General features: G+C 35.6%; 6 protein-coding genes across 9 annotated transcripts in view; 2 read left to right on the top strand and 4 right to left on the bottom strand.

Annotated features, from left to right (window-relative positions):
- Positions 1-2,805, bottom strand: part of LOC136210980 (B2 protein) — a 3,257-nt gene extending 452 nt beyond the window's left edge. The window contains exons 1-3 of the mRNA XM_066002464.1: positions 1,761-2,805; positions 1,571-1,671; positions 424-618 (exon numbers count right to left, since the gene is read on the bottom strand). Coding sequence (XP_065858536.1) covers positions 424-618; positions 1,571-1,671; positions 1,761-2,457 — 993 coding nt within the window. The 5' untranslated portion in view covers positions 2,458-2,805. The remainder of the gene's footprint in view (positions 1-423; positions 619-1,570; positions 1,672-1,760) is intronic.
- A 30,487-nt stretch (positions 2,806-33,292) lies between these two features.
- Positions 33,293-35,364, bottom strand: LOC136210981 (uncharacterized). The gene is made up of 5 exons (XM_066002465.1): positions 35,287-35,364; positions 34,997-35,181; positions 34,858-34,899; positions 34,666-34,740; positions 33,293-34,162 (listed from the first exon to the last, which is right to left on the bottom strand). Exons 2-5 carry the CDS (start codon positions 35,176-35,178, stop codon positions 34,075-34,077), a joined length of 387 nt encoding a protein of 128 aa, XP_065858537.1. The 5' UTR covers positions 35,179-35,181; positions 35,287-35,364; the 3' UTR covers positions 33,293-34,074.
- A 1,497-nt stretch (positions 35,365-36,861) lies between these two features.
- LOC136219434 (uncharacterized) lies at positions 36,862-38,782 on the bottom strand. The gene is made up of 2 exons (XM_066006845.1): positions 38,655-38,782; positions 36,862-38,310 (listed from the first exon to the last, which is right to left on the bottom strand). The coding sequence occupies exon 2, from the start codon at positions 38,296-38,298 to the stop codon at positions 36,862-36,864; it is 1,437 nt and encodes a 478-aa protein (XP_065862917.1). The 5' UTR covers positions 38,299-38,310; positions 38,655-38,782.
- Positions 38,783-42,088: 3,306 nt separating this feature from the next.
- LOC136210984 (uncharacterized) lies at positions 42,089-47,727 on the bottom strand. 2 transcript variants are annotated; one of them, XM_066002471.1, is made up of 3 exons: positions 47,591-47,727; positions 47,249-47,459; positions 42,089-42,394 (listed from the first exon to the last, which is right to left on the bottom strand). In XM_066002471.1, the coding sequence occupies exons 2-3, from the start codon at positions 47,417-47,419 to the stop codon at positions 42,308-42,310; spliced, it is 258 nt and encodes an 85-aa protein (XP_065858543.1). In that variant the 5' UTR covers positions 47,420-47,459; positions 47,591-47,727; the 3' UTR covers positions 42,089-42,307. The 2 variants fall into 2 exon arrangements, with proteins under 2 accessions (XP_065858543.1, XP_065858544.1); XM_066002472.1 differs by lacking the exon at positions 47,591-47,727 and having other exon boundaries at positions 47,249-47,483.
- LOC136210982 (uncharacterized) lies at positions 44,347-97,828 on the top strand. The gene is made up of 2 exons (XM_066002466.1): positions 44,347-45,244; positions 97,626-97,828. Exons 1-2 carry the CDS (start codon positions 44,360-44,362, stop codon positions 97,767-97,769), a joined length of 1,029 nt encoding a protein of 342 aa, XP_065858538.1. The 5' UTR covers positions 44,347-44,359; the 3' UTR covers positions 97,770-97,828.
- LOC136210983 (CBL-interacting serine/threonine-protein kinase 1-like) lies at positions 91,689-108,214 on the top strand. Of its 3 annotated transcripts, none has more exons than XM_066002469.1 (10): positions 91,697-91,925; positions 92,054-92,131; positions 92,503-92,565; positions 92,894-93,001; positions 93,089-93,169; positions 93,267-93,400; positions 93,499-93,853; positions 93,927-94,169; positions 94,479-94,621; positions 108,191-108,214. In XM_066002469.1, the coding sequence occupies exons 1-7, from the start codon at positions 91,866-91,868 to the stop codon at positions 93,611-93,613; spliced, it is 639 nt and encodes a 212-aa protein (XP_065858541.1). In that variant the 5' UTR covers positions 91,697-91,865; the 3' UTR covers positions 93,614-93,853; positions 93,927-94,169; positions 94,479-94,621; positions 108,191-108,214. The 3 variants fall into 3 exon arrangements, with proteins under 3 accessions (XP_065858542.1, XP_065858541.1, XP_065858540.1); XM_066002468.1 differs by lacking the exon at positions 108,191-108,214 and adding an exon at positions 94,871-95,219; XM_066002470.1 differs by lacking the exons at positions 93,267-93,400; positions 108,191-108,214 and adding an exon at positions 94,871-95,219 and having other exon boundaries at positions 91,689-91,925.
- The last annotated feature ends 35,965 nt before the right edge of the window (positions 108,215-144,179 follow it).

The following is a 144,179-nucleotide window of genomic DNA, read 5'->3' on the forward strand; positions in this document are numbered from 1 at the left end:
CTCGTCTAATTTATGTATGAAAACTCATTGAAATGTTGACCGACGCAGAAAGCTAAAAGTTTAGAGCTATATAGAATAATGTAGTCAACTGTCTTTTATGTCCCGTCAATAATCCAGATTATCTTTATACATAAATTGATTGGAACGACTTTATAGACTTTATAGAAACAAAAGTGAAAATGAAGTTCAGTGACCTTTAAAAAACACGCACCAAAACATCAAAAACAGCTTTTGATAATAATATTTTGAAAGAAAAATCAGCTAATATCTACCTACAATGTAGAGCAATAACTGCGAAATGGACAATAAATTTCTCTCCCGAAAGCCATTTTGATTTTGAGGGATTAAATTGTTCTTCCCAAAAACGTTAAGGACAAAATTGAATAAGATATATAAATATGATGATGGTAGAGGTAAAATTACCTCAGGAATATTGAGTTCGAGCCTGAACTTAGGGCCATCATAGTGGTGAAGGATAGGCCTGAATGAGTCCTCTTCTAGTGGCTCGCAGATTTTCCTTGTAACAACTCTCACCTGAGCAGGGAAACGTGATTCTCCAGGGCATTTCTTGTCCTCCCAGGCACTTGGATCTATGTTTGTTCCACCAAAACTTGCAGCCTGTAATCATTTAACTTAACACATTACAAAATTGATATGCAAAAGTTTTTAAATTTTTATTATATCTCTCATCATGGTGCTGTAATCAAGCCGAGCTTTAGCTTGTTCATATTCGACTCTTTAGAAAATCGATGAAATCGAGCTTGAACTGAAGCTAAACATCTAATTTATGAGCTGCAAAGTTTGCTCGCGAACAGCTCATTAGTTCTGTTCATGAACTTCGCTTGCAAATATCTCATTAATTATGTTTATTTGAAATTTCTTTAACTGAATACTGCAAACTTTTGAAACCTATAAACTAAAGTTATGTTGTTTTACATTTTCCCCTCATAGTGTTAAAGCTATTAAAAAAAATAACCAAACCAAGCTTGCTTACGAGCGTGAACATCATAATCAAGCTTGTTCATGAACCTACAACTAAACGTGCTTGCTTGCGAGCTTTTAAGCCGAGTTTCCCCATGCTCCTCATTTATAAATCAAGTCAAACGTTACCGAATTCATGAACCTATAACCGAGTCTGCTCACAAACTTTCGAGCGGAGTTTCGGTGTGTTCCTCATTTATAAATCGAGCCGAACAGTCGAGTCTTTAAGAGCCGATCACCGAACCTCTCATGAGCGGTTCGGCTCATTTAAAGCCCTATTTATATGTTATTTTTATCTTACATGTTATTGACTCGAAGCCTAAACCTTTATATCTAACCTTTATAATCGATATAGCAAAATTAGATGTCATTTGTGAATATATTAAGCGAATCCAAACTAATATTAAGCATATTATGCAAATTTAACCCAATTGGAATGATATGATTATAACACAAATTTTTTTGAATTGAATTAGCACCGACTCATTGATAATTTACACGAAATGAACACGAATTGCCCCAATTCTCAATTCCCCTGTAGGGTATGGTATGGAAAGAAAAGAAAAGCATAGAAAGAAGAAACACAAACCTCAAAAATTCCATGGAGTTGATGGGTAGAGTAGTTGTAGAGGAAAAGAGGAAGCCCCGGAGTAATAGCCCTAACTGAATCCCTATAACGAGGAGGTAAACCTGAACATAACAATTCAACAAACACTTAACAAAACAACACAAAAATATAAGCTAATCACAAACAGAATTGAACAAAAATCTCTCCGTACCAAAAAGCTGCCTCTTAAGATTCTCTTGCATAGTATCATTGTTACAGACAAAAATATATCCCCCAACAGTTTCATTTCTCGGCAGTGATTCAGACGGAGGCAGTGTCTTAAACCTCTTATCAGAACCAGTTTTCCCCTCTTTTCCATCATTACTCATGTTATCAAAGTTCTTCTTATTGCTGTTCTTTTTACCAGTCTTAACTACTCCCAATCCCATTCCCAATCCCATATGATCATCTTCAACCTTGTTCTTAATCCCCTTCAAATTTACATTGACTGAGTAATTCTTTGATGAGTAAACCCCCTTGTTGAAACCACCATTGATTCCAACGTTTGTCTGAGATCCAATTGGACCTAGACCATAGCTTTTAGATCCCAAACCCATCTTCCATCCATCATTGAACCCATTCAAATCAGAAGAAGGAAGAGTAATATTACTACTACTACTTCCAGATCCCATCTTCCAATCATCATTGAATGAATTTAAATCAGACCCTTTTGGCTTCGGAACAGTGTTATTAACAGTGGAATTGAAATCACCTCCAACTCTAATATCGAAATTCCTCCTCTCATCTGGCCTCTTTGAAGCATAGCTGTTGCTCCAAATTGAATCATTGAGCGACAAATTCGCTAAATTTGAAGCCTGTAACCTTAATTGATCACTGAATTGGTAAAAAGATTGCTGGTTGTTCTCCATCTCAAACCCTAATTTTTCCCCAATTCTTTCAGGCAATACAACAAACACCTACCGGGTATCTTTAACAACACAAGAAAACAGTGTGTTTTCCAATTTCCTTTCCCCCAAATTCTTTCAGGCAAAACCACAAACACCTAGTGGGTAATTGATCTGAGAGAAAGTGTGAGAGATGGGAGAATTAAATAAGAGAAAGAAAACTCAATTGGAGGAAATTTCTAGGAAAGTGAAGGGATTTAAGAAAAAAACTGAGGAGATTGCGTGTGGATTTGTCAAAAGGGAAAATTGATAAGAAAGATTAATTAATTTAATTTTTTTCTTGTGCTTGATTTTGGGGACAAATAAATGTAATAGAAAAAGATAGAAAAAGCTTCCATTTTTAAGTAGTTGAGCTTGAGCGAATACGAAGAAGGGAGAAGTGATCAGTGATGGCGGCAAGGACGCGGAAAATGCGGGGCCCAGAGAGAGGTGACACGTGGCGGAAGGAGAGAGGGACAGCAGCGTGGATGTGTGTTGTTTCTAGAAAGTCTTCTCACGCGGGAGTGAGTTCATACTCACAGAAAATGACATTTTAAAAAAAACTATTTATCTCTTTACTTTTACTTTTCTTAATTGTTAAGGCATATGGCTTTGAGAGTAATTTATTGGATATTGTTGGATTTTTTGTCTTTTTCTAATTTTTTAATTTTTCCTTAATTAAAAAAAGATAATTCCTCATCAATATTATCTTAAGTTTTTTAATAGTTTTACTTTTGGGTAAATAATTATAAATTTTCCTTAATATTATAATATCACTATATTTTCAGTTAACACGTTAATTACTTGCTTAAAAAACACATTAATTAGTCAAAAAAAAAAAAAAAAAAAAACTACTCCATCCTTCATAATGGCCCTGTTTGGTAAAAAGCGTTTTGGAATAAAAAGAGCGGTTTTGACCAATTTTAGCAATTTGACCACTGAAACCGCTTATTTACCTAATTAATTTTAATTAAAAGACTTTGCTATCGTTATATTAATGGCACATATTAATTAGTTTTTATCTATTGTCAAAATAAAAAACAATTTAAATGGATATATTTAATACAAATCAATTAATATGCATGAAATTAATCGTCATAAAAAAAAACTTCTAGAAAAACAAATATTATGAAATATATATTAATTAAGAAAACCGATGTCATTAGAAATGATACTAACAACTTGTCTCAATATTATGTAAATATAGTCCAAATCCAATATTTTAGGCTTCACGATTTTAAAATGCGTCTATATTTACTGGATTTGCACTTTATTAATAAGCTCTGGTTACTCTTCATATATATAGAAATAGAATATAGAAATAGAAGGAGATAGACTAGAAATGATATTTCTTATGTTATGTCAATGGCACCAAAGGCGCTCTCCATTATCGAAGATTCAGTCATTCCTGCCCCATCGTCATCCATCTAGCCCTTCTATCCGACGCCTCTCATTTGAGACCGAGTCGTTACAGGTCCACCAGCTTCTATTTGATTCGTCCCCAAACCAGACATTGTCCGTGAAGAGTCAGCTCTGATACGAATTTTAACAACCTGACCTAATACCATTTAGATATTATCTATTTTGGTCAAATCCAATACCTTGGACCTTACGCCTTTAAAACGTGTTTGCATGTATTAGATTCTCATCTTACTAATAAGTCTCAATCACTCTCTCTATTTTCAATGTGGGATTCAGTTCATGTTTGCCCTCATCAACATCCTTTAGGGCCGCTCCTTATTCAGGCGTTCTACCGCGACGCCACCCACTCTGGATCGGATTGTACAAATACTCTCCAACCAAAAAGGAATGGAGAAAGAAGTAAAATTATTAGCATTAGAACAAGCTTGCTTGCAATAACACGGGCAACCTTGTTCGCTAATTGAGAAATAGAAATAGCTTTAAAGTTTGGTTTACTAGTAATAAGAACTTTATAATCTTGTATAATGGCTTCAAAATTAGAAACGTCAATCTTCTTAGAGCTAACACTGTCAACCACAACTTTTACATCGATTTCGAAGACCACGTGCATAAAATTAAGCTTTGAGAATCAAACAATTTTCGGAATGGCTGAGCCTCATCACACTTCACATCCATCAACCCTTCATGAAGCGAGTTTACATCTCGGATCACTGCGTCAGCCTCAACACACCAATCTTTGCAAACAAACTGATATCATTAACCAACCGACCGTTGAAGTAGTCTAATGATTGATAGAAGGAGCAACTCGAGTACTGGGAATATCTTTCCTTTTTCAACCTTTTAGTATTTCTTTTTGAGTAAATTATCAAATTACAATGAATAAAATTATCTTTTACTCCATATTTTATTCCATGTTTAAGAAGGATAAGGTTTAAATTTGCTCTTATCATTTTAAGTATAATTTTACTCCTTACGCGTGAAATGGTAAAATTTTCCGCCAATATTTCTAAACAGGATCATACCTGACAAAAGAAATTTAAACATGTTGATTTGATGATTATTTTCCCTATTAAACTTTATAGATGAAATAAATAGAAAAATATAATGTTTATCCAAACGTTATTATAATTTAAAGATATTATATTAAATAATAAAAAAATGATAATAAAAATTTATTGTTTAATTACTATAATATAAATATAAGAATCCCAGTGTATTTATATGCTTACATTTTTATTGAAACTATTTTAATTGTATTCTAACATTTAAAATCATGATATTATCAAAATTTACAATAAGATTGTCATGATAAACTCCCAACAAATCATTTCAAAGTGAATGTGACGAATTTGGATGGAAATTTCTCTTTGTATTGGAAGTCCAGACCTTTTGGAATGAGAAATTGAAGTCCAGACCTTTGGGGATGGATGTCTCCCATGGTACACAACAAGATTGCCACAATAAACCATTTTAAAGTGAATGTGACCAATCTTGATGGGAATTTCTCCCTGTATTAGAAGGAAAGTCATCTCATTTGCATCTAAGGACACCGCCTTCTTGCGCTAAGTGATTTTTGGAAAAAAGCGCAGAGAAAATGGAGAACCATGGCTTTGTTTTCTAGGAATAGGAAGATGAAGAATCAAGAGATGAAGAGTGGAAGAATAGAAAGACATGGCGATGTAGAGAAATGGTGCAGATTTCACGAAATATAAAGGAAGAGAAGAAGATCAAATGTTTGGGAGAGCAACCGTTTTCGCGTAAGGAAGAGAAAGGGGAAGGGGGGAGATAAAAGGGTGAGGGTATTTTGGGAAAGTCACACAGACATAATCTAGATATGTAGTATGTTGAGTAAGTTGGTTAAAAATGTAAATGGGTCTCCCATTTGACCCAATTTTTTAATTTTCCCTATGTTTTTTTTTTCTAGAAGTGTTATGTTTGTTTTGCTTAATACATCATTTATTATATGAGTTTGTTCAAAAAGTTTGAACTTGTATGGAAAAGGGTTCTCTGCGTCGCATCGGTTTTTCCTAGACCTCAAAGACTGGCACCTCCTTTTCATCTGCACCTGAAAACAGTGGTTAGGCTTTACCTGGACTTTACTTCTTTTTGCATATCATCCCTGGCTTAGTCTAGTCCTTCATATCTTCCTTTCCCTCTTTTGTTTCAATGCTCAATGGCAGTTATCTTTAGAAAGAGTAGGGGGAGAATCCAGGCTATTCAGGAAGAATCGCAGCAATTCCCCAATCCTAACGAAGTAGTTCCTCCGGAATCCACTGAACAACAACGATTACTTAGGATCAGCTTGCGAATTTGTGGCACCGTAGTAGAATCATTACCAATGGCACGCTATGCGCCTAAGTGCGAAAAGACAGTGCAAGATTTGTTATGCCGAAACCTAAATGTTAAGTCAGCAACACTTTCAAATGCCACTTCTTCCCGTCGCATCCGTCTTCAGGACGATCTAGTCACAGGTTTTCAGTTCTCAGTGAGTGAAAGATTTTTCCTAGGTGACCTAGAGTTGGATAGCTCGGGTGAACTTCCTCTCTTTTTTTCTTAGATGAAGGCGGGCCACCCAGATATTCAGGCCTCTTTTGAAGGCAACTAAAGATGGGACTAGTTCCTGTTGAGGAAGAAGGCGGAGTGAGCCAAGGATAGAAGAGAGAATGGAGTAAGGGCGGGGCATAATTCCTGTATGCAGCCTTGCAGCATGCATGCCTATTCATTCCTACGTCCACGCCTATGGCTCAAGATGAGCAGGGTTTACTTTCGCTCTCGTCTCAAAACAAAGCTAGTGAAGCGAGGGATAGTGAGAAGAGACCTCTTCTTCCTCTTATTCTTCCTAACGGGAGATAAAAGTGATGTTAATTGTGGTTACATTCATAAGTAGCTTGGTCCATCTTTATTCCATTTCATATATGTCTGAGGATCCGCATAGCCCTCGATTTATGTGTTATTTATCCATTTTTACTTTTTTTATGCCAATGTTGGTGACTGGAGATAACTCTCTTCAATTTTTTCTGGGATGGGAAGGAGTAGGTCTTGCTTCATCCAGTTACGACAGTTGTCTATCCTTCCTTACAACCTTCTATGAAGGGTTATAACTTTACCTTACTCTACCGGTCGCATTCCCTGATTCCATTCCTTCTATTCATTGGTCTTTCCCAGCCTAACTGCCTTAATTCATTCCTATAGGGGCATGATGACTTGCTCCGTAATTAGTCTTCCTTTCTGTTCTGTTCTCGAAATAGTAAAAAAAATTTCGGAAACTCTCCTTTTTGCTGTTCAAAACCCGACTTTTTGGCATGATTGGAAGATTTGAAAGTTCACTTCAATAAGACTGTAAAATACTATCCGAACAAGCCTTAAGCTTGAATGAGACACCGGGCATCCATCTTCTTTTCTTTCACATTTCCCAAAACTCATTTGATTGCTCGTGACGGGATGGGGAAAGATAGGGGTAGGGACTCTTGATGTAAGGTAAGATACCGGGCGAGATGTTAGTGGAAAAGAATAGGGTTCAGAGGAGAGGTTTTCAATCGATTCTGTTTCATGACTCTTTTTCTCATTCTGCTTTCACCACTAGTTAGAAATAGACTAGAGCATTACGCCTACAAGAGGCAACAGATGCCACGAACAATTCTGAATTCGCCTTTCGGGTTCCTCTAACAGAGAGCCAATCGATCGCTCGCCAGTTGCGAGCTGCTCTTTCTCTTCCTATCACTAGGTCGGTCCGTTGGATTATCAACCTATTGACCTGGCTAGGGAGTTTGATAAGGTTACCGGTTAAAAACCAGACATGTAAGAGTTAACGGTTGGTAAAAAAGCATAATAGGCAGGCGAAGAAGTTAGTAATTAATTACTTAATTAATGTAAAATCAATCCTACTTTGACGCAGAAGAACTAAGCCATGGGTTCTACTAGGTTCATATAAGTAATTACCAAGGGTGAATACGCCCAAAGCAACTTCTACGCGTCCCATTTCTTTCTTGGTTGGGAAAAGCCAACCGAACCGGTGATTGATTATTGATTGTAGACAAGTCTTTCTTCAAAGCAAGAAAGCGGAACAAAAAACTTTTTTTTTAAAGATCTTTATGGATAACCAATTCATTTTCAGCGGTTCAGTCGCATTAGGACTGGGCCTCGCTCTTTCCCTACTTGGGGCTTATTAGAGATTACAATCCGGAACAGAATGAGAATAATGTTAATTACACTAAAGCGGAGCACCCAACTATGGAAGGAAAGGCCCCCCTAAGGGTTAGGTTAGTAAATCCGGTCCGAGACGCGTTCGTTGACAAAACCGCCGTAGGAATAGAGACCTTTCAATAGAACGGAGGCGAACTGATCAACGAGAAAGAGGCCCTACTCACTACAAACGAATACACCACAAGATCGAACTGCACTCATGCCTCTCCTGCATCAAGTTGTATAATTTTATATATATATTATAAATGGGATTTCCTAGGCATTCCTTCTTGCTGAATGCGATCTTGCTTGAAGAATGCCTCCCCTCATCTTTTCTTATTCTAGTCTCAGGGACAAATGCCACAGAAAGAGAAGGAGTTGAATCAGACTCAGTGAATGCGCGAGGGGCGCTCTTTTCGCCTTTTTCGCTGTTTGGGGTCTCTTTCTTTTAAGGTTTGTTTCCAGCCGCAGATGGAGCAAAGCAGGCAATGAATATAAGGAGTATGCCCAGAACAGGTGGAAATAAAAGTACAAGAAATAAGCTACTAGGCGGGTCACCGCCACTCCCTCTGATCCTCTTTCTTTCTAGCGCACTGCTTTATTGTATTGCGCTATTGAAGAACATTCTTATAATTATAAGTGGTCAAACCATCTCAAGGAAGTCCTCTACTTTGGTTGGCTAGTCGATCTTCCTCTCCCCGAATTGAGACTTTGATCACCCTCGTTGTATTCGAAGGATCATCCGTTGAAGCCACCCTTCTAGACGAAGATCACAAAACAATCACTTATATATATGTTATCTTTAGGACATGATCTTCGAGAAGTATGAGGCTTTGTTTGTCCACTTATTTTATGATCATATCTCTTTCAACTTGAGGAATTTTTTGAAGAGACAATAGCAGTTCTAATCCCGGATAAGCAGCTAAGAGCCTTTCAATAGCGTAGCGGATCTTGCTAACATTATAGACTCTACTTAGTGAGTTGCCTACCCTCGCTGGTGGACTAGTTTAGTTAGAGAATGGGACGATAGAGCTCAAATCAATCGAATACCGTTCGTGACCTTGACTTGAAAGACTACTTCCTTTGCCCTCTGAGCTCTTTCCTTCCTTGCTTTGCTTTACTAATTGAAGCAATACTCCAGCTACAGTCTACAGAAAGAACCAGCGAAGGGACTGAGGCCTCTCCCTGAGTTCCCTCCGACTCAATCAAAGAAAGACCCTGTTTACATAAGGCGGAAAGGGTCTCCTCTGCGGTAGACGGCTGAGCAACAAAAATCGATTAAGCAACAGAGATTGATTCGGCTAAGGAGGTTGGGCAAGAGCCCTGAAGTGAGGACTTACCTTAAACATGCCAAAAGCCTAGAACTCGTGATCAAATCTCTTTCTCGCTGGACAGAGACAGAGTGCAGGGAAGGAAGGGTCTCTCAATAGAATCAGGACATTCTACGTAAGCCTCAATAAACCCATAGATGCTATCTAAATCCTCTTGCCCCTATAAATAGTAGATCGTGAGTGGGTCCTCTATCGTCCGTATCATTATAGTTCGCCTAAAATCAATAGCATTTCGTCGAAATATATCTTGTCTTTTCACCTTAGTAGTCCTATGCATAGTCTGTTACTTTCCAAAGGTCAATCCCTTTCCTGATGCCTGCGTAGAAGTACAGTTGCTTTTTAGGTAAGGAAGATTGCCATTAGTTAGAAAGGAAAATGAATCTCATCTGTCCCCGCTTCCCCTTCTTGCCATCATATAGAATGATGCTCCTAGGCCGGAATTGATACAAGGAAGCGCTGTATGAGCTGTTTTATCAGGTGTTTAAGCGCTATTCTCAGGTAAAGCTATACCTTTCCCCGGTGACTTAAGATGATTAACTCCCTAGCCTGGTTGGGATTCTTGTTGATGAACTAGCCCCCTTTGGTAAACTTCACATATCCCTCAAGGATGCCTTTTTCCACTTGTTAGCTGCTAAATCAAAAAAGCCTCGCTTTGTTCTCAAAACCGTACTGCGCCCTAGTACTTCTTTTCCTCGTTAGGCTACGTCTTCCTGATCTGACATTGCCGGGAAAAAGTTTGCTGACCAAGTTCGCTTACCATAAGCAGAAGTTCTTACCTTTTTTTCTCCGATATATCCGATATATAGGATATAATGTAAGTTTCAAATCCATTTGGAATGTCGAGCTAAGACTATAGCGAAGTAAACAATTGGTCTGTTTCAGCCTTGACTATGGAATCATCTCGCGACTATCAATTGAAGGAAAGAACCTTTCGCTTATGACTTCGTCTGGTAGAACGGACAAAGCTCCAACCTCGAGGTAAGGATAGTAAATACCTGCATTCCCTCCCGCCTCTGACTTAGTGAGCTCAATCATGTATCTCCCGGCAACAGACTTTGAGGCTTAAATCTATTTAGGTATTCCAGCCACTAAGGTCTCGCTCTGACTTGCTCACGAAGAATCATTCTTGATCGAGAGCTAGTACGAGGGTAGAGGGACAAACTATCGGGCTTATGCTGGGATAAGAGAAGATATTGAACCAAAAAACCCTTCACATCACGATAGGCGCATGGTCCAAGACCTCCAAGAAAAGGACCTCGCTTCATCACTATATACGAAATGAAAAGAACTAAAGCAAGAGCTCGTGAACCAACAAGGGCAGCAACTGCAACCAAGAAAGAGAAAGAAGGAATGGAAAGAAAGCATCGGCAAGTCACACATAAACGGGAGCAACTTCAATCACTGAAAGAACGAAAACAAAGAACTAAACAAAAAAATCATCCCTTCGCTTGATAAGACTTCCAATGATAGAACGAATTGAAAGCTAGGACGGATTGGAAAGATTAGAATCCTTAATGAATGTTTACGTAATGGACAGATTGGACTACTGGAAAACTGAGACTGCTAATGGAAAGCGGTAAAAAACTAGTCTAGACCACTTTTTCAATTGAAGTGAATCCCTTAATACGAGTATAGGAGATTACGATTTTTTATGGTCCTACACCACCTGCAGCAAGCACATTCCCTGGCTATAAGAAAACAAAAACAAAAAGAAAGAAGGACTTCAGTCCGCCAGCAGATGATTTCTTAAAAACATTTCCTGTCCTGACTGAGGGAGCTGCGAAGGCTAAGCCGGAGTCTCTCTCTTCAATCGGCCGGAGATTTTCTATATAAAAAAAATTCCCGTCCTTACTGAGCCCTTGAGTTATATCAAGCTGGTGCGGACAGGGTGGTTTCACCGATCCATTCGCCTATCTCATTAGGGCTGGGCAGTAGCGCAGTGACTTGACTCTATCTATTGTTCATATGCGTCGTCAGCAAGCCTCTTTCTCAACGGTTATCCCATCACAGCATAGCTCACGGGAGAACGACCGGGTCTTAGGGAGCAGTTCCAGTCATTATATAAAGTAATTTTCTCTTTCTTGGTTCCGATTCTCGTCAAATTGGCATCTCTTTTGATTCCGTCCTCGGGGACAGAAGCACCGCTAAATAATAATAAGCCTAGGGCTAGGCCTAAAGGGGCGGCAAACAGGTTCGGAATGGTGACCTAAAGGTTCCGAATGGGAATGGTGACCTAAAGGTTCCGAATGGGAATGGAGGCCTAAAGGTTACGAATGGCGGCTAAAAGGTTAGGAAGCACTCTGGACATGAAATCATGAACAGGTGCTAAGAGACGTTGATTGATAAAATTCCCCATTGCGAAAATCCGGCGCTTGCCTGAACCTTCCAAAGACATACCTAATCCACCAGTGGTGGGGGGAACCCCCACCATCTCCGTCGACGGCAATAACTGATAGGCGAAATGTAGTCGAAATACAGCATTGGACAGCAATCATGAGGCAATGACATTCTCAGAAAAATTCGTTCGGATCCTCCCACATGTTCAATCTTTTTTTAGCGGTTTCTCCAGAGATCTTTATCATTAATGCAACCTCCATTTTGCTCATTCATGGAGTACTTTTTTACCGGCGAGCCATACAGCGTAAAATAAAATGGAAGCAATGCAACTAAAATAACCAACATCAGAATAAGGAAGAAAAAGATATCGTAATGGTTGTCTATTATTCCTTGCAAAAAGATCATCCACTTTCAAATTTGTGTAAAAATTGGTAATTCGACTTTCTAATAGAGTCGTTACCTTCTTCTCTCATATCCTTTTCCTTTGGCTAGCCTTTTGAGAGCGGTAGCCGGTGAGGAGAAAAACCTTCAAGTAATGAACTCGGACAGAAGAAAGAACCTACTGCCGAGTCCTCGCTTGCCTCTGACTCTGATCCCTCTGATTCGGGTTCTTCAACCGCCGATGATGCTTACTGTCCTCGTGGCCCACTAAAGCTAGGAACAACCGAGGCTTACCTAATGAATTCACCCTTTTTTCTGGGCCCTCTCTTCTTCAAAGATTGTTCCATTGGTAGATTCCGTTGAAGAAAGAAATATTGCTTATTCCCGCTAGGGCTAGGGAGGGGATTCTCGTGTCTTCCTTCTGCCTCGTACTACACTTGGTTGTTCAGTGGCGATGCTCCTTGCTTGTATGCTGGTATGCCCCTTTTCCCATCTATTTTGGCGTGGAAAGCATAGATCATAGGATCTGTCCATCTAAGAGTTGTCTGTTACCTCCGCCTGTCCTCTAGGGTTGGGGATGTCTCCTCTACGGAGAAGTGCTAAAGCGGTGGTTCCCGCAGACGTAGGGCGCTTACTACCCGAACTGCGTAAGCAAAGCGACTCCTCTTTACGGACGAGATCTTGGAGGAAGAGATTGGAAAAGAAAGAATCCTCTTTTACCGGGGTGCAGCAGCTCAACCTGAGGGAAAAGATGGATTTTTCCCAGCCATGAGAGCGGAATGAAACTAGTGTTAAGTTCATCGTTTCATCCGACCTTTCCCTTTCGAAAGAGGGTCTTGGTCTGTGTTGGTGGTATCAGTCATTTTGTGGCAAAGGAAAGGCATGAATGAAGGACTCTTTCCTCAAGATCGATTTTTCTATCTATGTCAACGAGAGATCCTATTCTATGAAAATTTCTCTCATCATCGACGAAATCTCTTTACTATAGCTCGAATTGAAGCTCGCCCTTGGACTAATTGAAGCTTCTTTTCCTCTGTGTTGAAGAGTTCGTGACCTAAGCGACCGCGTAAATCTAGCTGTGAAAGGTATGTCCAAGGCCGCTAAATGTCTGCCCGACTTTGTCTCTTCTCCCGTTCCTCTTCGGTGGGTATGATAGGCTTCGGACCATATAAATAGGTCTGTTGAACAGAATCCAAGTCGAATGTCTCCCGACCTTACGACCAATGTGAGAAATAGACTGGATTCCTCCTATCAAGCCCAATGCCAAGCAAAGCCCTAGACTACAAATGAAGAAATTGGTTCTACTTCGATCCAGCAACTTGTTAGGAGTAGGTTTTGGCTTTCCCCTTTCTCTAATAATAAGGTAAGCTGTAAAAGCTCCTTCCTTCAGCTGGTGCGCAGGAGCGCACTTCCGTTTTCCCCTTACTATACAAGGGGGGGTGTAATGAATAGGGATCTCCCGCCAGCAGTCTTCTCTTCCTATCACTTCACTTCGTTCGTGAGATCTGATCTCATCGGACTTCACCGGGCCGGGGGAAGGGGAAAGAATGGGTGGTCCGGGAACAGCAACGGGAGAGGGCTCGTAGTCCCCCCTCTCCCTCTTCCCCACGCCTTTTTTTCCCCCGCCCCCGGAACTCTTTTTTTTTGAAGAAAAATCGAGGAGAAGGGAAGGTACCGCCTTTTAGTTAGTAACAACTTGGTAAGGGGTCAAACCCTGTCAACTAAAAGCTATCCAAAACGTACTCGTGAGGAAAGCTAGCCCCCCTGTTTAGCCGCTCCCGGATTGTGTGACTGAAAAGTGTCCCTTTTAGCCGAGACTGACTTTCTTCCTACTATACAACTTTACCCGGGTAAACGTACTAAACCTACTTAAACTACTTTCTTCTTGCTTTTCTTGCTCCTATCTTCTTCCCTAAATAATTAGGTGCGAATTTTTCATGAACCAAGCGATCTTTTTCAAGTGTCGAGGGCGAAACCCTTTCTATAGCACTTACTAACACAGATGTAGGGGAGCTAGAAAGGTTAAAGAGCGGTAACTCAAAATCTCATAAGAACGTAAGCTGGTGCTATACTAAGACCTCCGCCCTACGCTCGTTACTAAATAACAGGTTAACGAGCTCTTGCAGTTTCAGTCCCAGGTGAATAGGAGAACGTTAGAAAAAGACCGGGAACTGAGAAGGAGATCCTTTGGAAAGTTCAACAAAACTCTCTGGTTCTGGTGTGACATGGATCTTTCTTCTATCTCAGAGGTTGCGTATCTAGAAGATGGGGCCCAAACCCTAGTGCGCATGATGGAGTAATCTCTTCGTCTAATCACGAGGTCATATGGACCTGGGATTGATTCCCGTTAGATCCTATTTTTCTTTTTGTTATGACTGGCAACTGCCTAGCATTCAAGGCTCTTTTTCTTTAGTTAGGTCGTTAGTTAGGACCATTGACAATCAAGGACTTTAGTCTTCTTTTCGGCAACCCAACCTCGGGGATGGAATCTCATCTCTCTTGAGGCGGCAAAACAAATGGAGTGCTTTTCTCTTTTTTTCTCCCGTTTGAACTGTTATAAAGTGGGCTAGCGCAAATAGGATTTCCAGCTATTTTTTTTACTTTCCTTTCTTCGCCCTGCCAATTTGGATCTGGTATAGATTTGACATTCAACTTTTTGACATCAGTGTGAGAGTACTCCTCAGTCTTGTAACGGTAAATGTTATTCAGCTGGATGAAGTAAAGCCAGTAATAAGTTTTGATGTGAAAACTTAGAGCAGTGATGCGCTTGTCAATCCGCTCCATCCCATCATTTGCAGTCTACGGCGAAGGAGACAAGGGCGAGGCACCGAACAATTTCATTGCCTCAACCTCCATCCGTCATTAGTAATCTCAATCTGCTTTTCCTATTCACTAGTACACTGCGCGCTACAACTAGCAGCCCCTTTACTAGTGAGGGAAAAGGCTAGCGCGCAACGGCGCCAGCAACCTACTCCTAACCCCCAGCGTACCGGAGCCCCGCAGAAGATCTTTTTTATCTTCCCCGCTACGAAGGCAAGTTGGTCTCGTAACTAAGTAGAACATGAATTGGCTGTTATTAATCTAGATTGCTCAGCAAGGGAGAAATAGCTGCGTCAAGCACGAAAGCAGCAAGGAGTGCGCTAGTGAGTCCCAAGCGAAGGAAAGAAGGACAGAAAGTAGGCTTGACCAAGAAGGTAGGCAAACAAGATAGAGAGTGACTCTTTCGTTCATTCGTAGCATTAATTCGTGCATTTTCCGCAGTATGTCATCGATGTTGAGTTCCTATTTCTCTGAGGTGTTCGCAAGGAGCGTAAAAGCAGCTATTTGTACCGTTAGAACTCGCTCCAAAGCTCCTATTTGATCAAGACAGTCCCGTAAACAGAGAAATTCTTCTCCTTCATTTGATCTTCAAAGATCAATTCTTTACCAGTCTCATAGTCCAGTCCTTTCCTTTCTTTTCTGTAGTTCGTAAATACTCATTTTCATCCTAAATGAGAAGGAGGAGTAGTAGGAGTCAGTCTTCTTTGAAGATCGAGGAACGTAGTGTCAGACAATTATGCCATTCGGAAGAAGTCTTCTACAGAGGGAAAGCCTGTTACGAGTAAGTGGAGAGGAAAGATCTCCTATCGATAACATCCAGCCAGACCCCAGACGGGGAAGGGCTCGTTAGCACAGAAGAAGGGCTCGTTAGCCAAAGCAGCTTCCGAAATGAAAGACAGACAGTCGCCTAAACTAACTTCCAAGACAGATAAATGAAAGACCAAAGCTGCTATTGGCATAAGGAAGACCGCGGGGATAGAAATAATAGAAGAGCTGATTGGCAGTATGAGTGTCAGAAAGCTGCCGATGCTGTATTGCTGCCTGCTCGCCTACGCCCACCCCTCGTAATGCCCTTTACTTTTTCTTTTCTTTTTCCATATTTAATAGCATAGGTAAGACGAAGAAGGTAGTCTCAGTGAAGGTAGTCTCAGTGAAGGTAGTCTCCATCTTTTTTAGTCCAAATACTGCGGTCACAGTGCAAACGTATATTAAAAACTGGTGCACACTACACAACATCATGGAAAGTATCTGGGCTTGCCGGCGATGATAGGACGATCTAAGAAACAGATTTTTAGCTCCTTGAGAGAGCGTATTCATCGCAAGGTTAATGGCTGGAAGGAGAAATTTCTTTCTTTTCTAAGGCAGGGGGGAATAAGCAGCGCTCTTGGTTGCCATAGTTCTTGTACGAGTAATAGGAGGTTGAATCAGAAGAGGACAAGGAAGATGACATCGAATAGTATTTATTGGAGTGGAAGGCCTTCCCATCCTCATTCCGAAACAAAGAGAGTAAGGCCACTTGTGACCTATCTTCTTGGTCCAACCCCTACTTTAAGAGGAAAGCACAAATCCCCTTTTCGTTTAGCCGATATCTCTTTCAGTATATAGTCTATAGTACTGGTTGTAACAGCTTCTTCCTTACCTTACCTCCTATGAGCCCTTTCTTTAGGCCTTAGATAGCCCCTATCCCAGCCTTTTAGGCTTTCCTGGGACCTCGTAACCACCCTTTTCTCTTGCCCTGCCCTGCCTTTGGGCTCAAAAGAAGGGGTCTGCCCCTGTAAGAAGAAGTAAAGATGCCAGATCTGGACACTGCGGAACCGGAAGAGATTGACGGACATCAGACCATAGGGATGGTGGGAATTCAACAAGTTACGGATTGATATTGGACTTAATTCTAAAATTCAATTTTTTTTACTTCTGGAAGAAGGTTTGGTAAAGCGAAATCTCTAACTTCATCTGTAAGAGAAGAGTACAGAGTAGCTGGAAAGTTTAACTCGACTGAAGGCATTGGCGAGACTAAAAGCACTAAAAGTAAGGTAAGACCCCCTGGGAACTGATCCTCTTCTCTCACTCAATCGCCTACCCGTAATTATGTTCCCTTACCCTAGAGTACCTTACCCGTCACTCTCCTTCTTACATGATATCAAAGACGCAGTATGGCATTTATTGCCACCTTCAAGAAGTTAATGAATTCAACCACTTCATATAGAGTCCCATTCCCTTATCCCTTATTTTTAGAAAAAGAGCTAAGATCCGCTGCTATTTCCAAATTTCCGTGCCATCCCTTTGTGGTACAGGATATTTCCCGATGGAGTTGCATTTAGCCTTAAATGAAACCATGTTTTTTGAAATGGTTACAATTTTCTCATGTTTGCTGGATGGTCCAAGATGGATAGGCGCTTTTGAGTTTCCGGTGAAGTGATAGGAAGAGAAGACTGCTGGCGGGAGATCCCTATTCATTACACCCCCCCTTGCTGGCAAACCGAAGAGGAACGGGAGAAGAGACAAAGTCGGGCAGTATGTGACAAGAGAAAATTTGGGGTTTGAGGACCAAAAAGACGGGTTTTTTCAACTTTGGAAAGCTTCATACAAAGATCGTTGACGCGAAGTACGAGGCACATTTCCTTCCGAGCTCAAAAAGACTCACCAACCGGCCGATCGCTTCGCTTGTCCCATACCAGAAGTTTTGACCTACCCAACTGGGACTTTCCGGGCATAAAACGTTAAGGTGCTCCTCCGCATGGTTAAGCCTACTCCTCAATAAACATCTCATCCACTGAGGATCCTACTCCTCGTCTTCCTCCATGAGGCTACTACTTGACTCGGTATATTCGTACTGTTCGGACTAAACTCGGACTGATCTACTCATGCTGGACCGACTGTGCAATACCAACAATGGAGCACGCCGCCCGTCCACTGAGGCATGATGGTAGGAAGGCCGACCGACCACTAAATAAAGCCAGCCTCAAAACTCTGGGACCAAAGTCAAAGACAGAGGAAAGGAGCGCAGCCACTATGACTGCCGAGGAGGGACCCTTATGACTGGCAAGGAGTTCCTCTTAATCACAGGCCAAGATCAGAGAAGTGAACCTGATGAATGGCCAGCAGGGAAAACTATGACTTTGAAGGCCGGTTGAAGGCAAGGAAGCGGAGAAGAAGAGCGGAATGCCACTCCACTCGATCGAAAATAGCCTTTCCTTAGATACGAGATTGATTGAGTAGGGTAGGGATCAGAGCTCCCCTCCCACTCTTCCTAAGACTGAGGCGAAGAGAAGCAGGGTGGAAGCTCGACCATCCATCGGCTTCGGATTGTTTTTTTGCTAAGGAATCAAACTTAAACAGGCCGTAGCATATCGATAAATGTCATTATTATTACGCCGACCACCAGGCCGTGAGGCTTTCCCAGGTGATGTGCTTCTCATCGAGATTTCCTTTCCTTTATCTTCAAAGCTTCAAGGGATGATGCTTGAACTCTTGTTCTCAAGGTAGCTACTGACTCTTGGAAAGGTATCGAAGTCACTTCCGGATTAACTGATTAAGGAGTTCCAGGCGTGAGTTAGCTTAGGTCAATCCCTTTTTGAACAACCTCTTTTGATTCACTTCCTGAATCACATCTTACATCCATCATGGGCACCATGATGACGACTACCATAGGACATCCAAAAAGACTGGTTACCCACCGGGAGTGCCACCTAGGGATTGCACATTAGTCAGTCAAAGTTCAAAGTAAAGAAAGAGGCCACACGATCCATAGCCTTGAAGCACACGCCTCTTATGGTTGGTCGGTTTAGCCATTCCTCCATCCATCACATCTATCACCGGTTTCAATCAAGCATTCCATCTCGCTCAGTAGGCGGGTCATGGGAGAATGAAAAAGCACGGGGTCCCTCTCACTTTGTTCGAGCTACTCTTCTTGCAGAACCTCGCGCAGTAGAAAACCAATCAATTCAAAGATCTTAGATGAAGACGAATCTATGAACAGCAAAATCGTCGGATCGCCTGATTCTGCTTATGCCAATGAGGAAATAGGTGCTAGCTTTAGGTTTGGTCTTTCATTCCTCGCTCGGGTTCTTTGAAGACTTACTAAATTGAGCATAGAGAATCGAGAAAGGACTGGAATGAAAAAAGTAGCTCATGGGATGGGGCTTCAAAAATACAATCCGCTGTCCGTACTCCATGACACCCGTAGCTAGACTGCGAGCCGCTACGCAACGGGTGTCATTAAGTCCTATGGAGCAATAACGCTCTAGCGGGTGTTCCCAAGCAAGTCAGGGAAAACCTTACCGAAGTACCGAATGGAGATGTGTAAACTCTTTCAGAGCTAGCTGGATTGCTAATGAATGAATTGCATTTCTTTAACACAAGGCTATCGGTGCTAGCTGTACCTGTACTGCAAACTCTTTCCTTACCTTTTAGCTACCATTCCTAGCCTTACTTTTTAGCCTTTCCTGTTACCTTGACGCCATACCTTTTGCGCCTTGCCTTAGGCGCCTTGCCTTCTCTTGCCCAGCCTTTGAAGCCTTACCTGGGACCTCTTATAGCCTATCCTTGACGCCATTTCTGTGACCTCGGTAACTAGCCTTGACGCCTTACCTAGGACCTCTTATAGCCTATCCTTTGTCCTTTGGTGCCTTACCTTGACGCCATTTCTGTGACCATCTTTCCATGCCTTTCCTGGGACCTCGTAACCTGCCTTTCCTAGGCTATCATTTCAATGAAAAAAGTTTCATCTCATATACGAAATACCATTCCGGCACAATATGAGGCGGGGTGGACATCGGATTAGCAGGTATATAATTGTCGGGATGCCCCAAAACATTAGGAGCATAAAAAATCCAAATGGAAAAAAAGATAGCAAAAGCTACCCAACCTACTAGATCCTTTACATACACCGTGTTTTTTCGATAAAAAGGGACATTTTTATAAAAAAACATATCTTATGAAATTCCCTAGCAGGGATCCAGTGAAAAACGTCTTCCCGAGCGGGGACTTCTTTTTTTTCTTCCAAACCCCGGTATTTTGCGAGACACTTTGGAATGACTTTTCTATTTAGGCCTTCTTTTGCCTTGCTTTCTGCCTTAGGCTTATTTACCAGTGCAGGTCTAACTTATCAGCCAGCCATTCTTCGCTAACTCAGCCCTCGGTTCACGCATAGTTCACCTCAGTTAGCAAACTACTACTAAGATCTTAGCTTGCAGCTAATCTCATTCAATCCCTAATTCAATTACATTGTCCTAGGTAGTGTAATAGCAGAAGCTGATAGCATTATGTCTCTCTAAAATCCCTTTCATATATGACCTGTCTGGCAAAAGGTCAGACTATGCCATAGGCGGTGTGCTAGTACCCTTCTATCGGCTTAGGAGCCCTTTTCCCTAGCCCGCTGTTGAACCCTAGGCTTTCCGCTTTCCACCTTTCTCTTTAAGCTCAATTTTCGAGCACCTTCTATCCGCTAAGGTATAGAACCTTCGTAATGATAGATGGTGGAGCTCATCAAGCTCTTTTTTTTTTCAAGCCTTTACTTGGTCACTCTAGACCCAGTCTTTACCCATAGACTAAGTAGCAGTGCTCTTGTAAGGGGGTAAGATAGAGTAGGAGAAAACCAGTTTCATCTTGTTCTTCTGCTTTCGAGCTTGTTGCAGTTGGAGGTGCTTTAGTTATACCTGCGATTACTTCTCCCAGCTAGCCATTTTGAGTGCTTACGCCTTTTAGTCGTAAACCCTGTGGCACTATTCAGAACCCTCATTCATTTTCTTCATTCCCAACCCACCTATTTATGCATCTACTTGGCACCTATCGAAAGGAAGTCATCTCCTTCTAAGAAGTCTGATCTCCTTCCTATATTCTAAAAAGAAGAAGAGCCTTTCTTAACTCTTTAATTGTAAGGAGAGGCCTTATTTAGGAGCGCAGGTTTCATCCAACTAGAAATTTTTTAAGCACGATACCACGTCCTGCTTTAGGTTGTGTCAAACCTAGAGCAGACAGCAAGAAATCTGTACCACTGATACCACCCAATACATAACTTCCTAAAGGGAGGCCGGTACCAACATCCAAGATAGGTACTCGGAAATTTCTACCCTTTACCACAACCATGTCGTAAATCTTTCACATCAGACCCTTAATTATAATTATCCCGAAGTGGGATAAGGCCTCTAATCAACATCAACATTGATTGTACCTATAAGAAAAGAGTTTTCTTCTTTGCTCATCAAAGGAAGGAATTGAATTGGATTGAGTAGAAATAGATGAAGGCAGTAAAAGCCAGCTCATGAACATAAAGTCATTGAGGATGTTGTAAGGGTAGGTTCAGATGGGTAAGAGGCACTGAATCTTGGGGCTAGAGGCACTGAATCTTGCGACCCTGGGCGACACACGTGCTACAATGGCCGGGACAAAGGGTCGCGATCCCGCGAGCCTTACCGTCGTTAAAATAAGAGCACCTGGCTCTGCCCCAGACCTCCACGGATTGGTTTAACCAGACTAGCACAACTGAGGCCGGGAATCCCATACTCCCCGGCCTGGCAAAGCAGTTTAACGTAAGTGAACGAAGTTGGCATCTTCGAGCTAAGCAAAAAAATAAACTACTTCTCTTTCTTTGTTGTCTTGTTCGGGAGAGAAGGAGAGGATAGCAGGTTGAGAAAGAGATATAAGGATTTGCTGCTTTGCTCCCTTGGTCTCGAAGAGTCGAAGTGGCTGACGAGCTTTTTCCGCCCTTCCCTCTTAAACTAGCTTGCTGGCTGTAATGGACTCTTGGATTGCCATTGTCCTAATTGGACCTAAAATGCGAGCATCTCACTTGTTTGCTAGCTTGCAACTGCTGTTACGGGCACTGAAACTAACTCGGCTGTCCCGACATCGATAAGGGAAATTTTTTCCAAAAGGATAAGAAAGGATAGTTAGCTGCTTCCTAAACTCACAAAGTCTACTTCCTATTCTTAAACTTCGTGATCAAACTCGAACATCGACTTTGCTTTGAAACTTACTAAACTTCGTGATCAAAGTCTACTTAGTTGCGCATAATGAGTTGTTTGCAGAATCTGTTGTTAGCACTTCACCTTGTAGCATCCCAAATCCTCATGTAATTCATCGATCCCCTTTTCGAGTCTTCAGAGCCATTTGCATCTCTTCTTGTGCTAGGAAGCCTTATGTTTAGGGAGAAATAGGGCAAGGCATGCGCTTGGTCTATCTCCTTACTAGAAGTCGTTAGTAACTTGATAGTCTGCTTCGAAGCATCCGGTTGTCTGCTAAGGTTACCGGATCTAAACCAGACAGGTAAGAATGGCCTGGCAGAGAAGTTGCTTACAGAAGCAGAAACAAGGCTAAATAAGCTGCCTGAAGAAAGCCATAAACTTTTAAAGTGTCTCAATAACCTCCTAAACTTTTATAAAATAAAAAATTTTGATTGACCCATGAATTTTTAAAGTATGTCAATAACCTCCTAAACTTTCATAAAATATTTAGTTAGAAACTTACGTAAAATATAATCAATTAATCATTCGATTGCGAAAAAAAGTAAGTTAAATATGGAAGATGTATTGCATGTATCTTATAACGTTATTATATAATTTATAGAATATATTAACAATGAAATTTTTATTTACTCAACTATAAAACTTGTCTTCTCTAATATTAGAACCGGATACCTCAATCTTAACCGTTCTAATTTTTTTAAGACGCATGCAATACATTTTCCGTATTTAACTTACTTTTTTGCCACCCAGTAATTAATTAATTACATTTTACGTAAGTTCATGAGCTAACTGAACATTTTATGTAAGTTCAGGGGTTTATTGAGACATTTTGAAAGTTGAGAGGCCAATCAAATTTTTTAGACAAGTTTAGGGACAAATGACATATTAAGCTTTTTTTAGAAAATATGTTATTATTTTTTAAAAAAAGTTTAAAGACACATACGCATTATATATATATGGATGTAAACGAGGCGGGAGCGGGGAATGCATTTCACATCCCTGTTCCCCAACAAGTCGGGGATTCTCCATCCCCATCCCAGCGAGCTAAACTGGGACAAATTTATCTTCATCCCCGTCCCTACGGGGGTCCCCATTCATCATTTACTGATGTTCCAAAACCTTTATTCACATTCTCCATTCCCCATTCTCTGCGGAGGATTACTGTTTATGTTAAAAAAAAATCAGAAAAGAGAAAACGTTTAAAAAAGAATAGCTAATAATACCAACTATTAACAATCATTCTCAAATTTTCCAAATCACAAACAAAAAAAAAACTAGAAATTGAAAACACCTAATTAAAATGTACTTAAATCATCTAAAAAAATCAATTATTACAGAGAATAATCGAGGATCCCTATTAGGAATTAATGGGACGGAGATACCTCCATTCCCCATTTCCGTTAGAGGGAACAAAATTATTCTCATCCCCATCTCATGGAGATTTTTATCAGGATTCTCAGTTTCCATCGAAACGGTCACTGATGGAGATGAGGAATTGCCATTTATATCCCTAATGATACAACATGTTGATTTTATTTTATTCAAATTCTTAAAATGTGTTAGGGTAAAAAAAAACATTTTATCGAATTTAAAAGCATTTGGTTATTCTAAATTAAAAGTAAAAGAAGTATTTTATGTACTTATATGTAATTAATTAGTGTAAAACAATGTGGATATAAATATTTTAAGTTTTCTAATAATGTTTGACATTGATAAACTTATCAATATTAGATTTAATTATATATCGCGTTAAAAATAAAAGAATAGAATGTCCGCTGGATCGGGTTCAATTCGTGTTATCACAAGCCGATGGTTGTCAATGTGCCTTTGTGGAATCTAGGGGTTTGGCTAGAAATCCGAAGTAGGAAATTTGGATTAGTTGGTGCTCTCCGAAGGACGGTTGGGTAAGGTCAATTGTGACGGAGCTAGCAAAGGAAATCCAGATTCATCCTCGGGAGGACTCATTCGGGATGCGAGAGGGGAGTAGCTTTGGGGTTTTCCTTACAATATTAGAATCTGCTCCTCCAGCTTAGTGGAATTATGGGGCTCTTTATAGGTTGGGACTTGCCTGGGAGAAACGGTTTAGACGGGTAATTGTGGAGATAGATTCATAGAGCTTGGTTCAGTCCATTAAGGAAGTAACGTCGATTGGTCATCGCTTTCCATGGCTCGTAGAATAATGTAAGGAACTTGTTAGAGCACCCTGGGAGATTCGGACACATCATACATACCGGAAGGGGAATAAGACAACTGATTGGATGACAAACTACATAGGTCTATTGTCTCTGGGCTATCATGAGTGTCACGTGCCTCCTACAGGCATCCAGGATACGCTGCAAGCTGACAGACGAGGGTCTAGCAGTTCTCGATTGATCTGGTCATTATCTTAACATTTTAATTCTTTTTCCTTTTCTTTTCTTCTTCTCCCAAAGCTCCGGCTCCTCCCTGTAATAAAAAAAAATACATAAAATTATTCTTTTTTAAGAATAAATAAAATTATTTTTAATTGATAACTATTACATTATTTTTATACCTTATCACTAATAAAAGAAATTCGAACATCTGTCTTTAAATATGAATATATCAACAAGTTATAATTGTGAAAAAAAAAAAAATTCAAGTTTGAATCTTATCTATGAATAAACAAATTATTTGGAAAAACTTAGATAATATAAAAATAGAAATTGTTCAAAAAAACTGAATTATTGTGTAAGAAGGCCAAGTCTAAAGAGGGAGATCACGTGCGTAGTGTGTGGGGAGAGACCTTTGAATAGTTTTGTTGGACTCGTGACTCACCGTTATTTTATGCTTAATTTAAGGTATCCTATCTTATGACATTTTATATGTATGTATTTGTAATTTCATGTAATATCCACATCTTCATATCTTTTCATTCAATGAATCTATTAGGAGCATTTATAAACAAACTTTTGTTTCTAAATTTTTAATTTATCTTCTTTTTTTTGAATTTTTTTTTAAAATTTATCTTCCTTCAAAAAAGAAATTAAATTTATCTATAACGTTTTTTTAAGTACATAAACACGTGAAAACACACAAAAAAACATAAAAACAAAAAAAAAACAAACGAAATAAAAGTGGAAAATGTTGAAAACACGAAAAACATATAAATGAGTTAACCCGAAAAACACCCAAAACATGAACATTAAAAAAACAAAAAAAAATGTGTAAAACGATAAAACACAACCAAAAAACCGTAAAGATATGGAAAACTCTGAAAATGCGAAAAACAGTATAAACTTGATAAACATGAAAAAATAGAAAAAAAGATAGAAAACACCCATGAAAACGCGAAAAATATAAAAAGACGTAAAAAATGTGGAGAACTGGAATAAGAAATTTACATGCAAGGTTTCATTCAAGAAGGCATCGAACAAAAGGTTTGCAAATTGATCAAATCGATCTACGGCCTTAAACAGTCTTCAAGGAAATGATACATTCATATTGAGGTGACATCGAATGACTTCAATGAGATTGAAGAAGATCATTGTGTCTATATAAAGTGTTCATAAAATAAGTTTGTCGTCCTATCATTATATGTCGATGATATCCTAAATGTAGGAAATGACAAAACTCATGTAAATCAAATCAAAGCTTAGCTTAGTTAAGTTTTGAGATGAAAGATAGGGGAGAAGCAACATATATCTTTGGTGTCAAGATTACAAAGGATCGCTAAAAAAAATTGTTGGTCATGTCTCAAAAGACATACATCCAGGGCTGGCTCTAGGGGGAGACCGCATAGGCGGCCGCCTAGGGCCTCCGATTTATGGGGGTCTCCGATCGGAATTTGTTTCAAATTTGATAATTATTAAGATTTTTCTGGTTAAAAAGTATATAGACTTAAATTTATAACAAAAAATAGCGCTAGATTGAATGGTAAAGCCATAGTTGAGATGCTTGTAAGGTTGAGAGTTTGATTATTTGGATTAGCATTTTTTTGTTCACATTTTCTCTTTTTTTTTTCTTTCTTTTGACAACACTTGTCACATCCGTGTCCTTAATTTTAGTTATTATATCCTAATATTAGGTTATATTATATTTATTTATTTCTCTAGAAAAATCAATACCATTATTGAGAGCTTTAAAGAGGATGGCTTATCTTTTTCTTTCCAAAGGAATGTGTCCCATTTGGTGGGATGGAGCAGACCTAGTGAAGGGACTGTAAAACTGAATACTGATGGCTCTTGTTTTTCGGATGGCAGAATTGCAGCTGGGGGTGTCATGAGAGACGTTGGAGGTGCTTGGGTATCTGGCTTTGCTCAGAACCTGGGAATGGGATCTTCCTTCACTGCTGAGCTCTGGGGAATCTTCTCCGGGCTTAGTCTGGCCAAAAGTCTGGGCTTAAAAAATCTTCTGGTGGAATCTGATAACCTTGAAGCGGTTAAGATTATCTCTGATAATAAGGCGTTATGTCTGAGCAACCTTAATTTAGTAAAAGAGATTAAAAGATTATGTTCTTCCTTCGATACCATCAGCTTTGGGCATGTCTTTAGGGAACAGAATAGGGTTGCTGATCGCCTGGCGGCTGAGGGCCATGCGAGTTTACTTGGAGTCTCCATCTTCCAGAATCCTCCGGATTTCCTTTTCTCTCTTTTGTCTGGTTCGGGGTTAGTTGTTTTTGGTTTTTTGTTTTTTCTTTCCCTTGTCTACCAAAAAAAAAATATTTATTTATTTATTGGAGAGTTAATTGGTTATTATGGATATAGTTTGGAGGCTAATATCATGCTTTAAGTGTAAAATTAAAAGTTTAGGGTAAGTTTTAAAATAAGTTAAATTTTAGAGAAACCAAAGGAGATATTTTCCATCATTGGGAAGCTAAATCCTAACATTCAAGACCTGAATTCGGAAAGAGTAGGAAAAATCAAATATTCATTTAAATATTTTCATCTTTCTTCATCTTCTCATTTGCTCCCTCAAATTCTTAACTATACCCATCTTCAATGATCTTATGATATCCGGAGTTTGTGTGGTCCGATTGAGCCGATTGTTTTACAGTAGGTTCTAGACATCCTAATACACATTGTGGACGGTGTGATTTTGATTTGGAGATTTTTAGCATGAATTCGTCTTAAGCAGATTAGAGGGGAAGATTTGAGGCTTAATGTGTTTATTTTCTCAATTATTGCTAATGTAAATAATTATCAAATACCTTTTTGAGTTTTTATGTATATATATGTATATATGACCCTATGATTTCCATAAATTGATATTTTTTGGGAGTTTTTACCATGCATTTGATTAAATGAGGTTTTTATGATTTAGTTTTAATATGATTTTAAACTATGTTTAAGAACGTATACATATATATCTTTGCATGCAAACTTAATTAGTTTAAAGTTAAGTTCAAATAATTATATATGTATTTGCATGCCAATTTCAACCTATAATATATATTTATATGTACATGATTTGGGTTTTGTTTTGATGACCTTAATATATTTGATTAATATTTGTGTAAGATTTGATACTTTGAAGAATAGATTTAAAGAAAAGTGTATTGAGAAAATTTATTGAAATTGATTTATGAATAAAGGTATATGTATATATATTAAGTGATTTCTATAATTTATTTCTCAAAGTAAATTTTAGTTTTAATTAAAGATTGTTAAAATAGTAATTTTAATGAACTCATGATTTATTGAAATAAAGTTTATATATGATGATTTATGTGTATTTTTAAGAAATTGAAGTTATTAATAAGTATATTTTTAAATTATTTATTGGTGATTTTAGTACAATAATAATTTATGATTGAATATTTTGAAAATTGATTAAGAAATGTACTTGAGAAATTTTATGATGTTAATTTATGAGTTATATATTTACATATATTTCTGATTTTAAGTTATATTATGAAATTATAATGTTTTTAGTATCCATCAAGAGTAATCCGGATAGGTGGCTTTAATTAAAGTCCGTATTTAGTGATAAATACGGTCTGTGTACATAGTTGAAAGACTTATCAGGTATGGCAAAGAAGTGTTGAGTAAGACCATGTGGGTTAGGCAAAATTATGAGATATCTCGATTCTATTATATTGTGGGGATTGATACATAAGGGGATTATCTCTCGGATGGATACGGTCTAACAAGTATTTATTGAGATACGGTTTGCGAAGTATTTATTGAGATCTGGTTTATGAAGTATTTACTCATATACGATTTATGAAGTATTTATTGATATACGGTTTGTGAAGAAATTATTGATATACGGTCTATGAAGTATCTATTGATTTATTGTTGATTTGAGTAAATGGTTAATTACAAACTTATATATTTTTATAGTTGAGATTTTAAACAAATAAATATATATAGCTATTTTGAACACAAGTTTTGTATTAAGTATTTTGATACAGTGACCTTCGTTTTGGCAAATTGCGATAATTTTGAGAAATGATATTTGAGGACAAGCATATAATATTTTTATTATAAGTTTTTGGTAAAGGCAACATTTCAAGTGTTTTAATTGATAAATGGTTCAGTTTTAAGAATGTTACTTTTATATTTCACGTTTTGGAAAATAATGATATATATATATATATATAAAATTTGAGTATAAATATTTTATGTAGTTGATAGTTGTTTACTGAGATTTTTGTCTCACGTTTTAAATGTTTTCATGTTTTTAGGTGACAAAGTACAAGGTATAAAGAAGATTACCGACTGATTAGGCGAGAATTGGAAGTTGTTGCTTATTGTTAGGATTATCATTAGAACTTTAGTATTTCAATTGTAATATAATGAAGTTGGTAAATATGTTGAGGTTTTTGAATGACTAATGAAGTAAGGATATGGATTTATTTAGAATATATACTTAAAAGGAATATCTAGAAAAGTGATATTATGGTATTTGGATAATTTTGGAGATTCTTAGGTCTTGATTGTGATCTTTCTATTTCACGCCCGATGTCGATTGGGGTCGGGTGTGACAACACTTGTACTGATTTTTCTTGAACTATTTTTTTTATATTTAGAAACAAGGTATAAACTATTATTTTGTTATTATAGTGATTTTTACATTTTTTTTATTTTTTATAAATGACAAGTTGAGAGTTCGATTCTTTGGATTAACATTTTTTTCACATTTTTTTTTCTTTCTTTCTTTTGACAACACTTGTACTGATCTTTCTTGAACTATTTTTTTTGTATTTAGTAACAATGTATAAACTATTATTTTGGTGCGAGTTCAATTATTTGGGTTAACATTTTTTTGTTCACATTTTTCTTTTTTTTTTCTTTCTTTTGACAACACTTGTACTGATTTTTCTTGAACTATTTTTTTATATTTAGAAATAATGTATAAACTATTATTTTGTTATTATAATGATTTTTATATTTTATATTTTTTATAAATTACGAGTTGAGAATTCAATTCTTTGGATTAGCATTTTTTTTTCACATTTTCTCTTTTTTTTTCTTTCTTTTGATAATACCTAATCTTTCTTGAACTATTTTTTATATATATATTTAGAATCAATGTATAAACTATTATTTTGTTATTATAGTGATTTTTACATTTTTTATTTTTTATAAATTATAAGACGAAATTCACTTATGAATTACAATTTGTAATTTGGTGTAAAATATTATTCAGACTCTGATTTATTTAAAATTTTAATATTTAGCGACTAATTTATTATTTGGTCACATTTAGACCATATGTGGGGGTGCTTGTAAGGTTGAGAGTTCGATTCTTTGGATTAGCATTTTTTTGTTCACATTTTCTTTTTTTTTTTCCTTTCTTTTGACAACACCTGTACTGATTTTTCTTGAACTTTTTTATATATATTTGGAAACAATGTATAAACCATTATTTTTTTTATTATAGTGATTTTTACATTTTTTATAAATTACAAGACGAAATTCCTTTATGAATTATAATTTGTAATTTGATGTAAAATGTTATTTAGACTCTGATTTATTTAAAATTTTAATATTTGGCGACTAATTTATTATTGGTCACATTTAGACCATAAACTATTTAAATTGATGAAATTTCACTCAATTTTGACGATTATCAACATTTTTTGGTTCACATTTTATCTTATTTTTTCTTTCTTTCTTTTGACAACATCTGTATTGATTTTTCTTGAACTTTTTTTTCATATTTAGAAACAATGTATAAACTATTATTTTGTTATTATAGTGATTTTTAAATTTTTTATTTTTTATAAATTACAAAACGAAATGCACTTATGAATTACAATTTATAATTTGGTGTAAAATGTTATTTAGACTCTGATTTATTTAAAAATTTAATATTTGGCCACTAATTTATTATTTGGTCATATTTGGACCACCAACTATTCAAATTGATGAAATTCCACTTAATTTGATGAAGTCTTGATAAAATCGTTTCCTTATGATATGTGGTGATATTTTGACATATGGACTTGACATGCCGTACATTTTAAAGTTTATTTACGCAAATAATTAATGAGATTAAAACAAGAAAACAAATCTCTAAACTAAAATTTATCAAGTCTAGTTGTCAAAATATCATCATATGTCAATAATTCTATCAAGTTTCCATCCAAATTGGATGGAATTTCACCAATAAGGATAGTTCAGTAGGCAAATGATAAAATTTTGGATAGATCAAGCGCCAAATGACAAGATTCCTTGGATCAATCGATGTCCTAATAGTGATTTAAGCCTGTAATTCATAATAAAGACGCGACTCAACCAATCTTTAATTACCAAGATAAATTCTCCTCTTTCTTTCCATAGAATCTTGCGATTAGGTTCGAGTTCAGCCATCCAAGGTTAATTTCCAGGAATTAATACTTTGTCGTCTGCTTACTTCTCTCGTGACTGGTGAGAAGAAACTTGATTTTACATATATAAAAGAAAACTCGATTTTACATATACAAAAACAAGAAGAATAATAATTTCTTAGCTTTAGGTTATTATTATATATCACTTGAATTGTAGTTAATAATATATTGGTTTTACTATTTAATATTTATTATTTCTAAAATAGTATTAGATTTAGATATGAAAAAAAGTACATAATGTGCCTAGGACCTCCAAAATGCTGGAGACGGCCCTAGTATCATACATCAACAAAGTTCTTGAGAAATTCAATATGCAAGACTGCAAATTCATAGATAGTCCGATGAGCAAAGATCATGTTCTAATACAATTTGTTAAAAAAAGTCTTGCATATGTTAAAAAGTAAAATCAAATTATACAAAATGCTAATTGTATTGATAAATAAATGCTAAAAAGTACTTGTTACATATACATTAATGGAAAATGTACCTATTTTTTGACAACGGGCACGCTCTCGATAGATGGCAAATCTATTCTTCGAAATCCAGAATTTTAAAAATATTGTAAAATGGCTTCATCTTCAACACTGTTAAAAGAAATATTCTCAATGTAGCACAACAAGCAATTTGTGAGAAGTTCATCTCCCATCTGGTTGCGTAAATCCGTCTTAACAATATTAAGTGCTGAAAAACATCTTTCAACAGTACCTGTTGAAACAGGCAAGACTAATGCCAACTCTATAAGTCGATAAACTAAACGAAAAAAACTCATGATATCGCATCTCCACCATCTTTTTTGCAAGCTCGCCAATATCATGAAGACCAGAGAATGCTTTATTTGATCTCATATCACAAAAGTAAAGACCAAGTTGATGGTCAAGCTCAGTTATATCACAACTAGAAAAATCGTCTGAATACAACCAAGCAAGATGAAGTAGTCTCTCGTGATCAAACTTAGCAAATGAATCTGAAGGATCAAGACACGATATGCACAAAAGTAACTCAGAAGTTGATTCTGTAAAACGATTGTCCATTTCTGAAATGATAGCATCAATAGCCTAACATATGTACAATTAAAAATAATTTAGAATATAATCAAGATTAATGTCATCAAGAAAATATAATTATATTATTAGATAACATAAAGAAAATCAAGTACATCTTTGAAGATATCAATACGATAACGGTGGAGATAAGTCTTTTGAAATCCATCAATAAGTTGTCTAACACGACATTGAATGAGATCTCCCATATTAGGCACAGGTATCTCTCGTGCTTGACAAAATTCAGTGGCTTCTTTTAACAACTTCGCCCAATCATCTTCCCTAAATTCCCGCAAGCCATTTTTCACCATTTGAATCATGCGCATAACACTAACTATGTCTTGATTCTTAACTTGTAAGAAGTGGGATAGTCCATTTGTAAGCCCCAATAGAAATCCCATCAACTTTCCAACCAACACAAATTCAAAATCCCACATTTTCTTAGCCAAACTATCAGCAGTACCTCGACTTTGTTTATCAGTACCATCATTTGATACTGCTGAAAGCACTTCTATCACCGAATCCCACATGTCAAAAAGACGCACTACAAAAAAAGGTTGTGTTGTGACAAAAAAATTCGTCACAACATATACATATTTTGTCACAATATACTTATTATGACAAAAAAAATTGTCACAAATTTCGTTGCAATAAGCTCGTCTCAATAAGTATATTGTGACGAAAATATAGTTTGTCTCAATTGTTAAGATTATATTGTGACGAAATTTCATTAGTCGTTTATGGTATATTTTGTGACTAATAGTTTGTCAAAACATGTATTATATTTGGTTACTATAAGTCTATATTAGTCACAAAATATGAGTTTATTTGACAAAAATTTGATACTTATTGTGACTAAATCAGTTAATGTGACAAAAAATTTTTGTTACAATTAATTGATACTATATTGTGACAAACTTAATATTTGTTGTAATTAATTTAATGTGATAAATAATATTTTGAGAAGCAAAATTTAACACAATATAATTATTTTATTGTGACAAATCAATTTGTTACATTATATTTGTCACAATTTGCAACTTAATTATGACCAAAAAATACTAGTAAAAAATCCATGAATAGTTGTAAAACACACAAATAGTGCCAATCTAATTTATCAAACCTATATAAATAATCCTACCAAATAATTGCAACAATAACAATACCTTTTTATATCAATGAATTAGCATTAATATCTCAATCCAATATTCCTTTATTCCCACAATAAAAATGTAAAATATTCTAATAATAGTAAAAACTATCCTAACTTAATAAAATTAATAGAAGACATACAATGTTTAAAAGCAACACTAAATGTAAAACCAATCTTCTGCTTTGAAACAATTGAACAAACTCTAAATCCATAGAAGGAAAAGTTTCATCCGCATTTAACAAAACAAAGAAAAAAATAAATTAGATTATAATCATTGAAGACAATATGACGTAATTATATATTATTGAAGAAAAATACCTTCAAGCTTCACAAGGAAACGATTAAGAAGTTTGGCCTCCATTAAGATTAAGCATCGAATGAAAAGGAACTCTAAACTCATCTTCCGATGCTTGCAAGTCTGCCTTTGTTTCTTTTTTTTCTTCTCATCTTGATTTTAGAGTTTCTCCTCAAGATGTTCGTGAGTTTGTTTCTCAAATTGAAAGCTCTCTTCATAGATACGACCAACTCTAAGTTGAACCTATTTCCTTATCACACCAAAATCAATAAATATTAACAGTCTTTCTTTCCACTGCACAAAGTAATGCACACATAGGCCATTCATTCAATTTAACCATAGTCATGCAACATAAAGAACTAATTAATTAGCAAAAAGTCTTCAAATTTATGCACCCCATAATACACCATGTTTATACTTTTCTATTGGAATGATTGAAGCTTCAAAACTTAACAGAATTTGCTTTGGCTAATACACCAATAAATCAGCACAAGCATTAGCTTCCCGACCAGTTAGCTGCACATAGGTTCTTAACAACTCTAATCAATCATCAATATCAAACTTATCATTCAAAAACTGAATAGTTTAGAAAGAATCAGATTCCAACGCAACTTTAGAGTACTCATGCTGAAGAGCTAATTGCAAACCTGTAAATATAGCCCAAAGTTGAGCAGAAACAGAGCCAATACTCTGGCAACTGCCAGTTTTCCAACAACAGTTGAAATCTCTAATAAGACCCCATCACCAACAAGACTAGAAGGAAGATACCAGGAACCATCTGTGGCTAACTTAACCCAGCCAACCAAGAAGCCTATAGCCCCACCCACCATCGGAGGTCCAAACGATCTTAGTATCGAATTCCAAGGAATCTTCTTGCTTGCATTAAATACTATCATTCCTCCAAATCCATAAGTGCCAAACAGTTATTGAGAAGGCAACTTTGCGATCAGCCCCGCACATAGAGAAAGACCTACTGAATAAAATTCAGATAAGAGAAGAACTTAGGAAAGGCACAAGTAATATATGCCAATACCATTAGTAAATTGGCACTTGAATACATGGAAGATAAACTCCTTCCTCTGTTTACAACAAAGAAAAACAACACTATTAATTAAAAATGGCGCCTCAATCTGTCAGCATTAATCGTAATCTGACCATGAGGATTTTTTCACTTCCAAATACCATGCCAAATCCAAGAGCTAGTATGATCTTGATTATCTAAATGAGTTAATTTGAAAAGAATCAAATAAGAGGATCCATTGGTTTTTTTTTAATAAGTTAATTTGAAGAAAGTGAAAATCATGTAGAACTCTAAATGAGTCCATTTATCATAAGAATTTATTCCAAACAATGTATACACGAAAACAAAAACAGTAACAAAAAAAAGAACATTTGCGATTCAACAATGAGTATTGGTATGGTAAACAAAAACATTATCCACCAATTGCAATGCAGCTAGACCCATAGCTTTACCTATGCATCATGAGAGCAGCCCCAGCTCTTGAGGTTGAAGGATGTATAGCACCATTTACTGAATCTGAATCGTTACTAACCTTAAAAGATAGAGGGCGTGAAATTGAGGTATAGTAAGAGTCTCCTCCCTTACTTGTAGGTGGCTAATATTAATCAAAGTTAGAAATACAAATCATTTGAAACTTCTAATACCTGGTAAAGTGTTTTATTCTGTATTTCAAAGATTTCTGAGGCCTGTTATTTTGTAGCAGAAAAAACCAAATTACAGAAACATTTGGAATTAAAAAAAAAAGTCAGTTTCACTAATTTCAAATCAACAATAAAAACTGACCTGACCAAGAAACCGAAAAGCAGAGCAAACGAGAGAGCCTTGAAGGAAACGGAAGGGAGAGCGAGATAGGTACCCATGTCAGGTGAGGAGGAGGAGGTGCGTTCCATGAATATAAACCGTCGCATCGTGAAGTTATGAATGTCGAATGTAAATTGCGTAAATTGCAGCATGAGTACTTTCATAGCCTATCGTTAGATTCAGATAACACAAGGATTCTCAGTTAAAAAACCAATTGAATCAGAGAAGTATAGAAAAAAGATAAGAGAAAAGTATAAAATAGAAAAAAGTACCTGAATGATACAGAGAATTGAGAGAGGGGGAGAGGGAGAGGCGTGGGTGGGTGGGTGAGTGAGTGAGAGAGAAAACAATGTATTGATTAAGGCTTATAATTTTTAGGGTTGAATGGTTTATCTTTTAATTTATTTATTTATTTCAACAAATTGTTTAATAAATAATGTTATACAATTATAAAAAATAATTATTGTATTTTTATTTAAGAATTTTAAAATTGAAGACTTTTTTTTAATCGTAAAATTGAGGACCTAATCTTTTAATTTAATATGTTACTTGAATAATTTGTTTAATAAATAATGTGATAAAATTAGGAAAATTAATTATTATATTTCTATTCCAAAAAAATATTATATTTTTATTTAAGAATTTTTAAGTTAACATTGATTTTTTTTTTGATATTGCTATTTACCGCCCTTAAATTCCTTACTACCGCCATCTTTTGACAATTTTACCCTTTGCATAATTTTTGATTCAAAATTTGAGAAAAATTTAAAATTTGGCCTAAACGGATGCGGCATCCGTTCGGCCCATGGTGGGGGCGGACGCGGCACTCCGACCGACCCATGGCAAGAACGGATGGCGCATCCGCCCCCACCATGGGCCGGGCGGATGCGCCATCCGTTCTCACCATTGGTGGGGCGGAGTGTCACGTCCGCCCTCACCATGGGCCGAACGGATGCCACATCCGTTTAGGCCAAATTTTGAATGTGCAAAATCGTAAAATTTTTAGTGACGAAAAATACTAAATCGTTCAATTTTTTATGACGAAAAATGCAAAATTCCCCAATTTTTTGTGACAAAAAATATAAAATCGTCATGAAAAATATGTATTATTTTCATGAGTTCTTTGATAAAAAACCATAAATTTTAATGTTTCCGACTCGTAATCGTCCATTTTCGTGGTTCAGGTTGTTACACATCAATTATTTTCATAATTTCAATTATTGTTTTTCGGGTTTATGATTTTGGAGAGAGAATTTTTAGTTTTTGATCAAAATTATGAGAATGGCAAAAAAGTCCAAATGAAAGCGGTGATAGTAATTTGAGTGCGGTATTTAGCTGCTCACTTTTTTTTTTTTCTAAAACTTAAAATGGTGATAAAATATCTCAATATCTCTCTTAATTATAATATTTCTTATAGATTTTTGTATAATAAACACTTCATAATGACAAACTTTCTTCATAATAACTATTTAGTTATACTTTTGTTTTATCGTGACCAAACACCATTTGTTACCCTAACCGTTAATATTGTGACAAAATTAAAAATAATTAAAGTATGTTATTTTGACAAAACAGTTGGTCATAAAAGAATTAACTTTTTTGAGATAAAATATTTGTCTTTATATGTTTTTAATTTTGTGTCAAAATTTTCCGCCTCATATATAGCTACGAACAATCGTGACAAATTGATTTAGTCACAATATATATTCTAATAGTGACGAAAGTTTGTCAAAAGAAGTATTTCATCACAAATTTTATAGCTAGTTTGACTATTGGGACAAATATTTCATTTTGTCACAATAACCATATTTATTGTGACTAAAATAGTTTCATCACAAAATAATTAATCACAATAACACGAATTTTTTGTAGTGACGATTTATCGTTCTGTAGTGAGAACCCCAACGTGTATCACCTGGGCGAGTTAAATTTATTTCTTGATTCTTGCCCTTTCCTGTAGAAATTTCATTGTTTTCTATTCGTGGTACTACTTTCTCATGATGCAATTGTAGAAGAGCATTCTTTCTTTTACATGAAACACCAACAATATTCACAATGATAGGAACATAATCAAAAAAGTCACTCACTGGTCGACAATCCCTTGCAGCAGCAACAACAACTAATTGAAGTTGGTGAGCATAACAGTGAATATAATGTGCATGCTTGTTTTCATTTAAAATGAGTGCTTTTAATCCATGAAACTGACTAGACATATTAGAAGCCCCATCATACCCTTGACCTCTAACCCTCGTAATTGATAATCTATTCACAGCAAAGAATGCATCAAGCGTTTTTTTCAAACATTGAGCAGATGTCTCACGAACATGCACTAATCTAAGAAACCGTTCAATCACTTCTCCATGATCATTTACAAATCTCCAAACCACGGCCATCTTCTCCTTAACTGAGCAATCTCGGGCCTCATCAATCAAAACAGTAAAGAATTTATCCCCAATCTCATTGAGAATAATTTTTTTAGTCTCTAAAGCACAAGCTTCTATAATTTCCGTTTGAATCGTATGACAAGTCAATTGATTGTTACCTGGAGCATTTAATTTCATTACCTTCCTTACACCTTCATCTCGCATACAGTACCATTTGACTAGTAAAAGAAAATTGCCCGGTCGTGTTGACGATTCCAACTCATCATGTCCCCGAAATGCCACACCTGCCTCCAAAAGATATCGAATAACATGTACAACTACAGTTAACCTAATGCGATATTCAGCCTCCCGTACTGAACATTTTGCTACTATCATATGATCCACATTCCCTCTTTGATTTTTGTATTGATCAATCTTATTTTTAGCATAATGGTGTGAACTAGAAGCACCTCCTTCATGCAAAACAAAGCATGCTAAAGCTTTTTTCCAATTTTTAAAACCAATTTGTGTAAAAGCACTATCCCCAAATTTGTTACCACTTGCAAACAAATAACAATGTAAACAAAACGCAGCATCTTTAGATACACTATATTCTAACCAAGGAAACTTCTCAAACCATTTGTATTGAAACTTCCTTCTATTACCTTTACCAAAATCAGACATCGGGAAGTTGTGTCCACTAGGTTGAGAAGGGCCTTTAGCCAAGTATCGTCTCCTCATTGAATCTCTCATATTGAAAGGATATAAATCAATTGGTATGCGTTTTCCCGGATCACCAATAAGTTCATCTGATATTTCTGGTTCAACACGAACTCTTTTATCACTTTCTTGCTCAACCGGATTACTACCCGAGGATGATTCATTTGGATTTCTCTTTAATCTGATAACAAATTTATCCATCTTGTTGTAGTTCTACATTAAAAAAAAATATGGCACAAATCAAAATCACTAAATTAAATCCTCAAATCAAAATCACTAAATTAAAGAATCTAAATTTATTCTACAAATTAATTCAAATTCCATAAACTATAAAAACCCTAAACTAAAATTCCTAAATCAAAACCCTAAATTAATTCAACAAATTAAACTATCAAAACCCTACAAATTCCCTAAACTAACAAAACCCTAAATTAATTCAACAAATTAAACTATCAAAACCCTAAAATAATTTAACAAATCACCAAATTAATTCAACAAATTATAAATTAAAAACCATAAATGAAAATTAACCTAATTTTATGGAAGAAATTACATACCTTAGGAAATTTAGAGGCTAGCTGGTGAAATTAGAAGAAGAAATGAAAGGAAAATGAAAAAAAAAGGAAAGGGAGGAGGAGAGCTGAAGAATGGCGGAGAGGGGGGAGGAGGAGAGCAGCGAAAAGGAAGAGGAAGAGGAAGAGCTGCTGCAGTGAAAATTGAAAAGTGGCTTTAAGCCACTTTGCGCAGGGATTGGGGATTTTCACCCCCCAATCCCTGTTTTTTTTTTAATTTGTCCCCAACCCAAAACGACGTCGTTTTGGGAGGCCAAATTTTAAAAAAAATACAGCCCAGCCCACTTGGGCTGGGCTCTTTCTTCTTCGCTACATCTCTTGATAAGGAGATGTAGCAGGCGCCGCTGCGCCTAAATCCCTAAATCGGGATACGCAGGCGGCGCCGGGGGGGCTAATTTTTAGCCCTCCCTAAACCCTCTATGGCAGCTCCGGCGCCGTAGGGGCTGGAGCCCCCACGGGCGCCGGGCTGCCTCCGCCTCTGCTTATTTGAAGGGAAAACGAGCAGGAATATCCAAAGGAGTACGTGGATCTTTATGTGCAACAATAAATCTTAGGTAAACCAAAAGACAGTGAGGAAAAACTTTAGATGAACCGGAGCTAGAATCCCTATTTGTTGGCGAAGATATAAATAAACATTGAAGAAATAGATTTTTAGTATTCAGGAGGAAAGCTTTCATTGTTTTATCTTTTTTTCTCTGAACGTTTTTTGACATCATTTATATTTCATGTATCTAATAATTATGGTTAGATAAGAGTGCTATAATATTTATTTAGTTATATTACAAAAATCAAATATAAAAATATATTTTTAATATTTATAAATATGTCCCAATATTTTTAATATTTACACGTTTCCCCCACGTTTCCGTGTCCTATGTTTTATAGAAAAGACGTTTCCCGCGTCCGTGTCCGTGTCAGATACCGTATCCGTATTCGTATTCGGGTAACATAGGTTAAAGGTCAAAATAGTCTATTTGATGATAAATGTTGCTGATAGTTGATTGATATTAGCTGAAATAGCTATAACTTTTTTATTAATTATAACCAATTTACTCTTTGGAACCAACCGATTAGATTAATTGACAATAAATTGATGAATTGTAATATTAGACGTAATTGACAATAAATTGATGAATTGAGGGTTAACTTAACATTTTTCCAATTTTATGGACTAATCTAATCTTGTAATATTACTAAATTATATGGTATACATACTATATAATGGAAATTCACCATGTAATTGGGAGAAGCTAGGCTCCATTTGTTTGTAGGAATATAAACATATTGTGCAAGAAAAAGTTTTCCTGAACTTTCAGTGCTTATTTGGTTAGGAAAATAAATCAATGGAAAATTTTAGATTCGTTAATAGAAAAATTTATAAAGAAAGTGAGGAAAATGTTTTAACTTTTAAAAAGCCAAAAAAATTTCTTAAGTTTTTCTACTTCATTTTTTTTTACCTTTTTGAAAACAGTAATCACCAACTTTTTTTTTTTTGTAACAGATGAAAGCAAAAAACATAACAGCAAAAAAAAAAAACAGAACCTAGCCAGGCACATGACTGGTGAAGCAGGCACCAATATTATCATCAAGTAGCAAACTAGTAATAAACTCCGAAGGGCTCAGGAAGATAGATACCCCCAGAGCCGCTTCATGACCTTCCGAAGCAAGCTGATCTACCACTCGGTTCTGCTCTCTAATACATGCACGAATTCCACTTGTGCAAGCTTCATCTGAGTACTGCGGATGGCAGTGACTAAATTTGTAGTATGTAATTGTGGCTCTCTCTCGTGTACTATCATCCGCACTGCCTCCAAGTTGTCCGCTTCTACTTGCAGCCACTGAATTTCCAACTCAGCTGCTCTCCTCATCCCAGTCAAGATTCCCCACATCTCTACTAAAATGAAAGACGTAATACCCAATACAAATTTTTCATTATTGTAGTCAAACATTGAAAAATACTTTATTTTTCAATACAAATTTTTTTCTTACTCAAAATTTTCTAACAAACAAATTGAGCCTAACCTACTGTTTCTTCTCGTTTTTCATTATTGTAATCAAACACTGAAAAATACTTTATTTTCTAATACAAATTTTTTTCTTACTCAAAATTTGTCAAGAAACAAATTGAGCCTAAGCTATTATGTGCTTCTTTTAGTCAATGATTGAATATGAGCTTTGAACTGCTGGTGGACAAAAAAAATCAATTACCACAGGATGGGTGCATCCAACTACATAAGAAAAAACAAATTATTCTAAGATAAACGTCGGAAAATAAGAACCAACTAAATCATCGAGGATTAGTTGCAACATCATGGGCAGGTGATGCTCAAATCTGACAAAACCAAGAGACAATCTATGAGCATCGGAGGCGAGAGCGTCCGCAACCCGATTCTGCTTATGGTAAATATGACAAACCTCCATCTCATCAAAGAGTGTATAAGGCATCTGATATCTAAGATGAGATCATAATGGACACCTGTAAACTCCTTCGAAGAAGTAATGCAGCGGATGACCTTCTGATATCAGATTCAACCAATAGAAACCGAATGTTGCACTCCTTGACTAGCAAAAGACCCTAATAGATCCCAAATTTCCGTTTCAAAATAACTACCCATACCTATTCGATGTTGAAAACGAAATCGCATACACTTTTACTGATAATGTTGGTATTTGATTTTTTTTAATTATTGTGAAAACATAAATAGTAAATTGTCTGGTGAAATGGAATTACAATCCTTTATAATATCAAAAGAGGATCAACTAAGTTTATACTAGACCTGTTAGACAGACAGGATGAGTTAGGCTCGAGGCCAGCCTAAAAATAAAATATCTGGGCCTAACTTAACTTAGCCCATTTAAGTATTGGGCTGGTCTCGGACCGACTCCAGAAATAAAAAAAAAAAAAAATCTACTCCTTGTACAACATTGAAAGGAGTATGTCCTTTAAATCTTGGTATCAACTTATCTCAATAAAGTAATATCGATAAAGTAGTATATCAGTAGTTTTAACTTTATCCCAAAAAACCATACCGAATGCACCGAATGCCCCCCCACCCCCCCCCCCCCCCCCCCCCCCTTTAATTCCCTTTATTCTTGTTTGTTTAAAAAAAAAAAAACTCATTCCCTTTACTCATTTTCGATTATGGGTTTACCCCACTTTAGATTAAGCCCATTACCCCATGCCATATAGGGAATTGGATTCCCTATACTCCATTCCCTTTCCTAAACATATCCAAACACATAGGGGAATTAATGTTTATTCATTTCCCTTCCTTTAGTTTCCTTTTCTTGATTTCTTTTTCCTTACCCCTTGTGAACCAAACGTCCCCTCAGTTTTTCGGACAGGAGACCCTTAGATATATTTATCCATTAAGTAATAATACATTCTTGTCAAAAAAAAGTAAAGAAAAAAAAAGTAATAACATAATTTATCCTCACATAATGCAGGATAAGATCATATTTTATTTTCAATTTAATCATATCATCATTATCATCATCATCCACTTGACTAAAATCTTATTTCCAAGACTGACTTTCTGATATACTGGGAAAAAAAATTCTTGCTCAATCTCTGCAAACAAAATGATATGAGGTATGATTTTCCAAGTTCGAAATGCAGCATTTCACACGTTCGAATCTTACTCGACATCATTATAATCTTTAGTCCCGAAATTCTTGCACCAAAGCTGAGAGGGGATTGGACGAACTGGAAGATGAGGTCGTTGCTGCACATAATGAAGCTTTTTAGCTACTCACCTCTATACTAGAAGCACAGTTGCAGACACAAAATGTGAAATGTGATTCAAATTAAATGCACGGTTAAGGAAAATCTTGGTAGTTATGTAAAACGGGGTAATTAGTAGCAGCAAATAGGACCCGATTCCGACTATAAAAGGGGGGGGGGGGAAGCAGATTAATCTGTTAATGAGTCAAAAAGTATGTGCGTGTTAAACCAATCACCTATCGAACTTCAACCTCAGTCGGTAAGGCTTTAAGAAAACCTAAACAAAAATTGATATTATTGTCCTCATGATCCATTGCTACCTATTCGTGGACAGAGAGAGTAGTATGTAATATATAGATAATATAACACGATTGTGATAACGATAAACCAAGTTGACACACTCATCATACACACAATCATCTTGCTTGCCTACACTTTTCTTAAAAATGTGGCATTGGCATAAATAAAGTGAAACTTTACATTTAGCCCATGTCACATATTAATATGAAGTGGACCTTTAACTATCAACTTAAGTTTTTAGTTCAATTGGTTCCATTTCAGCACATAAATGCAAAAGATAGTTATAAACTCCTGTGGAAAAACTTCGCATTTATAACATGAGACAGAATTTTGAATCTTATGATGTACTTATTCAACGGAAAGAGTAAAGAACCTAGTATAGTCTCCCACATCAACCTGCACTGTTGATCACTATAATCAAATATTTCCTAGGCACTTATTTCTAATACAGAATCGAAATATAAATTTTCCAAACAGATTAACTACTCTATTCGCACTAGCACACAAACCCACAACAGACTTTACGAGTTAGGTGTCTATTCAGTTAGTAGGCTGTTATTCCGCTGTCTTTAAAAAAAGTAAAGAATAATTGAAAATGGAAAACAAACTCATTCTTAAATACTGATATTCGTTGAAGGTGAAATACAGAAACTAGGAAAGAAAGAACAAACAAGATAAATGAATTGAGCTAAAACCCAATCCCCTTCTCTACCAAATGGCAGAGCCTCTGCTAAAGCAGCCAAACAGAAATCTTAGCAAATGATTCAATCCCCACAACCTAATCAACAATTCCTACTTATACTCAGCCTATTACCCAAACTACCCTCCAGCTCATCTTCCCAAATAACCAACCTCTGCCAGCTAGCTCATTCCCTATAGCTCACCCCTTCCACAACATTTCTATCAATGGCTAGGCCATTCTCTATCAATTTTCCACCAATATATCTCCAAGATTTTGAGGGCGAGCCTTGGCGCAACGGTAAAACGTTGTTGCCGTGTGACCTGAGGTCACGGGTTCGAGTCTTAGGAGCGGCCTCTTGCCAATTAAATTGGCAAGGGAAGGCTTGCCCCCAATACACCCTTGTGGTGGGACCCCTCCCCGGACCCTCGCTCAGCGGGGACGCGTAATGCGACCGGGCCGCCCTTTTTTATATCTCCAAGATTTTATAGGAAAAAACTGATACATTATAAACTATTAAGCTATCCTTGGCGGATAAGATCCTTACTCTTCTAGTTCATAAGTTCCAGAGATTACTTAAACAAATGAACTCGGGGCCTACTTTAGTTTGAACAGTAACCGCCTCAAGGCTACTGAACTACAATAAGATTAGGGACAATGATAAGCCTAAATTTTTACTATCTATATTATCGGGGAATCAAATTAATGAGTCACACTATGAAACTTTGGGAGCGAGTGATCGAACAAAGGTTAAGGAGGACGGTGAAGATCTCGGAAAACCAGTTTGGCTTTATGCCGGGAAGATCAACTATGGAAGCCATCCATCTAATGAGACAATTAATGGAGCACTATCGAAATAAGAAGAAAGACTTGCATATGGTTTTCATTGACTTGGAGAAAGCATATGATAAGGTACCAAGGGAAGTACTTTGGTGGGCCTTGATAAGGAAAGGCATTTCGCGGAAATATATTGACATCATAAAGGACATGTATGAGGGAGTATGCACGAGTGTACGTACTAGTGTTGGGAAGACTGAAGAGTTTCCTATTACGATTGGAGTGCATCAAGGTTCCGCACTAAGCCCATTTCTTTTTGCCATCGTTATGGATGAACTAACAAGTTCACTTCAAGATGGTATACCATGGTGCATGCTGTTTGCAGATGATATCGTGTTGGTTGATGAGACGAAAGGAGTGGAGAGGAAGTTGGAACTATGGAGACAAACTCTAGAATCTAGAGGCTTTAAGTTGAGTCGAAGTAAGACAGAATATTTGGAGTGTAAGTTTAGCGGCCGTAGGAGTAGGGAGGCAGGGACAATCACCCTAGATGGGAGAGTTGTTCAGGCCTCGGATTGCTTCCGGTATTTAGGATCTATTATCCAAACGGATGGAGAAGTAGATGGAGATGTTGCTCATAGGATTAAAGCTGGTTGGTCGAAGTGGAAGAGTGCTACGGGTTTCCTTTGTGATCCCGGCATGCCTAATAGATTGAAGGGAAAATTCTACCGGACGACAATTAGACCAGCATTGTTATATGGTACGGAGTGTTGGGCAGTGAAACACTGCCACATCCATAAGATGTCGGTGGCGGAGATGCGTATGTTGAGATGGATGTGTGGTCATACGAGAAAGGACCGGGTGCGTAATGAAATAATTAGGACAAAAGTAGGGGTCACATGTATTGAGAATAAAATGAGAGAAAACCGACTAAGGTGGTTTGGCCATGTGAGACGTAGAGCGCTTGATGCGCCGGTTAGGAGAACCGAAGAGTGGCAAAGGGATGTAGTGGTGAGGGGTAGGGGAAGACCTAAGCAAACTTGGAGGAGGGTGATCGAGAGTGATATGAGTTTACTGGGAATTGAGGAAAATATGGTAGTGGATAGGACGGATTGGAGGGAGCGAATCTGTGTCGCTGACACGACTTGACTTTCACGGTTTTATATGATGGTTCATGTTAGCCGACCCCGAATCATTTCGGGACTAAGGCTTTGTTGTTGTTGTATACTACATTGGTTTGTCATTAGAAGGAGGAAGAAAAGTTACACTCAATATATATATATATATAAAGCCCTCGTATATTAAATGTACCACATCTTATAAGTTTTATGGATTATCACATAAGAATTCTACCAAGAAAAGTAACTACCATGAGTTAAACGGGTTATTTACACCCAGGGCCCCTGAACTTTGCTAATACTTTCATTGTGGTCCTTGAACTTCAAAATCGAACATTATGCTCCCTAAACTTTGCACTTTACTAATATAATGGCCCTTTTCCCATTGACCAAGTCAAAATGACCGATTACGAACTCCAAATGGAGAAGTCCAAGAGTGATAGTTGTTAACAACCAAATTTCCAATGGAACCACAATTTTCAAATTTTCAATGACCATTTCCGGAGCTTTCTCTCTCTAAACAACCCCTTTCTCTCTCCTAACCAAACAACACTCAAATGACCTCAAAACCAAAAGGTTAAAGAATTAAAGTTATTTAGAATATCATTTCTATCTTCTTTACAATGAAGGGCTATTTGTTATTAGAGTGATCATCTTGGTCAACAGTAAAAGTGGCTATAATGTTAGTAAAGTGCAAAGTTCAAGGGCCATAATGTCCATTTTTTAAGTTCAGGGGCCATAATGAAAGTAAGAGCAAAGTTCAGGCGTGAGTGTAATTTACCCTAAATTAAACTGCGAAAGCAAGATACTCCAAGGATATGCAATTGGAGGTGCATGCATTAGCTTTCATGGAAAACATCATCACTAGGCAAAGGAGCTAATAGAGACAACATAAGAAAGTGAACTAAATATAGCCATAATAGCCGCTAGAGCAGCCATTATGTCAATGGTAATACTGGACAAGGTATATGCAAACTGGTTGTTTGGATGTTGGAGGTATAGTCAAGATCCCAATACTGATGTTATATGTTACATCGAAACAGAAACAGGTATGGAAACTGCGAAACAGTTTGTAAAAACCATCGAAAATGAAAACGTGGGGAAAACGTCTAAATAATAAAATATATGGTTATATGATATATGAATGAAGTATAAATTCTAAAAAGTATAACAATGTATGTTTAATAGAGGGAAAATTTTCTTTTTCATTTTGAAAGCTTGTATGAAATGATCTAAAAATATTAGGGATTCAGTGAGGTTGTGATTAATACTGATTCATTTCGGAAACATATTCCATCCTAGGAAATGAGTTTCCAACTTCTTTTTAATTTAGGGAAACGTAACCCTAAAGGTTTCATACAAGTTTCCCAAGAGTTCCGGTTTTTGAAACATTTGAAAAACATGAAACGCTTTAAATCGAAGTTTCTGTGCAAAATAGCTTATGCATAATGGTATCCACAAACAAAAGCACAGATATAAGCAGTCATTGATATATGAGACTTATGATATCCCAACTAAGGCCTCAGATAATACTTGAACAAATACATTTAAACTCAATGCCAGTAGACATGAATGAATGAATGAATTACTCAGATTTACATGGCATTATATTGTACCAGTCAAATTCTTCATACCTGGATCCACTACACCAATAAAGGGGTGACAATTTCAGACAGGAGTCGAAAACAAGATTTAGAAAGACAACCCAACTGATACAATTATCATTTTCCTTGCATTTATGCTATATATAATCATATGGAACATATATATAACATATTAGCACAACATGAATTTAACACGATAACCCAAATTGCCAGCACTTCATATTCACTCATTGACAAAACAACTAAGTTAGTATAATCAAATTAGCACCTCCAACAAATTAAAAGACCAAATGACCATAAATTTCAACAGAATATTAACCTCCTCCGTTTTCTCAAGAATCACAAACAAAACTGGGCAAAAAATAGAGAATAGATACCTCAAGCTCGGCTGATTTCATTGCAATCGGAATGCAGACAAAGATTAAACCGACCATAGCAAAAGCGGTGTTACGGCGCCAATGCTTAGGTCTGCAGTATGCACCTCCGCTCATGCTCCACACCTTCCCCCTAAAATCCTCACCCCCATGACCATGCTCTCCTCCTCCCATAGTCAGATGAATTTAGTATTTCTCACAGTCAATCTCTTCCCTGGGAAAAAATGGATCACGAGATCTACACACTATCAGAAACCCTAAAAATCACCCGATTAAAGACGTACAAAAACTCTTGAAATCAACTCAAAGCAACCCAAATGTGATGTATAAGATAGGTAAACTCACCGGCCGGCCGATAATCACCTGAGAGAATATGTTGTAGTAGACTGGGAACTGAATTCAGTTATCCGCCGATGTTTGTTATTGCATTGCTTTGCTCGAACGGAGGAGAAATTAGAGTCGGTCTCAGAGGACAGTTTGGTCTTTCCAAGCTCCACCTGTCTATTTCTGGGCTTTATTATTGAAATATAATGGGCCTCACGGATCGGGTCTGGCCCAGTATGTGAACAAAATATGAACTTTTTACATAAAAATATAATTAATTATAAAATTACAATTAAATTATACTAACAAAATTAATTTTCAGCATGTTTTTATCAATTAATTTAAAAATATTAGACTCCCAATTTATAATCTTAAATACTAAAAAAAATATTTAAACTCCTAATTTATAAATTCTATTGCTATTTTCTATTTTCAAAAGATAAAATCTAATTCTTAAAATATATTAAAAATAATAATTTATTTAGTTTGATATAATTTTTTTTAGTTTGATATAATTTTTTAAAAATTAGTTTTTATGTAAATTTTTTTAAGAGGTACTTATTTATAGGCCGAACTGTGTATTTTTTTAAAAAAATCAAATGAAACTTTATTATTCAATATCAGCACTTAAGTCATTACAAATGAATTGGGGGGTTTATGTTTCCATATCCCATGATCAGACACAGAACTAGACGCTCTTGCAAGTATATGATCAATCTTATTCGCTGACCTCCTAATGAAAGAAACAGATAAAATATTTAGCTCGCTAATCAGAGCTTTACAATCATCAACAACAATGCCAAAAGGGGAAACTAGTTCTGTAGTTCCAGAAATTGCAAGAACCAAGAACTGAGAGTCCATTTCCAGATGAACATTCGGAAACCCTTCCTTCTTCAACCAACTAAGAGTTTTACGACAATTCATTCCTTCAGCCAATAGACAGTTATTGATCACACCATTGCCAGCAGCTATGAAGCACCCTCATGATTCCTTAACACAAAACCAAAACCAGCATGACCTGTATCCTGGAATAGAGCAGCGTCAACATTAAGTTTCAAACTATCTTGTACCGGACACAACCACTTCAAACTAATTGCTTCTCCACCAGGCGCTGCAATCACTGTCTAGACCTGCTGCCAACTATTCAGAAACACTATTGCATTGTTATAAGAAACAGTAGGAGACTGTCGAATGTCTTCCTACACCAGCCTATTTCTATCATTCCAAATTGCCCAGCATAAAGTAGCAGCGATCTCAACAGATATATTATCATGGTGATTTATAATAAAAGCCCAGAAATCTATAATAAAAGCTCAGAAGTCTAGGCCGAGCTGTGTTAGACTTGTATTAAATCTCATGAGCTTATATCTAAAAACATGTAGCACAAATCCAATTCAAGCCGCGGTTAATGTAACCAGGCCAAGATTTGGCTTGAAAATCAAATTTCAAATTGAAACCAAATAGGTCAATTTCTTTATATATTTTTTATTTTGTATAATATGATATTTAATTCGACATTAAAGTTAATTAATAATTCCCACTTGCAAAATGCTAGTAATTACTGTTTAAGATGGTGAATTAGACGAATGATTTAATGGGTAAATTACACCCATGGCCACTGAACTTTACCCATTTTCACATTACCGCCACTGAACTTCATTTCTTCCCAGTATGGCCACTAAACTTTACACTTTTTAACATCGGTGGCCACTTAACGCCTCAAAACGACCATTGACGGCTAAAAATAAAAAATCCAAAGCGTTAATGATATTCTAAGGAACTTTAATTCTTGAAAATTTTCGTTTTGAGGTCATTTAGGTGTTGTTTGGTTAGGAGAGAGAAAGTGAATTTTTAGAGAGAGAAAGCTCCAAAAAATGTGATTTTTGAAAATAAAAAATGTGGTTTCATGGTAAATGTCGTTCTGAACAACTTTGATTCTTGAATATTTTCATTTTGAGGTCGTTAACGGTCATTAAATGTCATTTTGAAAAGTTGGTTAAAATTGATTGGCCACCAGTGCTAAAAAGTATAAAGTTCAGTTGCCATACCGGAAAAAAATGAAGTTGAGTGACCATAATGTAAAAATGGGTAAAGTTCAGTGGCCATGGGTGTAATTTACCCATGATTTAATGGAGGGATGAGACAGCTTCGAATTTTGATATTCACAAGTTGGGATAAATTACATTGAACTTTACCCATTTAATATTAGGGTAAATTACACCCATGGCTACTGAACTTTACCCATTTTCACATTATGGTCATTGAACTTCATTTCTTCCCGATATGACCACTGAACTTTACACTTTTTAACACCGGTAGCCACTTAACGTCTCAAAACGACCGTTGACGGTTAAAAATAAAAAAATCCAAAGAGTTAATGATATTCTAAGGAACTTTAATTCTTGAAATTTTTCGTTTTGAGGTCATTTGGGTGTTGTTTGGTTAGGAAAGAGAAAGTGAATTTTTAGAGAGAGAAAGCTCCAAAAAATGTGATTTTCGAAAATAAAAAATGTGGTTTCATGGTAAATGTCGTTCAAAACAACTTTAATTCTTGAATATTTTCATTTTGAGGTCGTTAACAATCATTAACGGTCATTTTGAGAAGTTAGTTAAAATTGAGTGGCCACCGGTGTTAAAAGTGTAAAGTTCAGTGGCCATAATGTGAAAATGAGTAAAGTTCAGTGGCCATGGGTGTAATTTACCCTTTAATATTATGGTCACTGAACTTCAATTCTTAACAGTATGATTATTGAACATTACATATTTTAACACCGGTGGACACTCAATGTCTCAAAACGATCGTTGACGGCCTCAAAATAATTCAATGAGTTAATGATATTTTAAGGAACTTTAATTCTTGAAAATTTTCGTTTTTGAAATTATTTATGTGTTTTTTGGTTAGGAGAGAAAGTGAATTTATAGAGAGGGAAAAGTCCAAAAAATGTGATTTTGGAAAATAAAAAATATGGTTTCATGGTAAATGTCGTGTCAAACAACTTTAATTCTTGAATATTTTCATTTTGAAGTCGTTACTGGTCATTTTGAGGAATTAATTAAAGTTCAGTGGCCATTAGTTTTAAAAAGAATAAAGTTCAGTGCCATACCGTTAAGAATTAAAGTTCAGTCGCTATAATATTAAAATGAGTAAAGTTCAGTGGCCATAGGTGCAATTTACCCTCACAAGTTGACATTATAAATATGTTAATTAGATTATTAGGCCATCATTACCTAAACTATCCTAAAAAGCCCATTTAGTTATATAACTTTTGAAGCCTATTAAAATTAAAATTTATTTTTTAATATTTTAAAATTAAAAAAAGACATGAATTAAAAAACAAAAAAAAAAAAAAACAGTCAATTAATTGTAACACTTACATCAGAAAGAGAATAAAACAGAATATTCTAAAAATATAAAAGGAAACAAAAATATTCTAAAAAAAAGATAAAATGGAGAAAAAATTAATATGTTTATTTAAACATTTATCAAATAAATTAATTTTCTGATTTTTTTTTTATTTTAGTTAATTATTAATTTTAGGGAAAAAACATTTATTCAAACTCTTGATTTTTTCGATAATTGAAGTTTTGATATTCCAATTTAACATATTGAACTCTTCATCAATTATTCCGGTCCATTGGCTTAAACCTCCTCCGGGCTGGATTAAAGTCAATGTGGACGGCTCTGCTTTTGGCACTCCTGGCGAGGCGGGAGCGGGAGACATTTTTCGCAACTATCGTGGCTTTTCTAAAGGTTGTTTTGCTTTTTCTACCCCTCCTTCTTTTGCTTATATGGCTGAATTGAGAGCCGCTATTTTCGCAATTGAACTTGCTTGGGAGAAAAATTGGCATCAGCTTTGGGTTGAGTCAGACTCCATGTACGTTGTTAATCTGCTTCGACATCGTTCCATGGATGTTCCTTGGAGTATTCGACAAGAGTGGTTGCATTGTCTTAACATTTGCTCTAGGATGAACATTCTTTTTACTCACATCTTTAGGGAAGGTAATAGAGTTGCTGACGCATTGGCAAAGTTTGGAGTCTCTTCCTCCGTGATCAATTGGTGGCCTTTAGCTCCTGCTTTTTGCCACAGGTTTATCAATGATGACATTTGTAATATTTATCATTTACGTTTTTCTTGACATTTCCTAAACTTTTCTCCTTCCCCCTTCTTCTTGTTTGTTCTCATTCCTTTTCTCTTGTTCAAACCTTCACCTTTTCTTTTACTAATATATTTTGGGTTTGCCAGTTCTTGGTCATTGGGTGCTCACCCTGCCCAAGTTCTGCCTCGTTCCAATTTCTATCAAAAAAAATTATAATTTAACATATTAAATATCGCTTTATTAAATTAATTAGTTGTGAATATTAAATTTAAACTTAATACATTAGTTTTTTTTGTAAGAAACTTAATACATTAGTTGCTTCTTAAATTTGTTAAAAAAATAAATTTGATTGGTCTTCTGAACTTACATGGTATCTCATTAGCTCCTAAATTTATTTAACATGTCATGATTAAGTCATTAAATCTATAAACACCATAAATATATAAAAAATAGAAAGTTGATTTGTTTTAATGATTTACAATCACAAATTATACCTTTATTTTTTAAGTTTTTATTTTTTTTGTTACATGTTTAGACATTGAAATATATACCACTTTAAACAAGTTCAGAAAACAAATAGATTACTGTAAATAAATTAAAGGGACAATAAATTATTTTAAAAACTTCAGATGACAAATATGTTATTTAAAAAAAAGTTGAAAAGATTAAAAAATACTATATAAATTAAGGATAGGGAAATATTAATTTTTTTTTCATTAATTGTAAGTGAATTAAATTATCCTTCTTTAAAAAAAAATTATAAGTGAATTTTTTTTTTTGGTAGAAAATGAAAAGAAAAACGAACAACAACAAACTACCCAGGAATTAGTCTAGGGAAGCTAACCCCAATCATATCTTCTAAGAGAAGAGGAGAGATGAAACTAGGGGAAACAGGAAGGGTAATAACGCCTAACGTCCCTTCATGGCCCGCCGCCGCCAAGCGATCAGCAACACGATTCTGCTCTCTAAAAATGTGTCTGAACTCTACGAACTCAAAGGAGGAGCAAAGCCTTTTAATAGCTTTGATGAGGTTGCGACTGTTAAGACCCATAGAATGATTCTCAGAAATCATTTTGATTGCTTCCAAATTATCAGACTCCACAGAGAGCCTCTTAACACCCAGCCTTTTAGCAAGATTGATTCCAGTAAGAATAGCCCAGAGCTCCGCAGAAAAGGAAGAACCCAACCCTAAATTCTGGGAGAACCCAGAAAGCCAGGCGCCCCCTGCATCTCTAAGCACACCTCCAGCCGCAATCTTACCGTTACTGAGGCAGGAACCATCAGTATTCAGCTTCACAACCCCCTCTCTTGGCCTGCTCCATCCCACGAGATGGACATCACAACACTGAGAGGCTCTGGCAAGGGACTCTCCTTTGAAACTATCGATAATAGAGAAAAGTTTTTTCGAGAAGAAATCAGCTAAGTTTGTCATAAAAACAGTTTTATCTCCAAAAATCTCCTCGTTTCTCCATTTCCAAACTTGGTGACAGATAATAGCAAAGAAAATGTCACCATGCTCCATGTATGGAAGCAACTTTCCTCTAACACCATCAGAGAACCAGTCGACCTCAGAATGTGCCATGAAGGAAGAGAAAATATGGTGTGGGAGAATTTTCCTCCAAACCTCTTTACTATTAGAGCAATCTCTAAGAGCATGGCACAAAGTCTCAACATGGCCTCTGCATCTACTGCAAGCTCCAGAATCAGCCAAGTGCCTTTTGTGCCTATCCGAATTAGTAAGAAGCCTGTCCTTAACGCCCAGCCATAGGAAACTCCTAATACGGAAGAACTTTAAGGGTCCAAATCGACTTCCACACATCCGAGGGAGGATCAGATCTAAAGAGAGAGAAAGCTTCAAAGGCCGATTTACAAGAATAAACTCCATTATTAGTCAGCGCCCAGCAGTGCCTATCTAAGTCTTCCTCTTGATTATTCACCTTCACTCCCCGCATTCTAAGGAGAGTCTCAAATGAATGCATATATCATAAGTGAATTGAATATTGGTAATATTGAATTTGAAAAGTTTTAATTTGTTGCATGAATGAATGCATATATCATAAATGTAGTAGTGGTATTGAATAGTTTAAAATTAATATTTTGGGTTTTATAATAAATGTAAATCAGTTGCATAAATAAAAAAAAGTTAAAATTTTTTGTATATGAAAATGTTTATAAGTTTATTACATCAAAACATAATAAATACAATAAGAAAATTAATATTTTGGGTTTTATAATAAATGTAAATCAGTCGCATAAATAAACAAAGTTAAAATTTTTGTATATGAACATGCTTATAAATTCATTACATCAAAACACAATAAATGCAACAAGAAAACAATGGTAAGGAATCAAACCTTATAAGATCCAAAAAGAGACTAAAATGACTACATATAGTGATAAAATACAAAACACATAGCAGTCGGATAAGCTCCCAAATATCATTTTCACTCCTTCAAATCAGCTCACCTTACACCTTATCCCCTCAATTTGTTTGCTGAATCATCCTCATAATACCAAAAGTGATATTTTGGTAAAAATCCCCCCTTTCTCATTCACATATTCGCATATTTATACAAGTACAAAATCTTGTCCCACAATGAAAAGGAAAAACCAAATTAGGAATTAACACTAATTAGGAATTAACACAAAAGGAAAACAATTCCTAATCTAATAATAAAAAGGAATTAACACTAATTAGGAATTAACACCAAATTAGAAATTAACACTAATTAGGAATTAACACCCCCCATCAAGTCGGAGCATGTAAGTCACAAATGCCCAACTTGCGCATTAAAAAATCAAATTGCGTTCGTCCTAAGGCTTTAGTAAAAATATCTGCTAATTGTACTTTTGTAGGCACATAGGACGGCGAAATAAGCCCGTCTTGAATTGCATCACGAACAAAATGACAATCAGCTTCAATATGTTTTGTTCGCTCATGAAAAACTGGATTTTTCGCAATGTAAATTGCAGATTGACTATCACAGAGTAAGCGCATACCCTTTGGATGATTAACCCCCAACTCCTTCAATAACTGCTTAAGCCATTTCAACTCACACGTAGTAGCAGCCATCGACCGATATTCGGCCTCCGCAGAAGAGCGAGAAACCGTGTGCTGTTTCTTCGTCTTCCAAGAAATTGGGGAATAACCCAATAATATCATCCAACCAGTCAAAGATCTCCGAGTAAGAGGACAACTAGCCCAATCAGAATCACACCATCCAACTAAACTCAAATCACTAGTAGACCGAAGAAGAATACCTTGACCAGGACTTTTCTTTAAGTAGCGCACCACTCTCAGGGCCGCCTCCCAATGCTCTATACGAGGCTGTTGCATAAATTGCGCGAAAATATGCACAGCATAAGCCAAATCAGGATGAGTAACAGACAAATAAATGAGCCTCCCCACCAGCCATCTATACTTTGTCGCATCCTCCAGTAAGGCCCCCGTCGCAAGAGCAAGTTTATGATTCTGCTCCATAGGACAGACAGCAGGTCTGCCGCCTAGAAGACCAGTCTCAGCAATAATCTCAAGTGCATACTTCCGTTGATTTATAAAGAAACCTTCAGAGTTACGAGCAACTTCTAAGCCAATAAAATATTTCAAGGCTCCTAAATCCTTCATCTTAAAACAACGCCCTAAATATGCTTTAAAAGCATTCAAAGCAGCATCATTATTTCCAGCAATGATCATATCATCGAAATAAATCAACACATTGATCTGAATACTCCCTTTTGTAAAGGTAAAAAGAGAATAATCAGAATAGGATTGTTTGAAACCAAATCTCTTCAAAGCTTCCATCAATTTCCCAAACCAACACTGTGGTGCTTGTCTCAATCCATACAGAGATTTGCGCAATCTGCATACCAAACCCTACGAATCTGCACTGAACCCAGGTGGAAGCTTCATATATACCTTATCACACCCGACCTTAAACGATCTCAATCGGCATCGGGCTACTCGTCATTAGCTAGTTACTCAATCCTCAAAAAATTTCAAATTATTTCTTAACTAGCACCAAATATCCATATTCCGCAATTACGATCGATTATTTCTTAGATATCACCAAATATCGATATTCCTCAATTACTATCAACCTTAGGTCCGAAGAATTTAACCTAGAGCTCTGATACCAAACTATCACACCCGACCCTAAACGATCTCAATCGGCATCGGGCGTGAAATAAAAAGATCATAATCAATACTTAGGAGTCTCCAATTTAACCAAATATCATTATATTATAATTGAACTACCAAAGTTCTAATCATAATTCTAACAATAAGCAGCCAACTTTCAAACATCGCCTAAACGGTCGGTAACCTTCTTTATATTCTGTACTTTCTCACCTAAAAACATTAAAACATTTAAAAACGTGAGACAAAAATCTCAGTGAGAAACTATCAGCTATAAAAACCAACTTTACTTAACATAGCTACATATATACATTTATAAAGGGATTTAATCCAAACCTTATAAAATATACTCAAAACTTAAGTTCATAATATAGTCAAAGTAGTAAACCAAAACCATAAAAAATATATAATCTTGTATCCATTCTTGAGTTCAAAACCTTATAAAATATTGTAATCAAATAAGTGTTTTATCAAACCAACTCATATTTAATCAAACGTAAAGCCTTATCTCAAAATCAATCATAACCGAAAATATAATCCAAATGAACTTAAAACATTGTATCCATCCTCGAGTATCTCCCCTTAAGTATCAATCCATAACCACATATATAATCGAGACGTCTCTTAACATTGCCTATCCCATATGGTCTTACCCAACACTTCGCTGCCATACCCAATAGGTCTTCAAACTGTGTACACAGGCCATGTCTCTCACTGAACATGGTCTTCAAATATAAAACCACCGAACCGGATAACTCTCGATGGATATAAAATCATTAAATCATAACGTGCTCAAATTTCCTTTCACAATCAAATTCCAAAATATTTCATAACCATAAAGCATTTGGCTTCAATTAGCCCTTTTTGTATCATAAAAATCATATTTGGACTTCAATCCAAATTAATAACAATAACCGCAACAGATTTCTCAATCCAAAAACAATTCGTAAGAAATCATCAAATTCATTTTGTTCAATATGGATATATATTGAAACCAAAAACATATGTGTATATATGTAAATCAACCAAATTAAGCCTTAAATCAACATAATCAAGTAAAATCTGAAATTCACATAGAAACATAATTAATAGCTTCATTTGAACCGTAATTTCAAAATAAAAAGCAAAATCATGAAAAACTCCAATTTTACAAAATACTCGTATAAACCCTGAAATATCAATTTCTGAAACTTCTTTGATTATATATATATCTATATACATAAACCTCAAAATATAGTTGATAGTTACTTACCTTGGCTATTAATGGAAGAAAACACACCCGTTCAATCCGCCTCTAAATCCTGTCTAAGACGTTTCCCTCCAAACACTGCTGAAACTTAAAAACTCTTCAGTTAGGACTTAAATCTATACATAAGGATGCTATGTTTCCAATTTCGAGTGATTCGGACGGTCAAAACTCCGTAAATCAAAGAAACGGTAGAGAAACGGTCGAAGAACGATTTGATAAAACTGACAGAGGAAAGAAACAGAAAAAGAAAAAGAAAAACAGGATTATCTCCCACCTCTTCACGTATATATATATATTCCAAATCTAGAAAATATCCAGTTTGGTCCTCCATCTTTATATAATCTTTTAAAAATTACTCTAAACTTTTATTTTACATATAAAAACATCGAATTAACTCCAAACTTTTCCTATAACACCAAATTAACTTCACACACCCAATAATTATAATATATACTAATATCAAAATATAAATTTTAGAAATTTAGACACGGACGTGACATACCTCTTCTTCCAAATCACCATGCAAAAATGCATTATGAACATCCATCTGATGTACATACCACTTTTTCACAGCTGCAATGGATAAGAAAGTTCGAATTGTTATCATTTTGGCCACCGGAGCAAAAGTCTCATTGTAATCAATCCCTTCCACTTGATGATTGCCAAAGCAGACCAACCGCGCTTTATAACGCAACAATTCACCCTTCTCATTTCGCTTTTCTGTATAAACCCAGGTGTTGCCTAGAGCCTTCTTCCCAGGCGGTAATTTCACAAGTTCCCAAGTATGTTGCTCCTCAAGAGCACTGATTTCCGCAGCCATTGCACCACGCCACCCTTCAGTTTTGACTACTTCTTTGTAATTACGTGGGATTACTGCATTTGTAATTGCTGCAAGGAATCTACGATGTTTTGCAGAAAATTTATCACAATTAACATAATGAGTTAGAGGATATAGTGTACCTGAGGGAGATGATGAAATCGATGAAGCTTGGGGTGGACTATATTTCTTTACAGTGTGAGTCACAAAATCCCGGAGCTTAGATGAAGGAACTTTTGTTCGTTTGCCCCTTCCTAGCTCCTCTTCCTCATTCTGCCCAAACTGTTCTGTCTCATTCTGACCCGATTCTGCCAGTAAAGAAGAACCCAGATTTTCAATTGCCGGATTCGGTTCCTGCCTTGCTTCTGAAGAACCCGGAGATTCAGTCACCGGGTTTGGTTCAGCTTCGGTTTCTGAAGAACCTGGTACTGCAATCTCCGGGTTTGGTTCTGTCCTATTTTCTGACGCAGGACTGTCCAGTTCTGAACTGTTCGCCTCTTCATCATTGATCCGTGTATCAGACAGTGCAGAAACAAGTTCATTGTCCATATTTGATGGTGATCCAAATGGGAAAATATGCTCATAAAATCTCACATCACGAGACACAAAAAACTCTTTTGTGTCTAAATCATACAATCTCCACCCCTTTTTCCCAAATGGATACCCAACAAAAACACATTTACGACTTCGCGTCTCAAATTTATCACCACGAGTGCGTTGATTGTGTGCATAACAAAGACAACCAAACACTTTCAACATCTCATAAGAAGGCCATTTATGAAATAAAACCTCATACGACGTCTTCCCTTTCAAAACAGAGGAGGCAGTGCGATTTATAAGATGACACGCCGCAAGTACACACTCACCCCAGAAATACTTTGGTAAATTACCTTCAAACCGTAAAGCTCTAGCCACATTAAGAATATGTCTATGCTTACGTTCAACCCGTCCATTTTGTTGTGGAGTACCCACACAAGAAGTCTCAAACAATATGCCATGATCAGAAAAATATTTACCAAGACAATTAAATTCAGTTCCATTGTCACTTCGGACAGTCAGAATCTTTTTCTGAAATTGGCGATCAACCATAGCCACAAATCGCATAAAAGATGCATACACTTCAGTTTTACTAGTCAAAAGATAGACCCAGACCGCACGCGAGAAATCGTCCACAATAGTTAAAAAAGAAGTAGCACCACAAGACGAAACAGTCCGATAAGGACCCCATAAATCACAATGCACAAGTTGAAAAATATCATCCGCTTTATTCATACTAGTAGAAAAACTACTACGAGTTTGTTTAGAACTTAAACACACATCACAAGGTTCTTTATCATTAACTCTACTAGATACCATATTCGAGGGTAAAAATTGAGCAATCTCCTTCCCCGGATGCCCAAGACGCTTGTGCCATAATTCCAACGAATCTCTGCCCACAACTGCAACTGATTTGCTCTTCGGAACCCCACGAAAGAAATATAGTCCGTCGCACAATTCACCGATTCCAGTCACCTTCCTCGTCTTGCGGTCCTGGATAACACACAACTCATCAGTTAATTGAATGATAAATTTAGATTTTCCAAGCAACTGACTCACAGAAATTAAACTATAGTTTAATTTGGGAACAAATAAAACATTAGTCAGACTCAAGCCCCCGGGTAATGTCATATCTCCTTCATGAGTGGCCACGGCAATTTCTCCATCAGGCAAGCCAATTGGACATGTAGAAATTCTGCGGATGTTGGAAATCTGATCCTGATGACCAGTTACATGATGTGTAGCACCCGTATCAATTATCCAATTAAAATCTTCAGTCTTACCATGTAATTTTTCATTAGTTTTGACCTGCCCTAACAACTCAACAAGCTGGCTCCGTTGTGCAGTCGTGATTCCTGCCAAACCAGCACCTTCAGCCTCCTCTGTGAAGAACCCGAAGGTTCCAGCGTCGGGTTTCACTCCAGCTGCTTTGTTGGCGCGAACAACGCCTCTGCCTGCACCTCTGCCACGCTGCCCAGCTCCACCGCCTCTGCCACGAGTGTTTCCAGTCCGTCCAGCCCCTTTTCCTCCTTTGGGTGGATCTCCCCACCACTCCGAAAACCCGATCAATTGAAAACAGCTTCCTTCATCATGACCCTCACGATTGTAGTGATTGCAAAACTTTCTAGAATTATCAGTCTGCTTGCTTCGGGAATCGAACTGAACTTTGAACGCCATGGCTTGATCCCGTTCCACTATCGTATGTTCTCCTTTTATCAACCTCTCTTCTTGGATAACTCGAGCATAAGCTTTATCCATTCTAGGAAGAACATCCATAGACAACACATTGGACTGAACCGTCCCATACAGAGTAGAATCCAACCCAATAAGAAAGTGGTGTTGCATATCTTCTGCTTGAATAGCCGCGACCTGCGCTTTCATATCACATTTACAACCTTCATACTTACACTCAGGTAAAGTCACATAGGTCGTCAAGTCATCCCAGATCTTCGAAAAACGCCCAAAGTAGGACGCTACATCTTCATTCTTTCCTTGGCGACAGTCACTAAGGGCGGTTTTTAATTGACATATCTTCCACACAGAAACGGTTCTTCAGATAAGTCCACAAATCATGGACCTCTTCATAGTTAGGTAGTGTGGATCGAATTTTTAAGTCAATCGTATTCAAAATCCATACAACCAACATAGATTGAACAGCTCCCCAATCTTCTAATTTTTCTTCATCAGTTGGTTTTGTTACCTTCCCCTCAACAAAACCAAATTTACGTTTCACTTTCAAGGCCATCCCAATAGCCCTTGCCCACTCATCATAATTATCTCCCTTCAATTGAATCGGAGTTATAAGATTACCTGGATTATCATTGGAACCCAAGTAATAAATATCAACCTTCTTGTCACCTTCAGTCATCTCGAAAAGCGTACGTAGAGCAACTCTGTCAAGAACGCCTTCGTTTTCTCCCTTGAAATCCGTAGCTTCGGTTGAGGAATTTTCTCTCAAAATTTCGGTCACACCCTATAAGTCGGCTAAGGTTTAAAAATTTCTCTCACGTGAATTTTCTCTCAAGGCTCTGATACCATGATATTTTGGTAAAAATCCCCCCTTTCTCATTCACATATTCGCATATTTATACAAGTACAAAATCTTGTCCCACAAGGAAAAGGAAAAACCAAATTAGGAATTAACACTAATTAGGAATTAACACAAAAGGAAAACAATTCCTAATCTAATAATAAAAAGGAATTAACACTAATTAGAAATTAACACCAAATTAGAAATTAACACTAATTAGGAATTAACAAAAAGAGATAAGGAATCAAACAGCTCATTTCTTGAATTATAGTTACAAGCATCTTTTACTATTTTGTTTTTTTCCTTTTATACAGTTGTATTCTTTTGTCTCTTTTCATTCGATGGTCAAAGGTGATTGTAATCACCTTTGACCATCGAATGAAAAGAGACAATCACCTTTGACCATCGAATGAAAAGAGACAAAAGAATACAACTGTATAAAAGGAAAAAAGAACAGTGCAATCACTAAGAGCATAATCACCTTTTATAAAGTTGTATTCTTTTGTCTCTATTTTGGTTAACTATTATTGTTTATTGTCTTTGATATGGGCACAACTTAGGTGCCCACATAGAGACCTTTAAGTCAAATAAACAGTGCAATTTCGACCCTAATTATATGAGTTTTTTTTTTTGTTAACATAAGATATACAATTTCAAGGTTTTTTTTGTTAACAAGACCATAAAACTACACATTAAAACTCATCATTCATTAATGGAGGTTCGAAATTGTACCGTCTAATAAACATTAAATTTAAAATTAAAATGTTTTAAATTACACAGTCTAATTAACATTAAATTTAAGATTAAAATGTTGTTTTCCAATAACTATAATAGGTTATCCTATAATAATATATAACTGTTAACTATTTCATTGTCTAAAGCGGCTCATAGATTCTAGCAGAGGGTGGATTTAAACTTATTTTTTTAAATAGCTAAATATGATTGTTTTTTTTTATCCTGATTAAATAATCATATATCTACAGACTAGCTTTTATTATGATTATTATTATTATTAGAATTTTCTAATACTTTAATTATCTCTATTACAATTTACTAGTTTGTTTTACGAGTATTACAATCTACTACTACTATTGAACTTTTTTTATTTCAAATTACTCCAGCTTTGTTACAAATATTTGGAATAGGAAAATATAATTCGCTCATAAAGGAAATGGATCACGTATAGATTAAATGAGTAATTAAAGCTTAGGTCCAGTTAGTAGCTATAAATAAATATTTATTTTTAATTTTGAAATATTCTAAAATCATTTTAAATTAACAAAAAATGTTTTTTAATTGTCTAGAAATTATGAAACATTTTATAAAAATTTCACAATATCAGAAATAATTTTTGAGAGATTTTATATGGATAAAAATGTTCTTTTGATCATATATATTAGTTATTGTATTTATACAATTAACAATGTTTATGTTTTTGCATAAGCATGTATTACAGATCACCCAAATTAGCTCGCTTTCCACATCAGTTAGTTAAGTTGAAGAACTTATTAAGGAAAATTGACTGTTGGAAATTAGATAGAAGGGTCAAGTGGGAGTAAGTTTGATGAAACTTGAAAAGAGACAAAAGAATACAACTATATAAGAGGAAAAAAAAACAAAATAGTAAAAGATGCCTGTAACTATAATTCAAGAAATGAGCTGTTTGATTCCTTATCTCTTTTGGTATTATGTGGGTGATTCAGCAAACAAATTGAGGGGATAAGGTGTAAGGTCAGCTGATTTGAGGGAGTGAAAAAGATATTTGGGAGCTTATCCCACTACTATGTGTTTTGTATTTCATCACCCCCCACCCGCTCAAACTAGGCATGTATATATTTGACAGGCCTAATTTGTGTTTGAAGTAATTGAAGGTAGGGAGATGTTGAACCTTGGTAAACAAATCAGCTAATTGAAAGTTTGAACGGATGGAGAGAAGATGAACAATGTTCTGTTGCAGCTTTTCTCTAACAAGGTGGCAATAGATGTCGATATGTTTTGTTCTCTCATGAAAGACAGAATTATGAGCAATATGTAAAGCTGCTTGATTGTCACCAAGGTTGTAAAAAATGCTAAGCACTAGTCGAACAGATAAGGACCCTTAGAGATTAATCGGGGATTAGTCGGAATTAATCATGGATTAATCGAATTTGTATTTTTGTATTTTTTATATGCTAATCAACAAATTATTATATAAATTTAATTAAAATATGTATTATACTACCTAAAAATAATAATATAAGATTATTTCATATAGAAAAACATGTATATTTGTAAACATATATCTTTAAAAATGTGCAAATATCAACATTTCAACAACAATATCATTGAAACAACTTAAAATTGAATTATAATAAACCGAAAAAAATAAATTCATAATAAAAATGCTTTTTTTATTGTCGCTTGGACGGTACCTAGGCATTCTACGCGGTGGAGGCAAGATGACTAAAAATCACCTAGGATTCAATAAAACGCATAGAGGGACTAATTGGAGAAAAATCGCGACGGATTATCAATTTCAAACACCTAAGCGGTCCAGGCGGCCTTCTTTTCGAACAGTGATTGCCACAGAACAAGATTGCACTACGCCAAAACTGAAGGTAAATAGGCAAACGTTTGGCAGCGGAAATATAAAATTTTTACCTATTTCCTATTCCCAAGATCCGTTAATCGTTATTTCATATAAGGAGGGATTGAACATAAATACCTTTATGACGATCAATCCACCGATGCAAACGAAGTGCCCACAACTTCAAAAAAGATGGAGACTGTCTACCAATCTGCCCCTACCCGAAAAGACCTTCCAGACATCCGAACGAAAATTCCAACGGTGGAAACGTGGAAGAATATGTCTAGAATCTCATGTCCAAAAATCGCGACGATCCAACGGTTCAATCTCCGGGAATCCGCGAAATCGTGAACTGACCTGATGTAGGATAAGCAAAACGAATTTCTCATTTTGTATGTCTTTTCTACATTCATGAACATAACAAAAGATATAAGTAAACGATTAGAACTCAACCAAGTAATAGAAATCAAGATAGATTGCCTCTAATTAATCAACACAAGATCAATGAGAAAAGAAAGAGATGAAATCAATTGATTCGGAAGCAATCGGTGGAATTCCATACACCACGTCATTCGAGAAGGTGTGGTATTTAAGTTTATTATTATTTTGTTATTTATTATTGGTTTACATATGTTTGTTTTCTAATATTTAATTTTCTGCAGTGGGTTAGCTGTTTGTGGCGTATCACTGAGCGATCGGTCGCCGGGCGACATGATACGGAGGCTCTACTTATTAAGACTGATATGGAGAAGTTTATGGACGAGTGGTGCCGGACGAACTGATATATGTTGTCATTTACTAGAACTTATTGTTTTTAACACACACATTTGAAAACATATGTAATATTTTGTGTATATTAATTATTTGTAATGTTAATGTCGTATATTTAAAACTAAAAGGTTAATAACTATAATACACAATAATCCGCAATAAACCGTCTAATCCGCATATAACCATAAGCGCTCTTGATTTTCCAGCGCTGTGTATTCAAATCCAATATCACCATAAGCGCTCTTGATTTTCCAGCGCTTAGAGCGTTCCATAGACTTGAATGGATCGTCAAACAGCTCTTTTCCAGTATTCGTTGTCAGCATCAAATTCACTTCCTTGATTGAGCTGAAGGACTCCGATAATCTCAACACCTTCCTCTTCATATGCGGTTCCTCTAACTCTGCAAATAAAATTCCATTTCCTTATTGACGCGTTCCAAAAAAAAAAAATCGGAGTGATATGGATTTACCTCGAAGGTATCTTTTGATTGCGCGGCGGAGCCTGACCGACATGACGAGGCAGCCCTTAGATTGTTTGGCAGCGGCGAGTAGGTTTTCTGGAGTGAAAACCTTTTTGGCGGTTTCCGGGATTAGACTCGCCATTTCCCGGCGGAGTTTAGGGAGGAACGAGGTGGTCCGATTCGATTCAAAGGGTTTAATGGAAAGCTTAGGGTTTTAGGCTTATTTTCCTCATCGCGTTGAGATTTTGGGCTTTGTTTGGGCCGGAGGCTGATGACTTCGTGATAGTATATTCTAATATGGGCTTAATAAACCCCATCTTCTTTGATAATTTTCATTTCTGAAAAAGAATTTTTTTTTTTTGAAAAAATAAATTTATTTATACATAATTTGGGAATAATAAAGTATAAATTTAGTCGTATGGCTATTTGAAGAGAACAAGTTTAGCTTTCACTATAAAATAGTATAATCTTAAATCTCTGGTACAATTTTAAACCTCTTTAACAAAAGATAAGTTTTTCTCATGTGAATGTTTTGGGTATCCTTCAACCTCCACCGTTTTGACCATCTAATAAAGTTTGAAATTGCGCTGTTAATTAAAAAAATAACTTACGAGACTTGAAATTGCACCATCTAATAAATATTAGACTTAAAAATTATACAGTTAAACGTAAATGCTAGATATGCTCTCCTGCAATAACTATAGAGTTAAATTGGTGGTAACAAAATTTATAAAAATAATTCAACTAACATGATTATTATTTTTATTGCATTTATATTATATAGGGTTAAGGTGCAAAAATACCCCTAACGTTTTGGGTCAGGAGCAATTTTACCCCTAACGTCTAAAATGGTGCAACTTTACCCCTAACGTTGGAAGCCAAGAGAAATTTTACCCCTAACGTTAATAAATTGGGTCAATTTGAGAAATAATTCATCAAACTGTCTTCTCGGTCATGAATCTTGTCATCTACACTTCATACGTGTGTCATTTTATCAGTAACAAATCATAAACATACGTTGGGATGTGAAAAAAATAAAAAAATATACAGTCTTTTTGTACGAATTAGACAAAATAAATTAAAAAGATTCATCAAATTTATAAATATTAATCTCAAATTCTATTATTAAATTATAAAAAACGTGAAATCCTTTTTTTTAGAACGAATTGTTATGCAATTGGTACTGAATAAAGAACAAAAAATATATGTGTTTATAATAGTGTCTGAAATTGATCCAATTTATTAACGTTAGGGGTAAAATTGCTCTTAACTTCCAACGTTAGGGACAAAATTGCACCATTTTAGACGTTAGGGGTAAAATTGCTCATGATCCAAACCGTTAGGGGTATTTTAAAGATGATTTTTTTTTTCCAAATTTATAGCATATGTGGATTGTGTTGAGGTGGTCAATGATAGGGTCTGATCGGAGTACGGTCTTCTTGCACAATTAGCACAAGTGTATCTTGTTTTATCAAGTAATAAAATTTCAATTAAAACCAAGTATCGAATCAACGAGACCTATGTATAGCAAGTAATGTTCTACTAAACTTTATTTAATGTCTAAGTGGTGATAAAAGCGTTAATTGGTAATTAAATTGAACTACACCTACTCCTAACTAACGTGGAACATAATTTTAGCATGCATATCCAATGCGCGAATGAGTTGAAGTATGGTGAGATTGGCCTAACTAAGGTGATTATGAAGTTTTAATTCAATTTAAGCAAACAATTATGTGATTCCTAATTTACTCCCACTAATTTCCGTTTATCTTAATCAACTTTTTTAGCCTCGTTAGGAAAAGGTCAATCCTAAACTCAAAATTAAAGAGTTGTAAACCCAAAACATTCACATGAGAAAAACTTATCTTTTGTTAAAGAGGTTTAAAATTGCACCAGAGATTTAAGATTATACTATTTTATAGCGAAAGCTAAACTTGTTCTCTTCAAATAGTCATACGACTAAATTTATACTTTATTATTCCCAAATTCTGTATAAATAAATTAATTTTTTCAAAAAAAAAAATTTCTTTTTCAGAAATGAAAATTATCAAAGAAGATGGGGTTTATTAAGCCCATATTAATATACTATCACGAAGTCATCAGCCTTCGGCCCAAACAAAGCCCAAAATCTCAACGCGATGAGGAAAATAAGACTAAAACCCTGAGCTTTCCATTAAACCCTTTGAATCGAATCGAATCGAATTGGACCATCTCAACGAGAAGTCTGGCCAAAGTCAGTAAAGATGGTTAACTTAATGGAGCCGTCTCAATCTATGCAACGTGCAGGACAGAGCCGCATACAAGGTAATCTCTGTTTGGATCATAATGCTGTGAAAGAAGCAATTTCGATATGTTTGAGGTTGATCAACATTGTAACGTTAATTGCTTTGCTTCTTGTTGAGATTGAGTTTGTTGTTTACAATATTAGAAGTAATTAATCATGAACTATCTAATTTTGGATCAGTAAAACAACCAAAATCAACAATACAGGGCCTTGTGAAGACCAAATTGTCCAATCATACCTATTCCTATACATTTGAGAAGAATTATGTAATAAACGCAGTTTAACACTACAGGAAACATTCTGAATGATCTTCTGTACACTAATAGGAGTATTTTGAAAGATAAACTTGTTCCATGCTATCCATTTATGATAATACTATGGCAGCATAAGGAACCCTTCTTAAAGTAGCCAATGTAATATCCCGAATTTTAGAGATGGTTCTTTAAAAAATAAATCTAATTATATGTATATTTTCAATTATTTACCTTTGAAAAGAATGTGTTAATTAGTAATTTTGTGTTTTCGTACTATATTAATTTATAAACTATGGATATGTATGGTTTTTATAATATTAGTATTTAATATGTACTTTCTATATAAAATATAAAAAAAAAACAAAAAAATGTCAAAATAGGTCAGTGTTTCGATTTGTTCAAAATTTAGTGGTTTTGGATTAATTTTTTTTTTTTTTGTAACAATAGAATTTTATGTTAATATAATCCACTACCTTTTTATTCTCCTATATTTAAGTTATTTATTTTAGTTTAAACTCTTAACAAATAAATAATCAAATAAAAACAGTTTTTAAAGAGTAGTGGTTTTACTTAATCACTTTATTATCTTCATAATATATTTTAATGTATAATAGAATCCACTGCATCTTTTACACCTTATATTTCTCCTATAATCAAGTACCAATTTTATTTAAACTTCTACCAAATAAATAAACAAATAAAATCAGTTTTGAGGGCAGAACGTTTTCCGCAAATCCGAGTCTTCTTCTTTTCGCCGAAACCATTTATTTAGCTATTTTCATTGATTTTGAGCAAGTTGGGAAGCAATTGATCTAACTATTCAAACAACAAAAGGTAATTTACATTAGTTGTTTGTTCTTTTGAAAAACCATATATTCATTATATAATATAAATTCACTTATTTCGATCCCCCCAATAGTTTAGTTTGACTCAATCTTATTTGAGTTGTAGATTTCAATGAGTATGATAGAAAATTTTGGAGTAATTTAGTTGGATATGTTGATTGAATAGGAAATTTGACGGTGTTCAGATGGATTGAGAAAATTGATAACTAAGATTTGGATCTGGCTATTATTTGGAGTTCGAGGTGAGTGGTAATTATGGTTCATGACACTATTTGTTTGATTTTGAAATCTCTGGCATGAAATCTGTTTGTAAAAGTATTTCGTTTAAAACATTTTTCTGTCCTTTAGTGATTAATATCAAAACGTTTGATAAATATAGTTCGATCCGATTTTTAAATTTATCTCCTATTTTCGTTATTTTAAAACAGTTCTGGTGAACTTTTCTAAAAATGTTATTTGTTCAAAATAGTGCTTAATTAGATGATAAAACACTTTCTTGAGCTTAAATTTATTTGTCAAATATTCTCTGCATTAGAGCATAGGCTTCTGGGAACAGGCCCTTAGTACATTAGTTTGTTTGATGTCATTACCTTATTTGAAAGTAAAAATTCTTTGAGATTATACTTAATTCTGTTCATCGATTGATTTATCTGTTACCGTTGGTATTGAAAATATGAAATTTTATTTGAATTCTGCCGTCTGGATATTTAAGTTATTTGAAAAACATTATGAGATATAAAATATACACTTTGAAACCGGTACATGTGCTCAGTATTATCTATATCTGTTTTCATGTCTCACTGACCTTCATATTAGGCTTGCATTATTTGTTATTGTTCTATCTGTGTACATGTTTGTCTTTGTGTCAGTTGTATTAGAATCATGCATAGGGTCGGTGAAAGCATTCTGTATCTGAATCTGGTAGCGCTACCATCTGTTTCTGTTATCTGGCCTTTGTTGATGTGGAATATCATCACTCTGATGTTACTGTACCGTGGTTTTGATAATTTCTGTGATTTATTATTATTATTCGATTTACTTGATTTTAGTAAATATCGCAATATTATTTGATTTCTCTACACCATCATGTTTGATAAATTCTGAAAACAAATTTGAAACTTATCTGCATATCCGCCTGTTCCCCGTCTGTTGTGCTATGATTATCACTCACTGAGATTTTCGCTCGCATAGACGGAAATCTTATACCACATTGATTTTATATTTTTCAGATTAAGATCTCTATAGCTGCGCAGACATTTGGGTTTGATATTGAAGGAGGATATTGTTAGCTAGATATTATTATTGTACGTATTTGGAGACTTTTGGATATTTTGTGGTATATATGTTTGTACAGTTTAAGATGTTTAATTATGTTAGAAGGCTTTACTAGTTAGATAAGTATTGTTTTTGAAATTAAATTCGAGACTAGCATAGGTTAAGGTAATCTTAATTTATGCGCCGGTCATGGCCAGGTTCGGGTTGTGACAAAGGTGGTATCAGAGCCAGGTTGTAGATTTTACGGGATACTTTTATGGATCAAGTTATCCTTTGGAACCAAGGCGTCTTATTCAAATTTTTGAGTTATAACAATTGTAGGTTTTTTGGTGCATATAATTTTGGAGTTAGTTAGATATAAGTTTTTTGTATATATTTTATAGGCCCTTGGTGGGAGTAAGGTTATTATGTTGAATTGATTTGAGCACCACTTTGGTAATGATGTGGTAATTGGTATATGGTTTTGGATAGGCGAATTGGAAGGGTGATTAGACTGTTCACTGTTTGAATTAGTATTGATAGTGGGAATTTAAGTTTGTTTGGTTATAGCTTTAAATTGGCATATTATATAATTTGAAAGTATAAATGGTTTGGAGAACTATACCAAAGTCTATTTGGAGTTTTTAGTGATTGATAGGTTCAAGTTATATAAAATTGAATCTTATAGATTTTATCAGATGTTGTGAGTGTAGTCACTCTGGTACATAGAACTTGTTGATTAATTAAGCTGTGAGCATAAATTTTCTGGGCTCTGAATTAATGTGGATTAAGGTGATTGAGAGTTTTACAAATTAAAGCTTTGAGTTATATCCAGAACATAAAAATGTTGTAATCGTATTAGACAACGAAATTGAAATGTGTTTGAGGTTTAGTGTTTCGAGAGTACAAGAAGAAATAATTTAGACTTGTTATATGTATGCAGTACTGATAGTTTTGGTATCGAGTTATTCATTGGAGGTTGTTTTACAAAATAAATGTTATGGCCATTATAAGAGTAAAGTTACCGATTTCTTTATGTTACATAGGTCCAATTAAAGAATTTGAATGGTTATAGATTTTCTTTTTGGATCTTTAGTGTTGGTTTAGTCATTATTTGGAGTTGGTCTCATTAAAAATTTAGTTATCAAATTATCATAATAAAAGATCATTTTATGTATAAATTGAATGGACGCGTGTATTGGAGTTTTAGTGCTTTATAGAGCCTTCATCACCACATTATAAATTATTAAGATATTAGTAAGGTTTAAGTTACTTTTATTTGGAGATTGTTTGATCTAGTTCATATTTACTTAAAGCTTATAATGAAAGTGGCTTATAAATATTTGGAGGATCAAATTGAAAGTGTTTTAGATTTAGTTAATTTATTTTGAGACTTTAATGATTGAGAATATATATATATATATATATATATATATAGGAGAGAGCTCTTGTGAGAACACTTTTTTAGATGAGGACACTTCTTAGGTGAGAACCACTCAAAACTACGTAGTTTTAAGTGTAAAAATTAATAAAAATGGAATACTCCATGCTACTTACCACTGAGACAATTGTTTACCTTGTCCATTATGGAGCGCGCTGGTTAATATACCATTATCCACGTAGCTTCTATTGTTTAATATTTGACATATACACTTATTAATATCGATTAAATGTGCATAATAATAAATTACTAGTTTTTAACCCGTGTGATGCACGGATTCATCTTAATATATAAATATTAATAAAAATATAATTAATAATTACAATTAATGATATAAAAAATGAGGAAGTGACACCTCAGCTCCATCGTTACTGTTTTATATTATATATAGATATGCAAAGAAATAGAGAGATTTTAGGGACTAATTTAAATTATGTAGAACTTTTAGATATAGATATGCAGAGAATTAGAGAGATTTTAGAGATTAATTTAAATTCTGTAGAACTCTTAGATATAGTACGGATAAAATAATCTTTTTATAAATAAATATAATAATATATAATAATATAACTAAAGTTAATATATTATATTTTTTATTAGTAAAAAAGGAGGAAGTGACACCTCAGCTCCATCGTTACTGTTTTATATTATATATAGAATATAGATATGCAGAGAATTAGAGTGATTTTAGGGATTAATTTAAATTATGCAGAACTTTTAGATATAGATATACAGAAAATTAGAGAGATTTTAGGGATTAATTTAAATTATGTAGAACTTTTAGATATAGATATGCAGAGAATTAGAGAGATTTTAGGGATTAATTTAAATTCTGTAGAACTCTTAGATATAGTACAGATAAAATAATCTTTTTATAAATAAATATAATAATATAACTCAAGTTAATATATTATATTTTATATTATATTTTTTATCAGTAAAAAAGGAGGAAGTGACACCTCAGCTCCATCGTTACTGTTTTATATTATATATACATATGCAGAGAATTAGAGAGATTTTAGGGACTAATTTAAATTATCTAGAACTTTTAGATATAGGTATGCAGAGAATTAAAGAGATTTTAGGGATTAATTTAAATTCTGTAGAACTCTTAGATTTAGTACGGATAAAATAATCTTTTTATAAATAAATATAATAATATAACTAAAGTTAATATATTATATTTTTTATTATATTTTTTATCAGTAAAAAAGGAGGAAGTGACACCACAGGTCCATCGTTACTGTTTTATATTATATATATATATATATATATGTAGAGAATTAGAGGGATTTTAGGGACTAATTTAAATTATGTAGAACTTTTAGATATAGATATGCAGAGAATTAGAGAGATTTTAGGGATTAATTTAAATTCTGTAGAACTCTTAGATATAGTACGGATAAAATAATCTTTTTATAAATAAATATAATAATATAACTAAAGTTAATATATTATATTTTTTATTATATTTTTTATCAGTAAAAAAGGAGGAAGTGACACATCAGGTCCATCGTTACTGTTTTATATTATATATAGATAGATATGTAGAGAATTAGAGGGATTTTAGGGACTAATTTTGCCAAACCCGACCCAAAATAAGATCAGATAAGACGGTGAGACATTACCACTGACTTATTATATAAACCAGTAGCAATATCTCTCAATTAAGGAGAAAAATCAAAGCAAAAACCAAATTTTGGTTTAAAGCTAAAATGAATAACATATATCGTTTCCAGCTTAACTTTTTCATACGGAGTCCGATTAAGGCGATTCAAAAACCCCTGGAAACATAAGATAAAAATAAAGAACTTTCATTTAGGACTCCATGACAGATTCAGCCTATATCTGGTCGAAAAATGCATTACAAGATTCAAGTACGAATCTGATTTTCCAGCATCACCTATATAGACAAGTTATGACTTACTCATAATTCATATCACAGTATTCCACAAATTCTCAACTTCAGCTAATTATATATATATCTACTTGTAGACAGTACAAACCAAAACAAAAGGACACTGCCAAAAACAAGTTCTTCAAGTGTCCGTATACTATCCACATATATGTACATGAACAAAATGGATGCAATACCCTAGAGACGACTTGCACCTCGTAGCTGTAACCGAACCTCGCCCTAGGATCGAGTACCCCTCTCGGTACCTTGCACTTCCTCGCCTAAAACAAAACAATAAAAACATTTGGAAAACATGAGATAAAAATCTCAATAAGAAACTATCAGCTACAAAAATCAACTTTACTTAATATAACTACATATATATACGTTTATAAAGGATTTAATCAAAACCTTGTAAAATATACTCAAAACTAAAGTTCATAATAGGATCAAGGTATTAAACCAAAAACCAAAAATATATAATCTTGTATCCATTCTTGAGTTCATCCCCTTATAATTCAAATCACAATTCACAACATATACGAGACGTCTCTTAACATTGCCTATCCCATATGGTCTTACCCAACACTTCTCTGCCATACCCAATAGGTCTTCAGACTGTGTACACAAGCCATATTTCTCACTAAATATGGTCTTTGAAAATTAAATCCACCATACCGGACTACTCTCAATGGATACCAAACATTTAATTCCATATATAGATATAGATTGAAACCAAAAATATATATGTATATATGTATATACTTCACTTGATCATAATCAAGCTCACACGTGTTCATTTCTCCAAAATATCAATCCTTAATCAAATAAAATTCCAAAATTAATCAACCAACGAAACCTCAAATCAATATAACCCAATAAAATCTGTAATTCACATATAAACATAGTCAATAGTTCATTTGAACTATAATTGCACAATACAAGGCAAGATCGTGTAAAACCTCAATTTTAGAAAATTCCGGCATAACCCTAAAATATCAATTTCTCGAAATTCTTTGATTATATATATATCTATATACATAAAACTCAAAATATAGGTGATAGTTACTTACCTTGACTGCTAATTGAAGAAACAACTCGTTCAATTCGCCTCTAAATCCTGTCTAAGATGTTTTCCCTCCAAACGCTTCCGAAACTCAAAAACTCTTCGGTTAGGATTTAGATCTATGTCTAAGGATGTTATAGTTTAAATTTCAAGTGATTTGGACGGTCGAATCTCCGTAAATCAAAGAAACGGTGGAGAAACGATCGAAGAACGGTTTGATAACAAATTGACAGATATAAGAAGAAGATAAAGAAAAAGAAAAGTGGTACGCGGCACCTCCTGGAGAAGGTTTGGGATATATATCTCAAACCTGGTAAATATCCAGTTAGATCCTCAATCTTTATATAATCCTTTAAAAATTACCCAAAACTTTTAATTTACACCTAAACCCATCGAATTAACTCCAAATTTTTCCTATACCACCAAATAAAAAAAATCACATACCCAATAACTATAATAGATATATTAATATCTAGATATAAATTCTAGAAATGTAGACACGGACGTGACAATTCTCCCCACCTTAAGAAATTTCGTCCGCGAAATTGGACTTACCCGTCTAAGTGAATAAATGGGGATATTGTTGTCTCATATCCTCCTCTCTTTCCCAGGTTGCTTCCTCACGAGAGTGTCTATGCCACATGACTTTAACAAGTGGTATGGTTTTGTTCCTGAGGACTTTCTGTTCTCTAGCTAGAATAGCTACTGGTTCCTCTTTATAGGACAAGTCTTCAGACAATTCAATTGGCTGCTCTTGAATGATGTGATTTGGATCACTCCTATACCTTCGTAGCATTGAAACATGGAATACATCATGTATATTGGAGAGATTCTGAGGCAATTGTAATCGATATGCAACTGGCCCAACTCTTTCCACAACTTCATATGGACCAATGAATCTAGGACTCAACTTCCCTTTCTTTCCAAACCGAAGTAGACCCTTCCACGGTGATACTTTCAGAAATACTCTGTCTCCCACATCATATTCAATTGGTCTCCGTTTCAGATCTGCATAGCTCTTTTGTCTGTCTTGTGCTTCTTTTAACTTCTGTTTATGATTTGCACCTTTTCTGTTGTTAACTGCACTATCTCAGGCCCTAATAACTGTCTCTCGCCTACTTCAGACCAACATAATGGAGTTCTACATCTTCTTCCATATAAGGCTTCATAAGGTGCCATATCAATACTAGATTGATAACTGTTATTATATGCAAACTCCATTAAAGGCAAATGCACATCCCAACTACTTTGAAAATTCAAAATGCTAGCTCTCAACATGTCTTCCAAAGTTTGAATGGTACGCTCACTTTGACCGTCAGTCTGTGGATGGAAAGCTGTACTGAAATTCAATCTTGTGCCTAATGCATCTTGAAAACTAGGCCAAAACCTTGATGTAAAGCGAGGATCCCTGTCAGAAACAATAGAAACTGGTACACCATGAAGTCTAACAATCTCCTTGATATACAACTGTGCCAGCTTCTCTAAAGAAAAAGTCACTTTCACCGAGAGAAAGTGGGATGATTTTGTTAATCTATCCACAATTACCCATATAGAATCATTACCATGTTGTGTACGAGGTAATCCACTAACAAAATCCATTGTAATATGTTCCCACTTCCATTCAGGAATAGGAAGTGGTTGTAAAGTACCAGCAGGTCGTTGATGTTCTGCTTTGACTTGTTGGCAACTTAAACATCTACCCACATATTCAGCTATCTCCCTTTTCATTCCTTTCCACCAGAAATGCTCTCGAAGATTTCTGTACATTTTAGTACTCCCAGGGTGCATTGCATATGACGAATCATGAGCTTCTTCTAATATCTCCTTTTTGATATCATGAACATTTGGAACACACATTCTGTCTCCAAACATTAACATGTCATCTTTTGTTACTTTATATTCAATCTTCTTCCCTTCTATAACGTCTTTTCTGATTTGCTCCAAAAATTCGTCTTGATTTTGAGCTTCTTTAATTCTGTCTCTAAGAATCGGTCTTACCTTCAGCATTGCACATAATACTGCCCCATCTCCACAAATCAGTTCAACATTCAAAGCTCTCATATCAAGCAATAAAGACATTCTCACTGATTGTATATAACTTAAACTTCCAACGTTCTTGCGACTCAAAGCATCAGCTACAACATTAGCTTTACCAGGATGATATTCAATAGTCAGGTCATAGTCTTTCAATAACTCAATCCATCTCCTTTGCCTCAAATTCAATTCCTTTTGTGTCATTATATATTTCAGACTTTTATGATCAGTGAATATTAGACACTTTTCACCATAAAGATAATGTCTCCAAATCTTTAACGCAAACACCACGGCAGCTAATTCAAGATCATGTGTCGGGTAATTCAATTCGTGTGGCCTTAATTGTCGTGACGCATAAGCAATAACTTTATCATTCTGCATCAATACAATCCCGAGACCTTGCCCTGATGCATCACTGTACACTGTATAACCTTCACCCACTATAGGTAGTGCTAACACAGGAGCACTGATAAGTCTGGACTTTAATATATCAAAACTTTCTTGACATTCAAGTGACCATTCAAATTTAACACCCTTCCGCAGTAATCGTGTCATCGGACAAGCTATAAGTGAGAATCCTTTCACAAATCTTCTGTAATAACCCGCTAAACCCAGGAAACTACGTACTTCATGTACATTCGATGGTGCTTCCCAATTAGCTACAGCTTCAACTTTCCTAGGATCAACTAAAATTCCCCTAGCTGATACCACATGACCTAAGAACATCATTTCATCAAGCCAAAACTCACATTTGTTAAATTTTGCATATAATTGTTTCTCCCTTAGAATCTGCAAAACTGTTCTCAAATGCTTATTGTGATTTTCCTTATCCTTAGAATACACAAGAATATCGTCAATAAACACAATCACAAATGTATCTAAGTAAGGTTTAAAAATCCTATTCATAAGGTCCATAAAAGCAGCAGGTGCATTAGTTAATCCAAATGGCATAACCAAAAATTCATAATGCCCGTATCGAGTTCTAAAAGCTGTTTTCTGAACATCCTCTTCCCTGACCTTCAATTGATGATACCCAGTTCTCAAGTCAATTTTCGAAAACATGGTTGCTCCTTGCAATTGATCAAACAAATCGTCAATTCTAGGTAATGGATACTTGTTACGAATAGTAACCTTGTTTAGTTGACGATAATCAATGCATAACCGCATTGTACCATCCTTCTTTTTAACAAACAAAACTGGAGCTCCCCATGGTGATACACTAGGTCGAATATATCCCTTATCCAATAACTCCTGCAACTGCACTTTCAATTCTTTCATTTCTGCCGGTGCCATTCTATATGGTGCAAGTGATATAGGAGCGGTACTAGGCTGCAAATCAATTGCAAACTCTACTTCTCTTACTGGTGGTAACCCTGGTATTTCATCCGGAAAGACATCTGGATACTCATTCACAATTGGCACATCTTCTAATTTAGGAGCTTCTTTATTACTATCTACCACATATGCCAAGAAAGCGGCACATCCCTTCCTTAGCATTTTCATAGCTGTCATAACTGTGACTATACTTCTACGTACACCTCTCTCACCATGAAACACATATCCCTCTCCACTAGCTAATACTAGATTAACTTTCTTTTTAGAACAATCTACCATTGCTTGATACTTAGATAATGAATCCATGCCTAAGATGACATCAAATGTTTGCACCATCAAAGGTATCAAATTCACATCTATAAAAGACTCTCCTAACTTCACTTCACAATTAGGATACACATGTGTACATACTAAAGATTCTCCCATAGGCATGCTAACAGTTAAACGTTCTGGCATAAGTGTTGACTCCCAAATTATATCAGACATAAATAATGGAGACACAAAGGAATGTGTAGCACCAGGATCAATAAGCAGATAAGCATCTTTTCCAAATAAAGAAATCGTACCAGTGATAACTTCTGCAGATGCAACAGCTTCTTGTGGAGTCATAGCAAAAGATCGAGGTTGAGTTGCAGCTCTATCTGACTGATTACCCTGATTCCTAGCTCCTTGAGAAGTATTACCAGCTCCTCTTCCTATATTATTACCTCTACCATTACCCCGATTATTCTCTCCCAAACAAATTACCTCTACTTGCTCTGTCAGTCTGTAATCCTCTACCCCTTCCAGCTCTATTCAGTTTAGGACATCTAGTACGTACATGTCCTTCCTCACCACACTCATAACAAACAATTCATCTCTGTGGTTCAGTTGTCCTCCCTGAAGGACAATCCCTTCTTAAGTGACCACTTCCGCCACACTGAAAACACTGTAATGTTCTCTTTCTGCATTCACCTGAATGAAATTGCCCACACTGACTACACTTTAAAACATTGCCACTACTAGCAATTGAAGGACTGTGTGAAGCTTGGCTAAAAGTATCAGGTGCTCGAAAAGTACTACGATTCACAAATGCTCCTCTTGAAGCCTGACTTTGCATCTGACTACCCCGAAACTGAGATGGTCCTCCTCTAGCAAACTTTGATCTCCCAAACTCCTCTGACTGCTTCTGACTAGTATCAGATTCTAACTTCCCCTTTAACTTTTCTTTCTGTAATGCTTTCTCTACCCAGCCACGATAATGTACACCCTCGTATAAACTCAGCTCATTCTGATAAAATGCACTCAATCCGTCCTTAAATCTCTCACATTTCACTTCCTCAGTAGGAAACCACTGACTAGCATAACGATATAAATCATCAAACTTGTCCACATACTCTTTCACAGCCATAGTCCCCTGTTTCAAATTAAAGAACTCATTTCTCTTCGCCTTCTGGAATGTTTCAGTCAGATATTCTCTCATAAACTCACGTTTAAAAACGCCCCAATTCAAACCTTCAGGATACAAACCCCTGACTCGAGTTAACCATGCATCTGCTGGTCCATGTAATAAACCAAACACAACCCTGACTTTATCCTCATCCCGTAACTACATAGTACTAAAGGCCTTTTCTGTAGCTTTTAACCAATTATCAGCTTCCTCAGAGTCAATTGTACCTTTGAAATCAAATGCCCCACAATTTTTAGCATTCTCAATCAGTTCACTAGGCCTTCTATGTGCTTCCCGTGTTTCCATCATAGTAACAAAAGCTTCAACTAAAGCTCGGGGTTCAAGTTGTACTACTTGTGGCATTGCAGCTTGTGGAGCCACATACGGTGCAGGTTGTTCAGCTGGAAGATTAACATGTCGACGTGGAGGTGATGGTTGTTGTTGTCTTTGAGGTTGGTTAATGGGTGGAACTCTAGCATCATAGGCTTCACTATCCCCTATGCCCTCAATACCCCATCCTAACTCTCTTCTTTCCTCATCTCTACCTCTACCTCTACCTCTATTTAGAGGCGGTCGGCCACGCGGTCGTCTCGGATGCATCTATATGATAAAGACACAATTATAATTATATGTAGATATATGAGATGCATGAATGTCATGTGTGCAACACAAGAAATACAAAGAATCACATTATATTACCTATATATCCACTTATGGATATGGATTAAACCTATTGCTCTGATACCAAAATGTCAAACCCGACCCAAAATAAGATCAGATAAGACGGTGAGACATTACCACTGACTTATTATATAAACCAGTAGCAATATCTCTCAATTAAGGAGAAAAATCAAAGCAAAAACCAAATTTTGGTTTAAAGCTAAAATGAATAACATATATCGTTTCCAGCTTAACTTTTTCATACGGAGTCCGATTAAGACGATTCAAAAACCCCTGGAAACATAAGATAAAAATAAAGAACTTTCATTTAGGACTCCATGACAGATTCAGCCTATATCTGGTCGAAAAATGCATTACAAGATTCAAGTACGAATCTGATTTTCCAGCATCACCTATATAGACAAGTTATGACTTACTCATAACCCATATCACAGTATTCCACAAATTCTCAACTTCAGCTAATTATATATATATCTACTTGTAGACAGTACAAACCAAACAAAAGGACACTGCCAAAAACAAGTTCTTCAAGTGTCCGTATACTATCCACATATATGTAAATGAACAAAATGGATGCAATACCCTAGAGACGACTTGCACCTCGTAGCTGTAACCGAACCTCGCCCTAGGATCGAGTACCCCTCTCGGTACCTTGCACTTCCTCGCCTAAAACAAAACAATAAAAACATTTGGAAAACATGAGATAAAAATCTCAATAAGAAACTATCAGCTACAAAAATCAACTTTACTTAATATAACTACATATATATACGTTTATAAAGGATTTAATCAAAACCTTGTAAAATATACTCAAAACTAAAGTTCATAATAGGATCAAGGTATTAAACCAAAAACCAAAAATATATAATCTTGTATCCATTCTTGAGTTCATCCCCTTATAATTCAAATCACAATTCACAACATATACGAGACGTCTCTTAACATTGCCTATCCCATATGGTCTTACCCAACACTTCTCTGCCATACCCAATAGGTCTTCAGACTGTGTACACAGGCCATATTTCTCACTAAATATGGTCTTTGAAAATTAAATCCACCATACCGGACTACTCTCAATGTATACCAAACATTTAATTCCATATATAGATATAGATTGAAACCAAAAATATATATGTATATATGTATATACTTCACTTGATCATAATCAAGCTCACACGTGTTCATTTCTCCAAAATATCAATCCTTAATCAAATAAAATTCCAAAATTAATCAACCAACGAAACCTCAAATCAATATAACCCAATAAAATCTGTAATTCACATATAAACATAGTCAATAGTTCATTTGAACTATAATTGCACAATACAAGGCAAGATCGTGTAAAACCTCAATTTTAGAAAATTCCGGCATAACCCTAAAATATCAATTTCTCGAAATTCTTTGATTATATATATATATCTATATACATAAAACTCAAAATATAGGTGATAGTTACTTACCTTGACTGCTAATTGAAGAAACAACTCGTTCAATTCGCCTCTAAATCCTGTCTAAGACGTTTTCCCTCCAAACGCTTCCGAAACTCAAAAACTCTTCGGTTAGGATTTAGATCTATGTCTAAGGATGCTATAGTTTAAATTTCAAGTGATTTGGACGGTCGAATCTCCATAAATCAAAGAAACGGTGGAGAAACGATCGAAGAACGGTTTGATAACAAATTGATAGATACAAGAAGAAGATAAAGAAAAAGAAAAGTGGTACGCGGCACCTCCTGGAGAAGGTTTGGGATATATATCCCAAACCTGGTAAATATCCAGTTAGATCCTCAATCTTTATATAATCCTTTAAAAATTACCCAAAACTTTTAATTTACACCTAAACCCATCGAATTAACTCCAAATTTTTTCTATACCACCAAATAAAAAAAATCACATACCCAATAACTATAATAGATATATTAATATCTAGATATAAATTCTAGAAATGTAGACACGGACGTGACAAATTTAAATTATGTAGAACTTTTAGATATAAATATGCAGAGAATTAGAGAGATTTTATGGATTAATTTAAATTCTGTAGAACTCTTAGATATAGTACGGATAAAATAATCTTTTTATAAATAAATATAATAATATAACTAAAGTTAATATATTATATTTTTTATTATATTTTTTATCAGTAAAAAATGAGGAAGTGACACATCAGCTCCATCGTTACTGTTTTATATTATATATAGATATTCAGAGAATTAGAGAGATTTTAGGGACTAATTTAAATTATGTAGAACTTTTAGATATAGATATATGTAGAGAATTAGAGGGATTTTAGGGACTAATTTAAATTATGTAGAACTTTTAGATATAGATATGCAGAGAATTAGAGAGATTTTAGGGATTAATTTAATTCTGTAGAACTCTTAGATATAGTACGGATAAAATAATCTTTTTATAAATAAATATAATAATATAACTAAAGTTAATATATTATATTTTTTATTATATTTTTTATCAGTAAAAAATGAGGAAGTGACACATCAGGTCCATCGTTACTGTTTTATATTATATATAGATATTCAGAGAATTAGAGAGATTTTAGGGACTAATTTAAATTATGTAGAACTTTTAGATATAGATATGCAGAGAATTAGAGAGATTTTAGGGATTAATTTAAATTATGTAGAACTCTTAGATATAGTACGGATAAAATAATCTTTTTTAAAATAAATATAATAATATAACTAAAGTTAATATATTATATTTTTTATTATATTTTTTATCACTAAAAAAGGAGGAAGTGACACCTCAGCTCCATCGTTACTGTTTTATATTATATATATAGATATGCAGAGAATTAGATGGATTTTAGGGACTAATTTAAATGATGTAGAACTTTTAGACATAGATATGCAGAGAATTAGAGACATTTTAGGGATTAATTTAAATTATGTATAACTTTTAGATATAGATATGCAGAGAATTAGAGAGATTTTAGGGATTAATTTAAATTATGTAGAACTCTTAGATATAGTACGGATAAAATAATCTTTTTATAAATAAATATAATAATATAATTAAAGTTAATATATTATATTTTTTATTATATTTTTTATCAGTAAAAAAGGAGGAAGTGACACTTCGGCTCCATCGTTACTGTTTTATATTATATATATAGATATGCAGAGGATTAGATGGATTTTAGGGATTAATTTAAATTATGTAGAACTTTTAGATATAGATATGCAGAGACTTAGAGAGATTTTAGGGATTAATTTAAATTATGTAAAACTTTTAGATATAGATATGCAGAGAATTAGATAGATTTTAGGGATTAATTTAAATTCTGTAGATCTCTTAAATATAGTACGGATAAAATAATCTTTTTATAAATAAATATAATAATATAACTAAAGTTAATATATTATATTTTATATTATATTTTTTATCAGTAAAAAAGGAGGAAGTGACACCTCAGCTCCATCGTTACTGTCTTATATTATATATAGATATGCAGAGAATTAGAGAGATTTTAGGGACTAATTTAAATTATGTAGAACTTTTAGATATAGATATGCAGAGAATTAGAGAGATTTTAGGGATTAATTTAAATTCTGTAGAACTCTTAGATATAGTACAGATAAAATAATCTTTTTATAAATAAATATAATAATATAACTAAAGTTAATATATTATATTTTTTATCAGTAAAAAAGGAGGAAGTGACACCTCAGCTCCATCGTTACTGTTTTATATTATATATACATATGCAGAGAATTAGAGAGATTTTAGGGACTAATTTAAATTATGTAGAACTTTTAGATATAGGTATGCAGAGAATTAAAAAGATTTTAGGGATTAATTTAAATTCTGTAGAACTCTTATATATAGTGCGGATAAAATAATCTTTTTATAAATAAATATAATAATATAACTAAAGTTAATATATTATATTTTTTATTATATTTTTTATCAGTAAAAAAGGAGGAAGTGACACCACAGGTCCATCGTTACTGTTTTATATTATATATAGATATGTAGAGAATTAGAGGGATTTTAGGGACTAATTTAAATTATGTAGAACTTTTAGATATAGATATGCAGAGAATTAGAGAGATTTTAGGGATTAATTTAAATTCTGTAGAACTCTTAGATATAGTACGGATAAAATAATCTTTTTATAAATAAATATAATAATATAACTAAAGTTAATATATTATATTTTTTATCAGTAAAAAAGGAGGAAGTGATACCTCAGCTCCATCGTTACTGTTTTATATTATATATAGATTAATAGAAAAAAAAGAAATGGGCATAATAATGAATTATTAATAGAACAAAAAAATCCAAAAACATGCTCCAATTTTTTATTTATTTAATTCCTCTATATTTTTTGTAATTTATGTTTTTAAATGTTAAGGACGATTTTCTAAATAATGTTACATAATTCTAAACTTTATAATTTACGTTCTCCAAATTAAGTATAATGTTTAAAAAAATCAGTAAATATCTCGATCATTTTTGCATTTGTTCTATAATATAATTTATAACTCATGTTCGAAAAAACGTAACGCATGTTCTAAAAAACATAACACATGTTCTAAAGTTTATATTTTATGTTCCAAAAATTAAGTATAATGTTTTAAAAATATCAGTAGATATCTGGATCGTTTTTTCATTTGTTTTATAATATAATTTATAACTCATGTTCGAAAAAACATAACACATGTTCTAAAAAAACATAACGTATGTTCTAAAAAATATGTCGTACGTTCTAAACTTCATAGTTCGTGTTTGTTCTATAATATAATTTATAACTCATGTTCGAAAAAACATAACGCATGTTCTAAAAAACATAACGTATGTTCTAAAGTTTATAGTTTTTGTTCCAAAAATTAAGTATAATGTTCTAAAAAAATCAGTAAATATCTGGATCGTTTTTTCATTTGTTCTATAATAATTTATAACTCATGTTCGAAAAAACATAACACAAAAAAAACATAATGTATGTTCTAAAAAATATGTCATACGTTCTAAACTTCATAGTTCGTGTTTGTTCTATAATATAATTTATAACTCATGTTCGAAAAAACGTAACACATGTTCTAAAAAACATAATGTATGTTCTAAAGTTTATAGTTTGTGTTTCAAAAATTAAGTATAATGTTCTAAAAAATCAGTAGATATCTGGATCATTTTTTCATTTATTCTATAATATAATTTATAACTCATGTTCGAAAAAACATAACACATGTTCTAAAAAAACATAACGTATATTTTCTTATATAACATAAATTACAAAAATATAAAGAAATTAAATAAACAAGAAATTAGAGCATGTTCTTGTATTTTTTCTATTAATAATTCATTATTATGCATATTTCTTTTTTTTATTAATAATTCATTATTATGAATATTTAATCGATATTAATAAGTGCATGCGTCAAATATTAAACAATAGAAGCTACTAGCACAATAGTATATTAAGCAGCGCGCGTGATATGATGGACAAGATAAGGAATTGTCTTAGTGGTAAGTAGAGTGTAGTACAATTAAGTGGCTAGGGTTCAAATCCTATTGACAGCATTTAGTGTATTTAATTGATTTTTACACTCAAAACTACGTAGTTTTAAGTGTTCTCACCCTCCCATATATATATATATATATATATATATATATATATATATATATATACTGAATATATCTAGACCGTTGAGATTAGCAAGAATGTGTTTAGCTCACGTTCATATTTTAAATTTCGAGGACGAAATTTTTTTTAAGGGGGAGAGAATGTAATATCCCGAATTTTAGAGATGGTTCTTTAAAAAATAAATCTAATTATATGTATATTTTCAATTATTTACCTTTGAAAAGAATGTGTTAATTAGTAATTTTGCGTTTTCGTACTATATTAATTTATAAACTATGGATATGTATGGTTTTTATAATATTAGTATTTAATATGTACTTTCTATATAAAATATAAAAAAAACAAAAAAGGTCAAAATAGATCAGTGTTTCGATTTGTTCAAAACTTGGTGGTTTTGGATTTTTTTTGTAACAATAGAAATAGAATTTTATGTTAATATAATCCACTATCTTTTTATTCTCCTATATTTAAGTTATCTATTTTAGTTTAAACTCTTAACAAATAAATAATCAAATAAAAACAGTTTTTAAAGAGTAGTGGTTTTACTTAATCACTTTATTATCTTCATAATATATTTTAATGTATAATAGAATCCACTACATCTTTTACACCTTATATTTCTCCTATAATCAAGTACCAATTTTATTTAAACTTCTACCAAATAAATAAACAAATAAAATCAGTTTTGAGGGCAGAATGTTTTCCGCAAATCTGAGTCTTCTTCTTTTCGCCGAAACCTTTTATTTAGCCGTTTTCATTGATTTTGAGCAAGTTGGGAAGCAATTGATCTAACTCTTCAAACAACAAAAGGTAATTTACATTAGTTGTTTGTTCTTTTGAAAAACCATATATTCATTATATAATATAAATTCACTTATTTCGATCCCCCAATAGTTTAGTTTGACTCAATCTTATTTGGGTTGTAGATTTCAATGAGTATGATAGAAAATTTTGGAGTAATTTAGTTGGATATGTTGATTGAATAGGAAATTTGACGGTGTTCAGATGGATTGGGAAAATTGATAACTAAGATTTGGATCTGGCTATTATTTGGAGTTCGAGGTGATTGGTAATTATGGTTCATGACACTAATTGTTTGATTTTGAAATCTCTGGCATGAAATCTGTTTGTAAAAGTATTTCGTTTAAAACATCTTTCTGTATTTCGTTTAAAACATTTTTCTGTCCTTTAGTGATTAATATCAAAACGTTTGATAAATATAACTCGATCCGATTTTTAAAATTATCTCCTATTTTCGTTATTTTAAAACAGTTCTGGTGAACTTTTCTAAAAATATTATTTGTTCAAAATAGTGCTTAGTTAGATGATAAAACACTTTCTTGACCTTAAATTTATTTGTCAAATATTCTCTGCATTAGAGCATAGGCTTCTGGGAACAGGCCCTTAGTACATTAGTTTGTTTGATGTCATTACCTTATTTGAAAGTAAAAATTCTTTGAGATTATACTTAATTCTGTTCATCGATTGATTTATCTGTTACCGTTGGTATTGAAAATATGAAATTTTATTTGAATTCTGCCGTCTGGATATTTAAGTTATTTGAAAAACATTATGAGATATAAAATATACACTTTGAAACCGGTACATGTGCTCAGTATTTGTTTTCATGTCTCACTGACCTTCATATTAGGCTTGCATTATTTGTTATTGTTTTATTTGTGTACATGTTTGTCTTTGTGTCAGTTGTATTAGAATCATGCATAGGGTCGGTGAAGACATTCTGGGCCTGTTTGGTTCAGCTGTTAGCTAATAGCTGTTGCGGTTGCTGTTAGCTGTTTGTAGTTGCAGTAAGCTGTTAGCTGTTTGTTATTAGCTGTTTAATTACTAGTGTTTGGTAAAATTATACTAAACTGTTGCTGTTCGGATTTAAAATGTCTAAAATGGACATGTTTTAAATTAATCAACGATGAAATTATAAAAAGAAAAATGTGAAAAAATGCCTATAACGTTTACAACTAGGAATAATTTTCTTAATGTCTAAAATGGTGCAATTTTACCCATAACGCTGGTAGCTAAGAGCAATTTTACCCATAACATTGGCAAGTTGGGTCGATTTCAGATATTTTATTTCTTATTATACACCAATTGCACATACCAATGGTTTTAAAAAAGAGATTTCATATTTTTTTGTGATTTAATAATAAAATTGAAAATTAATATTTATAAATTCGATGAAATATTGGAATTTTTTTTGTCAAACTCGTACAAAAAAAACAATATATTTTTTTATTTTCTTAAAAAAAATCACGTCTAATCATATATTTGTGATCTGTTACTAACGATGATAAAATCGTGCACATTTGAAGTGTAGAAGACAATATTCATGACCAAGAAAATAGTTGGATAAATTATTTCTCAAATTTACCCAACTTGTCAATGTTATGGGTAAAATTGCTTTTGACTGCCAAAATTAGGGGTATAATTGCACCATTTTAGACGTTAAGGGTAAAATTGCTCATAGCTATAAATGTTGGAGGTATTTTTGTATATTATCCTATTATAAAATAAAAAATGTGTTACACAAATTAATAAAAATAATCTATATAAAAAATAAAAAATTTATTGAATGCAACAAAACCTTGTTTATGTTGTACAAATATAAATAATGTTAAAAAATAAATATATTTTATGAAAATAAGAAGGATAATTCGGTCAATAACAACTAACTACAAACAGCTGTTTATGAAAAGCTCCAAATATGAGCTTTTCGTGAAACGCTCCAAAACGCTACGGTTATATAAACCTAACCAAACACTATATTTCCTGCGGTTTGGAGTGAAACGCTAAACGCTCCTCCGAAAAGCTGAAACAAACACCCTCTCTGTATCTGAATCTGGTAGCGCTACCATCTGTTTCTGTTATCTGGCCTTTGGTGATATGGAATATCATCACTCTGATGTTACTGTACCGTGGTTTTGATAATTTCTGTGATTTATTATTATTATTCGATTTACTTGATTTTAGTAAATATCGCAATATTATTTGATTTCTCTACACCATCATGTTTGATAAATTCTGAAAACAAATTTGAAACTTATCTGCATATCTGCCTGTTCCCCATCTGTTGTGCTATGATTATCACTCACTGAGATTTTCGCTCGCATAGACGGAAATCTCATACCACGTTGATTTTATATTTTCAGATTAAGATCTCTATAGCTGCGCAGACATTTGGGTTCGATATTGAAGGAGGATATTGTTAGCTAGATATTATTATTGTACGTATTTGGAGACTTTTGGATATTTTGTGGTATATATTTTTGTACAGTTTAAGATGTTTAATCATGTTAGAAGGCTTTACTAGTTAGATAAGTATTGTTTTTGAAATTAAATTCGAGGCTAGCATATGTTAAGGTAATCTTAATTTATGCGCCGGTCATGGCCAGGTTCGGGTCGTGACAAATGTGGTATCAGAGCCAGGTTGTAGATTTTACGGGATACTTTTATGGATCAAGTTATCCTTTGGAACCAAGGCGTCTTATTCAAATTTTTGAGTTATAACAATTGTAGGTTTTTTGGTGCATATAATTTTGGAGTTAGTTAGATATAAGTTTGTTGTATATATTTTATAGGCCCTTGGTGGGAGTAAGGTTATTATGTTGAATTGATTTGAGCACCACTTTGGTAATGATGTGGTAATTGGTATATGGTTTTGGATAGGCGAATTGGAAGGGTGATTAGACTGTTCACTGTTTGAATTAGTATTGATAGTGGGAATTTAAGTTTGTTTGGTTATAGCTTTAAATTGGCATATTATATAATTTGAAAGTATAAATGGTTTGGAGAACTATACCAAAGTCTATTTGGAGTTTTTAGTGATTGATAGGTTCAAGTTATATAAAATTGAATCTTATAGATTTTATGAGCTGTTGTGAGTGTAGTCATTGTGGTACATTGATAGGGGCATTTTGTCCATATCTTTTAGCGTGGTTTACGGTTTAATTTAGGACTAAATAAATAAGTTTAATTACGAAAATAAGAAGTTTTTAATAAAATAACGAAAGAAAAATAAATTCCGTACTTTCGGTTAATTTTCTTTATTTTTGATTGGATTTAGAAAATAAAACGTCAAGCTAACTCGGCTCTCGAGAATTGTATTTCAGGTACGAGTAAGGAGCAGAATCCCACCGACATACGCGGGGCGTATAAACCTCCACGCGGGGCGTGGGACACCAAGTCAGAAATAATTGTTCAATCCACAGGCACCATGTGGGACTAACCCACTGATACGCAGGGCGTATGAACCTCCACGCGGGGCGTGTGACATCTAGTCAGAGATGATAAGCTCAATCATGAAAGTCAGACTGCATGGTCTTCCAAGTCAACTGCTCCTACGCGGGGCATCCCACCTTACACACGGGGCGTATATGGAAATTCTTCAATCAAAAGATCCAGGGACTCATATACACGGGGCGTCCTCCAGGCTATGCGTGGCGTAGAAGACATAATTCATGCCATTAAACCTCAGGAGCTCAACCACGCGGGCCGTACCCCAGTCTACGCGGGGCGTGGTTGAGACAACAAGATCTGAATTTGGTCCACTTGCAGGAGATTTTTGACGGAATGGGTCAATACGCGGGGCGTCCCCTACCATACGTGTGGCGTGGCATGGGAAAAATGCAGAAATAATGTATCTCCATGCTTGTATCTTGTAAATTTACAATTCTACCCCTAGCTTGATGTGTATAAATAAGAGTGATTAGCACTCATTTAGATATTCAGATTTTACATAGCAAAACTCTATCACCTTGAGAGCTTGTTCGTTTATTCCGGCATTCCGTCAAAGTTCCGTTCCATCTTCGTTCACCAAGCTCAAGAGTTCCACCTCCAAGTCCTAAGAGACGGCTTTGAGTCCGGTTAGCTAGTTCCGAGGGCGGATTCTTCCCTTTTCACTTGCTAATTAGCTTGTACTCTTCCTATGTACTAGGCTTGGTTGTATTCCATATTTACATTTTCCATATTTATAATTTATGATTTACAATTTCTACTTCTTTATATGTGTTGATGCGTGCTACTTGTTTTGATATTCGTAATTGATTATTGTGTAGGGGAACGCAATTTCCGACGCCATTCGGTCTATCTTTAGGGATTCATATAGGTGTTGCCTTACCGAAAGTGACGCACCGGAAACCGTAGGAATTAACAAGCCACGGGACTTATGGGCCCTAATTTCTGATCCCCAGTATTAGACATGCCTTGACTAGGAACCACGTAGTCTAAGTACTTCACGGGTCGGTCCAACTACACGTAGTCGTCATTGCAAGAGTAAATCATTAACCGTATATATTTAGAATCATTGTTTACCATACTTATAACTTATCACTACCCATATCACTTCGTAGAGTTTTCGTTATATAAATCTGTCTCATCCATAGATAGGAGTAGTTTGTAGTTGGTTCCCATATCAACCCCAAAGTATTCGCCGCTTAGATAACGTATAAAATCGAGTCGTTTAATACTTGTAGTTATAAATCCCGTGGATTCGATACCCGGTCTTAACCGGAATATTACTTGATACGACGGGGTACACTTTCCCCTAAGTAGTAGCGTCTAGTAGAGATAGAGCATTTAGGAAGATCACATCCATAGTCATAACGTCCTCATCATAATATATATTTGTAAGCTCTACCTAGGCGCCACGCCCATCAAGTTTTTGGCGCCGTTGCCGGGGATTTGTAGTTTCTTGCAATATTAGACAAAAACGTTTTATTGTTAGTCTAAGCATTATATTTGTATAAATTGTTTATATACACTTCTTACTAACAATATTCTTTCTTTTTTATAATTTCTCTATTTATTTATTTTATGCACACCCGATCTCGGAGTGATACTCTCGTTCCTATTGATCTTGAAATTGAACGTACTCTTTGTAGGATTCGGAGAGAGAAAATGGCCAACATCAACAATGAAGCTAACCAACCCGAGGCCAACCAAAGGCCGCCCATTCAACCCGTGAACAACATCCGGAACGGAGGGGGCAATGACATGCGATCGATGATGGAGATTCTTGCTCCGCATCGCCCTCAAAATCTCAACGGAATCGTCGCTCCCACCATTCCGGCCAACACATATGAAATAAAGACTAGCATGATTCAGCTGATCCAACAACTTGGTCACACTAGTACAGAAATGCTCACTTGTATCGCACCTTTTGTGTCGCGCTTGAAGACAAAGCGACATAACAGAGTAACTAGTGTCGCGCGTTCTGTAAACGCGACACAACTAAGTATTTTGTGTCATCACTTGTGTCATGCTTTAAGAGGATGCGTCACAAACAAGTTATTTCTTGTATCGCTTGTCTTACAGTGTGACACAAAAGCAACCTTGTGACGCGTCTTTAACAAAGCGACACAAGAAGTGTGTTATTTTTGTGTCGCTCCTTTTTAAAAGTGCGACACAATTAATACAAACTACTATTTGAATATAATTATTTTTTCTTCATATTTCTTAAAATATTAAAGAATTAAAAAAATGATAAAAATCAAATAGCATGTACATACATATAAACTTAAAAACTTATCACATATACATTAATTAAAAATAAAAAATAATTTAATTAACTGTAATAATATATTAAAAAATAATGCTATAACTATTATTAATTAGTATAAAACTATTAATTAATAATTAGTATAATACTAATATTAATCATAATTTTTTAAATATAAAAAAAATAAATTTAAAAAAATATTGATAGATTAAAAAATTGTTACAAATTTATACAATTTATTAAAATCACATGAAATTAAAAAAATATGTAAACCATAAAACATATTTTTTCTGTCTAAAAAAATTTAATAAACAAAAAGAAAAGGTTTTATTTTTAGTGCAGCCACCTCAAAGCCAGAAGAAACATTAAACCCTAAAAATCGGACCCAAAAATCACGATTTCTTTCTCTGTTTCTTCTTCCCCATCGACTGCCGCCACCTCCTTTCTTCCCTATACGGCCGGCCGCCTGAGATTTCTTCCGCCGTGGCAAGGCTTATGCCACCTCAAAGCCTCCGATCGGACAACTTCAACGCCTCCTACTCCATAGCTTCACAGGTTTGTGGAAATTTCTCTTCTGTTAATGAGTTTTGTTCTTGTTTATGGTTTCTGTTAATGGTTTATGTTCTTTTACCTGTAAAAAATTCCAATACATTTAACTCTTGAATTGGATTTTGACCGTGCAGCTTGCAACTGGAACTGGTATTGCTCCTTTCCGGTCATTTTTGTGGAAAATGTTCTTTGAGAAGCATGAGGACTATCAGGTACAATAACATCTCCTTGGTCTTTTCTGAATTGAGAATCTCACTGAAATCAAATGTAGTAAACAACATCCCATGCCTGATTTTACAACCAATAAGTCAATAATCTAGGTCTTACTTATGTAACAACCATTGAAATAACACAATCCACCGGCGGAAATCAACATCCCCAATCAATCCCTTTGCATTAAATGATTACTTAGTAGTTATGGTCCAGGTCTCAAGTACAATACAAGCCTTTCGAACGGTGAAAACCTTTGTTGGGATTGCTTTTTAGCCCTATCCATTCGTCATTCCCTGCTTGAATCTGGATTCAAATAGGTAGCAAAAACCAAAAGAAGTAACTAACTCCAATTTTATTTTGTGCTGTTCAGTTCAATGGTCTGGCGTGGCTCTTCTTGGGTGTCCCAACAAGTAGCTCATTGCTCTACAAGGAGGTGAGGCAAATGAATTTATCAAACTAACTGATGCACTGAATCAAAACGAAAATGGTCATAATACTGAAATTTCTGGACACGAATTCGAAAAAATGAAGGAGAAATCCCCGGATAAGTTTAGGCTCGACTTTGCAGTGAGCAGAGAACAAACTAATGAAAAAGGAGAAAAGATGTACATCCAAACTCGTATGGCTCAATATGCAGAGGAGCTATGGGAATTGCTAAAGAAAGATAACACCTTACTCATCTTAGTCTTTACTTTAAAGTAGTAAAACTTTGTTCAAGCTGGTTATATTAGCTTTGACATTCTTTCACGTTTACCTTACAGGCATCCAAGGGGAAGCTTACAGAAGCTGAGGGTAGGAAGCTTTTTCAGCAGTTGATTGACGGTGTAAGTTATTGTCACAACAAAGGTGCTTTCCATAGGGATCTGAAGGTAATTTTCCTTACTTCTTGAAGCTCATTGTAAACATGAATGTTTGTCCTGTGTTCTGACAGATATATAATTACATTGAATTTACAGCTAGAGAATGTTCTTATTGATGCAAAAGGGAATATAAAGATATCTGATTTTGGACTCAGTGCCTTACCCCAGCATTTTAGGGTATGCTTCCTTACTAAACTAGGTGGTCGAAATGTTGTCGTTTCTCACGCCCGTGACAGATGATTGATTCTTTTGCTAAATTTGTCTGAATTATTAGGATGATGGTTTACTGTATACAACCTGTGTAAGTCCTAACTATGTTGCTCCTGAGATTCTCTTAAATAGAGGTTATGATGGTGCTACATCAGATATATGGTCATGTGGTGTTATTCTATATGTGATTCTCATCGGGTATCTCCCTTTCCATGACAGAAACCTCGCTGTACTATATCAAAGGGTATCGATCGATACTTTTTCTTCTATTGACATACTGTTTTGATCATTTCCAGATTCTTAAGGGAGACACTCAGATTCCAAAATGGCTATCAGCAGAGCAATCAGATTGTTGATGCTGTTGTTTATTATAATGGACCCTTCCTCTTCATGCACTACTTCTTCTGTTAATGGCTTCTACAATTTTCTCACTCGTAGGCTGGACGATCTCCATAGATCTTCCCTTTCTAACAATTTCATCATGTCTTTTCAGTTCCTTCAAAACCTTCTTTCATCTCTTCAATCTTTCCATTCCCAACTTACCCTTTTGGTTCAAAGACTTCTGGTTTCGAAAACTATTACTCCTCTGCTTCTAATTTAGCTTCCTCTCTCCATGGTTTCCACCATTTAACTCCACAACATTCTCGCCAGGTCAGTTGCATACTTTTTTACTCTACACTATCTCAATGGTTTAAGTCTTGATTAATAAAGTATTATTGTGCAGGTGATGAGGGCAGTAAGGGGTTGCCAAAGGGAAATTGTAGTGGTGGAAGAGGATAACAAAAGCTTAATGGAAACAGGAGTTAGCGCATTATCCTTACAAATGGATGAAAATATGGTGTCAATAGAACCAAAGCTGAATGCATACAATGGTTTTAGAGGTGTACTTTATGCAATCAGAAATGTTAACACTCAGTGCTCCTAATGATGTTATTTGGAGGGTTAATCTGATTTGGGGCGATAAGAGGTACAGAAGTTAAATCTTTACTCAATTAATGTTTGATGTTCAATTGCAGGGATACTCTTGCTTTTTCATTTTAATTTTGTTTTCGCTTCCATTTCCATTTTGTAATATGTGACCAATTTCTGTTTCCATTTCCTTGCGACTTTCTTCTTTTGTTGTTAAGATAGTCTCCTACGTATCTTGTTAAGTGACATTTTCTTGAGTTTTTAATGGAAAAATTTGTTACTAGAGTATGATCTGATGAGTATATGATGAATCTATATATGTTGTGATAAATTGCAGTGAATTCTCTGTCATTTTTTTTTGTTGCAGAGCATTTCAAGAGGATTTTGCGAGCAGATGTACGAATTGTATCAGCACTTGCTTCAACTCATTTGATGTCCAAATAGTCTGTTAAAAAGCAAATTTCTATGGATTTTTCACCTTTATGGCTCCGAGCCAAGTTCTCGAGATAGGTAACTAAAAAACGCATTATCATATCATAATCGTTTGTGTGATCTATATAGGCATAGGGGGGACTCATTAGAGTTTACAAACTAATAAGGATAGAAAGTATTATCCCTTTATGAGAAGATAATTACAATGAAACTAAGATAATTAAGGGACGATAATTACAATGAAACTAGGATAATTAAGAGAAGAGATGAGGATAAAGATAATATTGATCTTTATCTCTAATAGTCGTATGCTGATATTCTGTGTAGGTTTGATCTTTATTTTGCGGACTGCTGTTATTAAAGCTATTGATAGGAAATGTAGAAAGTTTGCAGGTCTCATCATAGATCTCTTGTTGCATGGTAAACTGTTGGTAAAAACAAAAGAGAGGGCGAGTTGGATACAAGTATAAAATGGGAGATCCTATTTTGTGGTTGAGACTTGTGATGTTATCTTTTTGTCTATGTAACAGACATTTTCATTGTGGTCTTCTTTTATGTCCAATTCTAATCACTGGCTTGAGTTTTGCATCTATGTTAGTGAGCTCCAGCTTTCCGATGAATGCTAACACTTGAATGTACTTGTTCATCCCATGTTATAAAATTATTCTTTTTTTTTTTGTAGATAAAGAAATTATACTAACTGACAAACTAAATATGGTTCTGGAATATCTTGTTCTATATATGTTTGCCAATCTAGTTTTATGTTGGTGGCTTCACCTTTTGTTTCAATTTAAAATGAACATGTGATGCGGATTCCGGAGAATCCTCACTGAGGGATAAGTGTACCCCGTCGTTATCAAGTAATAAATTTCTAGTTTAAGTCCAGGTTATCGTCCACAGGATTTATTTCAGCAAGTATCAAGCTACTTGGTCTTGGATGTTATCTAGGCTTAGGGGGTTTTGAGTTTGGTTTGTTTAATTAATCTACTCCTAAGTTGAATTATACTAATCCTAGCTAAGTTATCTAATTCTAACTAAATTATCTAAGTTATTCTACGCCTAACTAAGTTACTCTACCCCTAATTGATCTTTCATTAATGAAACTATTTGAAGGAACATGATATGAACGATAATAATAAAGATAGATTATCAAGTCTATTGAATAAAAACCTAATCTGAGTCACTTGTATTCAAAGCGATTAACCCTACTTACCCTCCTGAGGTTCCTAGCGCGTGATTCCCTAAGGCCGAAACTAGGTCTAAGGCTCAGTAAATTGGCGCTTAATCAACTAAGAGGTCGTCAATCTCCTAGGCTCTGACTAGGACAGATTCAGCTCGCAATATGTGCCTACTAGATTTTGGGGCTTTTGAATGAGTTAAACCAATTGAATAAAGCGTAAGACAGAGATTAGACAAATAATCATAGAACAAAATAAGAGCTAAATTATTATTAAAGGCGAAGATAATTGTCACAAGATACAATAAGTCAAGTTCGGCAACTGTATCAAAGAGTACAAACATGGAAAGATAAAAGGAGATACAAAAATCCCTTTCAGGGAACCTGTTTACTTTGCAGCCGGCGACTTAATCTTAAGGACGGACCTTGGTAATTCCTCAGGAGAAAGCTTTGAAGGAGCTTCAATGGAGGTTGAGGAAGATGGAGAAGATGGAGAGGAATTACAAGGGGAAAGCTAAAATAATTTACAAAAACGAAAGATTTCTAATTACAATTGAAAAATCCTATTTATAGACGCGTCTCGGGCCTCGTTTTGACCTATTTTCGTGTCCTTGTTGGTGTAGGAAGACGTGGGGCCGAACGTGGCTTCGTGGGGGCGGAATTGGTCTTTTTGACCAATTCCCGCAGGGCTGCTCGCCGAGCAGGGAAGGCTGCTCGCGCCGAGCAGCCCCCTACTCGCCGAGCAGGCGCTGCTCGCCGAGCAGGCCTCTGGCGGCCTGCTCGGCGAGCAGAAATGGCCCGTGGGGCCCTGATCGCCCAGCGTTTTCGCCCGAAGCATGCTCGATCCAAGCTCGATGAGTTCCGTGACCTTTTTCGTCCGACTTCACACCTGCATACGCATAAAAACTCCGGAAAACATTAGTCCAAAAAGCCAAATTGATCCGTCAATCGCTTATTTTGAGCAAACGCTTCGTTTGGTGCGACTTTTGACGGACCAATTAGCTTCAAAAGATAACGGAATTCTAATACGCATGCTATTTCGGCCGTATTTGCCTAAATTGATTACAAAACGAGCCTAAACGGCGAAAAGTAAATAGAATGTTTTCAATTCCTAACTAACTCACACAAAAGCATTTAAATGCGAGAATTGCTCGCTTATTAACCGAATAACTCTAAAAACCGTCCTAAAACCGTACCCAAAGATAGGGTTTTTTGACCCCTATCAAACCTCATCGCACTTAAAACTTTACTTGTCCCCAAGTAAACTAAAAAACTAAACCCGCCATCACAAGCAAGCTAGAAAACTTCCCAGTTTGACTAGGTGCTTGACACAATTTCGAGCATCTGTAATTACATGCATCCGGAAATACAAAGTGGAGACACGATATCCAAAAGCTGCATTTCAATTATCATGGGTCATAGTTTTAAGCAAATGGACACATGTTCAATTATGGGAGAGTTGTTCAAGCCTCGGATTGCTCCCGGTATTTAGGATCTATTATCCAAACGGATGGAGAAGTAGATGGAGATGTTGCTCATAGGATTAAAGCTGGTTGGTCGAAGTGGAAGAGTGCTACGGGTTTCCTTTGTGATCCCGGCATGCCTAATAGATTGAAGGGAAAATTCTACCGGACGGCAATTAGACCAGCACTGTTATATGGTACGAAGTGTTGGGCAGTGAAACACTGCCACATCCATAAGATGTCGGTGGCGGAGATGCGTATGTTGAGATGGATGTGTGGTCATACGAGAAAGGACCGGGTGCGTAATGAAATAATTAGGACAAAAGTAGGGGTCACATCTATTGAGAATAAAATGAGAGAAAACCGACTAAGGTGGTTTGGCCATGTGAGACGTAGAGCGCTTGGTGCGCCGGTTAGGAGAACCGAAGAGTGGCAAAGGGAGGTAGTGGTGAGGGGTAGGGGAAGACCTAAGCAAACTTGGAGGAGGGTGATCGAGAGTGATATGAGTTTACTGGGAATTGAGGAAAATATGGTAGTGGATAGGACGGATTGGAGGGAGCGAATCTGTGTCGCTGACACGACTTGACTTTCACGGTTTTATATGATGGTTCATGTTAGCCGACCCCGAATCATTTCGGGACTAAGGCTTTGTTGTTGTGGACACATGTTCAATTAAACGAGTTTAAGGGGATTGCTAAGTAAGACACCTCACCATAGGTAGTTCACTCATTCACACAATTTTCGGTGGCTAAGGTGTTTACTCTCGGCTTATGTTCTTGCTTAGGATTACGTTGATTTTGCACGTTCATCCGAGTTCCTCTACTATGCTATATGACTCCGATGATATCAAAAACAGCCTCTAATTGGGGTTGTAATGTGGTTAGGGGGTTAAAGGTACAACAAGGGTTAAAAGTTCTAACGCTACAAAAACAAAGTTAAAATGGCTTTAGCAAATACGAAGTGACTGAGCTTTTTATTCATCCTTTATTATTTTCTTTTTGGAATGTTTTCTTGAGACGTTTTTTATTTATTTTTAAGAACTGGGGAATGAAGTTCTTCCCTCTTGTTCGTCTCTTTTTTTTTTTCTTTTTTTTTTTTTCTATTTTCCCTTTGTTTTTTTCTTTTTGGGATAGTGATGCTCATTCACTTCTTAGCCTTTTGGCTTGCTACTGTAACACCATAAACAAAGATAAAGCGCTAGAAGAAAACAAGGCTCAATTCGAGCTTGCAAAAACAAAGGTTAAGTAGCGAACCAAGTTGTGGTTCGCAAAAACGGGTTAGAACGAAAGAAAGACCTACAACTACAAAAATGTCGGCTCAAAGGGGCTTCCTAGAGTGGATGAAAAAGAAAAAATAAGGTAAAGAAAATGATTAATTCTAATGAGGCTGATTCATCGTTTATCATCTCAAATCATTGCATGCAAGTTCAACACAGTATTATGTGCAAAATCTGTAATCTTCCACAAGTCAAAGCATTCACACAAAAATGTCAAGAAAAAGAGATTTTTGATGTCCGCTCTTAGGCTCAAATTCAGCTCACAATTCTTTGGGTTTCAATTTTGTGTTTACTAGTTTTCCCCAAACTCAAGTTTAATATCACATACCTTCAATTCTTAAGTTATCTACCTAAGTAATGATTTTAGCATTTCTTCAAAAGTAGGGTCTAAATGCAAACTATAGCTCATGCTTTTACAGATACAAGAGTTGTGTCCTACGCCTAAACTAGTTGTCATGCAATTTTAGATTCGGTTCTCAGCCCTCAAAGACAAATAACGAAGTTTAGATTCGAAGGAGGTTCACGGTTTTAGGTCCTAAACATGCAAAAACATAAACAAAACCTAAAAAAACGCTAAACTAAACTAGACACGACGCAACAAAAATTTAAAATTTATACAATTTTTGTAAGTTTGTCTACCCCTCCTCCTCACACTTAAAATATGCAATAAGTTCCAACATTGCATCTAAAACCATCAAGCGCATGTGCAAAAAAAGTTAGGGTGGAGAAGACAACTTACTAATCAAAGTTAAAAACAGAAATCTATAATTGAAAAAAAAAAAACAAACCTAGAAAAAGTTTAATCAAAACTTGGGTTGCCTCCCAAGAAGCGCTACTTTATAGTCGGTTAGCTCGACATGGAGTTCCTTCCTAGGTGTAAGCTTCTACTCGCATTAGGAACTCGAACTCCTTGAGAAATAACCCGTACCTACAAAACGGATTAAGAGCCTCTAATAAGTTTAATGAAAGCAGGAGGTCGAATTTAAACATATTATGAAAAAGTTTGGTTTGCTCCCTTTTGGATTCTCTTAGTAGGTCGAAGAGAATGAAAACTTCTGAGCATGAAGCAAACCTAAACTTTTCTAATTTTTGAGGAAAAGGTAGTTTTTTTAATTAAAGACGAGGAAAGGAAAGGCGGAAGACGGAAATCCCAACTATGTTGGCACCCCCGAACGAACCACCCAACCAGACCCGATATTATTAATGAGAAGCAAAAATTACAATGATTTAACAAAACTTGTAGGCCAAACGGCCAATAGCATTATCATTAATTAAAGCTAAACAAAAAGCCGGAGCAGAATCCCACCAAACCATCTCATCACAAGTTCGACCAAAATTAGCAATCTTATATGCGACTTGGTTTCCTTCCCGAAATACGTGAGAGGCGACCAAACTCATTGTTTCTAGAGCCCGTAAACAATTGTCCCAATCCTGATGAAGCTGCCAAGGAATGTTGCCTGTTCTGTTCCGAAGAAAGTGAACTACAGAAGTTGAGTCGCTCTCCAGCCAAAGTTTATTCCAGTTCCTGCTGCGGGCTTGTGTAATAGCAGTCATGGCTGCTTTTAACTCGGCAATGTGCGCAAACTGAGTTTTAAACGATAAAGCAAACGAACCAACCGCATGACCCGTATCAGTGCGGAAAACACCTCCGCAGCCAGCCACCTCTGAACCCGCCAAGAAAGATCCATCTGTGTTCACCTTCCACCACCCTTTAGGCGGTCTCTGCCAGCGCACTGGGATGATACGCGACACTGCACCTAATCGCGGCTTCAAGGCAAGGGAAGATAGAACTTGAAGTTCAACCTGTGAATTCCAAACTGTCCCTTTCCCCAGAAAATCAGAACCTCTAATACAGGCCCATAGTAACCGAAGTGATTGATGTATATTCGGAGGCTCCTCTTCAAAGATACACCCATTTCTAGCTCTCCAAAGAACCCATAATCCATGAACTATTGCGCTGTGCCAAAGGAATTGTATCTGTGTGCTAAAGCGGGCCGTCAGGGTTTGAGCAAGAAAATCATGAACGGATTGTTCTGTGTTCAATCTACGGCCAAACAAGCCCTCAACACCTCTCCATATTTGCCTAGCAAACTCGCAGGTAAGCAGCAGATGATCAAGACTTTCCTCGTGGGACTTGCAAAGGCAGCACATGGAAGCCATGGAGATACCGCAGGACTGCAGCAGCTTCTGAGTCGGCAGTCTGCCCTAGGACGCTCTCTAGGCTATCATTGAGTGCGAGGGGGGAATATAAGCTTTCCAGATTCGATTTGCGAAATGCCTGGTAGGTGATGGTGAAAGCCATTTATAGAACAGGGAAACCGTGAAGAAACCATTCGTAGCAGGCTTCCAAAAGCACAAGTCCGTGGTCCGACCACCTGGGGAAACCGCGAGAACAGCAGCTCTAATATCAGGCGATAAATCTGGGATTTCCCAAACTCCGTTAATTCTGTACTCATTAATCCTTTCCAAACGCCTATCTCGCACCGCCCGATCCAAGTTAAGCCTATCTGCTAACGTTGGTCTGATCCACTCCGAATTCCAAAAGCTGAGCGTGGAATTCTCTCCTATCAGCCAGAAGCTATGATCCCGAAGCGTCTGATAGGAGGTTTTAATAGAAATCCAAACCGAGGACAGAGATATACATCTCCTTGCCAACCCCGCTGTGTTGAGGAAGCGAGATCTTAGAAGAGAGAAGCAAAGACTTGTATCAGCTATGACTCCCCAGGCAATTTTCCCAGATAAGGCTGTATTCCAACGCGCCAAATTTTTTATTCCCAAACCGCCTTGAACCATCGGCATTGTGCAAACCCGCCAAGCCACGGGAACCAACTTTTGCTTAGCGACCGAACCAGTCCAGACAAAGTTTCTCATACTGCTAACGAGCTTCTTCAAAAGACTCCGGGGCCACTTATAAATGATGAACGAATGTGTCAGTGAGCTCATAACCACCGCCTTCACTAAAGTTAGTCGTCCTGCCGTAGAGAGGGCTGTGCCTTTCCATCTAGAAAAAGCCGAGATGGTTTTGTCTGCAATATTCCTTAAATGATCTGGTTTAGGAGCCCCCGAGAAAAGAGGGATACCCAAGTAGATGAAAGGAATCTTGCCAAGTTTAATCCCTGTAATATCAGCCATTCGACTAGCTCGTCGAGATGTTATTGGGGTCCCAAAGAAAAGGTCAGACTTTGCCCAATTCACCTACTGCCCTGCAATGATACCATAGCTCGCAAACATGGAAGCAATAACTCTAACATTCCTCAGTGAGGCTCTGCAAAACAAGAGAATGTCATCAGCGTATAACAGATGCGTAGGCAACCTCTGAGAATTGGAATAACGCACAGGATCCAAATCCCCTCTTTCCACCAGCCTGCAAATATATCTGCTAAGATAATCCTCCGTAATTGCAAATAATATAGGTGAGAGCGGATCTCCCTGTCGGACCCCACGGGAGCAAGCGAAGTAGCCCGAGACCCCCAAAGGCGTCATGATTGATAATCTAGCAGATGACAGTATTGTGAGAATCCAGTCTCTAAACTTTAGTGAAAAGCCAAAAGCGTCTAAGACCTCAAGCAAGAAATTCCAGTCAAGTGTATCAAAAGCCTTTTTTATATCAATTTTCATGCTCATGTTTCCTCCAAAACATCGTTTTTGCAGACAATTGACGCCTTCCGAGGCAATAGCGATGCATTGATGAATGCTACGGCCTTTGATGAATCCGAATTGATTATCTGTTATTATCTGGCCAGCCACCTGCGTTAGCCTATCAGCTAGAATTTTAGTTATCAGCTTAAAACTGAAATTGCTCATAGCAATTGGCCTATATTGATCAATGCTTATCGCACCCTCTACCTTTGGAATAAGAGCCATTATGCTTGAGTTCAGGCCTGGAGTAACTATCCCATTTCGGAAGAACCAATGCACCATATCGCACACGTCTGCCCCTACAATGCTCCAATAACTCTGAAAAAAATACCAGTGAAACCGTCAGGACCTGGCGCGCTGGTTGCCGACATGCCCATTACAGTGGCCTGAATCTCTTCATCAGACGGATCCCTGACCAGTTCCGAGTTCATATCTTGCGATACACAATTAGGCACTATCTCCCTTACCTCAGACAAATCCACAATACCAGGACTGGGATTCCTGAAGAGCTCGGCAAAATGTGACGTTGTATGATCCGATATGGCAGTCGGATCTGTTTCAATTAGCCCATTTATACGCAGCGCTTGTATTCCGGCCGACGACTTACGCTGCGCCGCTACTCTGTGAAAAAAACGGCTATTCCTGTCCCCGAGCTCTAGCCAGTTAACTCTGCTTTTTTCTTTCAGATATGTTTCCTTCTGCAATATATTGAGGTCAAGCGAGGCATGGGCCTGTAATTGTCTTTCGTGTCTCTCCGGGGAGATACCATTAGCACTAATGTTGGCTTGAATTTGTGCTAAGACATGCTCACTGTCACTGATATTTTTGTCTAAGTTCCCAAAGACTTCTTTGTTCCACCCACGCAGAACTGTCCGGAGCCCACGGAGCTTATGAATCAGAAGATGCATCGGCCTAATGCCGGGATGCGGACTATTCCAGTATTCCTGAATAATTTCCTTCAGATTCGGATGCGAAACCCACATGGACTGAAATCTGAATCTTGAAGGGCGGCTGATGCCACTCGAGAATCTAAAGAGTAACGGATTGTGATCAGAATGATGCCTGTTGAGAACAGGGCAACTATTTGACCACTTATCTGCAAAATCTCCCGAAACCAGAACTCTGTCAATTCGGCAGTCAACCCTTGCCGAGCCTTGTCTGCCATTCGACCAGGTGTAAAAGGATCCAATGGTGTGGACTTCCCTCCATTCCCCTTGGTCAATGAACTCTCTGAGATCCCTACAGGGGCGCGCTGCGGGGGCTCTCCCAGTCTTCTCATGAGCGCCAAGAACTGCATTAAAGTCTCCAATTAGCATCCACAGGCCTGGATGCTCAATTCGGAGATTCTGAATCCGCTCAAATAAGAGTCGGCGTCTATCAACCCAATTACTGCCATAGACGAAACACAAGTAATGCTCAACGCCCTGCAATACGTACCGTAAGAGAATGCATTGGTCATGCGTTACCACAGTTGCAACTTGATGGGTGACACAATCAGACTTGAGGACCCACATCCTCTCTCTTTCCGTTGAGTTACAAGCTACAAAGGATAAACCTATATTATTCCAAAACCTGTGATCACTGTCAGCAAAATTCCCCATCGGTTCCACTAAACAGACAATATCTGGCTTGTGTACTGAGTATAAATTCCTGAAGTAGCGTTTGGTATCCGTGTTAAGGATACCTCTGCAGTTCCAAAATAAAACGTTCATTTAAAACGTTTTGGGGGTCTTCCTGCTCGTTTGATGCGAGTTCTTTGCTCCAGGGGTATGCTGTCCTTTTTAACCACAATTTCCTTCCATCTTTCCTGTTCCATTTCATCCGCCCAACTTTTTGAAGAACAAGGAGATACCGTTTCAGCTTGTCGCAGAGGTGGGCTTAGTATCCCTTCAACGACTGGCTCACCCACAAGACCATGTAACTCTTTCTCATTTGGAATTCCTGTATTCAATATTCCCGGGGATGAATGTACTGTTATATCAGCAAATGGATCTTCCATGTTTCCTGCCAAAATTGCCGTTAGATCCCCCGTTTGTGGAGCAGACCCTAGCAATGCATCTTTAATGTTCGAATTACCCGGAGAAGACGGTCGTTCCTCAACATCTGTATGAAACTCTTCCCCCTCATCCGAGGATTCCTCTGATTCCGACTGATTTTCTGCCTGTGGAGTGCGCAGATCATATATCAGATTATTTGTGATTTTTGTTACAGGGACAATAGCATTTGTTGAACTTTGAGTTTTCTTCCCTCCAAAACCCATTGTATGATCTACGTTCTTTACCTTATTTGGAACCGGTTTCAAGTTCCTTTTGCATTCATAGGCCATGTGTCCAATATTGGAACAAACCTTACAAAAACTTGGCAATTTCTTATAAACCACTTCAATCCAGAATTTCTTACCCTCCCTCTCAATTCCTAACTTACAAGGAAGCTCTTCAGCTAGATCAATATCAATCAACATCCTAGCAAAGTGTCCGAATTCCCCCTCTAAGGTGGCTTTGTCCAATCTAATCAAACCGCCCAGCCCCTTGGCTATATCAGATAATATTTGCCTGTCCCAGTATTCCCAAGGCAGAGCATAAAGTCGGACCCATACCTGAGCATGTGTTGATTTCTCCGCCATTGGATCAAAGTCGGCCTTCCAGGGTTGTAGCCGAAAAGTTCCTGGCTTTAGATTCAATATTCCTTTGCTGAGAACCTGATCCTTGGATTCCCTTGATTGAAGAAAGACATGATAAAACCCCCTTCCAACTGATATGAGCTTCCATGAATCCTTTAACCCCCATTCCGATGATAGAATCGTTTTCAATTCAGAAACCTTCCTTGGTGAGTCACCCTTGGATAAAATTAACCTGCCGATTAATGAATGTTCGCATAGCGCAATTCTTCTGTCATACGCTGCTTGTGATATTTTGACTGATCGAACCCCTCCGAACTCCGAAACTGTTGCTGAAGAAGAAGGTGTCACGGGAATATTGCGTTTCAGGATGGTGGTGTAACTAGGGTACGTCTGTGGCGCTGCTTTCGGAAGCGTAGGCGCCGCTTTTTGTGTCTGAGGCGCTCCAAAATGGAGCTTTAGATTGAAGAGAACTCTGATGTCAACGTGATCATCAAGATCTACCTGCGGCGAGCTCATCCTGGACGACGGCGACAAAGGGATCTCCGGCGGCTAGGGCATCTTCTATATAAGTGTTTTGATTTAATTGTACTAATCTGAGGAAAAGGTAGTTGAGATACACAAGTTTTGATTTGATCTTTTATCTCTATCACATGATTTAGAATTTCAGATTTTGAACCGGGGTTGCTTACCGCTTCCGGTTCCTCACTTACCTCGAGTGATGGATGTGATAGTGGACTTGGTTCTACCTTTTTGTCATTCCTCAAAGAGATGGCTTGAGTTGATTCCCTTTGTGGGATTTCTATGTTTTCCTTTATGCTTGGGAGGGCATCTCGGGAGTGCTCTTGCATCTCATGGTTTATTTGAGCCAATTGGTTGCTCAAGTCCTTGCAAACCTCCTCAGTGATTGTAAGTCGGGCTGATATTCCTTTCAAAAGGGACAGCACCTCATCTCGTGAGCTAGAGGGTTATGGAGGAACTTGGCTTGCTTGCTCGTAAGGGAACATTCCCAATTCGTTTTCCCTGTGCTCATTAACAAACCTATTTGGAGGCCTCAGCATGTTAGGGTTCCCGTAGGACAGATTTGAGTGTTGAGGTCTCCTCCAATCACTACTATAAAAGCTGTAAGAATTGGGGTTAGAATTATACCTTTGGTGATTACCCACAAAACTTACACTTTCATTGGTGTTGAGGCTCAGTTTCGCCATCAAGATATCCATTTTCTCATTTAAGTCGGCCATGGAGGGATTGGGAGCCTCATTCTCCAGGGCATGAATGTATTGTCTTGATGGGATAGTAAACTTTTGAGCTTGCCACTCGACTTTTTCTTGCCAATTCATTGATCAGAGAATGCTGAGAAAAAGTGAAGTTCTAGCACAAAAGTTGATAAGTAACAGTATACAGATATGAACAAGTATAGAAAAGTATAAAGAAATCATATATCAACAAGTATAAACGATATAAACAAAGATATTCACAATGAATGCCTAAACTAACAAGTCGACCTTTGGTTCGATATTGCAGAAGAAATAAATCCCCGGCAACGGCGCCAAAAACTTGATGCGGATTCCGGAGAATCCTCACTGAGGGATAAGTGTACCCCGTCGTTATCAAGTAATAAATTTCTAGTTTAAGTCCAGGTTATCGTCCACAGGATTTATTTCTGCAAGTATCAAGCTACTTGGTCTCGGATGTTATCTAGGCTTAGGGGGTTTTGAGTTTGGTTTGTTTAATTAATCTACTCCTAGGTTGAATTATACTAATCCTAGCTAAGTTATCTAATTCTAACTAAATTATCTAAGTTATTCTACGCCTAACTAAGTTACTCTACCCCTAATTGATCTTTCATTAATGAAACTATTCGAAGGAACATGGTATGAATGATAATAATAAAGATAGATTATCAAGTCTATTTAATAAAAACCTAATCTGAGTCACTTGTATTCAAGGCGATTAACCCTACTTACCCTCCTGAGGTTCCTAGCGCGTGATTCCCTAAGGCCGAAACTACGTCTAAGGCTCAGTAAATTGGCGCTTAATCAACTAAGAGGTCGTCAATCTCCTAGGCTCTGACTAGGTCAGATTCAGCTCGCAATATGTGCCTACTAGATTTTGGGGCTTTTGAATGAGTTAAACCAATTGAATAAAGCGTAAGACAGAGATTAGACAAATAATCATAGAACAAAACAAGAGCTAAATTATTATTAAAGGCGAAGATAATTGTCACAAGATACAATAAGTCAAGTTCGGCAACTGTATCAAAGAGTACAAACATGGAAAGATAAAAGGAGATACAAAAATCCCTTTCAGGGAACCTGTTTACTCTGCAGCCGGCGACTTAATCTTAAGGACGGACCTTGGTAATTCCTCGGGAGAAAGCTTTGAAGGAGCTTCAATGGAGGTTGAGGAAGATGGAGAAGATGGAGAGGAATTACAAGGGGAAAGCTAAAATAATTTACAAAAACGAAAAATTTCTAATTACAATTGAAAAATCCTATTTATAGACGCGTCTCGGGCCTCGTTTTGACCTATTTTTGTGTCCTTGTTGGTGTAGGAAGACGTGGGGCCGAACGTGGCTTCGTGGGGGCGGAATTGGTCTTTTTGACCAATTCCCGCAGGGCTGCTCGCCGAGCAGGGAAGGCTGCTCGCGCCGAGCAGCCCCCTGCTCGCCGAGCAGGCGCCTGGTGGCCTGCTCGGCAAGCAGGCTCCTGCTCTCGCCGAGCGTTTTCGCCAGAAGCGTGCTCGATCCAAGCTCGATGAGTTCCGCGACCTTTTTCGTCCGACTTCTCACCTGCATAAGCATAAAAACTCCGGAAAACATTAGTCCAAAAAGCCAAATTGATCCGTCAATCGCTTATTTTGAGCAAACGCTTCGTTTGGTGCGACTTTTGACGGACCAATTAGCTTCAAAAGATAACGGAATTCTAATACGCATGCTATTTCGGCCGTATTTGCCTAAATTGATTACAAAACGAGCCTAAACGGCGAAAAGTAAATAGAATGTTTTCAATTCCTAACTAACTCACACAAAAGCATTTAAATGCGAGAATTGCTCGCTTATTAACCGAATAACTCTAAAAACCGTCCTAAAACCGTATCCAAAGATAGGGGTTTTTGACCCCTATCAACATGTCCTGTAATTTATTTTCTTAATTAATCTTGTGTATGAGGGAATTTATGGAATTATTGGTGGCTCCACCTTTTGGTTCAATTTAAAATGAACATATCCTGTAATTTATTTTCTTAATTAATCTAGTGTGTGAGGGAAATTATGGAATTATTGTCAGCTTTGTTTATATGTTAACAATTGATATTAGTTACCTGATTTCTCCCTCATCTCATATTTTTATTTTAAATAAATTTGATCAGTGAACAGCAATCATTAAGGTTGAACCCTACTGAAGTATGTGAGGTTATTGTTGCAGTTAGCTCAAAGACATTGTCCAAGTTCTTATAATTTGACTGTATCATCTAGATTAAGCAACAACAGTGGAAAGCCCTCAGTGGATGTGGCTGTGAGCGTCCTCATCGAACTTGTGATTGACATGTAAGTTATGCTGCAACTCTAAGAATATGTCCAAAGTCGAGTTAGCAGAGAAGATGGCAGGATTTCAACACTGAGTATATGTTAGTTTTTTTGTGTTCGCAGTTCATTTCAGTAATATAGGGTAACTAATCTTGTTTACTGTTAATTACAGTACTATTAACTAATCTTTTTTATTTGACTATGTCCTTGAAAAAAAAGATCATTACATTGTGCACTGCTATTAATTTATTAGTTGGTTCAACATTCATTACAGTTTCCCTATTTCAATGAAAAACCTTTTGCCTACAATTACGTCGGATTACTGTGGTAATATTTATGCTTGATTATAGTTCAATATTAGAGCTCCATTCAATCCAATATATATATATATATATATTTTTTTAAATATCAATATTTTGCGTCGCGCGTGAGGAAGGAGCGATACAAAGTGTACCAGATTAATCAGGGAGCTTTTGTCGCACACCCTTGGAGCGCGTCATAAGAATTATCATATGTTGTGTCGCGCACTCTAGAAGCGCATCACAAGAGTTATCGCTCTATTGTATCACGCGCTTGATAAGTGCGACACAACAGATGAGTAGCTTGTGTCGCTCTCAAGAGCGATGCAAAGTTCTTGTGTCGCACCCCTGTTGTGTCGCATAAAAGTACGACACAACAACATGAAAAAGTGCGACACAAGTAAGAATTTCTGTACTAGTGTCAATTCGGAGGGGAACTCCATGAGAACCCTAACGAACATCTCGATAAATTTCTTATGTGTGCCGATACTTCTCGGCAAAACGGTGTTCCGGTTGAGGCTGTGCGACTAAAGTTGTTTCCTTTCTCTTTGACAAGACAAGCATTGGAGTGGTTGCACTCGTTGGAGGCGGGATCAATTACATCATGGGAGGATCTTGAAATGGAGTTCCTTTCCTACTACTTCCCGCCGTCCAAAACGGTTAAGTTGGGGAACGATATCACTTCCTTTCGGCAACTCGAGCACGAAGCCCTTCATGCGGCTTGGGCGAGATTTCGAAAATTGCTTCGAAGCTGCCCGTACCACGATATCCCCAAGCACGATCTTGTAAGTACTTTCTATCACGGATTAACGCCTACTAATCGTGCTACCGTGGATTCCGCAACAGGTGGGGACCTGTTTAGGAAATCGGCCAGCGAAGCGTATGAGCTCATCCACGAGCTCGCAAGGAAAAGCGTAAAGTGGCAAGAAGATCGGCTTGCCGGACCCCCGCGACATCAAACGTTCGTCGTGGAGAAAGAGGCTCCAAAAAGTTCCATGGCGGAAATGAATAAGAAACTAGACGCTTTGATAGCACAGTTGAGCCTCAACAAAGATGCACATGTCCTGATGTGCAATCATTGTGGTTGAGATCATGACGGACTTAATTGCCATATCGGTAGCCCTTCCACCGGTGACACCGAAAATGTAAGTTACATAGGAGGTAATCAAAGGTACAACCCTAACCCGAACTCATATTCACACCACCACAATAATAATGACAACGGGTGGAGACCTCGATACCAACACCCTAACTTGTCGTATGGCAATAATAATAATGTATTGAGGCCCCCACCCGACTTTCATCAAGAATATCGGGAAAATGGGCTAGGGAAATCACAAACCATACCCGGTGGTCGGAACACTCAGCCTCCCGACAACGTGCATGGTCAATCGATAACTTCCTTGTTAAAGGACATCCTAACCCTCTTGCCGATAGTGAGGTGTTTTGCAGGGACCTAAGCCGCCAGGTAGCCCATTTGAATCGTCAGCAACATGAGAGGCAGTTAGGAACTCTCCCGGCAAACACCGAGCAAAACCCGCGGGGCAAAAATAGAGAGTCCGGACAAGCAATAACTCTCCTTAACAGTAGAAGTTCGGACCCATCAAGTTCTAACTCGGACAGCCTGCAATAAGCCGCCGCAAGAGAAAGTCGAGCTACTCCGACTCTAAACGTAGCCTCTTGCATTTCTCAAACCCTTTGTTTATATGTATCATATCCGTTTTTCACTATTGTCTTTTTTCTTTCCATTTTTTTTATTTCCCCTTCTATCTTTTTGTTTCTTTTAAATAAAAATCCACAAAAAAAAAACAAATCCCATTAACATCCAAAGTCTTACGCGGAGCGTACGCACCAGTGCGCCCCGCGTAGCCAAGTCTCTGATCTTATTTTTGTACTCAAATATATGGCTACGCGGGGCGCCGTACCCTCCATGCCCCGCGTCCTTGGTCCAGCCAATTCGCAACCAAAAATAACGGCCACGGGGGCGTACACACTACCACGCCCCGCGTAACCTTCGACCGTTAGGTCTTTTCCCGAATAATCGCCACGTGTAAGGACACGCGGGGCGCCCTCTAGGGCACGCCCCGCGTATCCTGAGAGAGTTGCGAATTGCAACTCCCCATGACAGCTTTTCCCCTTCCACCTCTCCCATCACTCTTTCCTCTTCCCCAAATATCTTTCCCACTTCTTCACTCCACCTCTTTTAACAATCTAATCACCCTTCACCTTTTCAAATTCAAACTTCTCTAGCTACCCTCTTAATTACTTATTAAAATAATAAAAACATTAAATAGCAATTAAAATCCATAAAAATTCAAAAACTCTTTGAAAAACCGAAAACTGCTTCCACGCGGGGCGTACCCACAGGCACGCCCCGCGTCCTCGCCATTTTCCCACGAGAATTCGGCCAGGAGGTGCGATACGCGTGGCGTGCTCCCCTGCACGCCCCGCGTTCTGTGCCATTTTTTGCGTAAAATAAAATCAGGAGGTGGGATACGCGTGGCGTGGCCCCTTCACGCCACGTGTACCCCTCTGGGAATCCGAATTTCACTTTGATTCCCTCTCCTCCCCTATTTATACGCATCCCCTCTTCCCAAATCCTTCCCTTACACTCACTCTAACTCCTCTTATTCCTCCTACACTCTTCCTCACTCCTCCCAAAATCATGACTCGAAGCAAGCGTGCAGCCGACATCCGCCCCCCGCGGTCCACTCAGGCCCACTCTTCTCGTTCCCAAAATCAACAATCACCATCACCACCTGAACGAGAAGAAACACCGCCACTCACCCGCCAATACAACGCTCCATTTCACCTTCTCACGGAAGAGGAGGTGGTCCAATACCACACCATCTCCCCTTCCACCGTCATGGCCCTTCCATATATCAATCTCAGTGCTCTCGACCACTACAATGTCCGTCGGGCTTTTGAAGACAAACTCCGCGCCCTTGGCTGGCACGACCATTTTCATGCCCGCCTTCACGTGTACCCGTCGTTGGTTCAAGAATTCTACTCCACCCTTGATTCTAATGGTGTCCCCGGTGCCGCCCTCTTCAACTTCCGCCTTCACAACCGTCCCTATTCCATTGACACCGCCTGGATCCGCACGCATTTCACTATGCAAACGGATCCCGGCACCGCCCACTGGCCCTTCGAAGACACTGCCCGTGAATTATGGGCCTCCATCATCGGCTTGGACACCTACGATGTCTCCAACCTCCACCCGGGTGGCATCCGCGACCCCATCCTCTACCTTCTCCACCGCTTCATCAGCCACTATTTTATGGGGAAGTCCGAGTCCAATAAGGTCAACAAACTTGATCTTTTAGCTCTTTATTGTACCGTGAACGGCCTCACCTTCGACCTTTCTTACCTTGTTGCTACTATGCTTCACCAAATGCCAACTCGAAGGCGTGCCAAACTTGGGCTCGGGCACCTAGTCACTGTTTTTGCTACCTCCGCCCTTGGCTCCGCTGCCCTTGGCCGCCTTCGCCATTTGGAGGCCCGCCCCTTGGACAAAAACGCCTTCACATCCATCAAGCGCCGTGCCTCCGACCTGGGTGAGACTTCAGGGGCGGGCGAGCAACAAGCGGAAGATGGTTGGGACTCCGATCTCGGACCCAACTTTAGCCCACCTCCCAACCACGACTTCAACTCCATCTACGCCCGATTGGATATTTTAGAGGGGAACCAACAACGTGATCGGGCCCACTTCGACTCACGCTTCGATGCCCTTGACGCTCGCTTCGATGCCTTCGAGGCTCAAAGGCAAGCGGATAGGGCCAACTTCGACGCCTTCACCAATGCCTTCTTCGCCCACTTCAACATTCACGGCCATCCTCCTCCACCTCAACCTTAGTTTCTAGTTTTTTTTTGTCATTTTTGTGTTTTTCCTTCCGTTTTTCTATTTTTCTTTTATGTTTCGTTTTCCGTTTATCTTTTCGTATTGTACTTTCTTTTGATTTTACAATCTATATATCTATTTTCCCCCTTCTCATGCTTTGTGTTCAGTTTCGTTTATTTCTTCGTGTTTGCTATTTATGTTTTGCATACCTTAATAAAGTTCACGCCGCGCTTACCCCCATATACGTCCCGCGTGCCCACCTTCTCTATTTATTAAACGGCTTCATACACGGTCTACGCGGAGCGCCTCTTTAAGTGCGCCCCGCGTATCCGTGTCTCTGGCCACAATTGACTTAACATGCATCTCCTATGCGGGGCGTACCCCTAGGTACGCCACGCATAGGACCTGACCTCCAGGGTCCTTTTTCAAGATTAATTTTTACCTTTCTTTTCTTTTGCGACGTCCTTGGAATAGACGTCATTTTAATAACGCGGAGGGCCGTGCAACCCCGCACTTTCAGTTTGTTTTGCACTAACAAAAACAAAAATAAAAAAAATCAAATAAACAACAAAATAATTAAACTAATTTATTGATTCTTAAAATTTTTTCCGACACACTACCTCCCTCGAAAATTAATTAAAAGTTTCGTTATTTGTTCTTAAATGTAAAGACGTTAACACAAAGGATCGATTTAATTAAGAAATTTTAGTCTTGATTCTAAAGTTATAGAATTTATGCAAAGCCTAGGTTCGTACTAAACAAAAGTATTGAGTCCTAACCCACATGTTATCTCTATAATGAAATTTAAAAAGGCAATAAAAACGGGATATGTCACACCCGACCCTAAATTACCTCAATCGGCATCGGGCGTGAAATAGAAAGATCACAATCACACTTAATAGTCTCCAAATATCATAAATATCACTTTATCAGGGTATTCCTCTTAAATGTATATTCTAAAATAATTCATATTCCTACTACATTAGTCATTCGAGGACCTCAACATATATTTACCAACTCCATTATATTACACTTGAAATACCAAAGTTCTAACCATAATTCTAACAATAAGCAGCCAACTTTCAAACCTCGCCTAATCGGTCGGTAACCTTCTCTATATCTTGTACTTTCTCACCTAAAAACATTAAAACATTTAAAAACGTGAGACAAAAATCTCAGTAAGAAACTATCAGCTATAAAAACCAACTTTACTTAACATAGCTACATATATACGTTTATAAAGGGATTTAATCAAAACCTTATAAAATATACTCAAAACTTAAGTTTATAAGATAGTCATCAAAACCTTATAAAATATACTCAAAACTTAAGTTTATAAGATAAAATTTGTGTATGTGTATCCATCCTCGAATTCCACCCGTGTAGATCATAACAATATCGAGATATGTCATTTATATATCGTTCCTTGCCTAACAGTTAGGACTACCAGCCGTGCACTCTGGCCATACCGCCATTAGATATGGTCTTACAAATACAACTCCTACCCCGGGCAATCCTAGATGGACAATACCATTTAATCTGTCAAAATATCACAACTCATAAAAATCATATTTGGACTTCAATCCAAAATAATAACAACAATCACCGCAACAGAGTTTTCAATCCAAAAACAATTCGTAAGAAATCATCAAATTCATTTTATTCAATATATATATACATTGAAACCAAAAACATATATGTATATATATGTAAATCAACCAAATTGAGCCTTAAATCAATATAATCAAGTAAAATCTGAAATTCACATAGAAGCATAGTCAATAGCTTCATTTGAACCATAATTTCACAATAAAAAGCAAAATCGTGGAAAACCCCAATTTTATAAAATACCCGTATAAACCCTGAAATATCAATTTCTGAAAATTCTTTGATTATATATATCTATATACATAAAACTCAAAATATAGTTGATAGTTACTTACATTGGTTACTAATTGAAGAAAACACACCCGTTCAATTCTCCTCTAAATTCTATTTAAGACATTTCCCTCCAAACACTGTCGAAACTCAAAATATCTTCGGTTAGGACTTACATCTATGTATAAAGATGCTATGGTTCCAATTTTAAGTGATTCGGACGGTCGAATGTCTGTAAATCAAAGAAACGGTGGAGAAACGGTTCAGAGAAAACTGATGAATTTGAAATGAATTGAAAAAGAAAAGAAACGAAAAATAAAAAGAAAAGGATGTGATCACCGCCTAACCATTTGAGATATATATCTCAAAGATGCAAAATATCAGGTTTGATCCTCCATCTTTCTATAATCTTTTAAAAATTATCCTAAACTTTTAACTGACACCTGAAACCATCAAATTAACTCCAAACTTCTCCCATAGCTCTAAATAAAAATCACACACCCAATAATTATAATATATATTAATATCAAAATATAAATTCTAGAATTTTAGACACGGACGTGACAATTCTCCCCACCTTAAGAAATTTCGTCCTCGAAATTCACGTTCTCTAATCTAAATTTTCTTCCTCAAATAATCTCCAAGATCACAAAATTATTATCATAAGACCACAAATTCTAATGTTTCCTTCCATTAACTTCATCATTTATCCATATCCACATCACTGTAACTATTATTTATACATAATTCTTAGTAACTCTAAACTTAAACCTAGTCAATTTCATCATCAATAAATCCACAATAAAACTTCAAATATCATATATTCAATTTTATATGATATGATACACTTTATATTCGTATTTTCCTAACATACACCAAATCTCACCTTAATAAATTTAAATCACAATTGATTCCATCAATTGCATATATATCAAATATATTTCACCTATCTCCAAGTTCTATAGACTTCAAAAATATCACTTTTGAACCGCTAATATATATTCGATATTATATTTTTCCTAAACTTCAAATAATTCGAATAATGATTTACATCATTATATAATCTTATTTCATCATAATAACAATACTTATATCTATAGTTTTTCACTCCAAGCATTCTTTATATTATAATCTTCAATCATTATCATCAATCAATGTAAACCTCATTATGATGATACAATTTCCTATCAATACGAATCAGTTCCTAAAATCTTAATATCAACATCACTCTTATAATTCTCCATTTAACTCCTCAAAATCAATTAAGCTAACATGCTATTTTTTTTCTCACCACTATGTATATCATTTATCAATCTAAAGAAACTTCAATATTTTCTCCAAACCATATAACCAAGGAAGATAGAGTTCGATTTTCTTATTTGACCTATAAACACTCAATTTGATCCTTATATAAACTTAAACCATAATCACACAAACTTTAACTAAAAATTTCCTCTTATATCATATTTATCTCTTAATTTCCTACCTCAAACTGTGCTTAAGATCAGAAAAATTTGTCCTCAAAATTTCCTCACACACTATTTAAGCTTACCAAATTTTCATATTTAATCATCAAATCATGAACTCTAATATATTCTCCCACTTTACTTCACATTGATCACTAACATCGGTATCTCTCTAAACATCATTTATACAACTCTCAATAATTCTAAACCTCAACCCAATGAAGTTCACCAATAAAACAGTAATTTAAATTTCAGATCTCATTTATTCAACTTAAGATTCTATAATACACTAAATTCATGTTATAATCTCCCAATTATTAATCAACTTCCAAACCCATTAAATGAAACCTCCATATTTTATCTTTCTCAATCCCATTTCTATTATCTTCAATTTATCATCATTTCCTCAATCTCCTATAGTCCTAAGAAGACCAACTTATCATGTAAACCAGTAGCAATGTCTCTCAAATAGGGAGAAAAATCAAAGCAAAAACCAAATTCTGGTTTAACGCTAAAATGACCAACATATACCGTTTTCAGCATAACTTTTTCATACGGAGTCCGATTAAGGCGATTCAAAAACCCTTGGAAACGTAAGATAATAATAAAGAACTTTCATTTAGGACTCCATGACAGATTCGGCCTATATCTGGTCAAAAAATGCATCATAAGATTCAGATACGAATCTGATTTTCCAGCAGCACCTATATAGACAATTCTCTATATCTCTAGCTCAAAGTTATGACTTACTCATAACCCATATCACCAAATATCAAATAATTTGCTAATTTTCATACACCCAATATGTTACTAACCATCAAATCTCATTTCTACCCCTCATTAGGTAGTTACTCAATCCTCGAAAAATTTCAATCGATTATTTCTTAGCTTGCACCAAATATTCATATTCCTCAATTAATATCGATTATTTATTAGCTATCACCAAATATCCATAGTCCTCAATTACTATCAACCTTAGGTCCGAAGAATTTAACCTAGAGCTCTGATACCAAACTGTCACACCCGACCCTAAATTACCTCAATCGGCATCGGGCGTGAAATAGAAAGATCACAATCACACTTAATAATCTCCAAATATCATAAATATCACTTTATCAGGGTATTCCTCTTAAATGTATATTCTAAAATAATTCATATTCCTACTACATTAGTCATTCGAGGACCTCAACATATATTTACCAACTCCATTATATTACACTTGAAATACCAAAGTTCTAACCATAATTCTAACAATAAGCAGCCAACTTTCAAACCTCGCCTAATCGGTCGGTAACCTTCTCTATATCTTGTACTTTCTCACCTAAAAACATTAAAACATTTAAAAACGTGAGACAAAAATCTCAGTAAGAAACTATCAGCTATAAAAACCAACTTTACTTAACATAGCTACATATATACGTTTATAAAGGGATTTAATCAAAACCTTATAAAATATACTCAAAACTTAAGTTTATAAGATATTCATCAAAACCTTATAAAATATACTCAAAACTCAAGTTTATAAGATAAAATTTGTGTATGTGTATCCATCCTCGAATTCCACCCGTGTAGATCATAACAATATCGAGATATCTCATTTATATCTCGTTCCTTGCTTAACAGTTAGGACTACCAGCCGTGCACTCTGGCCATACCGCCATTAGATATGGTCTTACAAATACAACTCCTACCACGGGCAATCCTAGATGGACAAAACCATTTAATCTGTCAAAATATCACAACTCATAAAAATCATATTTGGACTTCAATCCAAAATAATAACAACAATCACCGCAACAGAGTTTTCAATCCAAAAACAATTCGTAAGAAATCATCAAATTCATTTTATTCAATATATATACATTGAAACCAAAAACATATATGTATATATATGTAAATCAACCAAATTGAGCCTTAAATCAATATAATCAAGTAAAATCTGAAATTCACATAGAAGCATAGTCAATAGCTTCATTTGAACCATAATTTCACAATAAAAAAGCAAAATCGTGAAAAACCCCAATTTTATAAAATACCCGTATAAACCCTGAAATATCAATTTCTAAAAATTCTTTGATTATATATATCTATATACATAAAACTCAAAATATAGTTGATAGTTACTTACCTTGGTTACTAATTGAAGAAAACACACCCGTTCAATTCTCCTCTAAATTCTCTTTAAGACATTTCCCTCCAAACACTGCCGAAACTCAAAAAATCTTCGGTTAGGACTTACATATATGTATAAAGATGCTATGGTTCCAATTTTAAGTGATTCGGACGGTCGAATGTCCGTAAATCAAAGAAACGGTGGAGAAACAGTTCAGAGAAAACTGATGAATTTGAAATGAATTGAAAAAGAAAAGAAACAAAAAATAAAAAGAAAAGGATGTGATCACCGCCTAACCATTTGAGATATATATCTCAAAGATGCAAAATATCAGGTTTGATCCTCCATCTTTCTATAATCTTTTAAAAATTACCCTAAACTTTTAACTGACACCTAAAACCATCAAATTAACTCCAAACTTCTCCCATAGCTCTAAATAAAAATCACACACCCAATAATTATAATATATATTAATATCAAAATATAAATTCTAGAATTTTAGACACGGACGTGACAGGATAGTTGAAAATTTGACGAGAACTTGAACGTACACAATTTAACCCGAAATTCTTGTGAGATATTTTTGAGCCTAAAAGAGTTCATATAAGAACTCTATTTCTTTCACAATTTTTCGAGATATTTGACTTCACTCGACTCATAGAGTTTGCACCTAATACCGGGTTAAGTACACTTATTTTGGTAAAAATGGCAATAGATGATAAAACGAACCCACTTAGGCTAATTCTTTTCTTAAATTATTTTTCTCGTTTTCATTAACCTCTAGGAAACCCCCTCGAGCCTATTAACCAACTTTTTTGTTAATACCTTTTTAACATTTAACCCTTTTTCCTCTTGTTTAAATACCAACAAAATCAAATCGCACCAGAATTACCCGAAATAAGCCAATGCCTTGACAAGTAAGCATCATAAGCGTTCGAAATCGTTTTTGTGCCGCTCTCAAAACAAAAAGAAAAAGAAAACACAATAAAGAGCAAAAAGGCATTCTCAAGCTCCACCCGAGCAATTTCGAGTTATATTTTACGAACTCGCTAAGGCCAAAATAAAAACACGGTGCGATCATCAAAATGGTGTTTGAACTCGAGTTTCTAAAAATTAATCACTAAAAAGCCACCCACATTACAACCCCCCTCCGGGTTCATTTTTAATATTGCCTAAACCATAACATAGGAGGAAAAACCCGGATGAAAATGCAAACTCAAAGTGACCTCGAGTAAGTACAAAGGAGAGTGCAAAAACACCAACCCACCAAGATTTGAGCGTAAGAGTGAAATCCCTTGGTGAGGTACTATCGGGTTCTCAAAAGATAATCGACTCCCGTTGATATTGCCTATTAAATTTGATCATAGAGGTCTCAAACAAGTTTTGGTCACTCATTTGTTTGCGTAAGTACTTACCGAAAACTTTGCGTAAAACTTTAGCTTTGGAATCACGCACTTGGTAAAACCAACCGACGGTTTGTTTCTTAATTATCTCAATCCATTGTCTTTCGATTTCTTTTACTTGAGGACAAGTAAAACTTTAAAGTCCGGGGAGGTTTGATAGGGGCATTTTGTCCCTATCTTTTAGCGTGGTTTACGGTTTAATTTAGGACTAAATAAATAAGTTTAATTATGAAAATAAGAAGTTTTTAATAAAATAACGAAAGAAAAATAAATTCCGTACTTTCGGTTAATTTCCTTTATTTTTTATTGGATTTAGAAAATAAAATGTCAAGCTAACTCGGCTCTCGAGAATTGTATTTCAGGTACGAGTAAGGAGCAAAATCCCACCGACATACGTGCGGCGTATAAACCTCCACGCGGGGCGTGGGACACCAAGTCAGAAATAATTCCTCAATCCACAGGCACCACGTGGGACTAACCCACTGATACGCGGGGCGTATGAACCTCCACACGGGGCGTGTGACATCTAGTCAGAGATGATAAGCTCAATCATGAAAGTCAGACTGCATGGTCTTCTAAGTCAACTGCTCCTACGCGGGGCGTCCCACCTTACACGCGGGGCATCCCACCTTACACGCGGGGCGTATATGGAAATTCTGCAATCAAAAGATCCAGGGACTCATATACGCGGGGCGTCCTCCAGGCTATGTGTGGTGTAGAAGACATAATTCATGCCATTAAACCTCAGGAGCTCAACCACGCGGCGAGTACCCCAGTCTACGCGGGGCGTGGTTGAGACAACAAGATCTGAATTTGGTCCACTTGCAGGAGATTTCTGACGGAATGGGCCAATACGCGGGGCGTCCCCTACCATACGCATGGCGTGGCATGGGAAAAATGCAAAAATAATGTATCTCCATGCTTGTATCTAATAAATTTACAATTCTACCCCTAGCTTGATGTGTATAAATAAGAGTGATTAGCACTCATTTAGATATTCAGATTTTACATAGCAAAACTCTATCACCTTGAAAGCTTGTTCATTTATTCCGGCATTCCGTCAAAGTTCCGTTCCATCTTCGTTCACCAAGCTCGAGAGTTCCACCTCCAAGTCCTAAGAGACGGCTTTGAGTCCGGTTAGCTAGTTCCGAGGGCGGATTCTTCCCTTTTCACTTGCTAATTAGCTTGTACTCTTCCTATGTACTAGGCTTGGTTGTATTCCATATTTACATTTTCCATATTTATAATTTATGATTTACAATTTCTACTTCTTTATATGTGTTGATGCTTGCTACTTGTTTTGATATTCGTAATTGATTATTGTGTAGGGGAACGCGATTTCCGACGCCATTCGGGCTATCTTTAGGGATTCATATATGTGTTGCCTTACCGGAAGTGACGCACCGAAAACCGTAGGAATTGACAAGCCACGGGACTTACGGGCCCTAATTTCTGATCCCCAGTATTAGACACGCCTTGACTAGGAACCACGTAGTCTAAGTACTTCACGGGTCGGTCCAACTACACGTAGTCGTCATTGCAAGAGTAAATCATTAACCGTATATATTTAGAATCATTGTTTACCATACTTATAACTTATCACTACCCATATCACTTCGTAGAGTTTCGTTATATAAATCTGTCTCACCCATAGATAGGAGTAGTTTGTAGCCATATCAATCCCAAAGTATTCACCGCTTAGATAACGTATAAAACCGAGTCGTTTAATACTTGTAGTTATAAATCCCGTGGATTCGATACTCGGTCTTAACCGGATTATTACTTGATACGAGGGGGTACACTTGCCCCTAAGTAGTAGCGTCTAGTAGAGATAGAGCATTTAGGAAGATCACATCCATAGTCATAACGTCCTCATCATAATATATATTCTTAAGCTCTACCTAGGCGCCACGCCCATCATATATAGAACTTGTTGATTAATTAAGCTATGAGCATAGATTTTCTGGGCTCTAAATTAATGTGGATTAAGGTGATTGAGAGTTTTACAAATTAAAGCTTTGAGTTATATCCAGAACATAAAATGTTGTAATCGTATTAGACAACGAAATTGAAATGTGTTTGAGGTTTAGTGTTTCGAGAGTACAAGAAGAAATAATTTGGACTTGTTATATGTATGCAGTACTGACAGTTTTGGTATCGAGTTATTCATTGGAGGTTGTTTTACAAAATAAATGTTATGGCCATTATAAGAGTAAAGTTACTGATTCCTTTATGTTACATAGGTCCAATTAAAGGATTTGAATGGTAATAGATTTTCTTTTTGGATCTTTAGTGTTGGTTTAATCAATATTTGGAGTTGGTCGCATTAAAATTTTAGTTATCAAATTATCATAATAAAGGATCATTTTATGTATTGCTTTCATGGTTGGGGAAGGTAAATTGAATGGACGTGTGTATTGGAGTTTTAGTGCTTTATAGAGCCTTCATCACCACATTATAAATTATTAAGATATTAGTAAGGTTTAAGTTACTTTTATTTGGAGATTGTTTGATCTAGTTCATATTTACTTAAGGCTTATAATGAAAGTGGCTTATAAATATTTGGAGGATCAAATTGAAAGTGTTTTAGATTTAGTTAATTTAATTTGAGACTTTAATGATTGAGAATATATATATATAATTGATATATGTCTTTGGATGGTGAAATTGTGGTGAATATATGATTATATTGATATTTGTAACACTTGGAGTTAAGCAGGCAAAAAGAGTGAGTAGATGTAGTTTGAGGAGTGCCTTGAAAGGCTAGATGCGATAATTAATTTGAATGCAATTTAAGAATGTAAATAATATTCATTCATTATATTGAAAATAAACAGTATGGGTAAAGTGTTCTGGTAAATAGGTGTTATATCTAGACTGTTGAGATTAGCAAGAATGTGTTTAGCTCACTTTCTTTTTTAAGTGTAAAGAAAAAAAAACCTCTTGTTAGTTTTCTAGGTTGATTGGGATAATCAGGAGGATATATGATTTAAGAACATGTGGAGTTAGTTTAGATGTAACTATTGAAAGATGGTAGGATATCAATGTTGACAGTTTATAGGATTAAGTTCAGCAGACGTGCAGCGTAGTGCTGATTTAAAATAGGATAATGTCTAAACTTTTGGCAGCCGTTCATATTTTAGATTTCGAGGACGAAATTTTTTTAAGGGGGAGAGAATGTAATATCCCAAATTTTAGAGATGGTTCTTTAAAAAATAAATCTAATTATATGTATATTTTCAATTATTTACCTTTGAAAAGAATGTGTTAATTAGTAATTTTGCGTTTTCGTACTATATTAATTTATAAACTATGGATATGTATGGTTTTTATAATATTCATATTTAATATGTACTTTCTATATAAAATATAAAAAAAACAAAAAAAGGTCAAAATAGGTCAGTGTTTCGATTTGTTCAAAACTTAGTGGTTTTGGATTAATTATTTTTATTTTTTGTAAGAATAGAATTTTATGTTAATATAATCCACTACCTTTTTTATTCTCCTATATTTAAGTTATCTATTTTAGTTATCTATTTAAGTTACTGATTGTGTTTTTATGGTCTATGACGGACATCCTCGATTTGATTCAAGAGAAATGTATGTCCGTCCACTACCCTCGTGTTTAACTCCCTAATCCGTAGTTCAAGGCGATCATTCTGCTCTCGAAACTCCCTAATCTGTAGTTCAAGGCGATCATTCTGTTCTTGAAGCTGGTCTCGAAGCCGGTTCATATTGTTTGACAGCCTCCTCACCTCCGAAGCGTAGGAAATCCACCGGCATGTGCCCCCGTACCAGTATTTGCATCACCATCTCCCATATGTGTACCAACATCACCAGCATAGGGCTCAGGTTCGACACTTAGCAAATTCGTCAGAAACACACCAAAACCATCAAGCGATCCTTCTTGTGCTGCAATTGCTGGTGTAGTCGGTGCTGCAATTATATGTGTACCAGCATCACCAGCATAGGGCTCAGGTTCGACACTTAGCAAATTCGTCTGAAACGCACCATAACCATCAGGCGATCCTTCTTGTGCTGCAATTGCTGGTGTAGTCGGTGCCAGCAAATTAGCTAATAGGCAAGCTTCTTCTTGGACAAGAAATGGTATCGTAGGACACACGATAGTATTTCTTCCTTCCTGCCTTGCAAGATGGAATTTCAAGCGTGTAGCGCTAATAAATGATTTGTGACAAAATGAACATGTTCGAGCTCTACTATTTGGAACTTCATGGGTATGTCTCCAAAGAACTGAAGCTGCTGTCATAGCTGCACAAAGATAAAGACAAAATAAATATTAATAAATTATAAATACATAAATATTGATAAAACATAAAAAAATAAATAAAGAATGCTTGCTTTTATCTTAATTTCTTTTTATATAGGCTTAAATTTAACTTTTCAAATTTTATTTATTATAATACTTTTTTAGTAAGATGATTTTCTTATTTCGTTAAAAATTTATAATGCATCCCGTGCATCGCACGGGATTCATACTAGTAATGTATAAAAAAAGCAGTATATAATAACTAAATAATGTATAAAAAATTTCCTAAAATCCCACTATAGATTCGTCCGAGTTTTGAAAATAACAGAAACAAAGCCAATGTATTATCCTGAATTTTAGAGATGGTTCTTTAAAAAATAAATCTAATTGTATGTTTAATTAGTAATTTTGCATTTTCCTACTATATTAATTTATAAACTATGGATATGTATGGTTTTTATAATATTAGTATTTAATATGTACTTTCTATATAAAATATAAAAAAAACAAAAAAAGGTCAAAATAGGTCAGTGTTTCGATTTGTTCAAAACTTAGTGGTTTTGGATTAATTATTTTTATTTTTTGCAACAATAGAATTTTATGTTAATATAATCCACTACCTTTTTATTCTCCTATATTTAAGTTATCTATTTTAGTTATCTATTTAAGTTACTGATTGTGTTTTTATGGTCTATGACGGACATCCTCGATTTGATTCAAGAGAAATGTATGTCCGTCCACTACCCTCGTGTTTAACTCCCTAATCCGTAGTTCAAGGCAATCATTCTGCTCTCGAAGCTGGTCTCGAAACTCCCTAATCTGTGGTTCAAGGCGATCATTCTGTTCTTGAAGCTGGTCTCGAAGCCGGTTCATATTGTTTGACAGCCTCCTCAGCTCCGAAGCGTAGGACATCCACCGGCATGTGCCCCCGTACCAGTATTTGCATCACCATCTCCCATATGTGTACCAACATCACCAGCATAGGGCTCAGGTTCGACACTTAGCAAATTCGTCAGAAACACACCAAAACCATCAAGCGATCCTTCTTGTGCTGCAATTGCTGGTGTAGTCAGTGCTGCAATTGTATGTGTACCAGCATCACCAGCATAGGGCTCAAGTTCGACACTTAGCAAATTCTTCTGAAACGCACCATAACCATCAGGCGATCCTTCTTGTGCTGCAATTGCTGGTGTAGTCGGTGCCGGAAAATTAGCTAATAGGCAAGCTTCTTCTTGGACAAGAAATGGTACCGTAGGACACACGATAGTATTTCTTCATTCCTGCCTTGCAAGATGGAATTTCAAGCGTGTAGCGCTAATAAATGATTTGTGACAAAATGAACATGTTCGAGCTCTACTATTTGGAACTTCATGGGTATGTCTCCAAAGAACTGAAGCTGCTGTCATAGCTGCACAAAGACAAAGACAAAATAAATAATAATAAATTATAAATACATAAATATTGATAAAACATAAAAAATAAAAAATAAACAATGCTTGCTTTTATCTTAATTTCTTTTTATATAGGCTTAAATTTAACTTTTCAAATTTTATTTATTATAATACTTTTTTAGTAAGATGATTTTCTTATTTCGTTAAAAATTTATAATGCATCCCGTGCATCGCACGGGATTCATACTAGTAATGTATAAAAAAAGCAGTATATAATAACTAAATAATGTATAAAAAATTTCCTAAAATCCCACTATAGATTCGTCCGAGTTTTGAAAATAACAGAAACAAAGCCAATGTATTATCCTGAATTTTAGAGATGGTTCTTTAAAAAATAAATATAATTGTATGTTTAATTAGTAATTTTGCATTTTCCTACTATATTAATTTATAAACTATGAATATGTATGGTTTTTATAATATTAGTATTTAATATGTACTTTCTATATAAAATATAAAAAAAACAAAAAAAGGTCAAAATAGGTCAGTGTTTCGATTTGTTCAAAACTTAGTGGTTTTGGATTAATTATTTTTATTTTTTGCAACAATAGAATTTTATGTTAATATAATCCACTACCTTTTTATTCTCCTATATTTAAGTTATCTATTTTAGTTATCTATTTAAGTTACTGATTGTGTTTTTATGGTCTATGACGGACATCCTCGATTTGATTCAAGAGAAATGTCTGTCCGTCCACTACCCTCATGTTTAACTCCCTAATCCGTAGTTCAAGGCGATCATTCTGCTCTCGAAGCTGGTCTCGAAACTCCCTAATCTGTGGTTCAAGGCGATCATTCTGTTCTTGAAGCTGGTCTCGAAGCCGGTTCATATTGTTTGACAGCCTCCTCAGCTCCGAAGCGTAGGACATCCACCGGCATGTGCCCCCGTACCAGTATTTGCATCACCATCTCCCATATGTGTACCAACATCACCAGCATAGGGATCAGGTTCGACACTTAGCAAATTCGTCAGAAACACACCAAAACCATCAAGCGATCCTTCTTGTGCTGCAATTGCTGGTGTAGTCAGTGCTGCAATTGTATGTGTACCAGCATGACCAGCATAGGGCTCAAGTTCGACACTTAGCAAATTCGTCTGAAACGCACCATAACCATCAGGCGATCCTTCTTGTGCTGCAATTGCTGGTGTAGTCGGTGCCGGAAAATTAGCTAATAGGTAAGCTTCTTCTTGGACAAGAAATGGTACCGTAGGACACACGATAGTATTTCTTCATTCCTGCCTTGCAAGATGGAATTTCAAGCGTGTAGCGCTAATAAATGATTTGTGACAAAATGAACATGTTCGAGCTCTACTATTTGGAACTTCATGGGTATGTCTCCAAAGAACTGAAGCTGCTGTCATAGCTGCACAAAGACAAAGACAAAATAAATAATAATAAATTATAAATACATAAATATTGATAAAACATAAAAAATAAAAAATAAACAATGCTTGCTTTTATCTTAATTTCTTTTTATATAGGCTTAAATTTAACTTTTCAAATTTTATTTATTATAATACTTTTTTAGTAAGATGATTTTCTTATTTCGTTAAAAATTTATAATGCATCCCGTGCATCGCACGGGATTCATACTAGTAATGTATAAAGAAAGCAGTATATAATAACTAAATAATGTATAAAAAATTTCCTAAAATCCCACTGTAGATTCGTCCGAGTTTTGAAAATAACAGAAACAGAGCCAATGTAATATCCCGAATTTTAGAGATGGTTCTTTAAAAAATAAATCTAATTATATGTATATTTTCAATTATTTACCTTTGAAAAGAATGTGTTAATTAGTAATTTTGCGTTTCGTACTATATTAATTTATAAACTATGGATATGTATGGTTTTTATAATATTAGTATTTAATATGTACTTTCTATATAAAATATAAAAAAAACAAAAAAAGGTCAAAATAGGTCAGTGTTTCGATTTGTTCAAAACTTAGTGGTTTTGGATTAATTATTTTTATTTTTTGTAACAATAGAATTTTATGTTAATATAATCCACTACCTTTTTATTCTCCTATATTTAAGTTATCTATTTAAGTTACTGATTGTGTTTTTATGGTTTATGACAGACATTCTCGATTTGATTCAAGAGAAATGTATGTCCGTCCACTACCCTCGTGTTTAACTCCCTAATCCGTAGTTCAAGGCGATCATTCTGCTCTCGAAGCTGGTCTCGAAACTCGCTAATCTGTAGTTCAAGGCGATCATTCTGTTCTTGAAGCTGGTCTCGAAGCCGGTTCATATTGTTTGACAGCCTCCTCACCTTCGAAGCGTAGGACATCCACCGGCATGTGCCCCCGTACCAGTATTTGCATCACCATCTCCCATATGTGTACCAACATCACCAGCATAGGGTTCAGGTTCGACACTTAGCAAATTCATCAGAAACACACCAAAACCATCATGCGATCCTTCTTGTGCTGCAATTGCTGGTGTAGTCGGTGCTGCAATTGTATGTGTATCAGCATCACCAGCATAGGGCTCAGGTTCGACACTTAGCAAATTCGTCTGAAACGCACCATAACCATCAGACGATCCTTCTTATGTTGCAATTGCTGGTGTAGTCGGTGCCGGCAAATTAGCTAATAGGCAAGCTTCTTCTTGGACAAGAAATGGTACCGCAGGACACACGATAGTATTTCTTCCTTCCTGCCTTGCAAGATGGAATTTCAAGCGTGTAGCGCTAATAAATGATTTGTGACAAAATGAACATGTTCGAGCTCTACTATTTGGAACTTCATGGGTATGTCTCCAAAGAACTGAAGCTGCTGTCATAGCTGCACAAAGACAAAGACAAAATAAATAATAATAAATTATAAATACATAAATATTGATAAAACTTAAAAAAATAAAAAATAAAGAATGCTGGCTTTTATCTTAATTTCTTTTTATACAGGCTTAACTTTAACTTTTCAAAATTTATTTATTATAATACTTTTTTAGTAAGATGATTTTCTTATTTCGTTAAAAATTTATAATGCATCCCGTGCATCGCACGGGATTCATACTAGTAATGTATAAAAAAAGCAGTATATAATAACTAAATAATGTATAAAAAATTTCCTAAAATCCCACTATAGATTCGTCCGAGTTTTGAAAATAACAGAAACAGAGCCAATGTAATATCCCGAATTTTAGAGATGGTTCTTTAAAAAATAAATCTAATTATATGTATATTTTCAATTATTTACCTTTGAAAAGAATGTGTTAATTAGTAATTTTGCGTTTCGTACTATATTAATTTATAAACTATGGATATGTATGGTTTTTATAATATTAGTATTTAATATGTACTTTCTATATAAAATATAAAAAAACAAAAAAAGGTCAAAATAGGTCAGTGTTTCAATTTGTTCAAAACTTAGTGGTTTTGGATTAATTATTTTTATTTTTTGTAACAATAGAATTTTATGTTAATATAATCCACTACCTTTTTATTCTCCTATATTTAAGTTATCTATTTTAGTTATCTATTTAAGTTACTGATTGTGTTTTTATGGTCTATGACGGACATCCTCGATTTGATTCAAGAGAAATGTATGTCCGTCCACTATCCTCGTGTTTAACTCCCTAATCCGTAGTTCAAGGCGATCATTCTGCTCTCGAAGCTGGTCTCGAAACTCCTTAATCTGTAGTTCAAGGTGATCATTCTGTTCTTGCAGCTAGTCTCGAAGCCGGTTCATATTGTTTGACAGCCTCCTCACCTCCGAAGCGTAGGACATCCACGGGCATGTGCCCCCGTACCAGTATTTTGCATCACCATCTCTCATGTGTGTACCAACATCACCAGCATAGGGTTCAGGTTCGACACTTAACAAATTCGTCAGAAACACACCAAAACCATCAAGCGATCCTTCTTGTGCTGCAATTGCTGGTGTAGTCGGTGCTGCAATTGTATGTGTACTTAGCAAATTCGTCTGAAACGCACCATAACCATCAGGCTATACTTCTTGTGATGCAATTGCTGGTGTAGTCAGTGCCGACAAATTAGCTAGTAGGCAAGCTTCTTCTTGGACAAGAAATGGTACCGCAGGACACACGATAGTATTTCTTCCTTCCTGCCTAGCAAGATGGAATTTCAAGCGTGTAGCGCTAATAAATGATTTGTGACAAAATGAACATGTTCGAGCTCTACTATTTGGAACTTCATGAGTATGTCTCCAAAGAACTGAAGCTGCTGTCATAGCTGCACAAAGACAAAGACAAAATAAATAATAATAAATTATAAATATATAAATATTGATAAAACATAAAAAAAATAAATAAAGAATGCTTGCTTTAATCTTAATTTCCTTTTATATAGGCTTAAATTTAACTTTTCAAATTTTATTTATTATAATACTTTTTTAGTAAGATGATTTTCTTATTTCGTTAAAAATTTATAATCCATCCCGTGCATCGCACGAGATTCATACTAGTAATGTATAAAAAAGCAGTATATAATAACTAAATAATGTATAAAAAATTTCCTAAAATCCCATTATAGATTCGTCCGAGTTTTGAAAATAACAGAAACAAAGCCAATGTAATATCCTGAATTTTAGAGATGGTTCTTTAAAAAATAAATCTAATTATATGTATATTTTCAATTATTTACCTTTGAAAAGAATGTGTTAATTAGTAATTTTGCGTTTCGTACTATATTAATTTATAAACTATGGATATGTATGGTTTTTATAATATTAGTATTTAATATGTACTTTCTATATAAAATATAAAAAAAACAAAAAAAGGTCAGTGTTTCAATTTGTTCAAAACTTAGTGGTTTTGGATTAATTATTTTTATTTTTTGTAACAATAGAATTTTATGTTAATATAATCCACTACCTTTTTATTCTCCTATATTTTAGTTATCTATTTAAGTTACTGATTGTGTTTTTATGGCTATGACGGACATCCTCGATTTGATTCAAGAGAAATGTATGTCCGTCCACTACCCTCGTGTTTAACTCCCTAATCCGTAGTTCAAGGCGATCATTCTGCTCTCGAAGCTGGTCTCGAAACTCCTTAATCTGTAGTTCAAGGCGATCATTCTGTTCTTGAAGCTAGTCTCGAAGCCGGTTCATATTGTTTGACAGCCTCCTCACCTCCGAAGCGTAGGACATCCACCGGCATGTGCCCCCGTACCAGTATTTGCATCACCTTCTCCCATGTGTGTACCAACATCACCAGCATAGGGTTCGGGTTCGACACTTAACAAATTCGTCAGAAACACACCAAAACCATCAAGCGATCCTTCTTGTGCTGCAATTGCTGGTGTAGTCGGTGCTGCAATTGTATGTGTACCAGCATCACCAGCATAGGGCTCAGGTTCGACACTTAGCAAATTCGTCTGAAACGCACCATAACCATCAGGCGATCCTTCTTGTGATGCAATTGCTGGTGTAGTCAGTGCCGACAAATTAGCTAGTAGGCAAGCTTCTTCTTGGACAAGAAATGGTACCGCAGGACACACAATAGTATTTCTTCCTTCCTGCCTTGCAAGATGGAATTTCAAGCGTGTAGTGCTAATAAATGATTTGTGACAAAATGAACATGTTCGAGCTCTACTATTTGGAACTTCATGAGTATGTCTCCAAAGAACTGAAGCTGCTGTCATAGCTGCACAAAGACAAAGACAAAATAAATAATAATAAATTATAAATACATAAATATTGATAAAACATAAAAAAATAAATAAAGAATGCTTGCTTTTATCTTAATTTCTTTTTATATAGGCTTAAATTTAACTTTTCAAATTTTATTTATTATAATACTTTTTTAGTAAGATGATTTTCTTATTTCGTTAAAAATTTATAATGCATCCCGTGCATCGCACGGGATTCATACTAGTAATGTATAAAAAAAGCAGTATATAATAACTAAATAATGTATAAAAAATTTCCTAAAATCCCACTATAGATTCGTCCGAGTTTTGAAAATAACAGAAACAAAGCCAATGTAATATCCTGAATTTTAGAGATGGTTCTTTAAAAAATAAATCTGTATTGTATGTTTAATTAGTAATTTTGCATTTTCCTACTATATTAATTTATAAACTATGGATATGTATGGTTTTATAATATTAGTATTTAATATGTACTTTCTATATAAAATATAAAAAAACAAAAAAAGGTCAAAATAGGTCAGTGTTTCGATTTGTTCAAAACTTAGTGGTTTTGGATTAATTATTTTTATTTTTTGTAACAATAGAATTTTATGTTAATATAATCCACTACCTTTTTATTCTCCTATATTTAAGTTATCTATTTTAGTTATCTATTTAAGTTACTGATTGTGTTTTTATGGTCTATGACGGACATCCTCGATTTGATTCAAGAGAAATGTATGTCCGTCCACTACCCCCGTGTTTAACTCCCTAATCTGTAGTTCAAGGCGATCATTCTGCTCTCGAAGCTGGTCTCGAAACTCCCTAATCTGTAGTTCAAGGCGATCATTCTGTTCTTGAAGCTGGTCTTGAAGCCGGTTCATATTGTTTGACAGCCTCCTCACCTCCGAAGCGTAGTACATCCACCGACATGTGTCCCCGTACCAGTATTTGCATCACCATCTCTCATATGTGTACCAACATCACCAGTATAGGGCTCAGGTTCGAAACTTAGCAAATTCGTCAGAAACACACCAAAACCATCAAGCGATCCTTCTTGTGCTGCAATTGCTGGTGTAGTCGGTGCTGCAATTGTATATGTACCAGCATCACCAACATAGGGCTCAGGTTCGACACTTAGCAAATTCGTCTGAAACGCACCATAACCATCAGGCGATCCTTCTTGTGCTGCAATTGCTGGTGTAGTCGGTGTCGGCAAATTAGCTAATAGGCAAGCTTCTTCTTGGACAAGAAATGGTACCGCAGGACACACGATAGTATTTCTTCATTCCTGCCTTGCAAGATGGAATTTCAAGCGTGTAGCGCTAATAAATGATTTGTGACAAAATGAACATGTTCGAGCTCTACTATTTGGAACTTCATGGGTATGTCTCCAAAGAACTGAAGCTGCTGTCATAGCTGCACAAAGACAAAGACAAAATAAATAATAATAAATTATAAATACATAAATATTGATAAAACATAAAAAAAATAAAAAATAAAGAATGCTTGCTTTTATCTTAATTTCCTTTTATATAGGCTTAAATTTAACTTTTCAAATTTTATTTATCATAATACTTTTTTAGTAAGATGATTTTCTTATTTCGTTAAAAATTTATAATGCATCCCGTGCATCGCACGGGATTCATACTAGTAATGTATAAAAAAAGCAGTATATAATAACTAAATAATGTATAAAAAATTTCCTAAAATCCCACTATAGATTCGTCCGAGTTTTGAAAATAACAGAAACAGAGCCAATGTAATATCCCGAATTTTAGAGATGGTTCTTTAAAAAATAAATCTAATTATATGTATATTTTCAATTATTTACCTTTGAAAAGAATGTGTTAATTAGTAATTTTGCGTTTCGTACTATATTAATTTATAAACTATGGATATGTATGGTTTTTATAATATTAGTATTTAATATGTACTTTCTATATAAAATATAAAAAAACAAAAAAAGGTCAGTGTTTCAATTTGTTCAAAACTTAGTGGTTTTGGATTAATTATTTTTATTTTTTGTAACAGTAGAATTTTATGTTAATATAATCCACTACCTTTTTATTCTCCTATATTTTAGTTATCTATTTAAGTTACTGATTGTGTTTTTATGGTCTATGACGGACATCCTCGATTTCATTCAAGAGAAATGTATGTCCGTCCACTACCCTCGTGTTTAACTCCCTAATCCGTAGTTCAAGGCGATCATTCTGCTCTCGAAGCTGGTCTCGAAACTCCTTAATCTGTAGTTCAAGGCGATCATTCTGTTCTTGAAGCTAGTCTCGAAGCCGGTTCATATTGTTTGACAGCCTCCTCACCTCCGAAGCGTAGGACATCCACCGGCATGTGCCCCCGTACCAGTATTTGCATCACCTTCTCCCATGTGTGTACCAACATCACCAGCATAGGGTTCAGGTTCGACACTTAACAAATTCGTCAGAAACACACCAAAACCATCAAGCGATCCTTCTTGTGCTGCAATTGCTGGTGTAGTCGGTGCTGCAATTGTATGTGTACCAGCATCACCAGCATAGGGCTCAGGTTCGACACTTAGCAAATTCGTCTGAAACGCACCATAACCATCAGGCGATCCTTCTTGTGATGCAATTGCTGGTGTAGTCAGTGCCGACAAATTAGCTAGTAGGCAAGCTTCTTCTTGGACAAAAAATGGTACCGCAGGACACACGATAGTATTTCTTCCTTCCTGCCTTACAAGATGGAATTTCAAGCGTGTAGCGCTAATAAATGATTTGTGACAAAATGAACATGTTCGAGCTCTACTATTTAGAACTTCCTGAGTATGTCTCCAAAGAACTGAAGCTGCTGTCATAGCTGCACAAAGACAAAGACAAAATAAATAATAATAAATTATAAATACATAAATATTGATAAAACATAAAAAAATAAATAAAGAATGCTTGCTTTTATCTTAATTTCTTTTTATATAGGCTTAAATTTAACTTTTCAAATTTTATTTATTATAATACTTTTTTAGTAAGATGATTTTCTTATTTCGTTAAAAATTTATAATGCATCCCGTGCATCGCACGGGATTCATACTAGTAATGTATAAAAAAAGCAGTATATAATAACTAAATAATGTATAAAAAATTTCCCAAAATCCCACTATAGTTTCGTCCGAGTTTTGAAAATAACAGAAACAAAGCCAATGTAATATCCTGAATTTTAGAGATGGTTCTTTAAAAAATAAATCTGTATTGTATGTTTAATTAGTAATTTTGCATTTTCCTACTATATTAATTTATAAACTATGGATATGTATGGTTTTATAATATTAGTATTTAATATGTACTTTCTATATAAAATATAAAAAAAACAAAAAAAGGTCAAAATAGGTCAGTGTTTCGATTTGTTCAAAACTTAGTGGTTTTGGATTAATTATTTTTATTTTTTGTAACAATAGAATTTTATGTTAATATAATCCACTACCTTTTTATTCTCCTATATTTAAGTTATCTATTTTAGTTATCTATTTAAGTTACTGATTGTGTTTTTATGGTCTATGACGGACATCCTCAATTTGATTCAAGAGAAATGTATGTCCGTCCACTACCCCCGTGTTTAACTCCCTAATCTGTAGTTCAAGGCGATCATTCTGCTCTCGAAGCTGGTCTCGAAACTCCCTAATCTGTAGTTCAAGGCGATCATTCTGTTCTTGAAGCTGGTCTTGAAGCCGGTTCATATTGTTTGACAGCCTCCTCACCTCCGAAGCGTAGGACATCCACCGACATGTGTCCCCGTACCAGTATTTGCATCACCATCTCTCATATGTGTACCAACATCACCAGTATAGGGCTCAGGTTCGACACTTAGCAAATTCGTCAGAAACACACCAAAACCATCAAGCGATCCTTCTTGTGCTGCAATTGCTGGTGTAGTCGGTGCTGCAATTGTATATGTACCAGCATCACCAGCATAGGGCTCAGGTTCGACACTTAGCAAATTCGTCTGAAACGCACCATAACCATCAGGCGATCCTTCTTGTGCTGCAATTGCTGGTGTAGTCGGTGTCGGCAAATTAGCTAATAGGCAAGCTTCTTCTTGGACAAGAAATGGTACCGCAGGACACACGATAGTATTTCTTCCTTCCTGCCTTGCAAGATGGAATTTCAAGCGTGTAGCGCTAATAAATGATTTGTGACAAAATGAACATGTTCGAGCTCTACTATTTGGAACTTCATGGGTATGTCTCCAAAGAACTGAAGCTGCTGTCATAGCTGCACAAAGACAAAGACAAAATAAATAATAATAAATTATAAATACATAAATATTGATAAAACATAAAAAAAATAAAAAATAAAGAATGCTTGCTTTTATCTTAATTTCCTTTTATATAGGCTTAAATTTAACTTTTCAAATTTTATTTATCATAATACTTTTTTAGTAAGATGATTTTCTTATTTCGTTAAAAATTTATAATGCATCCCGTGCATCGCACGGGATTCATACTAGTAATGTATAAAAAAGCAGTATATAATAACTAAATAATGTATAAAAAATTTCCTAAAATCCCACTATAGATTCGTCCGAGTTTTGAAAATAACAGAAACAGAGCCAATGTAATATCCCGAATTTTAGAGATGGTTCTTTAAAAAATAAATCTAATTATATGTATATTTTCAATTATTTACCTTTGAAAAGAATGTGTTAATTAGTAATTTTGCGTTTCGTACTATATTAATTTATAAACTATGGATATGTATGGTTTTTATAATATTAGTATTTAATATATACTTTCTATATAAAATATAAAAAAACAAAAAAAGGTCAAAATAGGTCAGTGTTTCGATTTGTTCAAAACTTAGTGGTTTTGGATTAATTATTTTTATTTTTTGTAACAATAGAATTTTATGTTAATATAATCCACTACCTTTTTATTCTCCTATATTTAAGTTATCTATTTAAGTTACTGATTGTGTTTTTATGGTCTATGCCGGACATTCTCGATTTGATTCAAGAGAAATGTATGTCCGTCCACTACCCTCGTGTTTAACTCCCTAATCCGTAGTTCAAGGCGATCATTTTGCTCTCGAAGCTGGTCTCGAAACTCGCTAATCTGTAGTTCAAGGCGATCATTCTGTTCTTGAAGCTGGTCTCGAAGCCGGTTCATATTGTTTGACAGCCTCCTCACCTCCGAAGTGTAGGACATCCACCGGCATGTGCCCCCGTACCAGTATTTGCATCACCATCTCCCATACGTGTACCAACATCACCAGCATAGGGCTCAGGTTCGACAGTTAGCAAATTCATCAGAAACACACCGAAACCATCAAGCGATCCTTCTTGTGCTGCAATTGCTGGTGTAGTCGGTGCTGCAATTGTATGTGTATCAACATCACCAGCATAGGCCTCAGGTTCGACACTTAGCAAATTCGTCTGAAACGCACCATAACCATCAGGCGATCCTTCTTGTGCTGCAATAGCTGGTGTAGTCGGTGCCGACAAATTAGCTAATAGCCAAGCTTCGTCTTGGACAAGAAATGGTACCGCAGGACACACGATAGTATTTCTTCCTTCCTGCCTTGCAAGATGGAATTTCACGCGTGTAGCGCTAATAAATGATTTGTGACAAAATGAACATGTTCGAGCTCTACTATTTGGAACTTCATGGGTATGTCTCCAAAGAACTGAAGCTGCTGTCATAGCTGCACAAAGACAAAGACAAAATAAATAATAATAAATTATAAATACATAAATATTGATAAAACATAAAAAAAATAAAAAATAAAGAATGCTTGCTTTTATCTTAATTTCCTTTTATATAGGCTTAAATTTAACTTTTCAAATTTTATTTATCATAATACTTTTTTAGTAAGATGATTTTCTTATTTCGTTAAAAATTTATAATGCATCCCGTGCATCGCACGGGATTCATACTAGTAATGTATAAAAAAAGCAGTATATAATAACTAAATAATGTATAAAAAATTTCCTAAAATCCCATTATAGATTCGTCCGAGTTTTGAAAATAACAGAAACAAAGCCAATGTAATATCCTGAATTTTAGAGATGGTTCTTTAAAAAATAAATCTAATTATATGTATATTTTCAATTAGTTACCTTTGAAAAGAATGTGTTAATTAGTAATTTTGCGTTTCGTACTATATTAATTTATAAACTATGGATATGTATGGTTTTTATAATATTAGTATTTAATATGTACTTTCTATATAAAATATAAAAAAAACAAAAAAGGTCAAAATAGGTCAGTGTTTCGATTTGTTCAAAACTTAGTGGTTTTGGATTAATTATTTTTATTTTTTGTAACAATAGAATTTTATGTTAATATAATCCACTACCTTTTTATTCTCCTATATTTAAGTTATCTATTTAAGTTACTGATTGTGTTTTTATGGTCTATGCCGGACATTCTCGATTTGATTCAAGAGAAATGTATGTCCGTCCACTACCCTCGTGTTTAACTCCCTAATCCGTAGTTCAAGGCGATCATTTTGCTCTCGAAGCTGGTCTCGAAACTCGCTAATCTGTAGTTCAAGGCGATCATTCTGTTCTTGAAGCTGGTCTCGAAGCCGGTTCATATTGTTTGACAGCCTCCTCACCTCCGAAGTGTAGGACATCCACCGGCATGTGCCCCCGTACCAGTATTTGCATCACCATCTCCCATACGTGTACCAACATCACCAGCATAGGGCTCAGGTTCGACAGTTAGCAAATTCATCAGAAACACACCGAAACCATCAAGCGATCCTTCTTGTGCTGCAATTGCTGGTGTAGTCGGTGCTGCAATTGTATGTGTATCAACATCACCAGCATAGGGCTCAGGTTCGACACTTAGCAAATTCGTCTGAAACGCACCATAACCATCAGGCGATCCTTCTTGTGCTGCAATAGCTGGTGTAGTCGGTGCCGACAAATTAGCTAATAGCCAAGCTTCGTCTTGGACAAGAAATGGTACCGCAGGACACACGATAGTATTTCTTCCTTCCTGCCTTGCAAGATGGAATTTCACGCGTGTAGCGCTAATAAATGATTTGTGACAAAATGAACATGTTCGAGCTCTACTATTTGGAACTTCATGGGTATGTCTCCAAAGAACTGAAGCTGCTGTCATAGCTGCACAAAGACAAAGACAAAATAAATAATAATAAATTATAAATACATAAATATTGATAAAACATAAAAAAAAATAAAAAATAAAGAATGCTTGCTTTTATCTTAATTTCCTTTTATATAGGCTTAAATTTAACTTTTCAAATTTTATTTATCATAATACTTTTTTAGTAAGATGATTTTCTTATTTCGTTAAAAATTTATAATGCATCCCGTGCATCGCACGGGATTCATACTAGTAATGTATAAAAAAAGCAGTATATAATAACTAAATAATGTATAAAAAATTTCCTAAAATCCCATTATAGATTCGTCCGAGTTTTGAAAATAACAGAAACAAAGCCAATGTAATATCCTGAATTTTAGAGATGGTTCTTTAAATAATAAATCTAATTATATGTATATTTTCAATTAGTTACCTTTGAAAAGAATGTGTTAATTAGTAATTTTGCGTTTCGTACTATATTAATTTATAAACTATGGATATGTATGGTTTTTATAATATTAGTATTTAATATGTACTTTCTATATAAAATATAAAAAAACAAAAAAGGTCAAAATAGGTCAGTGTTTCGATTTGTTCAAAACTTAGTGGTTTTGGATTAATTATTTTTATTTTTTGTAACAATAGAATTTTATGTTAATATAATCCACTACCTTTTTATTCTCCTATATTTAAGTTATCTATTTAAGTTACTGATTGTGTTTTTATGGTCTATGCCGGACATTCTCGATTTGATTCAAGAGAAATGTATGTCCGTCCACTACCCTCGTGTTTAACTCCCTAATCCGTAGTTCAAGGCGATCATTTTGCTCTCGAAGCTGGTCTCGAAACTCGCTAATCTGTAGTTCAAGGCGATCATTCTGTTCTTGAAGCTGGTCTCGAAGCCGGTTCATATTGTTTGACAGCCTCCTCACCTCCGAAGTGTAGGACATCCACCGGCATGTGCCCCCGTACCAGTATTTGCATCACCATCTCCCATACGTGTACCAACATCACCAGCATAGGGCTCAGGTTCGACAGTTAGCAAATTCATCAGAAACACACCGAAACCATCAAGCGATCCTTCTTGTGCTGCAATTGCTGGTGTAGTCGGTGCTGCAATTGTATGTGTATCAACATCACCAGCATAGGCCTCAGGTTCGACACTTAGCAAATTCGTCTGAAACGCACCATAACCATCAGGCGATCCTTCTTGTGCTGCAATAGCTGGTGTAGTCGGTGCCGACAAATTAGCTAATAGCCAAGCTTCGTCTTGGACAAGAAATGGTACCGCAGGACACACGATAGTATTTCTTCCTTCCTGCCTTGCAAGATGGAATTTCACGCGTGTAGCGCTAATAAATGATTTGTGACAAAATGAACATGTTCGAGCTCTACTATTTGGAACTTCATGGGTATGTCTCCAAAGAACTGAAGCTGCTGTCATAGCTGCACAAAGACAAAGACAAAATAAATAATAATAAATTATAAATACATAAATATTGATAAAACATAAAAAAAAATAAAAAATAAAGAATGCTTGCTTTTATCTTAATTTCCTTTTATATAGGCTTAAATTTAACTTTTCAAATTTTATTTATCATAATACTTTTTTAGTAAGATGATTTTCTTATTTCGTTAAAAATTTATAATGCATCCCGTGCATCGCACGGGATTCATACTAGTAATGTATAAAAAAAGCAGTATATAATAACTAAATAATGTATAAAAAATTTCCTAAAATCCCATTATAGATTCGTCCGAGTTTTGAAAATAACAGAAACAAAGCCAATGTAATATCCTGAATTTTAGAGATGGTTCTTTAAAAAATAAATCTAATTATATGTATATTTTCAATTAGTTACCTTTGAAAAGAATGTGTTAATTAGTAATTTTGCGTTTCGTACTATATTAATTTATAAACTATGGATATGTATGGTTTTTATAATATTAGTATTTAATATTTACTTTCTATATAAAATATAAAAAAAACAAAAAAAGGTCAAAATAGGTCAGTGTTTCAATTTGTTCAAAACTTAGTGGTTTTGGATTAATTATTTTTATTTTTTGTAACAATAGAATTTTATGTTAATATAATCCACTACCTTTTTATTCTGCTATATTTAAGTTATCTATTTTAGTTACTGATTGTGTTTTTATGGTCTATGACGGACATCCTCGATTTGATTCAAGAGAAATGTATGTCCGTCCACTACCCTCGTGTTTAACTCCCTAATCCGTAGTTCAGGGCGATCATTCTGCTCTCGAAACTCCTTAATCTGTAGTTCAAGGCGATCATTCTATTCTTGAAGCTAGTCTCGAAGCCGGTTCATATTGTTTGACAGCCTCCTCACCTCCGAAGCGTAGGACATCCACCGGCATGTGCCCCCGTACCAGTATTTGCATCACCATCTCCCATGTGTGTACCAACATCACCAGCATAGGGTTCAGGTTCGACACTTAACAAATTCGTCAGAAACACACCAAAACCATCAAGCGATCCTTCTTGTGCTGCAATTACTGGTGTAGTCGGTGCTACAATTGTATGTGTACCAGCATCACCAGCATAGGGCTCAGGTTCGACACTTAGCAAATTCGTCTGAAACGCACCATAACCATCAGGCGATCCTTCTTGTGATGCAATTGCTGGTGTAGTCAGTGCCAACAAATTAGCTAGTAGGCAAGCTTCTTCTTGGACAAGAAATGGTACCGCAGGACACACGATAGTATTTCTTCCTTCCTGCCTTGCAAGATGGAATTTCAAGCGTGTAGCGCTAATAAATGATTTGTGACAAAATGAACATGTTCGAGCTCTACTATTTGGAACTTAATGAGTATGTCTCCAAAGAACTGAAGCTGCTGTCATAGCTGCACAAAGACAAAGACAAAATAAATAATAATAAATTATAAATACATAAATATTGATAAAACATAAAAAAATAAATAAAGAATGCTTGCTTTTATCTTAATTTCTTTTTATATAGGCTTAAATTTAACTTTTCAAATTTTATTTATTATAATACTTTTTTAGTAAGATGATTTTCTTATTTCGTTAAAAATTTATAATGCATCCCGTGCATCGCACGGGATTCATACTAGTAATGTATAAAAAAAGCAGTATATAATAACTAAATAATGTATAAAAAATTTCCACAAATCCCACTATAGATTCGTCCGAGTTTTGAAAATAACAGAAACAAAGCCAATGTAATATCCTGAATTTTAGAGATGGTTCTTTAAAAAATAAATCTAATTGTATGTTTAATTAGTAATTTTGCATTTTCCTACTATATTAATTTATAAATTATGGATATGTATGGTTTTTATAATATTAGTATTTAATATGTACTTTCTATATAAAATATAAAAAAAACAAAAAAAGGTCAAAATAGGTCAGTGTTTCGATTTGTTCAAAACTTAGTGGTTTTGGATTAATTATTTTTATTTTTTTGTAACAATAGAATTTTATGTTAATATAATCCACTACCTTTTTATTCTCCTATATTTAAGTTATCTATTTTAGTTATCTATTTAAGTTACTGATTGTGTTTTTATGGTCTATGACGGACATCCTCGATTTGATTCAAGAGAAATGTATGTCCGTCCACTACCCCCGTGTTTAACTCCCTAATCTGTAGTTCAAGGCGATCATTCTGCTCTCGAAGCTGGTCTCGAAACTCCCTAATCTGTAGTTCAAGGCGATCATTCTGTTCTTGAAGCTGGTCTCGAAGCCGGTTCATATTGTTTGACAGCCTCCTCACCTCCGAAGCGTAGGACATCCACCGACATGTGCCCCCGTACCAGTATTTGCATCACCATCTCTCATATGTGTACCAACATCACCAGTATAGGGCTCAGGTTCAACACTTAGCAAATTCGTCAGAAACACACCAAAACCATCAAGCGATCCTTCTTGTGCTGCAATTGCTGGTGTAGTCGGTGCTGCAATTGTATATGTACCAGCATCACCAGCATATGGCTCAGGTTCGACTCTTAGCAAATTCGTCTGAAACGCACCATAACCATCAGGCGATCCTTCTTGTGCTGCAATTGCTGGTGTAGTCGGTGTCGGCAAATTAGCTAATAGGCAAGCTTCTTCTTGGACAAGAAATGGTACCGCAGGACACACGATAGTATTTCTTCCTTCATGCCTTGCAAGATAGAATTTCAAGCGTGTAGCGCTAATAAATGATTTGTGACAAAATGAACATGTTCGAGCTCTACTATTTGGAACTTCATGGGTATGTCTCCAAAGAACTGAAGCTGCTGTCATAGCTGCACAAAGACAAAGACAAAATAAATAATAATAAATTATAAATACATAAATATTGATAAAACATAAAAAAAATAAAAAATAAAGAATGCTTGCTTTTATCTTAATTTCCTTTTATATAGGCTTAAATTTAACTTTTCAAATTTTATTTATCACAATACTTTTTTAGTAAGATGATTTTCTTATTTCGTTAAAAATTTATAATGCATCCCGTGCACCGCACGGGATTCATACTAGTAATGTATAAAAAAGCAGTATATAATAACTAAATAATGTATAAAAAATTTCCTAAAATCCCACTGTAGATTCGTCCGAGTTTTTAAAATAACAGAAACAGAGCCAATGTAATATCCCGAATTTTAGAGATGGTTCTTTAAAAAATAAATCTAATTATATGTATATTTTCAATTATTTACCTTTGAAAAGAATGTGTTAATTAGTAATTTTGCGTTTCGTACTATATTAATTTATAAACTATGGATATGTATGGTTTTTATAATATTAGTATTTAATATGTACTTTCTATATAAAATATAAAAAAAACAAAAAAAGGTCAAAATAGGTCAGTGTTTCGATTTGTTCAAAACTTAGTGGTTTTGGATTAATTATTTTTATGTTTTGTAATAATAGAATTTTATGTTAATATAATCCACTACCTTTTTAGTCTCCTATATTTAAGTTATCTATTTTAGTTGTCTATTTAAGTTACTGATTGTGTTTTTATGGTCTATGACGGACATCCTCAATTTGATTCAAGAGAAATGTATGTCCGTCCACTACCCCCGTGTTTAACTCCCTAATCTGTAGTTCAAGGCGATCATTCTGCTCTCGAAGCTGGTCTCGAAACTCCCTAATCTGTAGTTCAAGGCGATCATTCTGTTCTTGAAGCTGGTCTCGAAGCCGGTTCATATTGTTTGACAGCCTCCTCACCTCCGAAGCGTAGGACATCCACCGACATGTGCCCCCGTACCAGTATTTGCATCACCATCTCGCATATGTGTACCAACATCACCAGTATAGGGCTCAGGTTCGACACTTAGCAAATTCGTCAGAAACACACCAAAACCATCAAGCGATCCTTCTTGTGCTGCAATTTCTGGTGTAGTCGGTGCTGCAATTGTATATGTACCAGCATCACCAGCATAGGGCTCAGGTTCGACACTTAGCAAATTCGTCTGAAACGCACCATAACCATCAGACGATCCTTCTTGTGCTGCAATTGCTGGTGTAGTCGGTGCCAGCAAATTAGCTAATAGGCAAGCTTCTTCTTGGACAAGAAATGGTACCGCAGGACACACGATAGTATTTCTTCCTTCCTGCCTTGCAAGATGGAATTTCAAGCGTGTAGCGCTAATAAATGATTTGTGACAAAATGAACATGTTCGAGCTCTACTATTTGGAACTTCATGGGTATGTCTCCAAAGAACTGAAGCTGCTGTCATAGCTGCACAAAGACAAAGACAAAATAAATAATAATAAATTATAAATACATAAATATTGATAAAACATAAAAAAAATAAAAAATAAAGAATGCTTGCTTTTATCTTAATTTCCTTTTATATAGGCTTAAATTTAACTTTTCAAATTTTATTTATCATAATACTTTTTTAGTAAGATGATTTTCTTATTTCGTTAAAAATTTATAATGCATCCCGTGCATCGCACGGGATAAATACTAGTAATGTATAAAAAAGCAGTATATAATAACTAAATAATGTATAAAAAATTTCCTAAAATCCCACTGTAGATTCGTCCGAGTTTTCAAAATAACAGAAACAGAGCCAATGTAATATCCCGAATTTTAGAGATGGTTCTTTAAAAAATAAATCTAATTATATGTATATTTTCAAATTTTTACCTTTGAAAAGAATGTGTTAATTAGTAATTTTGCGTTTCGTACTATATTAATTTATAAACTATGGATATGTATGGTTTTTATAATATTAGTATTTAATATGTACTTTCTATATAAAATATAAAAAAAACAAAAAAAGGTCAAAATAGGTCAGTGTTTCGATTTGTTCAAAACTTAGTGGTTTTGGATTAATTATTTTTATGTTTTGTAACAATAGAATTTTATGTTAATATAATCCACTACCTTTTTAGTCTCCTATATTTAAGTTATCTATTTTAGTTGTCTATTTAAGTTACTGATTGTGTTTTTATGGTCTATGACGGACATCCTCGATTTGATTCAAGAGAAATGTATGTCCGTCCACTACCCTCGTGTTTAACTCCCTAATCCGCAGTTCAAGGCGATCAT

Source organism: Euphorbia lathyris, chromosome 1, assembly GCF_963576675.1.
Source record: "Euphorbia lathyris chromosome 1, ddEupLath1.1, whole genome shotgun sequence".
NCBI classification, from domain to species: domain Eukaryota; kingdom Viridiplantae; phylum Streptophyta; class Magnoliopsida; order Malpighiales; family Euphorbiaceae; genus Euphorbia; species Euphorbia lathyris.

What these genes read in the sequence shown, in the direction of transcription:
- LOC136210982 (XM_066002466.1), top strand. Translation starts at nt 44,360, where the DNA reads ATGTATGAGGGAGTATGCACGAGTGTACGTACTAGTGTTGGGAAGACT. An exon ending in TGGGAATTGAGGAAAATATG is followed by an intron (nt 45,245 to 97,625) that starts GTAGTGGATAGG and finishes TGGCAAAGGGAG; the next exon opens with GTAGTGGTGAGGGGTAGGGG.
- LOC136210983 (XM_066002469.1), top strand. Translation starts at nt 91,866, where the DNA reads ATGCCACCTCAAAGCCTCCGATCGGACAACTTCAACGCCTCCTACTCC. An exon ending in CTTTCCATAGGGATCTGAAG is followed by an intron (nt 93,002 to 93,088) that starts GTAATTTTCCTT and finishes TTGAATTTACAG; the next exon opens with CTAGAGAATGTTCTTATTGA. An exon ending in CCTTACCCCAGCATTTTAGG is followed by an intron (nt 93,170 to 93,266) that starts GTATGCTTCCTT and finishes CTGAATTATTAG; the next exon opens with GATGATGGTTTACTGTATAC.
- LOC136219434 (XM_066006845.1), bottom strand. Translation starts at nt 38,298, where the DNA reads ATGGATAAATTTGTTATCAGATTAAAGAGAAATCCAAATGAATCATCC.
- LOC136210981 (XM_066002465.1), bottom strand. Translation starts at nt 35,178, where the DNA reads ATGAAAGTACTCATGCTGCAATTTACGCAATTTACATTCGACATTCAT. An exon ending in CTTTTCGGTTTCTTGGTCAG is followed by an intron (nt 34,900 to 34,996) that starts GTCAGTTTTTAT and finishes ACAAAATAACAG; the next exon opens with GCCTCAGAAATCTTTGAAAT. An exon ending in GCTGCTCTCATGATGCATAG is followed by an intron (nt 34,163 to 34,665) that starts GTAAAGCTATGG and finishes TTTATTCAGTAG; the next exon opens with GTCTTTCTCTATGTGCGGGG.
- LOC136210984 (XM_066002471.1), bottom strand. Translation starts at nt 47,419, where the DNA reads ATGGGAGGAGGAGAGCATGGTCATGGGGGTGAGGATTTTAGGGGGAAG. An exon ending in TGAAATCAGCCGAGCTTGAG is followed by an intron (nt 42,395 to 47,248) that starts GTATCTATTCTC and finishes CATTATGTGCAG; the next exon opens with CAACGACCTCATCTTCCAGT.